Source organism: Tamandua tetradactyla, chromosome 26, assembly GCF_023851605.1.
Source record: "Tamandua tetradactyla isolate mTamTet1 chromosome 26, mTamTet1.pri, whole genome shotgun sequence".
NCBI classification, from domain to species: Eukaryota; Metazoa; Chordata; class Mammalia; order Pilosa; family Myrmecophagidae; genus Tamandua; species Tamandua tetradactyla.
In genome coordinates this window covers 12,708,391-12,852,569 of record NC_135352.1, presented here as the reverse complement: position 1 = coordinate 12,852,569, position 144,179 = coordinate 12,708,391, and the positions used below count along the sequence as shown (strand labels likewise).

The 144,179-nt window shown below is 39.8% G+C and overlaps 1 protein-coding gene and 1 pseudogene across 5 annotated transcripts; one reads left to right on the top strand and one right to left on the bottom strand.

Moving 5' to 3' along the window:
- Positions 1–35,061: 35,061 nt before the first annotated feature.
- UBXN8 (UBX domain protein 8) lies at positions 35,062–97,411 on the top strand. Of its 5 annotated transcripts, none has more exons than XM_077144515.1 (8): positions 35,062–35,178; positions 61,876–61,998; positions 66,386–66,459; positions 79,237–79,359; positions 85,960–86,094; positions 87,740–87,781; positions 93,836–93,910; positions 96,871–97,411. In XM_077144515.1, the coding sequence occupies exons 1-8, from the start codon at positions 35,091–35,093 to the stop codon at positions 97,045–97,047; spliced, it is 837 nt and encodes a 278-aa protein (XP_077000630.1). In that variant the 5' UTR covers positions 35,062–35,090; the 3' UTR covers positions 97,048–97,411. The 5 variants fall into 5 exon arrangements, with proteins under 5 accessions (XP_077000630.1, XP_077000635.1, XP_077000632.1 ...); XM_077144516.1 differs by lacking the exon at positions 35,062–35,178 and adding an exon at positions 35,365–35,758; XM_077144520.1 differs by lacking the exon at positions 61,876–61,998.
- A 10,201-nt stretch (positions 97,412–107,612) lies between these two features.
- LOC143669619 (repulsive guidance molecule A-like) lies at positions 107,613–117,629 on the bottom strand (annotated as a pseudogene).
- Between the last annotated feature and the right edge of the window lie 26,550 nt (positions 117,630–144,179).

Genomic DNA, 144,179 nt, shown 5'->3' with positions numbered 1-144,179 from the left:
AACCTACAATGGTAGATTTTGAGAGACAGAACATAGGATTTCTAAACTGGAGGATGGAACATCTGAAATCTGATAAGAAACAGAAACTATAGGAAAAAATGGGAAAATATGAGCAGGGACTCAGGGAATTGAAAGACAATATGAAGCACATGAATATACGTGTTAAGGGTGTCCCAGAAGAAGAGAAGGGAAAAAGAGGAGAAAAACTAATGGAGTAAATTATCACTGAAAATTTCCCAACTCTTATGAAAGACTTAAAATTACAGATCCAAGAAATACAGCATACCCCAAAGAGAATAGATCCAAATAGATGTACTCCAAGACATTTACTAATCAAAATGTCAGAGGTCAGAGAGAAAGAGAGGATCTTGAAAGCAGCAAGAGAAAAACAATCCATCACATACAAAGGAAGCCCAATAAGACTATGCACAGATCTCTCAGCAGAAAGCATGGAGGTGAGAAGACAGTGGGATAATATATTTAAATTATTAAAAGAGAAAAACTGCCATCCAAGAATTCTATATCCAGCAAAATTGTCCTTCAAAAATGAGGGAGAAATTAAAACATTTTTCAAACAAAAAATCACTGAGAGAATTTGTGACCAAGAGACCAGCTCTGCAAGAAATACTAAAGGGAACACTAGAGACAGATACAAAGACAGAAGAGAGAGGTGTGGAGAAGAGTGTAGAAAGGAAGACTATGACTAAAGGCAAAAAGAAGGAAAATTAGATATAACCTATAAAATCCAGAAGGCAAAATAGTAGAAGAAAGTACTACCCATGCAGTAATAACATTGAATGTTAATGGATTAAACTCTCCAATCAAAAGACATAGTCTGGCAGAATGGATTAAAAAACAGGACCCATCTATATGCTGTCTCTATTCAAAGGACATGAGGCAAAGGACAGAAATGGGCATTTACACACCAATGTTTATAGCATCATTATTAACAATTACCAAGAGATTGAAACAGCCAAAATGACCATCAACAGAGAATTGACTAAACATACTGTGACATTTACATAAGGTGGAATATTATGCAGCTGTAAGACAGAATAAAGTTATGAAGTATGTAACAACATGAATGGACCTTAAGGATTTTATGCTGAGTGTGATTAGCCAGAAACAAACGGACAAATACTGTATGGTCTCACTGATATGAACTGACATTAGTGAATAAACTTGGAATATTTCCTTGGTAACAGAGACCATCCAGAGATAGAAATAAGGTAAAATATTGGGTAATTGGAGCTGAAGGAATACAGATTGTGCAACAGGACTGAATATAAAAACTCAGAAATGGACAGCACAATACTATCTAACTGTAATGTAATTATATTAAAACACTGAGTGAAGCTGCATGTGAGAATGATAGAGGGAGGAGGGCTGGGGACATAAATGAAATCAGAAAGAAAGATGGATGGTAAAGATCGAGATGGTATAATCTAGGAATGCCTAGAGTGTATAATAACAGTGAAGTGTACAATGTACAAATTTTCAAAATGTTTTTGCATGAGGAAGAACAAAGGAATGTCATTATTGCAGGGTGCTGAAAATAGATGATAATTAATACTTTAAAATGTCACCTTATGTGTGAGACTAAAGCAAAAAATGTTTATTTGTTACAAAATTTATATTTTGACTAGAGCATTTCCTAATATAACTCATGTAGATAGTTTGATTGAATGTCATAAGTACTTGGAATCTCAGGTAGGACATGAGATTTTGTTGGTTTGTCCAGAGTGATGCCCCGATGAATCCCAGAGTGATTTGATCAGTGACTGGAAAAGTATTTGCAAGCCCCCTTCAGGGAACGGTAAGAGTGGGGAGAAATTCAACTTTCCCAAGTTGAATTTTTGATATTCTCACAAGCAGTGTGGACAACCGAAGCTATAGGCTGAGCCCCCAGTTTTGGGGTTTGTTCATATGAAACTTAACCCCACAAAGGATAGGTCAAGTCTACTTAAAATTTAGGCCTGAGAGTCACCTCCAAGAGAGCCTCTTTTGTTGCTCAGATGTGGCCTCTCCCTTCAGCCAACATGATGAGTAGTCTCACCACCCTCCTCCTCTCTGTGTGGGACATGACTCCCAGGGGTGTGGACCTTCCTGGCAACGCGGGACAGAGATCCCGGAATGAGCTGAGACTCAGCATCAAGGGACTGAGAAAAACCCTAGAATGAGCTGAGAATTAACATCAAGGGATTGAGAGAATCTTCTCGACCCGAGGGGGAAGAGTGAAATGAGACTAAGTGTCAATGGTTAAGAGATTCCAAACAGAGTTGAGAGGTTATCCTGGAGGTTATTCTTCTGCATTAAGTAGATATCACCTTGTTGTTCAAGATGTAGCGGAGAGGCTGGAGGGAACTGCCTGAAAATGTAGAGCTGTGTTCCAGTAGCCATGTTTCTTGATGATGATTGAATAATGATATAGCTTTCACAATGTGACTCTGTGAATGTGAAAACCTTGTGTCTGATGCTCCTTTAGCTACTATATCAACAGAAGAGTAGAACATATGGAAGAAAAATAAATAATAGGGGGAACAAATGTTAAAATAAATTTAGTTTGAAATGCTAGTGGTAAATGAAAGCGAGGGGTAAGGGGTATGGTATGTATAATCTTTTTTTTCTCTGTTATCATTTTATTTCTTTTTCTGTTGTCTTTTTCTTTTTCTAAATTGATGCAAATGTTCTAAGAAATGATGAATATGCAACTATGTGATGATATTAAGAATTACTGATTGTATATGTAGAATGGAATGAAATCTTAATGTTCTGTTTGTTAATTTTTTAATTAATAAAAAAAGTTAAAAAACAAAAAAACAAACCCAAGGTGGGCCCAAAGAAACATACCTACCTAGATCTGACTCATGGACTGTCATCTTGTGGTCTCTGTAATGGGAGTAACAAGCCATGAGAATAGATGTTATGCAAGAAAAGCTCCTGAGGTTTTGGGGACTCTGCTTGATCTTTGCTTCTTGGCATTCTGCCTGAGTGAGGCACCAGGGGGTATGCATGATCCTCTTCCTTAAACAAGCAGAACTGGGGGTGGTGAGGGGCTCTGCTGGGCAGGGGCCCTTGGGGCAGCATCCACAGTGGTAGGAGGAGCAGGAACCATGGCAGGGGACTTCATGAAGCTTCTCAGTGGAGACCCCTGTCTTAATTTCCTAGGGTGTCCACAGCAAAGTACCACAAACTGGGGGTTCTCACAGTTCTGGAGACCAGAAGTTCAACATCAAGGAGTGGGCATGGCTGTGCTAGTCTCTGACATCTGTAGGGAGAGTCTATTCCCTGCCTCTCTCTGACATCGGGGGGCTGGCCATAACCCAGTGTCTGCTTCTGTCCCGTGGCTGCATTACCTCATGGGGCCTTCTCCCCTCCTGTGTTTTCTCACTCCTTCTTATAAGAACACCAGTCAACAGGATTCCAGTCTGACCTCATTTCAACATAACTATTTTCTTTCTTTTACTTTAATGCAATTTTACTGATATATATACATATATATATTCACATACCATGTAATCATCCGAAGTGTACCATTAATGGTTCACAGTATCATCATATAGCTGTGCATTCATCAGGACAATCAGCTTTTTTTTCCTTAAATAATTTTTAAAATTTTTATTAATTTTAAAATTTTCTTTAAAATGCCAAAAAACACCAAACACAAACATTCATAACTTTTGATCATTCCGTTCTACATATATAATCAGTAATTCACAATATCATCACATAGTTGCATATTCATCATCATGATCATTTCTTGGAACATTTGCATCTATTCAGAAAAAAAAATAAAAAGAAAATGGAAAAAAATTCATACATACCATACCCCCAGCCCTCCTCCTCACTGATCACCAGCATTTCACTCTAAATTTATTTTAACATTTGTTCCCCCTATTATTCATCTTTATTCCATTTGTTTTGCTCATCTGTTGATAAGGTAGATAAAAGGCACATCAGACACAAGCTTTTCACAATCACACAGTCACATTGTGAAAGCTATATGATTATACAATCATCTTCAAGAAACATGGCTACTGGAACACAGCTCCACATTTTCAGGCAGTTCCCTCCAGCCTCTCCACTACATCTTGACTAACAAGGTGATATCTATTTAATGCATAAGAATAACCTCCAGGGGATAACCTCTCAACTCTGTTTGGAATCTCTCGGCCATTGACACTTTATTTTGTTTCATTTCACTCTTTTTTGGTGGAGAAGTTTTTCTCAATTCCCTGGTGCTGAGTCTCCACTCATTCTAGGGTTTTTCTCAATCCCTTGATGCTGAGTCTCAGCTCATTCTAGGATTTCTGTCCCACACTGCCAGGAAGGTTCACATCCCTGGGAGTCATGTCCCACATAGACAGGGGGAGGGTGGTGACTTCGCTTGTTGTATTGGCTGGAGAGAGAGGCCACATCTAAGCAACAAAAGAGGTTCTCTTGGGGGTTGCTCTTAGGCCTAATTTTATGTTGACTTGACCTGTTCTTTGTGGGGTTAAGTTTCATATGAACAAACCCCAAGATTGGGGGCTCAGCCTATAGCTTTGGTTGTCTGCACTGCTTGTGAGAATATCAAGAATTCAACTTCGGGAAGTTGATTTTCCCCCCTTTCTCACCATTCCCTGTAGGGGACTTTGCAAATACGTTTTTATTCACTATTCAAATCACTCTGGGATTTATCAGGGCATCACTCTGGACAAACCAACAAAATCTTATGTCCTACTCAAGGTTCCATGTACTTATGGTGCTCAATTAAGCTGTCTACCTAAGTTACATTAGTAGATGCACTAGTCAAAATATAAATTTTATACCAAATAAACATTTTTTGCTTTAGTCTCACACATAAAGTAAAATTTTAAAATATTAATTACCATCTATTTTCAGCACCCTGCAGTAACGACATTCCTTTGTTTTTCCTCATGCAAAAACATTTTCTAAATTTGTACATTTAGTCACTATCATTATACACTCCAGGCATTCCTAGATTATACCATCTCAGTCTTTATCATCTATTTTTCTTTCTGATTTCATTTGTGCCCCAGCCCTCCTCCCTCTATCATTCAACAATCAGCTTTTTATATACATCTTTTTGTGATAAATAACATGTATTCAAAAAAGTGATAAATTTCAAAGCACACCACAACAATTAGTTGTAGAACAGATTTCAGAGTTTGAAAGTATGGGTTACAATTCCACAATTTTAAGTTTTTACTACTAGCTGTCCAAGACAATTTAGACTAAAAGATATATGAAGAAAGTTTCAGCAATCATGCTCATCTGTTAAACCCTACCTTCTCTGTATGACTTCATCACTTTCTTTGATCTTTCTCCCACTCTGTAGGGTTATTTGGGGTATGTTCATTCTAACTTTTCTGTTGGAAGGGCTGTCAGTAATGTGGGATGGGGGGTGGGACTCGTTGATGTACAGGAGAGGCTGACTCCTCTGAATTTCAGGACTTTTATGGTCTAGGAACCCATCTTTTGTGTGTCTGAATTCAATTGTTCTGTCATCTATTTCACTTGTTCTTTCTTCTGCCACTCAAATCTGCCTTTGTGTGTCTCTAGTATATTTTTTATTTGGTCTACAGCATCTTTAATCTCTGCAATATTTGCTGTTTTTCTATTTATTCTTTTAACTTCTTTTTTTGTGCTCTTCTAGTGTTTTCATGATCTACTTTATGTCATTAGCTAACTCACTGATTTTATTTAATAGAGTTAAATTTTGATTAGTTATTCCAAAGTCTGTGTCTCCACCAGTGTTTTAATTTGGTCACTAGGCTGGGCTATATTTGTCTGCCTTTTCATACGCTTTGTGATTTTCTCTTGCCTTCAAGACATGTAATTATCTTTTTTAAAAGAATATTTTTAAACATAACAGTATACAAAGATGGACATTCTTACCATATGATCATTCCATTGTTGGTATATAAACAATAACTCACAATGCCATCACATAGTTGTATATTCATCACCACGATCATCTCTCAGAAGATGTAGTTATCGTGACAGGGTTACTTTGGAAGTTGATTTCTTTCATTAGTCTAAAGTTTTGTATTTGTGGGATGGGTGTGGGGCAGGACACAGGGCATGGGGCAGAGCACAGTGGTGTGGTGACAGGTTGTGATGTAGGTATAGGCACCGGTTGGGGGTGCTAAGTTGGTGCCCTGCAGCATGGGGTGCAGGATGCAGGTTTGTGGGAGGGCAGGGTAGGGGCCATGGGGCCGGGGTGCAACTTGGGCAGGCCTTGGAGTGCGGAAGTAGGGCACAGCATGGGGGACATAGAGGCAGGGCACAGTAGGAGGCAGATGGAGAGCCTGTGTCAATGCATGGAGGCTGGTGTGTGGACAGTTTTCAGATGGGCACGTGGAGTACAGGGGTCATGGGTATCAGGGTATGGGGTGTGGGTTGCAGGGTGAGTGGAGCACTGGTGTGTGCTTTGGGGGGGGGGAGGTCCAGGGGGACTGGGATGTGGATATGAGTATGCACAGGGGCAGGCACAGCTCTTGGGGATTGTGGGGTGTGGATCAGGGGCAGGGTGCATGTGCGTGTGTCATGGGGTAGGCAGGGGTATGACACTGTTGCATAGGTATGGGGGTGCAGGGTACATGTGTGCATGTGGTGGGGCATGTTGGCAGGCTGGGGCAGGGGTGCTAGCATGCTCAGGGTGGGGGTTGTGTGGCACTGATGCGCATGTGTGCACCTGGGGGGACACTTGTGCTGGGGGTTGGGGCAGTGGTGTGTGCATGCACAGGGAAGGAAGGGCCAGGGCAGGGGTGCACGCATGTGCAGGGCAGGGGGACAGGGTGCAAGCTCAAGGGTTTAGGGTACAGATGCACAGGTGCCTAGGTGAGCAGGAGGCAGGTGTGCATATGCGCAGAGCTGGGGGTCAGGGCCATGTGCGCACACATGCAGAGCTCATCAGGGGCAGGGCAGAGTTTGGGACCTATGTGGCATGGGTGTGTGGGTGAGTGCCTGTAAGGGGCAGAATGGGGCACGGTTTGGCTGGCCGGGGTGGGCACGTGTGAGCGTGTGTAGTGGTGTAGGGCTTCGGAGCAGGGGTGCTTGGAGTACCACGGGCGTGGCTTAGGTGCTTGGAGTGCAGTTGGAAGGCGGGGTCAAGGTTCAGGTGTGTGTGGTGGGGGGTTAGCGGGTTGCGGTAGAGGCAGGCGGCACAGGTCTGTTCAGCACCTTCAAGAAATGCAGTTTAGCTTACTTCCTAGCCAGGTCTCCCCATCCATGCACTCCTGAGAGCTCTGGGCCTCCATTTGGAAAGGGTTGTGTTAGGTTGTTTGCACTAGCTAGATGGTCTGCATCTCATTTCCTCAGCTTTTGCAACCAGGGCCTCCCTATGTGATGTAGAAGACCCTCTCAAGTCACCAAAATCCTGGAATCACTGTCCTGGTCATTTTTTGTTACTTCTCTACCTATTCCTTAGAGCAGGGGTGAACTGGACCTATCCTATTCTGCCATCTTCCAGAAGTAAGACTCTTTTTTATTGTTTCCATGGAGATGTGAGTCACCCAATTATGGGTGAGACCCTTTGATGAGGTGATTATCATGGAGGTGTGTCTCTGTCCATTCAAGGTGGGTCTTAATCCACTTGCTGGGGTCCTTAAAGAGGGAACCAGTTTGGAAAAATCTTCAGAGTAGACACAGACAAAGACATTTGAAGATGCAGAAAGAAAACACTCCCAGGGAAGCCATTTGAAGCCCAGAAGTCTGGAAAGAAAGCCAGCAGATTTCTAGTTCATGACAGAGAACCCCTAAGCACCACTGGCCTTTTCTTCAGAGTCAAGGTACCTCATTGTGGATGCCTTAATTTTAATATTTTTATGGCATCAGAACTGTAAACTTTAAACTTAATCAATCCCTATTTATAAAAGCTGACCCATTTCTGGTACATTCCATTGCAGCAGGTTTAGCAAACTAAAACACTAGTAATCAACAACTTGAAGAGGAATTTGAGAAAAAAGTTCATTTACAATAGCAACTATCAATAGCAAGAGTCAAATATATAGGAATAATTTTAATCAAGGATGTAAAGGATTTATACAGGGAAAACTGTAAAATATTATTAAAAGAAATACAAAAGGACCTAAATAAATGGAAAAACATTCTGCATTCATAGATCGAAAAACTAAATATTAAGATGTCACTCTAACCAAAGTGATTTTCAGATTCAATACAATTCCAATCAAATTCCAACAGCCTTCTTTGCAAAAATGGAAAAAAATAATCAAATTTACATGGAAAGAGATCCCAAATAGCCAAATCTTCTTTAAAAAGAAGGATAAAGTTGGAGGACTAACACTTACTGATTTTAAAACATATTACAAAGCTATAATGATCAAAACAGGCTGGTTCTGGCAAGACAGACACATAGACCAATGGAATTGAATTAAGAGTTCAGAACTGAACCTTTACATCTATGGCTGAGTTTTTACAAGAATTCCAACTCCACTCAATGAGGAAGAACAGCCTCCTTAACATCTGATGTTGGGAAAACTGGATGATGCATATATGCAAAAGAAGAAAGGTGGTCACTTATCATACCTCATATACAAAAATTAGCTCTAGATTGATCAAATACCTAAATATAAGAGCCAAACTCTAAAACTCCTAGAAGAGAACATAGGGATGTATCTTCTGGACACTGGTTGTACAATGGTTTCTTATAGTTTATACCAATGGCACAAGCCATAAAAGAAAAAATAGATACACGGGATTTCATCAACATTAAAAACATTGTGTATCAACAGACCTCATCATGAAAGCAAAAAGACAAACTACAAGATGGGGGAAAATTTTTGGAGAACGCATATCCAATAAAGGTTTATTATCCAGAATATATGAAGAAATCCCATAACTCAACAATAAGAAGAGAAACTCAATTTCAAAAATGAGCAAAAGAATTGAATAGACATTTCTCCTAATAAGATACACACAAATACAAGATATACAACACCATTGGTCATTAGGAAATGGAAATCAAGCCATAGTGATATACCATTTTATAACCACTAGAATGTCTTCTATTACAAAACTGAAAAATAAGAAGTGTTGGAGAAGATGTGGAGAAATAGGAACACTCGTTCATTGTTTGTGGGATTGTAAAATGGTCTGGTAGCTGGGGAAGTCGGTTTGGTAGTTCCTCAGAAAGTTAAGTATAGGATTACCTTATGTTCTGGCAATCCCAATTCTACACATACATCCCAATGAATTGAAAGCAGGGACTGAAACAGATATTTGCACACCAATGTTCATGGTGGCATGATGAACAATGGCCTAAAAATGGAAGCCAACTATCAACAGATGAATGCATAAACCAAATGTGGTATATATACAATGGAATATTATTCAGCTGTAAAAAGAAATTATATATATATATTTTCAATTTTTTATTAATTAAAAAAAATTACAAGAAACACAAACATTCCCAACACATACACTCAGCAATTCACAATATCATCACATAGTTGCATATTCATCATCATGATCATTTCCCAGAACATTAGCATCAATTCAGAAAAAGAAATAAAAAGACAACAGAAAAATATAACAAACAGAAAAAAAATTTTACATGCCATACCCCTTACTGATCCCTTTCATTGATCACTAGCATTTCAAACTAAATTCATTTTAACATTTGTTCCCCCTATTATTTTTTTTTATTCCATATGTTCCTCTCACCTGTTGACAAGGTAGATAAAAGGAGCAACAGACACAAGGTTTTCACAATCACACAGTCACATTGTGAAAGCTATATCATTGTACAATCATCATCAAGGAACATGGCTACTGGAACACAGCTCTACATTTTCAGGCAGTTCCCTCCAGCCTCTCCATTACATCTTGGATAACAAGGTGATATCTACTTAATGCATAAGAATAACCTCCAGGATAACCTCTCGACTCTGTTTGGAATCTCTCAGCCATTGACACTTTGTCTCATTTCACTCTTCCCCCTTTTGGTCAAGAAGGTTTTCTCAGTCCTCTGATGCTGGGTCTCAGCTCATTCTAGAGTTTTGCTGAATCTCAGCTCATTCTGGGATTTCTGTCCAACACTGCCAGGAAGACCCACATCCCTGGTAGTCATGTCCCACGTAGACAGGGGAAGGGTGGTGAATCTGCTTGCTGTGTTGGCTGGAGAGAGAGGCCACATCTGAGCAACAAAAGAGGTTCTCTTGGGGGTGACTCTTAGGTTTAATTTTAAGTAGGCTTGACCTATCCCCTGTGGGGTTAAGTTTCATATGAACAAATAACAAGACTGGGGGCTCAACCTATAGCTTTGGTTGTCCACACTGCTTGTGAGAATATCAAGAATTCAACTTGGGGAAGTTGAGTTTTCCCCCATTCTCGCCGTTCCCTGAAGGGGACTTTGCAAATACTTTTCTACTCACTGATCAAATCACTCTGGGATTCATCAGGGCATCACCTGGACACACCAACAAAATCTCATCTCCTATACAAAGTTCCATGTATTTAAGGTGTTCAATCAACTATCTACATAAGTTGTATTAGGAGATGCACTAGTCAAAGTGTAGATTTGTACCAAATAAACATTTTTTGCTTTAGCCTCACACATTAGTTGAAATTTTTAAATATTAAGTACCATTTATTTTCAGCACACTGCAATAATGACTTTCTTTTGTTCTTCCTCATGCAAAGACATTTTTAAAATTTGTACATTTCGTCACTATCATTATACACTCTAGGCATTCCTAGATTACACCATCTCAATCTTCATCGTCTATCTTTCTTTGTGAATTCATTTATGTCCCCAGCCCTCCTCCCTCTATCATTCTCATATGCAGCTTCATTCAGTGTTTTAACATAATTGTATTACAGTTAGGTAATATTGTGCTGTCCATTTCTGAGTTTTTATATTCAGTCCTGTTGCACAATCTGTATCTCTTCGGCTCCAATTACCCAATATCTTACCCTATTTCTATCCTGATGGTCTCTGTTACCAAGGAAATATCCAAGTTTATTCACTAATGTCAGTTCATATCAGTGAGACCATACAGTATTTGTCCTTTTGTTTCTGGATAATCACACTCACCATAATGTCCTTAAGGTCCATTCATGTTGTTACATACTTCATAACTTTATTCTGTCTTACAGCTGCATAATATTCCACCTTATGTAAATGTCACAGTTTGTTTAGCCAACTGTCTGTTGACAGACATTTTGGCTGTTTCCATCTCTTGGTTATTGTTAATAATGCTGCTATAAACATTGGGGTGTAAATGTCCATTTGTGTCCTTGGCCTCGTGTCCTTTGAGTAGAGACACCATATAGATGGGTCCTGTTTTTTAATCCATTCTTCCAGACTATGTCTTTTGATTGGAGAGTTTAATCCATTAACATTCAGTGTTTTTACTGCATGGGTAGTACTTTCTTCTACTATTTTGCCTTCTGGATTTTATATGTCATATCTAATTTTCCTTCTTTTTGCCTTTACTCATAGTCTTCCTTTCTACACTCTTCTCCACACCTCTCTCTTCTGTCTTCGTATCTGTCTCTAGTGTTCCCTTTAGTATTTCTTGCAGAGCTGGTCTCTTGGTCACAAATTCTCTCAGTGACTTTTTGTTTGAAAATGCTTTAATTTCTCCCTCATTCTTGAAGGACAGTTTTGCTTGATATAGAATTCTTGGTTGGCAGTTTTTCTCTTTTAATAATTTAAATATATTATCCCACTGTCTTCTTGCCTCCATGGTTTCTGCTGAGATATCTGTGCATAGTCTTATTGGGCTTCCCTTGTATGTGGTGGATTGCTTTTTCTCTTGCAGCTTTCAAGATCCTCTCTTTCTCTTTGACCTCTGATATTCTGATTAGTAAATGTCTTGGAGTATGTCTATTTGGATCTATTCTCTTTGGGGTATGTTGTACTTCTTGGATCTGTAATTTTAAGTCTTTCATAAGAGTTGGGAAATTTTCAGTGATAATTTACTCCATTAGTTTTTCTCCTCCTTTTCCCTTCTCTTCTCCTTCTGGGACACCCACAACAACTATATTTGTGCGCTTCATATTATCATTTAATTCCCTGAGTCCCTGCTCATATTTTTCCATTTTTTCCCTATAGTTTCTGTTTCTTGTCAGAATTCAGATGTTCCATCCTCCAGTTCAGAAATCCTATGCTCTGTCTCTCGAAATCTACCATTGTAGGTTTCCACTGTTTTTTTCATCTCTTCTACTGTGTCTTTCATTCCCATACGTTCTGTGATTTGCTTTTTCAGACTTTCAGTTTCTTCTTTTTGTTCTTTCCTTGCCTTCTTTATATCCTCCCTTAATTCATTGATTTGGTTTTTGAAAGGTTTTCCATTTCTGTTCATATATTCAGAATTAGTTGTCTCAGCTCCTGTATCTCATTTGAGCTATTGGTTTGTTCCTTTGACTGGGCCATATCTTCAGTTTTCCTGGTGTGATTTGTTATTTTTTGCTGGTGTCTAGGCATTTAATTACCTTAATTAGTTTATTCTGGAGATTGCTTTCACTTCTTTTATCTAGGGTTTTCTTGCCGGATGAATTTGTTGTCTATCTGTTCTGACATTCCGTTCAACTTTATCTGGACCTTAAGTTTTGTTTAACAGAGGAGAATTTTTCAGTTCTTGTTTTCTTGTTTCTTGCCCTGCTTGTGTGGTGCCTCCCCCCCACACACACACACTTAGCAGGGTCTACTTAGATATTATAGACCCCAGCCAGGTTTTCCCAGACCACACTGGCCTCCTATCAGGAGGAAAGAGTCACCTGCATCGGTTTTCCCTAAGGGTGAGACCCAGCAGGTTGAAAGACTTTCCGGTGAAGTCTCTGGACTCTGTTTTTCTTATCCTGCCCAATATGTGGCGCTTATCTGACTGCAGGTCTCACCAGCATAAGATGATGTGGTACCTTTAACTTTGGCAGACTTTCCCTGCTGGGGGCATGGTGGAGACAGAGGAGAGGTTGTAGGCTGGTTTTTATGGCTTTAAATTACCAAGCCCTGGTATCTGAATTCCTTGATTGAGGGATTCCACCTGGGTGGGGCTTCACCCCTTCCGTGGGGAAGGCACAGGCTCCAGATAAGCCCCCAAAAGAGCTCACTTCTGCCTATGCCTGGGGCAGTCCTGCCACTGTATCCAGAAGCAGTAAAGCCTTTGTAGATACACAGCGACAAAAACCTCTGTTTCCTTCTTTTTTTTTCCCCCCCCCCCTTTTTCTGTCAGTCCTGTCCAGTTGGCGCTGGGGTAAAAATGAGCAACCTCCACTTTGATCAGGTTCACCTAAGCTGGGGGCCTATTTTTAGTAGTCAAAATTTGTTAATTAGCTCCACAATCGGCATTTGATTGTGCCCAGTCCCTGCTGCTGGTAAAGTCCTTTCCTTTCCCCTCTGGGAAGTGGTCTGTGGGGGAGGGGCGCGGGCCCCCACAGCTTTGGGAACTCACGGTTCTGGGAGGGCTTGCAGTGGGTCCAGCTGGTCCAGACTGGGATATGCTGTGTGTCTGGTCACTGACATGGCCCCAGGAGCTATTCTGCACTGTTTCTGGTTTTTTAGTTGTTGTTCTGGAGGATGAACTAAAATGCACACGTTGTTAAGCTGCCATCTTGACCCAGAAGTCAAGTAGGACCCCAAGAAATTATATTCTTTTTTTTATTATTAATTTAAAAAAATTAACTAACACAACATTTAGAAATCATTCCATTCTACATATACAATCAGTAATTTTTAACATCATAACATAGATGTATGATCATCATTTCTTAGTACATTTGCATCAATTCAGAAAAAGAAATAGCAAGACAACAGAAAAAGAAATAAAATGATAATAGAGAGAAAAAAATAAAAATAAAAAAGTATTAAAAAAACAAAAAAATATAGCTCAGATGCAGCTTCATTCAGTGTTTTTACATAATTACATTATACAATTAGGTAGTATTGTGCTGTCCATTTTTGAGTTTTTGTATCCAGTCCTGTGGCACAGTCTGTATCCCTTCAAATCCAATTACCCATTATCTTACCCAATTTCTAACTCCTGATGGTCTCTGTTACCAATGACATATTCCAAGTTTATTCTCTAATGTCGGTTCACATCAGTGGGACCATACAGTATTTGTCCTTTAGTTTTTGGCTAGACTCACTCAGCGTAATGTTCTCTAGGTCCATCCATGTTATTACATGCTTCATAAGTTTATTCTATCTTAAAGCTGCATAATATTCCATCGTATGTATATACCACAGTTTGTTTAGCCACTTGTCTGTTGATGGACATTTTGGCTGTTTCCATGTCTTTGCAATTGTAAATAATGCTGCTATAAACATTGGTGTGCAAATGTCCGTTTGTGTCCTTGCCCTTAAGTCCTTTGAGTAGATAACTTGCAATGGTATTGCTGGGTCGTATGGCAATTCTATATTCAGTTTTTTGAGGAACTGTCAAACTGCCTTCCACAGTTGTTGCACCATTTGACATTCCCACCAACAGTGGATAAGTGTGTCTCTTTCTCCACATCCTCTCCAGCACGAGGGTGTGAGATATGGGTCTTCTTTCATTCTTTTGCATATGGATATCCAGTTCTCTAGGCACCATTTATTGAAGAGACTGTTCTGTCCCAGGTGAGTTGGCTTGACTGCCTTATCAAAGATCAAATGTCCATAGATGAGAGGGTCTATATCTGAGCACTCTATTCGATTCCATTGGTCGATATATCTATCTTTATGCCAGTACCATGCTGTTTTGACCACTGTGGCTTCATAATATGCCTTAAAGTCAGGCAGCGCGAGACCTCCAGCTTAATTTTTTTTCCTCAGGATGTTTTTAGCAATTCGGGGCACCCTGCCCTTCCAGATAAATTTGCTTATTGGTTTTTCTATTTCTGAAAAATAAGTTGTTGGGTTTTTGATTGGTATTGCATTGAATCTGTAAATCAATTTAGGTAGGATTGACATCTTAACTATATTTAGTCTTCCAATCCATGAACACGGTATGCCCTTCCATCTATTTAGGTCTTCTGTGATTTCTTTTAACACTTTTTTGTAGTTTTCTTTGTATAGGTCTTTTGTCTCTTTAGTTAAATTTATTCCTAAGTATTTTATTCTTTTAGTTGCAATTGTAAATTGAATTCGTTTCTTGATTTCCCCCTCAGCTTGTTCATTGCTAGTGTATAGAAATGCTACAGATTTTTGAATGTTGATCTTGTAACCTGCTACTTTGCTGTACTCATTTATTAGCTCTAGTAGTTTTGTTGTGGATTTTTCCGGGTTTTCGACGTATAGTATCATATCGTCTGCAAACAGTGATAGTTTTACTTCTTCCTTTTCAATTTTGATGCCTTGTATTTCTTTTTCTTGTCTAAGTTCTCTGGCTAGAACCTCCAACATGATGTTGAATAATAGTGGTGATAATGGACATCCTTGTCTTGTTCCTGATCTTAGGGGGAAAGTTTTCAATTTTTCCCCATTGAGGATGATATTAGCTGTGGGTTTTTCATATATTCCCTCTATCATTTTAAGGAAGTTCCCTTGTATTCCTATCCTTTGAAGTGTTTTAAACAGGAAAGGATGTTGAATCTTGTCAAATGCCTTCTCTGCATCAATTGAGATGATCATGTGATTTTTCTGCTTTGATTTGTTGATATGGTGTATTACATTAATTGATTTTCTTATGTTGAACCATCCTTGCATACCTGGGATGAATCCTACTTGGTCATGATGTATAATTCTTTTAATGTGTTGCTGGATTCGATTTGCTAGAATTTTATTGAGGATTTTTGCATCTATACTCATTAGAGAGACTGGTCTGTAGTCTTCTTTTTTTGTAATATCTTTGCCTGGTTTCGGTATGAGGGTGATGTTGGCTTCATAGAATGAATTAGGTAGCTTTCCCTTCACTTCAATTTTTTTGAAGAGTTTGAGAAGAGTTGGTACTAATTCTTTCTGGAATGTTTGGTAGAATTCACATGTGAAGCCGTCTGGTCCTGGACTTTTCTTTTTAGGAAGCTTTTGAATGACTGATTCAATTTCTTTACTTGTGATTGGTTTGTTGAGGTCATCTATTTCTTCTTGAGTCAAAGATGGTTGTTCATGCCTTTCTAGGAACTTGTCCATTTCATCTACATTGTTGCATTTATTAGCATAAAATTGTTCATAGTATCCTGTTATTACCTCCTTTATTTCTGTGAGGTCAGTGGTTATGTCTCCTCTTCCATTTCTGATCTTATTTATTTGCGTCCTCTCTCTTCTTCTTTTCGTCAATCTTTCTAAGGGGCCATCAATCTTGTTGATTTTCTCATAGAACCAACTTCTGGTCTTATTGATTTTCTCTATTGCTTTCATGTTCTCAATTTCATTTATTTCTGCTCTAATCTTTGTTATTTCTTTCCTTTAGTTTTCTTTGGGGTTAGTTTGCTGTTCTTTCTCCAATTCTTCCAAGTGGACAGTTAATTCCCGAATTTTTGCCCTTTCTTCTTTTCTGATATAGGCATTTAGGGCAATAAATTTATCTCTTTGCACTGCCTTTGCTGTGTCCCATAGGTTTTGATATGTTGTGTTTTCATTTTCATTCGCCTCGAGATATTTACTAAATTCTCTTGTAATTTCTTCCTTGACCCACTGGTTGTTTAAGAGTATGTTGTTGAGCCTCCACATATTTGTGAATTTTCTGGCACTCTGCCTATTATTGATTTCCACCTTCATTCCTTTATGATCCGAGAAAGTGTTGTGTATGATTTCAATCTTTTTAAATTTGTTGAGACTTGCCTTGTGACCCAGCATATGGTCTATCTTTGAGAATGATCCATGAGCACTTGAGAAAAAGGTGTATCCTGCTGTTGTGGGGTGTAATGTCCTATAAATGTCTGTTAAGTCTAGCTCATTTATCGTAATATTCAAATTCTCTGTTTCTTTATTGATCCTCTGTCTAGATGTTCTGTCCATTGATGTGAGTGGGGAATTGAAGTCTCCAACTATTATGGTAGATGTATCTATTTCCCTTTTCAGTAATTGCAGTGTATTCCTCACATATTTTGGGGCATTCTGATTCGGTGCATAAATATTTATGATTGTTATGTCTTCTTCTTGAATTGTTCCTTTTATTAGTAGGTAGTATCCTTCTTTGTCTCTTTTAACTGTTTTACATTTGAAGTCTAATTTGTTGGATACTACTATAGCTACTCCTGCTCTTTTCTGGTTCTTATTTGCATGAAATATCTTTCCCCAACATTTCACTTTCAACCTATGTTTATCTTTGGGTCTAAGATGTGTTTCCTGTAGACAGCATATAGAAGGATCCTGTTTTTTAATCCATTGTGCCATTCTATGTCTTTTTTTTTAATTAAAAAAAATTAACAAAACATTTAGAAATCATTCCATTCTACATGTACAATCAGTAATTCTTAATATCATCACATAGTTGCATATTCATCATTTCTTAGTACATTTGCATCGATTTAGAAAAAGAAATAAAAAGACAACAGAATAAGAATTAAAACGATAATAGAGAAAAAAAACCTGTACCTCACATGCAGCTTCTTTCAATGTTTTAACATAATTGCATTACAATTAGGTAGTATTGTGCTGTCCATTTCTGAGTTTTTATATCCAGTCCTATTGCACAGTTTGTATCCCTTCAGCTCCAATTACCACTTCTCTTTTTTTTTTTTAATTAACAGAAAAAAGAAATTAACCCAACATTTAGAAATCATACCATTCTACATATGCAATCAGTAATTCTTAACATCATCACATAGATGCATGATCATCGTTTCTTAGTACATTTACATCGGTTTAGAAGAACTAGCAACACAACCGAAAAAGATATAGAATGTTAATATAGAGAAAAAAGTAAAAGTAATAATAGTAAAAACAAAACAAAACAAAGCAAAACAAAAACCTATAGCTCAGATGCAGCTTCATTCAGTGTTTTAACATGATTACTTCATAATTAGGTATTATTGTGCTGTCCATTTTTGAGTTTTTGTATCTAGTCCTGTTGCACAGTCTGTATCCCTTCAGCTCCAATTGCCCATTGTCTTACCCTGTCTCTACCTCCTGCTGGACTCTGGACCAATGACATATTCCAAATTTATTCTCGAATGTCCGTCACATCAGTGGGACCATACAGTATTTGTCCTTTAGTTTTTGGCCAGACTCACTCAGCATAATGTTCTCTAGGTCCATCCATGTTATTACATGCTTCATAAGTTTATCCTGTCTTAAAGCTGCATAATATTCCATCGTATGTATATACCACAGTTTGTTTAGCCACTGTTCTGTTGATGGAGATTTTGGCTTTTTCCATCTCTTTGCAATTGTAAATAACGCTGCTATAAACATTGGTGTGCAAACGTCCATTTGTGTCTTTGCCCTTAAGTCCTTTGAGTAGATACCTAGCAATGGTATTGCTGGGTCGTATGGCAATTCTATATTCAGCTTTTTGAGGAACTGCCAATCTGCCTTCCACAGTGGTTGCACCATTTGACATTCCCACCAACAGTGGATAAGTGTGCCTCTTTCTCCACATCCTCTCCAGCACTTGTCATTTTCTGTTTTGTTGATAATGGCCATTCTGGTGGGTGTGAGATGATATCTCACTGTGGTTTTGATTTGCATTTCTCTAATGGCCAGGGACATTGAGCATCTCTTCAAGTGCCTTTTGGCCATTTGTATTTCCTCTTCTGGTAGGTGTCTGTTCAAGTCTTTTTCCCATTTTGTAATTGGGTTGGCTGTCTTTTTGTTGTTGAGTTGAACAATCTCTTTATAAATTCTGGATACTAGACCTTTATCTAATATGTCATTTCCAAATATTGTCTCCCATTGTGTAGGCTGTCTTTCTACTTTCTTGATGAAGTTCTTTGATGCACAAAAGTGTTTAATTTTGAGAAGCGCCCATTTATTTATTTCCTTCTTCAGTGCTCTTGCTTTAGGTTTAAGGTCCATAAAACCGCCTCCAGTTGTAAGATTCATAAGATATCTCCCAGCATTTTCCTCTAACTGTTTTATGGTCTTAGACCTAATGTTTAGATCTTTGATCCATTTTGAGTTAACTTTTGTATAGGGTGTGAGACATGGGTCTTCTTTCATTCTTTTGCATATGGATATCCAGTTCTCTAGGCACCATTTATTGAAGAGACTGCTCTGTCCCAGGTGAGTTGGCTTAACTGCCTTATCAAAGATCAAATGTCCATAGATGAGAGGGTCTATATCTGAGCACTCTATTTGATTCCATTGGTCGATATATCTATCTTTATGCCAGTACCATGCTGTTTTGACCACTGTGGCTTCATAATATGCCTTAAAGTCAGGCAGCGCGAGACCTCCAGCTTAATTTTTTTTCCTCAGGATGTTTTTAGCAATTCGGGGCACCCTGCCCTTCCAGATAAATTTGCTTATTGGTTTTTCTATTTCTGAAAAATAAGTTGTTGGGATTTTGATTGGTATTGCATTGAATCTGTAAATCAATTTAGGTAGGATTGACATCTTAACTATATTTAGTCTTCCAATCCATGAACACGGTATGCCCTTCCATCTATTTAGGTCTTCTGTGATTTCTTTGAACAGTTTTTTGTAGTTTTCTTTATATAGGTCTTTTGTCTCTTTAGTTAAATTTATTCCTAAGTATTTTATTCTTTTAGTTGCAATTGTAAATGGGATTCGTTTCTTGATTTCCCCCTCCGCTTGTTCATTGCTAGTGTATAGAAATGCTACAGATTTTTGAATGTTGATCTTGTAACCTGCTACTTTGCTGTACTCATTTATTAGCTCTAGTAGTTTTGTTGTGGATTTATCCGGGTTTTCGACATATAGTACCATATCGTCTGCAAACAGTGATAGTTTTACCTCTTCCTTTCCTATTTTGATGCCTTGTATTTCTTTTTCTTGTCTAATTGCTCTGGCTAGAACCTCCAACACAATGTTGAATAATAGTGGTGAGGGTGGACATCCTTGTCTTGTTCCTGATTTAGGGGAAAGTTTTCAATTTTTCCCCATTGAGGATGATATTAGCTGTGGGTTTTTCATATATTCCCTCTATCATTTTAAGGAAGTTCCCTTGTATTCCTATCCTTTGAAGTGTTTTAAACAGGAAGGGATGTTGAATCTTGTCAAATGCCTTCTCTGCATCAATTGAGATGATCATGTGATTTTTCTGCTTTGATTTGTTGATATGGTGTATTACATTAATTGATTTTCTTATGTTGAACCATCCTTGCATACCTGGGATGAATCCTACTTGGTCATGATGTATAATTCTTTTAATGTGTTGTTGGATATGATTTGCTAGAATTTTATTGAGGATTTTTGCATCTATATTCATTAGAGAGATTGGTCTGTAGTTTTCTTTTTTTGTAATACCTTTGCCTGGTTTTGTATGAGGGTGATGTTGGCTTCATAGAATAAATTAGGTAGTTTTCCCTCCACTTCGATTTTTTTGAAGAGTTTGAGGAGAGTTGGTACTAATTCTTTCTGGAATGTTTGGTAGAATTCACATGTGAAGCCATCTGGTGCTGGACTTTTCTTTTTAGGAAGCTTTTGAATGACTAATTCAATTTCTTTACTTGTGATTGGTTTGTTGAGGTCATCTATGTCTTCTTGAGTCAAAGTTGGTTGTTCATGTCTTTCCAGGAACCCGTCCATTTCCTCTAAATTGTTGTATTTATTAGCGTAAAGTTGTTCATAGTATCCCGTTATTACCTCCTTTATTTCTGTGAGGTCAGTAGTTATGTCTCCTCTTCCATTTCTGATCTTATTTATTTGCATCCTCTCTCTTCTTCTTTTTGTCAATCTTGATAAGGGCCCATCAATCTTATTGATTTTCTCATAGAACCAACATCTGGTCTTATTGATTTTCTCTATTGTTTTCATGTTTTCAATTTCATTTATTTCTGCTCTGATCTTTGTTATTTCTTTCCTTTTGCTTGCTTTGGGATTAGTTTGCTGTTCTTTCTCCAGTTATTCCAAGTGAACAGTTAATTCCTGCATTTTTGCCTTTTCTTCTTTTCTGATATAGGCATTTAGGTCAATAAATTTCCCTCTTAGCACTGCCTTTGCTGCATCCCATAAGTTTTGATATGTTGTGTTTTCATTTTCATTCGCCTCGAGGTATTTGCTAATTTCTCTTGCAATTTCTTCTTTAACCCACTCGTTGTTTAGGAGTGTGTTGTTGAGCCTCCACGTATTTGTGAATTTTCTGGCACTCCACCTATTATAGATTTCCAACTTCATTCCTTTATGATCCAAGAAAGTGTTGTGTATGATTTCAATCTTTTTAAATTTGTTAAGACTTGCTTTGTGACCCAGCATATGGTCTATCTTTGAGAATGATCCATGAGCACTTGAGAAAAAGGTGTATCCTGCTATTGTTGGATGTAATGTCCTATAAATGTCTGTTAAGTCTAGCTCATTTATAGTAATATTCAGATTCTCTGTTTCTTTATTGATCCTCTGTCTAGATGTTCTGTCCATTGATGTGAGTGGGGAATTGAAGTCTCCAACTATTATGGTAGTTGTGTTTATTTCACTTTTCAGTGTTTGCAGTGTATTCTTCTCGTATTTTGGGGCATTTGTCTTCGTGCGTAAATATTTATGATTGTTATGTCTTCTTGTTTAAGTGTTCCTTTTATTAGTATATAGTGTCCTTCTTTGTCTCTTTTAACTGTTTTACAGTTGAAGTCGAACTTGTTGGATATTAGTATAGCTACTCCTGCTATTTTCTGGTTGTTATTTGCATGAAATATCTTTTCCCAACCTTTCACTTTCAACCTATGTTTATCTTTGGGTCTAAGATGTGTTTCCTGTAGACAGCATATAGAAGGATCCTGTTTTTTAATCCATTCTGCCAGTCTATGTCTTTTGATTGGGGAATTCAGTCCATTAACATTTAGTGTTATTACTCTTTGGATAATATTTTCCTCTACCATTTTGCCTTTTGTATTATATATATCATATCTGACTTTCCTTCTTTCTACACTGTTCTCCATACCTCTCTCTTCTGTCTTTTCGTTTCTGACTCTAGTGCTCCCTTTAATATTTCTTGCAGAGCTGGTCTCTTGGTCACAAATTCTCTCAGTGACTTTTTGTCTGAAAATGTTTTAATTTCTCCCTCATTTTTGAAGGATAATTTTGCTGGATGCAGGAGTCTTGGTTGGCAGTTTTTCTCTTTTAGTAATTTAAATATATCATCCCACTGTCTTCTAGCCTCCATGGTTTCTGCTGAGAAATCTGCACATAGTCTTATTGGGTTTCCCTTGTATGTGATGGATTGTTTTTCTCTTGCTGCTTTCAAGATCCTCTCTTTCTCTTTGACCTCTGACATTCTAACTAGTAAGTGTCTTGGAGAATGCCTATTTGGATGTAATCTCTTTGGGGTGTGCTGCACTTCTTGGATCTGTAATTTTAGGTCTTTCATAAGAGTTGGGAAATTTTCAGTGATAATTTCTTCCATTAGTTTCTCTCCTCCTTTTCCCTTCTCTTCTCCTTCTGGGACACCCACAACACGTATATTTGTGCGGTTCATATTGTCCTTGAGTTCCCTGATACCCTGTTCAAATTTTTCCATTCTGTTCCGGATAGTTTCTGTTTCTTTTTGGAATTCAGATGTTCCATCCTCCAAATCACTAATTCTATCTTCTGTCTCTTTGAATCTATCATTGTAGGTATCCATTGTTTTTTCCATCTTTTCTACTTTGTCCTTCACTTCCATAAGTTCTGTGATTTGTTTTTTCAGTTTTTCTATTTCTTCTTTATGTTCAGCCCATGTCTTCTTCATGTCCTCCCTCAATTTATCGATTTCATTTTTGAAGAGGTTTTCCATTTCTGTTCATATATTCAGCATTAGTTTTCTCAGCTCCTGTATCTCATTTGAACTATTGGTTTGTTCCTTTGACTGGGCCATATTTTCAATTTTTTGAGCGTGATCCTTTATCTTCTGCTGGCGTCTGCGCATTTAGACAGATTTCCCTGGGTGTTGAATCTAAAGTTTGGAAGATTTTTCTGTGAAATCTCTGGGTTCTGTTTTTCTTATCCTGCCCAGTAGGTGGTGCTCGTGGAACACGTTTGTCTGCGGGTCCCACCAGTAAAAGTTGCTGTGGGTCCTTTAACTTTGGAAATTTCTCGCCGTCCGGGAGGTTCGCTAGCCGAAGTGGCTTGGAAGAGTGCCAGCCGGCCCCGGGTCCGAACGCGGGGAGGGTCGCTGGCCGCCGCAGCCCGGGAAAGCACCCGTCCAAATCTCCTAGTCGGCCCAGGGCGCCAAGCATGGTGGGAGGGCGCCAGCCGCAGCGGCCCACCCAGGAGAGTGCACCGTTCCCAGGGAGTCATGGGTTTGGAAGGGCCCCCACGTCACCGTTCTCCGTGGCCTGGGGATTTCCGATCTAATTCTCTCAGTTGGTCTGGGGGGTCGCGCTTGGTGTGGGCGCCAGCCACCGCGGTTTGAGGGGACCGCCTGTCCAATTCTCTCAGCCAGCCCAGGAAGGGGGAAGGGAGTGACTCCAGCCACTTGCCGCCCCGCCCGGTGAATCCCGCGCCCCTCGACGATCTCACCAGAGCGGGTTCTCTCAGCCAGCCAGCCGTTCCAGGATGGGGTACGCTGTCTTTTTTATCTCTGTCATGGCTTTGGGGGTTGTTCTGTATCGTTTCTACTCCCCTAGTAGCTGTTCTGGAGGAGAAACAAAGATCCGCGCATCTTACTAAGCCGCCATCTTCTCCGGAAGTCCCCATTCTATGTCTTGTGATTGGGGAATTCAGTCCATTAACATTTAGTGTTATTACTTTTTGGGTAATACTTTCCCCTACCATTTTGCCTTTTGTATTATATATATCATATCTGACTTTCCTTCTTTCTACACTCTTCTCCATACCTCTCTCTTCTGTCTTTTTGCATCTGACTCTAGTGCTCCCTTTAGTATTTCTTGCAGAACTGGTCTCTTGGTCACAAATTCTCTCAGTGACTTTTTGTCTGAGAATGTTTTAATTTCTCCCTCATTTTTGAAGGATAATTTTGCTGGATACAGGAGTCTTGGTTGGCAGTTTTTCTCTTTTAGTAATTTAAATATATCATCCCACTGTCTTCTAGCTTCCATGGTTTCTGCTGAGTAATCTACACATAGTCTTATTGGGTTTCCATTGTATGTGATGGATTGTTTTTCTCTTGCTGCTTTCAAGATCCTCTCTTTCTCTTTGACCTCTGACATTCTAACTAGTAACTGTCTTGGAGAACACCTATTTGGATCTATTCTCTTTGGGGTGCACTGCACTTCTTGGATCTGTAATTTTAGGTCTTTCATAAGAGTTTGGAAATTTTCAGTGATAACTTCTTCCATTAGTTTTTCTCCTCCTTTTCCCTTCTCTTCTCCTTCTGGTAAACACACAACACGTACATTTGTGCACGTCATATTATCATTCAGTTCCCTTAGCCCCTGCTCAAATTTTTCCATTCTTTTCCCTATAGTTTCTGTTTGTTTTTGGATTTCATATGTTACATCCTCCAGTTCACTAATTCTAACCTCTGTCTCTTGAAATCTACCATTGTAGGTTTCCATTGTTTTTTTCATCTCTTCTACTGTATCTTTCATTCCCATAATTTCTGTGATTTGTTTTTTCAGACTTTCCATTTCTTCTTTTTGTTCACCCCTTGCCTTCTTTATGTGCTCCCTCAATTTATTGATTTGGTTTTTGAAGAGGTTTTCCATTTCTGTTCATATATTCAGAATTAGTTGTCTCAGCTCCTGTATCTCATTTGAGCTATTGGTTTGTTCCTTTGACTGGGCCATATCTTCAATTTTCCTGGTGTGATTTGTTATTTTTTGCTGACGTCTGGGCATTTAGTCAGATTTCCCTGAGTGTGGGACCCAGCAGGCTGAAAGACTTTCCTGTGAAGTCTCTGGGCTCTGTTTTTCTTATCCTGCCCAGTCTGTGGTGCTTGTCTGCCTGTGAGTCCCACCAGCAAAAGATGTTGTGGCTCCTTTAACTTCGGAAGACTCTTGCTGCTATGTGTGTGGTGGAGACATATGAAAGATTGTAGGCTGGTTTTAATGACTTCAAATGTTGAAGTCCTGGGATCTGAATTCCTTGAGAGAGGGATTCCACCTGAGTTGTGTTTCACCCCTCCCGCGGGGAAGGTTCAGGTGGTAGAGAGCTCTGAAAGCAGCCTGTTTCTGTGTTCGGGGCAGTTGCAACCTGTGTAATCCCAGTGCTGAGCCCAGAGGCAACCAAGCCTCCATAGAAACAGCCACAGAAGGCTCTGTTTCACCCCCTTTCCTCTTTTTCAGTTAGCCCAATAGGCGACTTTCGCCTTGATCAGTTTTGCCTGAGCTGAGGGCCTATTTTTAGTAGTCAGAAGTTGTTCATTAATGCCACTATTGGTGTTAGGTTGGACTCAGTCTCTACTACTATTAGAGACTCTTTCCTTTCCCTCTGGGAAGTCGCCTGTGGGGGAGGGGTGCCGGCTGCCACGGCTTGGGGAACTGCTGATCCGAGGCTCCCAGCCGGCCCGGGAAGCTGCATGCATGGGAGGGGCACCGGTCGCTGGCCACCACGGCTTGGGGAACCAGAAATTATATTCTTAAACATGAGATAATATGGATGTACCTTGAAGACATGTCGAGTGAAATAAACAAATACTGTATGTTTTCATTGATATGAAATAATTAGAATAAGCAAATTTACAGAGTCAGAAAGTAGAATGCAGTTTATAAGGGATTGGAGTGTAGGTAGGAAAATGGAAGTTAATAATTGGGCTGGAGTGGAGGTGGGAAATGGGAAGCTGATAATTGGTACAGTTTCTGTTTGGAGTGATGGAAAATTTTTGGTATTGGATAGTGGTGATGGTAACACAACAATGTGAATGTAATTAACACCACTGAATTATATATTTAAATGTGGATAAAATGAGAAATTTTAGGGTATTCACATGTTACTGGAATAAAAATGCAAAAGAAAACTTAGGACTCTGTGGCACAGTGAACCTAATAATTATAATAATATTGTTTCATCCTTTGTAACAAGGGTATAACAATAATGCAGAGCATCAATAATAGGGAAAACTGACTGTACGAGGGGGATATGGGAACTCTGCATTTTCTGTATGATTTTCTTTGTAAACCTACAACCTCTCAAATGAAAAGATAAGATAGTTATAAGGCTGTTCATTGTAAAATTTTTTTCAACTTTTATGCCTGAAAATTTTCATGATACAATACTGAACAAATCAGTTGATTTTTTTAAATGCAAAAATTACAAACATTACATTACAATACCAGTTTGGATATACCTAAAACATAAACTCAGCTCCTATATTAATAAACATTTGGTCTTCAAATCAAATACAATTATTTGTAATTATGAATTGTGTTGGTGATTGTACTTTTTCATACATAAAGAAAACTGGTAGTATCACTTGTTAAGAAAAAATGAGAAATCTGAGTTTTAGGAAGGTTAACAGAGAATAGCTTAACATAAATTTTAGATTAAAAGAGATTAAAATTTTCTAGTTAAAAAATCTCATCCTTATAAACCACACTCAACAGCGTGTTTATAACATTTCACGTTTTCACACTGAGACACTTGTACCATTTAGGTTATCAGAACTTTCTACAACAAATCAATATGATTTTACTATTTATTACAGGAAATTTTTGCCCAAGAAGGTAAGACTGTATATGGGTACTAACTTCATTGCTAGCTTTAGGAACTTCCTGAAAATTCTCCTTTCTAACAATAGGTTGCTACTCAGAGACACAAATTCCCTTTCTTATCAGACAACTGTTTACTAACCACAACCGTCTCCAAGGACGGCTCACCAACCCTTAATGGTTATACCTTGAACTGTATCTGACCCCGTTGTTAAGATCCCTGCATTTTAAGGTCTACCTTCAAGCACTCCAGCCTAGATTCCAAAACCCTTTAAAAATCACCATTGACTTTCCCACTGAAAGACTATCAAGATTATATCAAGATAGTGTTTTCCTTTCCTGCAGTAAGAACTGTAGTTTATCTGATCAACAGATTAAGTCTTGAGGGGGAGCTGACAAGAGACAATTGCAGTGAAGGGAGTTCACCACAAAGTGTGGTGAATACTGAATCCTGTGGGTTAAGATTCCAAGCAAATCTGGAGTAGTTGGGAATCTCCACTTTTTTGGTTTGGCACCAACAGATAAAATCAGGTAATACAGAAAGCCAGGGAAGATGAAAAATACCTGAGGAGGAAAACTTACCGAAAAGAAGTTAGGGCCTGTAGAATTTCCTTTTGTTCTGTCCTCACGCATGATGGACACCAGATACACACAGACAAAACTGGGAACCTCTGGATGAGTCTTTAGAGCTAGCTAAAGTCAAGAATTATTAGTGTATCATGTCATATTATTATTTATATCACTTCAACCTTATTGGTCTTGAGATTGTGCTTTTATATTTTACACCTTTACTTCTGGGATGAATTTATTAGCCTACATACAAAGTGAAGCTCTCCATGACTTTAGCTCCAACCTATCTGTACACTTCTCTACTCCAACTTTAACTTGCAGCAATATATTAACTGCTGGTAGTATTTCTGCATTCATTTCCATAAACTTGAAATTGAACCTTTCCTCTCTGATCTCGCCACACTTATACCCCCACCCCAATTTCTAACCTTTCCGACACAATTTAGGTATGATTCCTTCAGGAAAGTTTCCCCAACCCTCTGAGTAGGGTTGAATAGGATCCATTGTACTATATTGTATTTATCCTTTACACGACTATCTTTTCTACCATACTACGTTTCTTGAGAACAAATCTAACAACTTACTCATATTTGAATCGCCACGAGTATGCAAATTATGGAGCTCAATAAATGTTAGTTGAAACTGGAGGGTGAGGGGAGAGAATTTTCATGATTGGGTCAGAAAACGGAAGCTCAAAGTTTGAACTCTTAATAGGCTGAGATGACCTTTAGCTTAGCTGAGTCGCAGGTTAGTAAAAGCAACATAGAGGTGAGTTAGGGGATGGCAATGACGTCATAGAACCGTGAGGCCAAGGTTAAGTCAGGTACAGTAACACCTGCTGGCAAAATTGACAAGGGGAGGGGCAAGGGGTAGCTGGTTTCCAGAAAATGGCTTTGGGGTGTGGGCTGGAGTAGGGGGGGGTTGGTGCCAGGTCTTCCTTTTGAGTTATCTCCTGGAATAAGCCAGAGAGAGCAAACGGGGCCAAGAACCCTTTAGTGAGATAAGGAATGTGCTTCACTTGATAATGGTGAAAGGTGCTAGGAAGCTCGAACCTAAAAGCTCACAATCACCCTCTACAGTGACAAGCCAAGGGGCCAACCTGCCTCCTTACAGCTTCCGCTGCCTGCACGCTTTCATTTCCAGTCATTTTATTCTTGAGGGCCTGGGCTGCTTTCTCAGCCCCTGCTAAGTCCCACAGTCGAAGGGGCAAGGTGCCGCCACCCTTGAACTCAGGTTTTTGCTTCACAGGACTTTGTGAAGTGGCCCATCCGTTGAGGCCCTGCCTCCCCTGGACACCAAGTGAAAAGGGGAGGTGACTTGTGTCTCTTCTTTAAAAAGGCTACACACAATGAGCTCAAAACCAGGGAGGGGACTTCCGGAGAAGATGGCGGCTTAGTAAGACGCGCGGATCTTAATTTCTCCTCCAGGACAGCTACTAGGGGAGTAGAAACGATACAGAACAGCTCCCAAAGCCACGACAGAGATAAAAAAGACAGCATACCCCATCCTGGAACATCTGGCTGGCTGGGAGAAACCGCTCTGGTGAGATCGCCGAGGGGCGCGGGCTTCACCGGGCGGGGCGGCAAGCGGCCGGAGTCACTCCCTTCCCCCTTCCCGGGCCGGCTGGGAGAATTGGACAGGTGGTCCCCTTAAACCGCGGTGGCTGGCGCCCACACCACACGCAGCCCCCCGGACCAACTGAGAGAATTGGATCGGAAATCCCCAGGCTGCGGAGAACGGCGATGGGGGGGGCCCTTCCAAACCTGTGACTCCCTGGGAACGTGCACTCTCCCGGGCAGGCCGCTGCAGCTGGCGCCCTCCCACCACCGGGCAGACTAGGAAATTCAGACAGGCGCTTTCCCGGGCTGCGGCGGCGAGCGATCCTCCCCGTGTTTGGACCCCGGGCCGGTTGGCACTCTTCCAAGCCGCTTCGGCTAGCGAACCTCCCGGATGGCGAGAGTTTTCCAAAGTTAAAGGACCCACAGTACCTTTTACTGGTGGGACCCGCAGACAAACGCGTGCCACGAGCGCCACCTACTGGGCAGGATAAGAAAAACAGAACCCAGAGATCTCACAGAAAAATCTTACAACCTTGTTGGGTCCGACACCCAGGGAAATCAGACTAAATGCCCAGACGCCAGCAGCAGAAGATAACTGTCCACGCTCAGAAGCTTGAGAATATGGCCCAATCAAAGGAACAAACCAATAGTTCAAATGAGATACAAGAGCTGAGACAACTAATGCTGAATATACAAAAAGAAATGGAAAACTTCTTCAAAAATGAAATCGATAAATTGAGGGAGGACATGAAAAGGACATGGGCTGAACATAAAGAAGAAATAGAAAAACTGAAAAAATAAATCACAGAACTTATGGAAGTGAAGGATAAAGTAGAAGAGATGGAAAAAACAATGGATACCTACAATGATAGATTTAAAGAGACAGAAGATAGAATTAGTGATTTGGAGGTTGGAACATCTGAATTCCAAAAAGAAACAGAAACTATCGGGAAAAGAATGGAAAAATTTGAACAGGGTATCAGGGAACTCAAGGACAATATAAACCGCACAAATATACGTGTTGTGGGTTTCCCAGAAGGAGAAGAGAGGGGAAAAGGAGGAGAAAAAATAATGGAAGAAATTATCACTGAAAATTTCCCAACTCTTATGAAAGACCTAAAATTACAGATCCAAGAAGTGCAGCGCACCCCAAAGAGATTAGACCCAAATAGGCGTTCTCCAAGACACGTACTAGTTAGAATGTCAGAGGTCAAAGAGAAAGAGAGGATCTTGAAAGCAGCAAGAGAAAAACAATCCATCACATACAAGGGAAACCCAATAAGACTATGTGTAGATTTCTCAGCAGAAACCATGGAAGCTAGGAGACAGTGGGATGATATATTTAAATTACTAAAAGAGAAAAACTGCCAACCAAGACTCCTATATCCAGCAAAATTATCCTTCAAAAATGAGGGAGAAATTAAAACATTCTCAGACAAAAAGTCACTGAGAGAATTTGTGACCAAGAGACCAGTTCTGCAAGAAATACTAAAGGGAGCACTAGAGTCAGATGCAAAAAGACAGAAGAGAGAGGTATGGAGAAGAGTGTAGAAAGAAGGAAAGTCAGATATGATATATATAATACAAAAGGCAAAATGGTAGAGGAAAATATTATCCAAACAGTAATAACATTAAATGTCAATGGACTGAATTCCCCAATCAAAAGACATAGATTGGCAGAATGGATTAAAAAACAGGATCCTTCTATATGCTGTCTACAGGAAACACATCTTAGACCCAAAGATAAACATAGGTTGAAAGTGAAAGGTTGGGAAAAGATATTTCATGCAAATAACAACCAGAAAAGAGCAGGAGTGGCTACACTAATATCCAACAAATTAGACTTCAAATGTAAAACAGTTAAAAGAGACAAAGAAGGACACTATATACTAATAAAAGGAACAATTAAACAAGAAGACATAACAATCATAAATATCTACGCACCGAACCAGAATGCCCCAAAATATGTGAGGAATACACTGCAAACACTGAAAAGGGAAATAGACTCATTTACCATAATAGTTGGAGACTTCAATTCACCACTCTCATCAATGGACAGAACATCCAGACAGAGGATCAATAAAGAAATAGAGAATCTGAATATTACTATAAATGAGCTAGACTTAACAGACATTTATAGGACATTACATCCAACAACAGCAGGATACACATTTTTCTCAAGTGATCATGGATCATTCTCAAAGATAGACCATATGCTGGGTCACAAAGCAAGTCTTAACAAATTTAAAAAGATTGAAATCATACACAACACTTTCTTGGATCATAAAGGAATGAAGTTGGAAATCAATAATAGGCGGAGTGCCAGAAAATTCACAAATACATGGTGGCTCAACAACACACTCCTAAACGAGTGGGTCAAAGAAGAAATTGCAAGAGAAATAAGCAAATACCTCGAGGCGAATGAAAATGAAAACACAACATATAAAAACTTATGGGATGCAGCAAAGGCAGTGCTAAGAGGGAAATTTATTGCCCTAAATGCCTATATCAGAAAAGAAGAAAAGGCAAAAATGCAGGAATTAACTATCCATTTGGAAGAACTGGAGAAAGAACAGCAAACTAATCCCAAAGCAAGCAAAAGGAAAGAAATAACAAAGATTAGAGCACAAATAAATGAAATTGAAAACATGAAAACAATAGAGAAAATCAATAAGGCCAGAAGTTGGTTCTAAGAGAAAATCAATAAGATTGATGGGCCCTTAGCAAGATTGACAAAAAGAAGAAGAGAGAGGATGCAAATAAATAAGATCAGAAATGGAAGAGGAGACATAACTACTGACCTCACAGAAATAAAGGAGGTAATAACAGGATACTATGAACAACTTTACGCTAATAAATACGACAATTTAGAGGAAATGGACGGGTTCCTGGAAAGACATGAACAACCAACTTTGACTCAAGAAGACATAGATGATCTCAACAAACCAATCACAAATAAAGAAATTGAATCAGTCATTCAAAAGTTTCCTAAAAAGAAAAGTCCAGGACCAGACGGCTTCACATCTGAATTCTATCAAACATTCCAGAAAGAATTAGTACCAACTCTCCTCAAACTCTTCAAAAAAATCGAAGCGGAGGGAAAACTACCTAATTCATTCTATGAAGCCAACATCACCCTTATACCAAAACCAGGCAAAGATATTACAAAAAAAGAAAACTACAGGCCAATCTCTCTAATGAATATAGATGCAAAATTCCTCAACAAAATTCTAGAAAATCATATCCAACAACACATTAAAAGAATTATACATCATGACCAAGTAGGATTCATCCCAGGTATGCAAGGATGGTTCAACATAAGAAAATCAATTAATGTAATATACCATATCAACAAATCAAAGCAGAAAAATCACATGATCATCTCAATTGATGCAGAGAAGGCATTTGACAAGATTCAACATCCTTTCCTGTTGAAAACACTTCAAAAGAGAGGAATACAAGGGAACTTCCTTAAAATGATAGAGGGAATATATGAAAAACCCACAGCTAATATCATCCTCAATGGGGAAAAATTGAAAACTTTCCCCTAAATCAGGAACAAGACAAGGATGTCCACCCTCACCACTATTATTCAACATTGTGTTGGAGGTTCTAGCCAGAGCAATTAGACAAGAAAAAGAAATACAAGGCATCAAAATAGGAAAGGAAGAGGTAAAACTATCACTGTTTGCAGACGATATGGTACTATATGTCGAAAACCCGGATAAATCCACAACAAAACTACTAGAGCTAATAAATGAGTACAGCAAAGTAGCAGGTTACAAGATCAACATTCAAAAATCTGTAGCATTTCTATACACTAGCAATGAACAAGCGGAGGGGGAAATCAAGAAACGAATCCCATTTACAATTGCAACTAAAAGAATAAAATACTTAGGAATAAATTTAACTAAAGAGACAAAAAACCTATATAAAGAAAACTACAAAAAACTGCTAAAAGAAATCACAGAAGACCTAAATAGATGGAAGGGCATACCGTGTTGATGGATTGGAAGACTAAATATAGTTAAGATGTCAATCCTACCTAAATTGATTTACAGATTCAATGCAATACCAATCAAAATCCCAACAACTTATTTTTCAGAAATAGAAAAACCAATAAGCAAATTTATCTGGAAGGGCAGGGTGCCCCGAATTGCTAAAAACATCTTGAGGAAAAAAAACGAAGCTGGAGGTCTCGCGCTGCCTGACTTTAAGGCATATTATGAAGCCACAGTGGTCAAAACAGCATGGTATTGGCATAAAGATAGATATATCGACCAATGGAATCGAATAGAGTGCTCAGATATAGACCCTCTCATCTATGGACATTTGATCTTTGATAAGGCAGTCAAGCCAACTCACCTGGGACAGAGCAGTCTCTTCAATAAATGGTGCCTAGAGAACTGGATATCCATATGCAAAAGAATGAAAGAAGACCCATGTCTCACACCCTATACAAAAGTTAACTCAAAATGGATCAAGGATCTAAACATTAGGTCTAAGACCATAAAACAGTTAGAGGAAAATGTAGGGAGATATCTTATGAATCTTACAACTGGAGGCGGTTTTATGGACCTTAAACCTAAAGCAAGAGCACTGAAGAAGGAAATAAATAAATGGGAGCTCCTCAAAATTAAACACTTTTGTGCATCAAAGAACTTCATCAAGAAAGTAGAAAGACAGCCTACACAATGGGAGACAATATTTGGAAATGACATATCAGATAAAGGTCTAGTATCCAGAATTTATAAAGAGATTGTTCAACTCAACAACAAAAAGACAGCCAACCCAATTACAAAATGGGAAAAAGACTTGAACAGACACCTACCAGAAGAGGAAATACAAATGGCCAAAAGGCACTTGAAGAGATGCTCAATGTCCCTGGCCATTAGAGAAATGCAAATCAAAACCACAGTGAGATATCATCTCACACCCACCAGAATGGCCATTATCAACAAAACAGAAAATGACAAGTGCTGGAGAGGATGTGGAGAAAGAGGCACACTTATCCACTGTTGGTGGGAATGTCAAATGGTGCAACCACTGTGGAAGGCAGATTGGCAGTTCCTCAAAAAGCTGAATATAGAATTGCCATACGACCCAGCAATACCATTGCTGGGAATCTACTCAAAGGACTTAAGGGCAAAGACACAAACGGACATTTGCACACCAATGTTTATAGCAGCGTTATTTACAATTGCAAAGAGATGGAAACAGCCAAAATCTCCATCAACAGAAGAGTGGCTAAACAAACTGTGGTATATACATACGATGGAATACTATGCAGCTTTAAGACAGGATAAACTTATGAAGCATGTAATAACACGGATGGACCTAGAGAACATTATGCTGAGTGAGTCTGGCCAAAAACTAAAGGACAAATACTGTATGGTCCCACTGATGTGAACGGACATTCGAGAATAAATTTGGAATATGTCTTTGGTAACAGAGTCCAGCAGGAGGTAGAAACAGGGTAAGATGATGGGCAATTGGAGCTGAAGGGATACAGACTGTGCAACAGGACTAGATACAAAAACTCAAAAATGGACAGCACAATAATACCTAATTGTAAAGTAATCATGTTAAAACACTGAATGAAGCTGCGTCTGAGCTATAGGTTTTTGTTTTGTTTTGTTTTGTTTTTACTATTATTACTTTTATTTTTTTCTCTATATTAACATTCTATATCTTTTTCGGTTGTGTTGCTAGTTCTTCTAAACCGATGCAAATGTACTAAGAAACGATGATCATGCATCTATGTGATGATGTTAAGAAGTACTGATTGCAAATGTAGAATGGTATGATTTCTAAATGTTGGGTTAATTTCATTTTTTCTGTTAATTAAACAAAAAAAAAGAGAAGGGGTAATTGGAGCTGAAGGGATACAGACTGTGCAACAGGACTGGATATAAAAACTCAGAAATGGACAGCACACTACCTAATTGTAATGCAATTATGTTAAAACATTGAATGAAGCTGCATGTGAGGTAAAGGTTTTTTTTCCTCTCTATTATCATTTTAATTCTTATCCTGTTGTCTTTTTATTTCTTTTTCTAAATCGATCCAACTGTACTAAGAAATGATGAATATGCAACTATGTGATGATATTAAGAATTACTGATTGTACACGTAGAATGGAATGATTTCTAAATGTTTTATTAATTTTTTTTAATTAAAAAAAAACAAAAAACAAAAAACCAGGGAGGCTTATCTCAGACCCACCCAAGAGCCCGTTTTAAGGCCTTTTCCAAAATTCCTCGCTTGGGAAGAAGTCCTATCCCTCCACCCCGGACCTCCCGCCCTCCGGACGACGGCGCGACGGGAAGGGGCGGGCCTTCGCCCTGACGCGGAGCTCCCGCCACAATGGCTTCTAGAGGGGTTGTCGGTATTTTCTTTCTCTCTGCTCTCCCTCTCTTGTGTCTGGAACTCCGACGTGGGATCCCGGATCTAGGTAAGCATTGACTTTTGCACCCCCTGACTTCCCACCTGGCTCTTTGGCGTAAGTGTAGCGTATAATTTCCGCGTGGACGGCCGCGTTGCCTCTGGGCGGCTTTGACTACGATTCCCAGCCTGCACCGCGTCTGCCCCTCTTCCGGCGCTGGCCCGGCGGGCGTCCCCTTTGGGAGCGAGTCTCGGGAGTTGTGTAGGGGTGGGGACTGTGGGTGTGGGTGGGTTCTTTCCTTCGTTGCTCGTGAAAAGTTTCCCTCCGGTATTAGCTCTGTTCTTAATGGATTGCTTACGCTAGGTCGCTGGGATCCTGGGGTCCGTGTTACCAGCGCTGGCGAAGTTTTGACCTTAGAGGGACTGAAGGAAAAAGCGCAGGAACCAACAATACTTTCAAATTGATCTGAACGCCCCCACGGGAAGAAGCATAATGAGAGGATGAAGGCTTTCTGAGGGATTTTAGCTGAGATTTGCAGGATGATAAGGAGCCACCCTTGTGAAAAGCCAAGGGGAGAACATTCCAGTCATAAGGAATTGTGACATGTTGGAGGAAAGGGGTGAAGGCCTTTCAGGCTGGAGCAATGAAGGTAAAGGGGAGTCTGGCTCAGGATGATAATGTTTGAGTCCCGATTATAAACCAAGTGCTTTTTATCTCATTTACTCTTCACTGCAATCTTGGGAGGTGGGTGCTTATTCTAATTCCCATTTTTCAGCTAGGTACTAGATACATGGAGAAGAGTCTTTCCTGAGGTTTTTAAAAGATCATTCTGGATTCTGTGCGGACAAAATTTTGGAAGGCTGTAGTGGAAGCAGTTAGGTGCTTTAGGCTTCTGAAGTAGGCAAGTAGGAATGATAGCCTGGATTAACAGAGGAAATGAAATCTGGACAGATTTGGGATTATTGAGGAAGTAGAATCAAGAGATCTTGTTGATGGATTGACCTTCGAGGTGAGAGGAAAGGATTCAAGATTGACTCCCACATATGGGGGTTAAACAGGTCTAGGTAGTAGGGCGTTAAACAACTGTAGGTAGTAGGAAGTGCCATTGGTAGGGGAAACAGAAATACTGAAGGAATATTGTGACAAGGAAATTGAAGATTAAAGGATTATGATTACTGAATCATTATATAGTTGTTTTTCTTTCTATATTGTAGGCAGAAGTTAATACCTGAAATTAGTGAAACTCAACTAGTCTCAGCCCTGTTTATGCTTACGTTTGTAATGGTTATTGTAGCTTAGTCTCAGCCCTGTTTAAAGGTGCTGTTGTAATTGTTATTCTAAGCCTATCTCAGCATGGTATATACTTAGTGAAAGGTTTAGGAGGCAAAAGGGTGAAAAAGAAGAAAATAGACCAGGAAATTTAAAGTGAGCGAGTTTATTTCTGCGCTCCTGGGTAGAGCTCACTGCATCCAAGATGGAGAGAGGTGAGTCCGCACGTGGGCTTCAGTGCGGGCAGCTTTTAAGGATGGGGGTCAGGTAACATCCGGAAGGGGCCGTTCATTAGTTCCGGAAGTCAGGTTGGGAAGGGTGACACAGCCTCTGCAGCTCCAGCTGCAGTACCTTTCCCCATTCCCCCGACCTAACATTCCAGCCTTTTTGTGATAATAGGGCGCCGAGATCTTTCTGGCTACTTCCTGCTATAATGGGGCGGCGTGGGGTTATAGGCCGGAACCGTCATGGTCAGGGGAGTGGGGAGGCTGGCTATAGGAATCTGGTGAGGAAGGCAGGTGATGATAATGATGCAGGAGCCTCTGGTTGACTGCTACCTGGGCTAGTTCCTTCCTGCGTCCCTGAAGGAAGTTGAGGAGGCAGGAAACTAGGAGGAAAAAGAGACAGATTAGGATAACTGGTCCTAGTAGTGGGAGGAGCCATGTTGCCAGGGGAGAGGAAAACCAGCTTAAGGCAGAGTTGGTTCCTTGTTTTCTGTGATAGGGATCCTCTCTTAGTTTGTTTAGGGTCTGAATATTTTGTTCCACCTGACCCGACTCGTTGATGTAATAGCAGCATTCCTCTTGTAGGAATATACACGTTCCTCCTTTTTCGGCTGTCAGCAGGTCTAAGGCCCATCGATTTTGAAGAGTTACCTGGGCTAGTGAGGTGAGTTGGTGTTGTAGAGAGGAGAGGGATTCTGATGTTGATTCCAGGGCTACCTGTAGTCGAGTTTCGAAGTTTTGAGAGGTCAAAATATTGTGTCCCAGCACCCTTCCTGCTGTGGCTGAGGCTGTAACTGAAGCGGTTAGGCTGACACCTACTAGGATAGGAAGAAAGGAAGCCCTTTTTGAGCGAGGAGAGGGCAGTAGCCAGGTTAGTTTGGACTCCCCATAGAGGGTCAATTGAGGAACAATAGTTACCAGGAAGCCTGGTCCCGGGGCAGTGGAACTTTGGGCAAGGTGGCTGGAGAGGCTTTGCTCAGCCTGCAAAATGTCCGTGGATATCCGGGTAAAAGTAGTATTAATGAGGATATATTTGTGGTGTTTTCAGTGGTGCTTACAGGGTATTGGGACCAGCCACTGTAGTATAGCTTGCCTTGGATTCCTGCTACCCATCTTGTGTCCCAGGGATCTGCAGTATTTATGTAAGATTGCTGGGAGCTAATGTAGAAGGTACCTTTATGAGCTGCCTCCACATAAGCATCATGTATTCTGCATGACCAATAGGGGCATTCCCCCATATATATTGTCATAGTTGTTTTGGTTACAATAGCTTTCAGTTTGGGCATATGGAAAGCAGGCATATGGCCTTGGGCCCTTTTCAACTGATTTAGGATTTATGGGGATGGTTATAGGCTGACTACAACCTGTTAGAGGGCAATCTCCTGTGCCAATCATATGAGTGGTCAATCTATCATTTTGGCTAAAGATTTCCCTGATTTTGAACTTCCATACATAGGATGCACCCTCAATGGGGGTTAGGAGAATGAGTAGCATGAGTGAGGCGGACCCGAGTGGGCCCCGGGGGGGGTGACAAGTGTAGCGGTCCTCATCTCGTTTGTATAGTTTGACCCGTGATAGGTGATGCCAAGAGGAGTCACCCAATAGTTTTACCACCATAGGAGTGGTGAGAATCACTGTGTGTGGGCCAGTCCACCGTGGTTGGAGTGGTCCAGGCTGAAGCTGTTTAAGGAGTACTTCGTCTCCTGGCTGGAGACCGTGGGGAGGATCAGCAGGATCAGTTTCTCCAGGCTGTGGCAGGAATCGATCTGCGTGTTCCCGCAGCAGGTGCCTGATTAGGGAAAGATATGGTAAGTAAGAGCCCGAAGGAGGAGGCTGCACTGGCAGGTGGTGATTAAGTAGGAACGGACGGCTGTACATGAGCTCAAAAGGACTTAAGAAAGTAGGTGCCCGTGGGGCAGCACGTAGTCGGGTAAGGGCTAGAGGAAGGAGGTCGACCCAGGATTGTCGTAGTTCGATGGCTAACTTGGTTAGTTGTGTCTTGATAAGACCATTAGCTCGTTCTACTTTACCAGAGGATTGGGGTCGGTAAGGAATATGTAGCTTCCATTCTACTCCCAAGGCTGATGAGGTTTGCTGGACCACCTGAGAAATAAAAGCTGGGCCATTATCGGATTGGATGGAGGTAGGTAGTCCGAAGCGGGGAATGATCTGCTTTAGGAGGACGTCAGCCACCACGTCAACAGTTTCCCGTGTAGTAGGGAAAGCTTCTATCTAGCCTGTTAAGGTGTCAATTATAGTTAGCAGGTATCGTAATTTTTTGTGGGTGGGCATGTGTGTAAAGTTGATTTGCCAATCCTGACCTGGAAGGTGGCCCCCCAGTTGATGAGTTGGGAAAGTGGGGCGCAACCCTCCTTGTGAGCTTGTTACCTGGCAAGTAGGGCAGGAGGAGCAGACTGACGTTATGAGGTGAGATAGAGATGGGTGATGGGATAAGGGCTGGAGGAACCTTGTGAGGGCCCTGGGTCCGATATGGAGTGACGAATGTACCTGAGAAAGAATATCAGGGGCCTGTTTGGTTGGGAGAGCCACCTTGTTATTGAAGAAAATCCAGCCTTCCAGTGTAGTTGAGCCTCCCTGTGCAAGGAGGTTTTCACGTTCCCTGGAAGAGTAAGCAGGTTGGAGGGAAGGAAGAGTAAAGAAAAGAACTGGTGCTGGAGGATTTAAAGGAGAGGGCTCTTTAGTCAGCTCTCGTGCAACAGCATCGGCCCAGTTATTTCCGCGGGTGATGTCGGAGTTGTCTGTTTGGTGCCCTTTGCAATGGATGATGGCCACCTGTGAGGGCAGTGGAAGTGCTTGGAGCAGGCGTTGAATGAGCTTAGCATTAATAATAGGTGAGCCTTTTGTGGTAAGGAATCCTCGCTCCTTCCAGATGGCTGAGTGACAGTGGGCTACCAGAAAAGCATATTTGGAGTCCATGTATATATTAACGGATTTATTTTCAGCTAGGTGTAAGGCCCTAGTGAGAGCAATCAGTTCAGCCTTTTGAGAGGTGGTTCCCTCTGAGAGCCGTGCAGCCTCAAGTATTCTGGTGCACGAAACTATAGCATATGAAGCCCTGCGCTTTCCCTGTTGGTCTGTTACTGAGCTACCATCAACAAAGAGGGTAAGGTCTGCCTGCAACAGTGGCGTGTTTGAGAGGCCCTGGCGCGGGTAGGCGAGCTCCTCCATGATTTCAGTGCAAAGATGTGTGGGCTGCGGAGAGAAGTTTGATAAGGGACCCTGAGGGAGAAGAGTTGCAGGGTTGAGGCTAGGCGAGACAGAGAGGGTAATATCCGGGTTTTCTAGGAAGAGTAAATGAAACTCCTGGAGACGAGAAGGAGTGAGCAGAGAGAGGGACTTATGAGACAAGAGGTCTTGTAGACGATGTGTTGACAGGACTTGGAGAGGCCTACCTAAAGTAAGTTTAAGAGCTTCACGCGTTAGGGTAGCATCCGCAGCCAGCGCTCGGAGACAGGGAAGCCATCCACGGGTGGTGGGGTCCATTTGTTTAGAGAGATAGGCTACTGGATTATAAGTTGGTCCCAGAGGTTGGGTTAAGACTCCCACCGCTATTCCTTGCTTTTCATCTGTGAATAGGAAGAAGGGTTTGTTAGGATTTGGAAGAGCGAGAGGAGGTGATTGAAGTAAGGCATTACAGAGGACCGAGAAAGCTTTGGATATAGTGGAGGGGTCGTCTGGTAGTCCTGTGTGCGTCGCCTTGGATACTTCATAGAGAGGCTTTGCTAGGAGAGAAAAATTACGGACCCAATGCCAGAAGAACCCCACAAAACCTAGAAAGGACAGAATTTGTTCAGCATTTTCTGGAGGTTGGAGTTCACGGAGTGCTTGTTGTCTGTCTACTGTGAGATGCCGGGAGGGAGGAGTGAGGCGGAGACCCAGATAAGTGACGGTGGAGGAAGAAAGTTGAGCTTTGGCTGGTGAAACTCGATATCCTTTATCAGCTAAAAAATTTAGTAGGGGGGCTTTAGCCTCTGCAGAAGCCTTTTCAGAAGGGCTGCAAATTAATAAATCATCTACATATTGGAGAACAATACTGGGAGTTAGATTGCACTCTGTTAGGTCCCTGGCTAGGGCTTGGCCAAAGATATGGGGGCTATCACGAAACCTCTGAGGTAATACTGTCCATGTAAGTTGCTGGGCAGCCGAAGAGTCTGGATCTTCCCAGGTAAAAGCAAATAGATTGTAACAGGCAGGGTCTAGGGGGATGGTAAAAAAGGCATCTTTGAGGTCCAGAACTGAATAATGAGTAGTGTGAGAAGGTATGTGTGGGTGGATGGGGATGACAGCCTCATTAATTAGTCTGAGGTCTTGGACTAAATGATAAGAACCGTCAGGTTTCCTGACAGGTAAAATAGGGGTGTTACATGGTGAGTTAGTGAGTATGAGGAGTCCTTTTCCCTTGAGCTGGTTAATGATGGGCTGTAGCCCTTTCCGATGGGTTATGGAGATAGGAAATTGTGGCCAAGATGGGAATGAGAATGGATCTTTTAATCGTATGAGAACTGGTTTATGGTGGGAAGCCATAAGGGGGGTGGAGGTATTCCACACTTCTGGGTTTACTAGGTGAGGTGGTAGGGGAGGAGTGGTAAGGGTGGAACCCTGAGTGGAGGTGGAGGTCACACATAAGGGTAATAGTAAATTTGCTTGAGGATTTTTTATCCAGTGTAGTGAGGCTCCTAATTTTGCAAGAAGATCTCGCCCCATTAGTGGGCTAGGGCAAGAAGGCATTACTAAGAAAGAGTGTGTAATGGGGTACCCTTCTATTAAACATGTAAGCGGCCCAGTAGTTAAGGGGCACGAAGAACGGCCGTCTATGCCCATAACCGTAACCTGGGAAGGAAGGAGTTGACCTGAGTAAGAGGGAAGGACAGAAAAGGTAGCCCCTGTGTCCACTAAAAAGGAGGTGGACTCACCCGCTACCTTGATTGTTACCCTGGGCTCGACGAGGGTGTCTGGGGTCGCTGAGGCCAGGCGTTGTCAGTCGTTGGTGGCCAGGCCCAGGACTGCTAGCAGTGGGTTAGGGGTTGGAAGGACGGCCCCTCCACGGCTAGGCGCTGAGGGGTAGTCACTTTTCCAATGTCCCTTTTTACCACAGAGAGGGCATGGTCCCTTGGGCAGTCGAGGATTGGGGCACTGGCGGGACCAGTGTCCATCAAGGCCACATTTGAAGCACTTTCCTGGTGGTGGATTAGTCATAGCCAGCTTCTTCTCCATTGAAGTGGGCCGCAGAACCGCAATCAGGGATTGGGTTTGTAAATTTGCCTTTCGGCAGTCCTGGGATTCCTTTTCTGCCCTCTCCAGTTCATCACAAGTATTAAAAATTTTAAAGGCTGTGTTTACCAGGTCACGGATAGGGGCCTGAGGGCCTTCCTCAATTTTTTTAAGTTTACGTCTTATATCTGGAGCCGATTGGGATATAAAATGTGTGGCTAAAACAGTTTTACCAGCCTCCGAGTCGGGGTCTAGGCAGGTATATTGGGAGAGGGCTTCTGTGAGCCGGTGTAGAAAAGCGGCCAGGTTTTCATCAGGACCCTGGGTAATTTCCCTTAGCTTATGGAAGTTTACTACTTTATGTGAAGCTTTCTGCATGCCGGCTATGAGGCATGTAAGCATTTTGTCCCATCTAGTCTACCTGTTCCTCCCCGCTGGAGTGTCAACCTGATATTCCCACCCTGGCTCCTGGTCTGGCATGGCCTCAGCCCCTACTGGCATGGTGTGGTCGGTTATATGCACCTGGTTAGCATGGGCCCTGGCTGCATTGAAAATGTGGTCCATTTCATCTGTAGTGAGGGAAGAAGAGCAGATTATGTGAATGTCATGCCAAGTGAGGTCATAAGCATTAGCTAGATACTGGAACTCTTTAGTATAGGTAGTTGGATCGTTGGAGAAGGAGCCCAACTGTTTTTCAATGTGTCAAAGATCGGCCAGAGAGAAGGGAGTGTGTACCCGAATTAATCCTTTAGGTCCTGCAACCTCCCAGAGGGGACAGAGTAAAGTACTTTTTGAGCGGGTATGGGAGCTTACGGGTGAGGGTAGCGAGGAACTAGCTGGTGGCAGAAGAGCCGAAGCAGAGGGTGGGGGGCATGCTGGTAATGGGAGAGCTTTTGGAGTAGAAGGAGGAAGGGAAGGATAGGATGGTGGCTGGAATGCTGCTGGAGCAGGGGTAGGAAGAGGGGGGTAAGATGGTGGCTGGAGCGCCACCGGTGGAGGAGGAAGACAAAGGCAGGATGGCAGCAGGAGTGCCGCTGGTGCGGAAGGGGAGAGAGGAGGGCAAGATGGCGGCTGGGACATCACCGGAACAGAAGGAGGAAGAGAAGGAGAAGATGGCGACTGAGATGTCGCCGAAGCAGAAGGGGGAGGGAAAGGCAAGATGGCGACTGGAGCGCTGCTGGAGGGAGGGGAGGGTAGAGTGAGGGAGAGGAGGTTAGTTTCACAAGATGTGGTGGTGGCCCTCGTCTTTTAAAGGAAGATGAATCAAGGGGGTCAGAAAAGGAGGAAGTTTTTTCAGAGGGAAGTGGGGATTTGGGAGTTTCCTTGGCTAGGAGAACCTGAACTGTAGAGCAGGAGGTACAAAGGGAAGGGCGGGAGCACAGAAGGAAAAAAGCCTGGACATAAGGAATTTCGGCCCATTTGTTGTTCCTCTGGCAAAAGTTGTGGAGGTTTGTAAGGATATTAAAATTGAAAGTCCCATCCTCAGGCCAATGAGAATCATTATCCAATTGATATTGGGACCAAGCCTTTTTACAAAGTGAGGTGTTTTGGCCGGATGTCTGGAAGTAAATGAGTTAGAGAAGTTAGTCAGGATAAGTTAGTCAGGAGACAACCCAGAGGAGTATAAGGTTTGGTTTTTGAGGATTTATTGCCCATACTGATGGGTCTCAAAAGAGAAAGGACTGGCCCAGGGGGTGTCGGTGTCCCAACGCCCTGAGAGAGTCCTCGGAGCTCTCATGAGCGGGGCCTCATCTCCCCAGGGGATGTCTCACCCTGGTTTGAGGCCCTTTTAGGTCCTGGACCTGAATTTGGGAGGGAAACAAGAAGCGGGGCATCCCCACAGCTTTTCGAGTCCCAGAAAAAGGGTGTGAGGCTTGCAGGCATCCCCGTTCACCTCAGCCCTCGGAAGAGAACCTGACGTGAATTCACGATTTTCGGAGAGTAAGTAACGGACAGGCTCTCTCGGAACCGTGGGACCCGGCAGCAGGGCTAGGAGGGAAGGGACTTACCCAATCCGTGGTGGATGCTGTGGTGGGCCAAAGGATCCCTTGTCGCTGGCTATGTGGAGGAAGGAGGAGAGAGGAAGCTGGGGCACCCTTGGCCAGGCAGGCGGCACCCGTGCTCCTCTCCCGGGTTTCCAGCACCAGATGAAAGGTTTAGGAGGCAAAAGGGTGTAAAAGAAGAAAAGTAGACCAGGAAATTTAAAGTGAGCAAGTTTATTTCTGCGCTCCCGGGTAGAGCTCACTGCATCCAAGATGGAGAGAGGTGAGTCCGCACGTGGGCTTCAGTGCAGGCAGCTTTTAAGGATGGGGGTCAGGTAACATCCGGAAGGGGCCGTTCATTAGTTCCGGAAGTCAGGTTGGGAAGGGTGACACAGCCTCTGCAGCTCCAGCTGCACTGCCTTTCCCCATTCTCCCGACCTAACAATTAATATTATAATAACAACCCCATCCCCCATTATTTGAATCCAGAAAAACCCTGAATTCTAAGACTGGATGAGACTGATTCATGGGCTGATAGGCCATCTACTCTCCTGCCTTGCTAGTAGCATTAAACTCTTTCTCTCTTTGAAACCTTGGTGTCATAGATTGGCTGTTTTGTGCATTGGGCAGAGAAGCCACCAGTATCAGTGGCTTTAGTATCAGAAGCTTTAGTCCAGTATCAGTATGGAAAATCAGGAGTTCAGATTTGGAAATATTAATGTTCAGTTTACATGTCTTATCTCCCTGGTTAAGTTCTAAGTTTAGAAACATGTCTTGTGTCCCTCATTAGGTTATAAGGTTACCGACCATGATGAAACAAGATATGGCTTTGTTTATCTCTATCTTTCCTATCTTTTTCTTCATCTCCACCCCCACCCTAGGGACTCAGGTCCCCAGAAATTTTGCTTGAAATAGGAATATAGCAAAATATTTTTTTAATTTACAAAGCACTCCTATCCCCACCAGAAGTCTCCAACTCATTCAAGCTCTATTAGAATCTAACCAATCCTTTATTGAAATGAAATAAAGAATTGTTAAATTCACATTCATCAGTTACAAAATTCACTTATTTCCTTAATGTTCACAGCATCTACTCCTACTCTGTCCACCTAGAATCTCCTACTTTGCAGAAATAATTAAGTCATTAGTCAAAGAGATGATGGTTGCTGAGGGGTGCAGGAGGAGATCTCAATCAGTTCTGACACCAGGGAGATACACTTCTTGAGGACAGAAAGAACACATTAAATTTATTTCTGTATCCCCAGAGCCTATCACAATGTCTAACTTACTAAAAATTTAGGCTAGGGATTCTAGGCAATGCAACTGGGCTGAGGGGAACATCTTCTTCTGGTTCCTAGAATTTTCACTTTTGATGAGTGTCTTCTCTCTTGTGAACTGATGGTAGTTTCGTTTGGTTTCTTGATATTGGGTTCTCCAATATTCAGTATATAAGTCTGTTTTACGATACATATATCCCAGTGCAACAGCTGGAGGCTATGCTAGTTTTATGTGGAACAGTACTTACATGTGCTAATACTCTTAGCAGGAGGCCCTCATGGAATTCCCAGAGTGAAAAGTGAAACTCCTTGTTCATTTACCCATACCATATTGTTAGACATAGAAAAATTACCCCTGTTTCTACCATGTAAAAGCCTTCATTGCTCATTAAGTTTACTTGTACTTAAGCTAAATATTTTAAGACTGTTTCTTCACATTTGTTATTCTTTGAAGTACTCCCTGTAGAGAGAGTAGGCATAAAAAAAAGTTAAGTTAATTTTTAAGTTTTTACTTATAATATATGCACACAAATCTAATTCTTTTTTTAATTAAAAAAAACTAACACAACATTTAGAAATCATTCCATTCTACATATGCAATCAGTAATTCTTAATATCATCACATAAATGTATGATCATCATTTCTTAGTACATTTGCATCGATTTAGGAAAAGAACTAGCAAAACAACAGAAAAAGATATAGAATGATAATGTAGAGAAAAAAATAAAAATAAAAAATAAAAAATATATAAAGAAGAAAAAAGGAAAAAGAAAAAAAAAACACAAACAAACAAACAAACAAAAACTATAGCTCAGATGCAGCTTCATTCAGTGTTTTAACATAATTACATTACAATTAAGTAGTATTGTGCTGTCCAGTTTTGAGTTTTTGTATCTAGTCCTGTTGCACAGTCTGTATCCCTTCAGCTCCAATTACCCATTAAAATCTAATTCTTTTGTATTCCCTAGTGACACTTGCTAAATTGTTTGCTTATTAGAATAAAAAGCAATATTATAGAACATAAATCCCACAACTTATTGGTTTCTCTAAATACAGTACTTAAGGTATTAAATTACTTATGTAATGGCCAGAAATGCTCTAGATTTAAGCTACATATTGTATTGAACATTACCCGTCTTAGTAGTTACTGCTGTCAAAGTTGAAGGGATGTTGTATTAGTTAGTGTTCTCTAGGGAAACAGAATCAACAGGGAACACTCACAAATATAAAAATTTATTAAAGTGTCTAACATGACCACGGGAATGCAGAGTCCAAAATCCGCAGGGCAGGCTGTGAAACTGACGATTCCGATGGAGGGTCTGGACAAACTCCACAGGAGAGGCTTGCCACCCAAAGCAGGAAGGAAGAGCCTGTCTCTTCTGAATCCTCCTTAAAAGGCTTCCAGTGATTAGATTAAGCATCACTCATTGCAGAAGACACTTCCCTTGGCTTATTACAAGTGAAATCATCTGTGGATGCAGCTGACATGATCATGATTTAATTCTATGAAATGTCCTCATCACGACAGACAGGCCAGCACTTGCCCATCAGACAAACAGGTACCACCATTTGGCCAGGTGGACATATGAACCTGACCATGACAGTCCACCCCTTGTCAACTTGGCAGCTGTACATACCACCTTAAAACATACCTAATTTCTAAATAAAGAACAATAAAACACACATTTGTTTCTTTTACCTAATAATACTCAACTGTCCTGCATAAAATGGAAACACAGTAAATCTCTCCAGAATAGGGTACAAATCCTTGGATAATATTCATTCTTAAACTTGATATCTTACAACTTAAATAGTATAACATGAACAAAACAGCATTATAGTCCTTGTTTTTGTAACTGATCACATGGTCCAAGTTCATATTTATCACTACCTTCTTCCACTACCCATTCCACGTTCCTTTTAACCTCAGCAAGCACTTCAGCTGGCCATGGTTCTTTGCCCAGTGGGGTTACCCAAACCTTCATTCCTGAAGTTTCAGAGCCATTGGTAGTCCTGCCTGGATTGGGTTGCTGCAGTTTTCCATTGATTATAATCACAGGGCATGGTAGTACTAAAAGACACCCTAGGGAATCTCCTGTATTCCAAGAAAACTCTCCTTTACTTCCATTGTGTAGTTGCAGTCCTATTTCCCCTGATAGTCAAGGTCAGTCACCCCAGACAATAATGCAGTCCCCTTCTTGGCTTGTTGATCCAGGGCATAAAAAGCCCAAAGTAACCAGGTAGCAGTCTTAGATTCCAGTTCAATGGAATCATTGTTGTTTCTCCTGGTGGAAGCACTCCCCCTTTTGGAACTAAAATTGTAGACCAGCAGAGCTCAGGGTCACAGGGACAGGAAGCAAAAATTTTCCTAGTGGATCATTAGGGATAATAGTGAGTGGTATCACTCCCATTTCCACCCCTTGGTTCCTGGACACATGGATCCTGGCTATGGAATTAGGATTGGAATTAGCATACACAGCATCCTGGAGAACATTACCCCAGCCCTTCAAGCTATTTCCACCTAGTTGGCACCATAATTGAGTTTTCAAAAGGCCATTCCACTGTTCTATCAATCCAGCTGCTTCTGGATGATGGGGAACATTCTAAGACCAGCTAATTCCATGAACATGTGTCCATTCCCACACTTCATTTGCTGTGAAATGTGTTCCTTGATCAGAAGCAATGCTGTGTGGAATACCATGATGATGGATAAGGCACTCCATAGCCCATGGATGGCAGTTTAGGCAGAAGCATTGCGTGCAGGGTAAGCAAACCCATATCCAGAGTATATATCTATTGCAGTTAGAACAAATCACTTCCCCTTCCATGATAGGAGTGGTCCAGTGAAATCAACTTGCCACCATGTAGCTGGCTGGTCACCTTGGGAAATGGTGCCATATCAGGGACTGAGTGTGGGTTTCTGCTGCTGGCAGATTGGGCACTCAGCAGTGGCTGTAGCCAAGTGAGCCTTGGTGAAAGGAAGTCCATGTTGCTGAGCCCATGCATAACCTCCATTACTACCACCATGACCACTTTGTTCATGAGCCCATTGGGCAATGATGGGAGTTGCTGGGGAAAGAGGCTGACTGGTATCCACAGAACGGGTCATCTTATCCACTTGATTATTAAAATCTTCCTCTGCTGAAGTCACTCTCTGGTGTGCATTCACATGGGACACAAATATCTTCATGTTTTTAGCCCACTCAGAAAGGTCTATCCATATACTTCTTCCCCAGACCTCTTTGTCACCAATTTTCCAATTATGGTCTTTCCAAGTCCCTGACCATCCAGCCAAACCATTAGCAACAGCTCATATGTCAGTATACAAATGCACCTCTGGCCAGTTCTCCTTCCAAGCAAGATGAACAACCAGGTGCACTGCTCAAAGTTCTGCCCACTGGGGGGATTTCCTCTCACCACTGTCCTTCAAGGACACCCCAGAAAGGGGTTGTAATGCTGCAGCTGTCCACTTTTGGGTGGTACCTGCATATCTTGCTGAACCATCTGTAAACCAGGCCTGAACTTTTTCTTCGTCAGTCAATTCACTGTAAGGAACTCCCCAAGAGGCCATAGCTCTGGTCTGGGAAAGAGAAGGTAATGTGGCAGGAGTGGAGACCATGGGCATTTGGGCCACTTCTTCATGTAACTTACTTGTGCCTTGAGGACCTGCTCTGGCCCTATCTCATATATGCCATTTCCGTTTTACAGTAGAGTGCTGCTGTGCACGCCCAACTTTAGGCTTGGTGGGCCAGACAACACCTAGCTCACGATAGGCAACTCAGGTCTCATGGTAACTTGGTGGCCCATGGTTAAGCATTCAGTCTCTACTAAGGTGCAGTAGCAGGCCAAACGCTGTTTCTCAAAAGGAGAGTAGTTATCTGCAGCAGATGGTAAGGCTTTGCTCCAAAATCCTAAGGGTCTGCGTTGTGATTCTCCTATAGGGGCCTGCCAAAGGCTCCAGACAGCATCTCTATTTGCCACTGACACTTCCAGCACCATTGGATTTGCTGGATCATATGGCCCAAGTGGCAGAGCAGCTTGTACAGCAGCCTGGATCTGTTGCAGAGCCTCCTCTTGTTCAGGTCCCCACTCAAAATTAGCAGCTTTTCTGGTCACTTGATAAGTGGGCTGGAGTAGCATGCCCAAATGAGGAATATGTTTTCGCCAAAATCCAAAGAGACTAACTAGGCATTGTGCCTCTTTTTGGTCATAGGAGGGGCCAGATGCAGCAACTTATCCTTCACCTTAGAAGGGATATCTCGACATATCCCACACCACTGGACGAAGGCCCTTGTATTTTTGTTGGACTTATTTCCCATCCTCTGACATTAAATGCCTTACCAGTAAGTCTAGAGTAGTTGCTACTACTAGTTCACTAGGTCCAATTAACATGATATCATCAATATAATGGACCAGTATGATGTCTTGTGAGAGGGAGAACCGATCAAGTTCCCTGTGGACAAGATTGTGAAATAGGGCTGGAGAGTTGATATACCCCTGAGGTAGGACAGTGAAAGTATATTGCTGACCTTGCCAGCTGAAAGCAAAGTGTTTCTGGTGGTCCTTACTAATAGCTATTGAGAAAAAAACATTTGCCAGATCAATAGCTGCATACCAGGTACCAGGGGATGTATTGATTTGCTCAAGCAATGATACCACATCTGGAACAGCAATTGCAATTGGAGTTATCACCTGGTTGAGCTTACAGTAATCCACTGTCTTCCCCCAAGACCCATCTGTTTTCTTTTTTCTTTTTTTTTTTTTATTAATTAAAAAAAGAATTAACAAAACAATTAGAAATCATTCCAATCTACATGTACAATCAGTAATTCTTAATAACATCACATAGTTGCATATTCATCATTTCTTAGTACATTTGCATCAATTTAGAAAAAGAAATAAAAAGACAACAGAATAAGAATTAAAACAATAATAGAAAGAAAAAAAAACAAAAAAAACAAAAACAAAAAACCTATACCTCACATGCAGCTTCATTCAGTGTTTTAACATAATTGCATTACAATTGGGTAGTATTGTGCTGTCCATTTCTGAGTTTTTATATCCAGTCCCGTTGTACAGTCTGTATCCCTTCATCTCCAATTATCCCTTCTCTTTTTTTTTTTTTTAATTAACGGAAAAAAAGAAATTAACCCAACATTTAGAGATCATACCATTCTACACATGCAATCATTAATTCTTAACATCATCACATAGATGCATGATCATCATTTCTTAGTACATTTGCATTGGTTTAGAAGAACTAGCAACATAACCGAAAAAGATATAGAATGTTAATATAGAAAAAAAAATAAAAGTAATAATAGTAAAATCAAAACAAAACAAAACAAAACAAAACAAAAACCTATAGCTCAGATGCAGCTTCATTCAGTGTTTTAACATGATTACTTTACAATTAGGTATTATTGTGCTGTCCATTTTTGAGTTTTTGTATCTAGTCCTGTTGCACAGTCTGTATCCCTTCAGCTTCAATTACCCATTGTCTTACCCTGTTTCTAACTCCTGCTGGACTCTGTTACCAATGACATATTTCAAGTTTATTCTCGAATGTCCGTTCACATCAGTGGGACCATACAGTATTTGTCCTTTAGTTTTTGGCTGGATTCACTCAGCATAATATTCTCTAGGTCCATCCATGTTATTACATGGTTCATAAGTTTATCTTGTCGTAAAGCTGCATAATATTCCATCGTATGTATATACCACAGTTTGTTTAGCCACTCTTCTGTTGATGGAGATTTTGGCTGTTTCCATCTCTTTGCAATTGTAAATAATGCTGCTATAAACATTGGTGTGCAAATGTCCGTTTGTGTCTTTGACCTTAAGTCCTTTGAGTAGATACCTAGCAATGGTATTGCTGGGTCGTATGGCAATTCTATATTCAGCTTTTTGAGGAACCGCCAAACTGCCTTCCACAGTGGTTGCACCCTTTGACACTCCCACCAACAGTGGATAAGTGTGCCTCTTTCTCCGCATCCTCTCCAGCACTTGTCATTTTCTGTTTTGTTGATAATGGCCATTCTGGTGGGTGTGAGATGATATCTCATTGTGGTTTTGATTTGCATTTCTCTAATGGCCAGGGACATTGAGCATCTCTTCATGTGCCTCTTGGCCATCCGTATTTCCTCTTCTGAGAGGTGTCTGTTCAAGTCTTTTTCCCATTTTGTAATTGGGTTGGCTGTCTTTTTGTTGTTGAGATGAACAATCTCTTTATAAATTCTGGATACTAGACCTTTATCTGATATATCATTTCCAAATATTGTCTCCCATTGTGAAGGCTGTCTTTCTACTTTCTTGATGAAGTTCTTTGATGCACAAAAGTGTTTAATTTTGAGGAGTTCCCATTTATTTATTTCCTTCTTCAGTGCTCTTGCTTTAGGTTTAAGGTCCATAAAACCGCCTCCAGTTGTAAGATCCATAAGATATCTCCCAACATTTTCCTCTAACTGTTTTATAGTCTTAGACCTAATGTTTAGATCTTTGATCCATTTTGAGTTAACTTTTGTATAGGGTGTGAGAGATGGGTCTTCTTTCATTCTTTTGCATATGGATATCCAGTTCTCTAGGCACCATTTATTGAAGAGACTGCTCTGTCCCAGGTGAGTTGGATTGACTGCCTTATCAAAGATCAAATGTCCATAGATGAGAGGGTCTATATCTGAGCACTCTATTCAATTCCGTTGGTCGATATATCTATCTTTATGCCAATACCATGCTGTTTTGACCACTGTGGCTTCATAATATGCCTTAAAGTCAGGCAGCGCGAGACCTCCAGCTTCGTTTTTTTTCCTCAAGATGTTTTTAGCAATTCGGGGCACCCTGCCCTTCCAGATAAATTTGCTTATTGGTTTTTCTATTTCTGAAAAATAAGTTGTTGGGATTTTGATTGGTATTGCATTGAATCTGTAAATCAATTTAGGTAGGATTGACATCTTAACTATATTTAGTCTCCCAATCCATGAACACGGTATGCCCTTCCATCTGTTTAGGTCTTCTGTGATTTCTTTTAACAGTTTTTTGTAGTTTTCTTTATATAGGTTTTTTGTCTCTTTAGTTAAATTTATTCCTAGGTATTTCATTCTTTTAGTTGCAATTGTAAACAGGATTCGTTTCTTGATTTCCCCCTCAGCTTGTTCATTACTAGTGTATAGAAATGCTACAGATTTTTGAATGTTGATCTTGTAACCTGCTACTTTGCTGTACTCATTTATTAGCTGTAGTAGTTTTGTTGTGGATTTTTCTGGGTTTTCAACGTATAGTATCATATTGTCTGCAAACAGTGATAGTTTTACTTCTTCCTGTCCAATTTTGATGCCTTGTATTTCTTTTTCTTGTCTAATTGCTCTGACTAGAACCTCCAACACAATGTTGAATAATAGTGGCGATAGTGGACATCCTTGTCTTGTTCCTGATCTTAGAGGGAAAGTTTTCAATTTTTCCCCATTGAGGATGATATTAGCTGTGGGTTTTTCATATATTCCTTCTATCATTTTAAGGAAGTTCCCTTGTATTCCTATCTTTTGAAGTGTTTTCAATAGGAAAGGATGTTGAATCTTGTCAAATGCCTTCTCTGCATCAATTGAGATGATCATGTGATTTTTCTGCTTTGATTTGTTGATATGGTGTATTACATTAATTGATTTTCTTATGTTGAACCATCCTTGCATACCTGGGATGAATCCTACTTGGTCATGATGTATAATTCTTTTAATGTGTTGTTGGATACGATTTGCTAGAATTTTATTGAGGATTTTTGCATCTGTATTCATTAGAGAGATTGGTCTTTAGTTTTCTTTTTTTGTAATATCTTTGCCTGGTTTTGGTATGAGGGTGATGTTGGCTTCATAGAATGAATTAGGTAGTTTTCCCTCCACTTCGATTTTTTTAAAGAGTTTGAAGAGAATTGGTACTAATTCTTTCTGGAACGTTTGGTAGAATTCACATGTGAAGCCATCTGGTCCTGGACTTTTCTTTTTAGGAAGCTTTTGAATGACTAATTCAATTTCTTTACTTGTGATTGGTTTGTTGAGGTCATCTATGTCTTCTTGAGTCAAAGTTGGTTGTTCATGTCTTTCCAGGAACACGTCCATTTCCTCTAAATTGTTGTATTTATTAGCGTAAAGTTGTTCATAGTATCCTGTTATTACCTCCTTTATTTCTGTGAGGTCAGTAGTTATGTCTCCTCTTCCATTTCTGATCTTATTTATTTGCATCCTCTCTCTTCTTCTTTTTGTCAATCTTGCTAAGGGCCCATCAATCTTATTGATTTTCTCATAGAACCAACTTCTGGCCTTATTGATTTTCTCTATTGTTTTCATGTTTTCAATTTCATTTATTTGTGCTCTAATCTTTGTTATTTCTTTCCTTTTGCTTGCTTTGGGGTTAGCTTGCTGTTCTTTCTCCAGTTCTTCCAAATGGATAGTTAATTCCTGAATTTTTGCCTTTTCTTCTTTTCTGATATAGGCATTTAGAGCAATAAATTTCCCTCTTAGCACTGCCTTTGCTGCGTCCCATAAGTTTTGATATGTTGTGTTTTCATTTTCATTCGCCTCGAGGTATTTGCTAATTTCTCTTGCAATTTCTTCTTTGACCCAGTCGTTGTTTAGGAGTGTGTTGTTGAGCCTCCACGTATTTGTGAATTTTCTGACACTCTGCCTATTATTGATTTCCAACATCATTCCTTTATGGTCCGAGAAAGTGTTGTGTAAGATTTCAATCTTTTTAAATTTGTTAAGACTTGCTTTGTGACCCAGCATATGGTCTATCTTTGAGAATGATCCATGAGCACTTGAGAAAAAGGTGTATCCTGCTGTTGTGGGATGTAATGTCCTATAAATGTCTATTAAGTCTAGTTCATTTATAGTAATATTCAGATTCTCTATTTCTTTGTTGATCCTCTGTCTAGATGTTCTGTCCCTTGATGAGAGTGGTGAGTTGAAGTCTCCAACTATTATGGTATATGAGTCTATTTCCCTTTTCAGTGTTTGCAGTATATTCCTCACGTATTTTGGGGTATTCTGATTCGGTGCGTAAATATTTATGATTGTTATGTCTTCTTGTTTAATTGTTCCTTTTATTAGTATATAGTGTCCTTCTTTGTCTCTTTTAACTGTTTTACATTTGAAGTCTAATTTGTTGGATATTAGTATAGCCACTCCTGCTCTTTTCTGGTTGTTATTTGCATGAAATATCTTTTCCCAACCTTTCACTTTCAACCTATGTTTATCTTTGGGTCTAAGATGTGTTTCCTGTAGACAGCATATAGAAGGATCCTGTTTTTTAATCCATTCTGCCAATCTATGTCTTTTTTTTTTTTTTTTTTTTTTTTTTTTTTTTTTTTTTAAGAGAGAGGGAGGAAGGGAAGGAAAGACAGAGAGAAGGAAGGAAGGATGGAAGGAAGGAAGGGAGGAAGAAAGGGAAACATCTTTAAACATTTTCTTGTTTTATTATATTTTGTTTTTTGTTTGTTTGTTTCTTACATGGGATGGGGCCGGGAATCGAACCGGGGTCCTCCGGCATAGCAGGCAAGCACTCTTGCCCGCTGAGCCACCGCGGCCCGCCCCCAATCTATGTCTTTTGATTGGGGAATTCAGTCCATTGACATTTAGTGTTATTACTGTTTGGATAATATTTTCCTCTAACATTTTGCCTTTTGTATTATATATATCATATCTGATTTTCCTTCTTTCTACACTCTTTTCCATATCTCTCTCTTCTGTCTTTTTGTATCTGACTCTAGTGCTCCCTTTAGTATTTCTTGCAGAGCTGGTCTCTTGGTCACAAATTCTTTCAGTGACTTTTTGTCTGAGAATGTTTTAATTTCTCCCTCATTTTTGAAGGATAATTTTGCTGGATACAGGAGTCTTGGTTGGCAGTTTTTCTCTTTTAGTATTTTAAATATATCATCCCACTGTCTTCTAGCTTCCATGGTTTCTGCTGAGAAATCTACACAAAGTCTTATTGGGTTTCCCTTGTATGTAATGGATTGTTTTTCTCTTGCTGCTTTCAAGATCTTCTCTTTCTCTTTGACCTCTGACATTCTAACTAGTAAGTGTCTTGGAGAACGCCTATTTGGGTCTAATCTCTTTGGGGTGCGCTGCACTTCTTGGATCTGTAATTTTAGGTCTTTCATAAGAGTTGGGAAATTTTCAGTGATAATTTCTTCCATTAGTTTTTCTCCTCCTTTTCCCTTCTCTTCTCCTTCTGGGACACCCACAACACGTATATTTGTGCGGTTCATATTGTCCTTGAGTTCCCTGATACCCTGTTCAAATTTTTCCATTCTTTTCCCTATAGTTTCTGTTTCTTTTTGGAATTCAGATGTTCCATCCTCCAAATCACTAATTCTATCTTCTGTCTCTTTAAATCTATCATTGTAGCTATCCATTATTTTTTCTATGTTTGCTACTTTATCCTTCACTTCCATAAGTTCTGCGATTTGTTTTTTCAGTTTTTCTATTTCTTCTTTATGTTCAGCCCATGTCCTCTTCATGTCCTCCCTCAATTTATCGATTTCATTTTTGAAGAGGTTTTCCATTTCTGTTCGTATATTCAGCATTAGTTGTCTCAGCTCTTGTGTCTCATTTGAGCTATTGGTTTGTTCCTTTGACTGAGCCATATTCTCAATGTTTTGAGCGTGGACAGTTATCTTCTGCTGCTGGCATCTGAGCATTTATTCAGATTTCTCTTGGTGTTGGACCCAGCAAGGTTGTAATATTTTTCTGTGAAATCTCTGGGTTCTGTTTTTCTTATCCTGCCCAGTAGGTGGCGCTCGTGGCACACGTTTGTCTGCGGGTCCCACCAGTAAAAGGTGCTGTGGGACCTTAAACTTTGGAAAACTCTCGCCGTCCTGGGGGTTCGCTAGCCGAAGCGGCTTGAGCCGGCCCGGGGTCCGAACGCAGGGAGGGTTGCTGGTCGCCGCAGCCAGGGAAAGAGCCCGTCCGAATTTCCTAGTCGGCCCTGGGCAACACGCGTGGCGGGAGGGCGCCAGCGGCAGCGGCCCGCCCGAGAGAGTGCACGTTCCCCGGGAGTCACGGGGTCACCGTTCTCCGCGGCCTGGGGGTTTCCGATCCAATTCTCTCAGTTGGTCCGGGGGCTGCGCGTGGTGTGGGCGCCAGTCGCCTTGGTTTCAGGGGACCACCTCCCCAATTCTCCCAGCCGGCCCGGGAAGGGGGAAGGGAGTAACTCCGGCCGCTTGCCACCCCGCCCGGTAAGGCCCGCGCGCCTCGGCGATCTCACCCGAGCTGCTTCTCTCAGCCAGCCAGCCGTTCCAGGATGGGGTACGCTGTCTTTTTTATCTCTGTTGTGGCTTTGGGCGCTTTCTGTATCGTTTCTACTCCCCTAGTAGGTGTCCTGGAGAAGAAACTAAGATCCGCGCGTCTTACTAAGCCGCCATCTTCCAGGAAGTCCCATCTGTTTTCTGCATAGGCCAAATAGGAGAGTTGAATGGGGATGTGGTGGGAATCACCACCCCTGCATCCTTCAAGTCCTTAAGAGTGGCAGTAATCTCTGCAATCCCTCCAGGAATCCAGTATTGCTTCTGATTTACTATTTTGCTAGGTAGGGGCAGTTCTAGTGGCTTCCACTTGGCCTTTCCCTCCATAATTGCCCTCACTGCAGAAGTTAGAGAGCCAATGTGGGGATTCTGCCACTTGCTTAGTATGTCTATACCAATTATACATTCTGAAACTGGGAAAGTAACTACAGAATGGGTTATTCAGAAATAACTACTGAACCCATTGTGAGATGGACCTGAGCTAAAACTCCATTGATCACCTGGCCTCCATAAGCCCTCACTCTGACTGGTGGCCCACAGTGATGTTTTGAGTCCCCTGGAATTAATGTCACTTCTGAATCAGTGTCTATATCTGATCATTTCCTTTTCCCCGATGCACAGTTACCCTGGTAAACGGCTGTCGGTCTCCTTGGGGAAGGTTTGGAGGAAGATTAACAGTATAAATTTGTGGCAGTGTAACAGGGTTCTCCCCCAAAGGAACCTGGCCTCCCCTTCATTCAAGGGGCTCTGGGTCTATAAACTGTCTCAGGTCTGGAAATCGATTAAGGGGCCGTGACTCTGTGTTTTGTAATTCAGATTAGACTTCTGTACACTTGACCTAGAACTCTTTTGTTTATACAGCTCAAGCAAGAATTTAGTAGACTGCCCTTCTATTGTATTTCTAGGTTCCCCAGGATTTACTAGCCAAGGCCACAAATCTCTGGGAGTCATATAATTTTGACTCCTGCTTTGAGTTTGCTGTCTATTATAATAGCCAGGTCTACCCTGTCTTCGGCGATTAAGTGCTGCCACCTGGCTTCTCCCAACTCAGGATCCTGTCATCCCCATTGTGTTTAAGGATTCCAGCTCAGTGAGAGCAGTTCCTATAGTAATATCTGACCTACAACGAAGTGCAACTACAGAGCTCTTAAGGGATGATGGCGCTAGTCTCTCAAATTTATTTCTCATTGTTCTGGTAAAAGGTGCATCCTCTGGACATTCCTGGGGTGTAAGAGCAGGCTTTACATGATAAATCCACTCGAACATTTCAATCTCTCTAAGCCTCTGGATCCCCTCATCTGCGTTATACCAGGGCAGTTCTGGCATTTCAACCTCAGGTAATGTCAGCCACCTTTTGATCCATGTTTTAAGCAGCCATCCAAACAAACTGTTAATACCTTTTCTAACCCCTCGAGCTATAATATTGAATGCAGAATCTCTGCTTAGTGGGCCCATATCAATAAATTTAGCCTGATCCTGCCTTATATTCCTCCCACCATTATCCCACACCCTTAAAATCCATTGCCACTTATCTTCCCCTGATTTCTGTCTATATAAATTAGAAAACTCACACAGTTCTTTTGTAGTATAACGTACCTCCTCATGTGTGATACTTTGTATGTCACCTTTGGGGCCTGTTGGGACTTTAGTCTAGTTATAAGTCTGGAAGAAATGAGGGGTAGTGGGAGTGGGTCATGAAAAGATTTAGAAATATCTTCCAAGCCATTTGCTTCAGGGCCTTCATTTGCAGTTTCATCTGGTGAAACAGGATTAATCACTCTAGGGCTAATCCCTTCAGGAGGTGGTTGGGTGGCCAACTGCTCAAGGCAGGGTGGGGGTGGGGGTGGGATGGCTATGTCCTCAGGGCAGACTATTACAAGGTTATCTAGAGAAGACTCAGTATGTCCTAGGGGTTCAGCCTCTCCTCTGACTTTATTATCAATCCTTATGTCACCATCCCATTTTTCAGGGTCCCACTCCTTTCCATTCAATGCCCTCACTTTAACGGCAGACACCATGCAACATTGAGATTTCAGTTTATGTTGTAAAGTTGCTACTCTAGCAATAAGATTCTGAGTCTGATTTTCAGAGATCTCAAGTTTGTGGCTACAGGAAATAAGATTTCCCTTCAGAATACTCATAGAAACTTCTACATCTGTCAGACAGCACTTTAAGCTTCTCATTTGAAGCCTTAAGCCCATCCCTTTTACTCCTTAATGTAGCCAGTGTATCTAACAACAACCAGCCAACATCTCTATACCTCTTATTTCCACAAAACTCTGTAAAGGTGTCAATTACATTATCCCCCAGAGCCTGGCTTCATACAAGCGAAGCATTAGGAGAATCGAATGGTCATATTTTGACTGTCTCTTTGGCCAACTCACTCCATGGATTGGGAGTGTCATTCTGATTATGGGAATCAGAGTCCTTAGTGCCTTTGAGTCCAGTCAGAGTAGAAAACCTTTCATAAAAACCCATTTTTAAGATTCTGTTTCTTAAGAACCACTCCTGGTACCAAGATGTATTAGTTAGGGTTCTCTAGAGAAACAGAATCACCAGGGAACACTTGTAAATATAAAAATTTATGAAGTGTCTCACGTGACTGCAGGAACACAGAGTCCAAAATCTGCAGGGTAGGCTGTGAAGCCGATGATTCCAATGGAGGGTCTGGATGAACTTTGCAAGAGAGGCTCGCCAGCCGAAGCAGGAAGGAAGAGGCTGTCTCTTCTGAATCCTTCTTAAAAGGCTTCCAGTGATTAGATTAAGCATCACTTATTGCAGATGACATGTCCCTTGGCTGATTACAAATGGAATCAGCTGTGGATGCAGCTGACGTGATCATGATTTAATTCTATGAAATGTCCTCATCACAACAGACAGGCCAGCACTTGCCCAAGCAGACAAACAGGTACCACGACTTGGCCAAAGTGACACATGAACCTGACCATGACAGATATAATGCAAAAAAAAAATTTCTTCCTTAAGCAACTTTATTTTTAAATAAATTTAAATTTAAATGAATTGTTTGCTTTCTTAGGATACATCTGTTTCCAGTTAAAAATGAAGTATTTCACAGAAGGAAAGATAGACGATAAAGAATGAAATGGTATAATCTAGGAATACCTAGAGTGTATAATGATAGTGACTAAATGTACAAATTTAAAAATGTTTTTGCTTGAGGAAGAACAAAGGAATGTCAATACTGCAGGGTGTTGAAAATAGATGGTAATTAATATTTTAAAACTTTAACATATATGTGAGAGTAAAGCAAAAAATGTTTATTTGGTACAAAATTTATATTTTGACTATTCCATATCCTTATACAACTTATGTATAGAGCTTAACTGAACACCATAGTACTTGGAACTTTGAGTAGGGCATGAGATTTTGTAGGTTTGTTCAGAGTGATGCCTGATAAATCCCATAGTTATTTGAATAGTGAATAAAAAAGTATTTGCAAAGTCCCCTTGGGGGAATGGTGAGAAAGGGGGAAAATTCAACTTCCCCAAGTGGAGAATTGCTGATGTTTTCACAAGCAGTGGGGACAACCAAAGCACAAGGCTGAGCCCCCAATCTTGGGATCTGTTCATATGAAACTTAACTCCTCAAAATTTAGGCTAAGCCTACTTAAAATTAGGCCTAAGAGTCACCCCCAAGAGAACCTCTTCTGTTGCTCAGATGTGGCCTCTTTCTCTCAGCCAACATGACAAGCAAACTCACTGCCCTCCCCTCTCTATGTGGGACATGACTCCCAGGGATGTGGACCTTCCTGACAACATAGGACAGAAATCTTAGAGTGAGCTGGCACTGAGCATCAAGGGATTGAGAAAATCTTCTCTACCAAAAGGTGGAAGAGCTGAATGAGACAAAATAAAATGTAAATGGCTCAGAGATTCCAAACAGAGTCGAGAGGTTACCCTGGAAGTTCTTGTGCACTAAATAGATAACGCCTTTTTAGTTAAGGTGTAATGGAGAGGCTGGAGGTAAGTGTCTGAAAATGTAGATTTGAGTTCCAGTAGCCATGTTTCTTGAAGATGATTGTATAATGATATAGCTTTTGCAGTGTGACTGTGTGATCGTGAAAACCTTGTGTTTGGTGCTCCTTTTATCCACCTTATCAAGAGACGAGTAAAACATATGGATGAAAAATAAATAAATAATAGGGGGAACAAATGTTAACATAAATTTAGTAGATGAAGATGCTAGTGATCAATGAAAAGGAGGGGTAAGGGGTCTGGTATGTATGAATTTTTTTCTGTTTTCTTTTTATTTCTTTTTCTGAATTTATGCAAATGTTCTAAGAAATGATGATGATGAATATACAACTAGGTGATGAAGAAAAAGAAAAGAAAGAATGTTCATATTGTATGCTGATTTAAAAAAAATCCTGGAGGATAGAAACTTTTTTTTTTAGCTGGGCAGGCACTGGGAATTGAACCCAGGTTTCTGGCATGGCAGGTAAGAACTCTGCCTGCTGAGCCACTGTGGCCTGCCCCAGAAACCATTTTTTATCCAAATTTTAATCCCCACTTTCACTACTTAGCAAATCGTATTACTCAAAGTAGGTGCTTGTTACATTTTTACTGATTTGATTTTAATCTTAGATCTTAAAATATGATACAAGATCACATAGTGAATTGGTACTTTTTCTAGGCAAATGTGTAAATGGTAATTTTGTTTACAGATGATTGAATAAATACTGAGAGATAGAGATGTACACAGTTGAACAACTTTACCATAAAAAGAATTTGGTGTTTCTGTGGTGTATTTAGTCAGAGTTGTCTAAAGAAACAGAATAGACAGAGATATAGGTGGATTGATAGATTTAGATAGATATAAAAATGTTAAGAGATTTGTTTTTAAGAATTGGCTCATAACAACCATGGGAACTTTTAGGTCTGAATTCTGAAGGGCAGGCACAGGCTCTTGATGATCTCCCTTGTTGATTGTAAATGCAGTTAGGTGTAGATGCAGTCAACTGAATGTAGATGCTAATCCATCTAAGAATAACCCTCACAGTAACAATTAGGCCAGTGCTTGCTTGAACAACATTTGGACCCCATAACCTAGCTAAGTTGACAAATGCAATTAACCATCACATGTATTTATTCACAAACTAGAATTTGCCAAGTTGATACTGTTATAATTTGATTCCCAATTATGTGAGTAATCTTATCTTCTCATCTGGGAGAAATGACCATTCATTATGATAGTTATAAAATTATAATATAACCAGTCACTCTTAATTTTACCTATATTCCAAAGATAAAATACGTTTATTTTGGAATTATTTTCTGAAACTAACATTGACAATGATGATGAATTATATTGCACAAAAGAATATTATATGAAAAAATCAAGGCAGTTGCATAAATTAACTTTTACTGTAGTTTTCTAGTACAAATAATTTTCAATGTGTTTTAATTTATAATTAATATCTAGAAAAGTATTTTTTATTTTAATTGTGCTTTTTCTTTTTCTTTATAAGGAATTAAAGATTTCATTTTGCTGTGTGGCCGGATTTTCTTACTGCTTGCTCTTCTTACTTTAATCATTTCTGTGACTACTTCATGGCTTAATTCATTTAAATCTTCCCAAGTTTATCTGAAAGGTAAGTTTATTATTTATGCTACTGCCTTATACTTTTCTACCCAAATTCTTTTTTTTTGTTGTTTATTATAGAACTTTGCACAGTAAGAATCATTTTAATTAATAATTTGTGATGTGTAATTTCAATGTAGGATCATCTTTACAATTTTAGTTGTGATTATTCTGAATGGAATATAAATCCTAAATTTTTAATATGAGATTATACATTTCCTTATATATTTTTGTAAACTCTATCATTTCTTAATTGAATCATTGTAAATTCCCAATTTTCTATTTAATTGACTTATGTTTGTGCAGTTTAATTGCAGTTTGCTACTTATAGCTTATAAACTATTCTACAAATGGTAGACATATCTACCATTAGTCTCTAGAGTCTTTTCACCCTGTTAATTTTTTTTTTCCATTCAATTTCAGAATTTTTATTGAGGCCCTTATATTTTGTATATAGTAAAGTGCCCTTTTTTTTTTTAACATGGGTAGGCACCAGGAATTGAACCCGGGTCCTCTGGCATGGCAGGCAAGCATTCTTGCCTGCTGAGCCACCGTGGCCCGCCCATAGTGAAGTGCTCTTAATTTTAGTAAGTCATGCTGTTCTAATTTGCAAACTGCTGAAATGCAATATATCAGAAACAGAATGGCTTTTAAAAAGGGGAATTTATTAAGTTGTAAGTTTACACTTCTAAGGCTCTGAAAATGTCCAAATTAAGGCACCAACAAGAGGTTACCTTCATTCAAGAAAGGTGATGAAATTTGGGGTTTCTGTCTCAGCTGGGAGGACACATGGAGACATCTGCTAGCTTTATGTGCCTGCTTCTTGTTTCATGAAGCTTCCCCAGAGGCTATTTCCTTCTTCATCTCCAAAGGTCTCTGTCTGTATGGACTCTTGATTCTGGTTGCTCTCATGGCTCTAAAGCTTTTTCCAAAATTGTTCCCTCTTAAAGGGCTGCGGTAAGCAACCCCATCTTGAATGGGTGGAGACACATCTCCATAGAAACCATCTAATCAAAAGTTACCACTCACAATTAGGTGGGTCACATCTCCATGGAAACAGTAAGAAAAGATTCCACCTAGCAATACTGAATGAGGATTAAAGGTCATGGCTTTTCTGGGGTACATAAGAGATTCAGACTGGCACACATGCTTATTCTTATTTTTGTTTTGCTTTGATATGCAAAAATATTTGAGTTCTAGAAACCTTTTAAAACAATATTGTAGTTAGCCTCAGGATAGATGAATCCTAAAACTGAAGCCTATGTTCTTGTATGCCACTAGAAATAAGTTTGCTAATAGTGAATTTGGCTTATTGTGTTTTGTTATGCTGTTTATTTATGTAAATAATTGTAAAGAAAAATGAGCAATGTTTCATTCATAACCTTTTCCAGTTAAAATTTTAGAAATATTTTCTTTCCTTTAATAAATTATTTGACCTTTTATACATCAAATTATTCACATGGGAAATTAAATGAGATCATTAAAACTTCTCTTAGAAAATATCTGTCATGCATTTTGTTATCAGGAGGATATCAGCTGTAGCCATTAAAACTATCAGGGTGGATATTCTTTGTTTCACAAGTAAAGGAGATATGTATTTGTCACAGTTCCTGTGCTTTAAGTTGTACATTTATGTTATAGTTGAAGTCACTTTGGTACATTTATTGACTAATCAATTTGAGAAATAATCACCACTGAAGAGTATAATTATTATGAAATCATATTTAAGATGGTCTAGAACCTAATTATAGTAGGATTTTATTCAAATGAGTAAATATCACCTTCCTCACACACATTATCTTCCCTCCTGATATTGAGATACAAGTCTTCAAATTCATCAAAACTTTAATCCTCCTTTTTTATTAATTAATTTTATTTTTAAACATATCAACATACAATTACATTCTTACTGCATGATCATTCCATTCTACATATATATTATCAGTAATTCACAATATCATCACATAGTTGTATATTCATCATCATGATCATTTCTTAGAACATTTGCATCAGTTCAGAAAAAGAAATAAAAAGAAAACTGAAAAAAATTCATACATACCAGACCCCTTACCCCTCTTTTCATTGATCACTACCATCTCAATCTACTAAATTTATTTTAACATTTGTTCCCCCTATTATTTACTTATTTTTAATCCATATGTTTTACTCATCTGTCGATAAGGTAGATAAAAGGAGCACCAGACACAAGGTTTTCACAATCACACAGTCACATTGAGAAAGCTATATCTTTATACAGTCGTCTTTAAGAAACATGGACCACAGCTCTACATTTTCAGACACTTCCCTCCAGCCTCTCTATTACACCTTAACTAAAAAGGTGATATCTATATTATGCCTAAGAATAACCTCCGGGATAACCTCTCGACTCTGTTTGGAATCTCTCAGCCATTGACATTTTATTTTGCCTCATTTTGCTCTTCCCCCTTTTGGTCGAGAAGGTTTTCTCAGTCCCTTGATGCTCAGTCCCAGCTCATTCTAGGAGATCTGTCCCACATTGTCAGGAAGGTCCACACCCCTGGGAGTCATGTCCCACATAGAGAGGGAAGGGCAGTGAATTTGCTTGTCGTGTTGGCTGAGGGAGAGAGGCCACATCTGAGCAACAGAAGAGGTTCTCTTGGGGGTGACTCTTAGGCCTAATTTTTTTTTTTTTTTTTTTTTTTTTTTTTGGTGCATGGTCCGGGAATCGAACCCAGGTCTCCTGCATGGAAGGTGGGCATTCTAACCACTAAACTAACCATGTACCCTTCTTAGGCCTAATTTTAAGTAGGCTTACCCTATCTTTTGCAGGGTTAGGTTTCATATGAACAAACCCCAAGATTGGGGACTTGTCCTATTGCTTTGGTTGGCACCACTGCTTGTGAGAATATTGTGAGAATATTGTGAATTCTCCATTTGGGGAAGTTGAATTTTCCCCCTTTCTCACCATTCCCCCAATGGGACTTTGCAAATACTTTTTTATTCACTACTCAAAATCACTGTGGGGTTTATCGGGGCATCACTCTAGACAAACCTACAAAATCTCATGCCCTACTCAAGGTTCCATGTACTATGGTGTTCAATTAAGCTGTCCACATAAGTTATATTAGTAAATACACTAGTAAAAATAAGAATTTTGTACCAAATAAACATATTTTACTTTAGTCTCGCACATAAGTTAAAGTTTTAAAATATTAACTACCATCTATTTTCAGTACCCTGCAGTATTGACATTCCTTTGTTCTTCTTCAAGCAAAAACATTTTTAAATTTGTACATTTAGTCACTATCATTATACAGTCTAAGTATTCCTAGATTATGCCATCTCATTCTTTATCGTCTATCTTTCCATCTGGTTTCATTTGTGCCCCCAGTCCTCTTCCCTCTATCGTTGTCACATTCAGCTTCATTCAGTGTTCTAACATTATTATGCTACAATCAGTATTGTGATATGATCCTCCTTATTACATAATATGTTTGCAAAATGAAGTGTATCGAAAGTTCAGAAGCAGACAGTTTTCAGTAAAACTTTAAGAATTATCCCTGGCCATTGCTGTATTTACAATTTATATTCTTTGACTTAGAGTTTGGAAGGAGTCTTAAAAAAAGCACTGTCTTACTGTTGACATAACAAGTTAGCGGCCAAATTGGACCTTCTGATTTTTCGTCATACCTTACTACCCTAATCTGTTTGTTTTTTTTTTTAATAAATTTGAGGAGATATTTATGGCCATAGAGATAAAGGTGCTGACAGAATAGAGTGCTACTATTTAAGGAACTAAGCAGTTCAGAAGACATATTTTCCTAAAAGATGTAATATTCCTCAAAGGAATACAGTTTCTGGTTCAGTTGTTAATCTTCGTGAACTATTTTGGATGTTGTTATTGCTGCAAGAACAAAAATCCTTTATCCTGGTAGTCAGTGGGTAAATGACCTCATATTGGTTCAGTTGTTACAGGAGTTGCTATGCACCCCCCAGATTTGGGAACCATGTGTATCGTTTCTATTGTCACGTCCGAGAGTGAGTGAGTGGCAGCTCTCAGGGCTGCAAGGCCCTGCTTCACACTTCAAAAGCAGTAGTGGGCTCCAGGCAATGCTAGTGAAGCCCTTCCTGGGGCCCACAGAGGAAAACCCATCGGGAACATTCTTGCTGACTCCTTGCTACAAAAATGTCAGATAATTTTTGTTTCATAACAGGGCTTTTATTGTAGATTTTACTTTTAGATTTTTGGGTTTCAAATGCCTCCATGAATCTGTGTCTTTACTTGAAAATATATAATGTTACATGAAGGCTTCTTATCCCTCTCACAATGTTAATATATTCAGACTGTTTTCAGGGAAAACAGCATTCGACCTATTGATACCTGGAATTAAAATCACTTGTATGTTCTGATGTCTTAGAGGAAGAAGAAGAGAAAAATGGGAGAAGGCAAAAACTTGTGCGAAACAAGCAGCAGGAGGAACAGAGTGAAAAGGTAAAGCTTTGTTTCTAGAGAGTGTATACAAAGAGAATTCAGACATATCTGGGACACTTCAAATTCAGGTTTGTTGCTTTCTGTGTTTGTTCCAAGGTTTCTTTTATGTGGGTGGTGAGATGAAATCACACAACATAAAGAAGCATTTTAAAGTGTACAATTTAGTGCATAGACAATGTTGTACAACCACCACCTCTTGTTTAGTTCCAAAGCAAAAGAAAACCCTGTCCCAGTTAGGTAGTCACTTCCCTTTTGCCCCCAGCTCTGGCAAGCTCCCAATCTGATTTCTGTCACTATAGATTTACCGATTCTGGATATTTCATATAAAAGGATCATACATTTGATATTTTGTGTCTGTCTTCTTTCACTTAGTATAATATTTTCAAGTTTATCCACATTGAACCATCTATTTGTACATTATTCCTTTTTCTGAAAATAATATTCCATAATATGGGTATACCACAATTTATTTTCCATTCATTCATTGATTGATATTTGGATTGTTTCTACCTTTTAGGTATTGTAAATAGTGCTGCTGTGAACATTTGTAAACAACTGTTTGTTGGAGTACCTGTTTTTAGTTCCTTGGGATGAACACTTAGGAGTTGAATTGCTGAGTCATAGTATTGGTACTCTTAACTTTCTGATGAACGACCAATCTGTTTTCACTTGCAGATTTACCATTTTACGTCCCCACCAACAATGCACAAGAGTTCCAGTATTTCCACCTCATCACCAATACTTTTTTTTTTCAGTAGTTCGTGCAAGAACTTATTTATATTTGTAGTGTTGATTAATGGGACCCATGAATCTATGCAACCCCTTTCAAACACGTTCACCTTCAATGTGGTAATATTACTTATTGAGCCACGAGTGAACTGCCTTCACTTCTATCTATTCCCTTACAATTAAGTTCAACCTCATTAGCTAACTGTTCACCCATCTCAAGCTTCTGTGTATCTCTAAGTCCCATATAGTCTGTATTATAAGCCTCTGATTTTACCTTTACCATGGTCATAAAAATGGAGCCGTACAATATCTATCCTTTTATGTCTGGCTTATTTCACTCAGCATTATGTTCTCAAAACTCATCTATCTTGTGTTGTGGTTCAGGATGTCATTTCATCTTACTACTGCCTAATATTCCATCATATGTATATACCACATTTTGTTAATCCATTTATCTGTCAATGGACCTCTTGGATTGATTCCATCTTTTGGTGATTGTGAATTGTGCTGCTGTGAATTTCAGTGTGCAAATGTCTGTTTGTGTCACTGCTTTCAGCTCTTCTGAGTATATACCAAGCAGTAGTATTGCTGGGTCATAGAGCAACTGGGTATTTAGTTTCTTAAGGAACTACCAAACTGCCTCCCATAGTGACTGTACCATTATAGATTCTCACAGGCAGTGTTTAAGTGTCCCAGTCTCTCCACATCCTCTACAATATTTGTAGTTTCCTGTTTAATAGCAGCCATTCTTATAAGTGTGAGGTAATATCTCATTGTAGTCTTGATCTGCCTTTGCCTTATAGCTAATGAGAATGAGCAACTCCTGAGTTTTAGCCATCCATATTTGCGCTTCAGAAAAATGTCTATTCTTATCTTTAGCACACTTTAAAATTGGGTTGCTTGTTCTTTTATTGTTGAATTGTATAATTTCTTTGTGTATACAGGATATCAAATCTTTATCTGATGTGTGGTTTCCAGATATTTTCTCCCATTGAGATGGCTGCCTCTTCACCTTTTTGACAGTCTTTTGAGGTGAAGACACATTTGATTTTGAGGAGTTCCCGTTTATCTGTTTTATCTTTTGTTGCTTGTGTTTTGAGTGTTTAGGAAGGTGCCTCCTATTAGTTGGTCTTGAAGATGTTTCCCTACATTGTCTTCTAGGAGCTTTAGGGGAACTTTTCTTATATTTAGATATTTGATCCACTTTGAGTTAATTTTTGTATTGGGTGTAAGGTAAGGGTCCTCTTTCGTTCTTTTAACTATTGATGTCCATTGCTCCCATGCCCATTTATTGAAAAGACTATTTTGTCCCTGTCAGTGCATTTAAGGGCCTTGTTGAAGATAAGTTGAGCATAGATTTGGTGGTCTATTTGTATGCTCTTGAGTTGATTCCATTGGTCAGTGCTTCTATCTTTGTGCCAGTACCATGCTGTTTTGACCACTGTGGCTTTATAATAAGTTTTAAAATCAGGAAGTATTACTCCTCCCACTTCATTCTTATTTTTTAGGTTGCTTTTAGCTATTCAGGGTCTCTTTCACTTCCAGATGAATTTGGTAACTAGTTTTTCCAAGTCTTCAAAGTAGGTTCTTAAGAATTTTGATTGGAACTGCATTGAATCTTTTTGGGTAGAGTTAACATCTTAACTATATTTAACCTTCCTATCCATGAGCAGGGAATGTCTTTCCACCTATTTAGACCTTTGATTTCTTTTAGCAGTATTATGTATTTTTCTGTGTACATGTTCTTCACATCTCTAGTTAAGTTTATTCCTAGACGCTTGATTCTTGCCTCTGTTTGAAATCTCTTAGCCACTGACACTTTATTTTGTCTCATTTCTCTCTTCCCCTTTTTGGTCATGAAGGTTTTCTCAATTTCTTGATGCCAGGTCCCAAGTCCTCCTGGAATTTCTGTCCCATATTGCCAGGGAGATTTACACCCCTGGGAGTCATGTCCCACTTAGGAAGGAGAGGGCAATGGATTCATTTGCATGTCAGCTTGGAGAGAGAGGCTACATCTGAGCAACAAAAGGCTTGGAGAGAGAGGCTACATCTGAGCAAGAAAAGAGGTTCTCTAGGGGTGACTCTTAGGCCTAATTTTGCATAGGCTGAGGCTTTCCTTTGTAGGAGTAAGTTTCATAGGGGTGAACCCCAAGATTGAGGTCTTGGCCTATTGATTTGGTTGTCCCTACTGCTTGTGATAATATCAGAAATTCTCCAAATAGGGTAGTTGAATCTTTCCCCCTTTCTCCTAATTCCCCTAAGGGAATTTTGCAATATTTCTTTATTCACTGTCTAAATCACTCTGGGATTTATTGAGGCATCACACTAACCTAGACAAACCAACAAAATCTCATGCCCTGTTCAAGATTCCCTATACTTATGATGTTCAACTAAACTGACTATACAAGTTTAATTAGGAAATATACTACCCAGATATAAATTTTACACCAAATAAACATCTCTCCCTCAAACAGAAGTTGAAGTTTTAAGATATGGATATCATCTTTTACCCAGTCTTCTGATATACCTTAGTCCTATCCAGATCAGTTTACTTTGTCTCTGCTCAATGTCTGATCACTTTTTCAACTTTTTAAACAGTTCCTTATGGGGTTCTGCTGACTTTCATAGCTTCAGAGCTCTGACTCTTGAGTCTCAGGTGTCACATAAATACCTGAAGTTTCTGAGAAAACCGTGTTATACACAAACAGCTCAGTATGTCAGAACTTAGAATTAGTAATTACACTTCCTGAATATATTGATTGCTGTAAGAGTTTATAATCTAGGACCCTTTACAGTAAGCCCCCAATAATCCATGCTCTTGAATTTGGTTCACTGAATTTTTATATCATTGTTAGTCCATATAATTGAAGCATAATAATATTTGTCTTTTTTTTTGTTCCTGACATTTCATTCTACATACAGTTCTTAAGGTTCATTCATCTAGTTGCATGCCTCACAACTTCACCCCTTCTTCTGGCTGCTCAGTAGTCCATTGTATGTATATAAAACAGTTCCCCTTTCCATTCCTCAGTCGTGGTACCCTTAGGCCACCTCCATTCCTTTTGGATCAGTAACACCAGTGTGCAAATGTCCATTTATGTCCGCAAGCTTAGTTCCTCCAGGTATATACTAAGCATTAGGTTTCAGAATCATATGGCAAACCCACCCCCAGCTTCCTGTGGAACCACCACACTGCTCTCCAAGGGGCTACACCTCTCAGTTCCCTACTGATAGTGAATAGGTACATCCTTTTCTCCGCATTTTCTCTAGCACTTGTTTTCCTCGGACCATCTTTAAATGGTTTTATTCATACATCTACAATCCAGCCTAAGTGTGCAGACATGCCTTCACCACCATACTCTATCTGAAGACATTTCCTTTTCTTCCATAAAGAATCCATACCCCTTTCCCAATCCCCCAGCCTGTTGACATTCAGTTTTGGCATAATGCCTTTGTTACATTCAGTGGAAGGGTATTACATAGACACTAGCTTACATTGATTGCATTGTCTTATTTTCAACACCCTGCAATACTTATATTCCTTTGTTCGTCCTCCTGCAAAAACATTTTTTAATGTGTACGTTTAATCACCATAATTGTACACTCTAGGCATTCCTAAATTATACTGTCTCAGTCTCTCTTCTGTCTTACCTTCTGGTTTCATACATACCCCCAGCCCTTCTCCCTCAACCATATTCACATTCATCTTCATTTAGTGTACTTACATTGTTATGCTATAATCAGGTAGTATTGTGCTATCTATATCTGATTTTGTACAGTCAGTCTTGTTGCACAGTCTGTATTCCATCAGCACCAATTGCCCATTCTCTACCCTATTTCTATTTCCCAGTACCCTGTGTTCTTAACTTAAATTCTCAAAGTTCACTCATTAATGTTAGTTCATATTGGTATACAGTATATCTCTCTTTGTTTTTGGCTAATTTTATTCAGCATAATGTCCTCAAGGTCCATCTATATTCTTATATGCTTCATGACTTTATTCTGTCTTAGGACTGCATAATATTCCATTATATGCATATTGTTTAGCCACTCATCTGTTGATGAATATTTGGGCTGTTTCCATCTCTTGGCAGTTGTAGATAATGCTGCTATAAAATTGGTGTGCAAATATCTGTTTGTGTCCTTGCTCTCATGTCCTCTGAATAGAGACCTAGCAATGGGTTTGCTGGATCATAAGGCAATTCTATACATAGCTTCCTGAGGAACCACCAAACTGCCTTCTACAGTGGTCCAACCATTTTACAATTCCCACCAACAATGGATAAGTGTGCTTCTTTCTCCACATCCTCTCCAGCACTTTTTGCTTTCTGTTTTTTTGATAATGACCATTCTAGTGGGTGTGAGATGGTACCTCATTGTGATTTTGATTTGCATTTCCCATTAGTGAATTTGAGCATCTTTTCATGTTCCTTTTAGCCATTTGTATTTCTTTTCTCTTCTGAGAAGGGTCTATTCATGCATTTTGCCCATTTTTAAAATTGAGTTGTCTTTTTGTTTTTGAGAAATCTCTTTGTACATTCTGGATACTAAACTGTATCTGATAGGTGGTTTCCAAATATTGTCTCCCATTGCTCAGGCTGCCTTTTTACTTTCTTGACCAAATTCTTTGGTGCATAAAAGTGTTTAATTTTGAGGAGTTCCTATTTATCTGTTTCTTTCTTCAATGCTCCTGCTTTGGGTGTTTATGATCTAGGAAACTGCCTCCTGTTATAATTTTCATAAGATATTTCTCTATATTTCTTCTGAAGTTCTATGGTTTTAGCTCTAATGTTTAGGTCTTCGATCCATTTTGAGTTAACTTTTGTATAGGGTGTGAGATATGGATCCTCTTTCATTCTTTTGTGTGTGGATATCAGTTCTGCAAGCACCATTTATTGAAGAGATTGTTCTGTCCCAGGCAAGTTGGCTTGACTGCCTTATCAAGGATCAGTTGTCCATAGATGAGAAGGTCTACATCTGAACACTCTGTTTGATTCCTTTGGTCAGTATATATATCTTTATGCCAGTGCCATGCTGTTTTGACCACTGTAGCTTCATAATATGCTTTAAAGTCAGGTAATGTGAGACATCAACTTAATTTTTCTTTCTGAAGATATTTTTAGCTATTCGGGACACCCTGCCTTTCCCAATAAATTTGGTTATTGGATTTTCTATTTCTGCAGGGTAAGATTTTGGGATTTTAATTGGTATTGCATTGAATCTATAAATCAATTTGGATAAAAATGACATCTTAACTGTATTTAGTCTTACAATCCATGAGCACAATATGCCCTTCCATTTATTTAGGTCTTCCCTGATTTCTTTTAGCAATTTCTTGTAGTTTTCTGTGTATAGGTCTTTTGTGTGCTTGGTTAAATTTATTCCTGAATATTTTATTCTTTTGGTTGCTATTGTAAATGGATTTTTTTTCCTTTATTTCCTCCTCAGATTGCTCATTATTAGTGTATAGAAACACTACTGATTTTTGGGTGTTGATCTTGTACCTTGCCACTTTGCTATACTCATTTTATTTGCTCTGGTAGCTTTGCTGTGGATTTTCCAGGATTTTTGACATATAGTATCCTATCATCTACAAGCTGAGATTTTTACTTCTTCCTTTCCAATTTGAATGCCTTGTATTTGTTTTTCTTGTCTAATTGCTCTGGCTTAACTTCCAGCACAGTGTTGAATAACAGTGATGACAGTGAACATCCTTGTCTTATTCCTGATCTTAGGGGGAATTTCAGACTTTCCCCATTGAGGATGATGCTAGTTATGGGTTTTCACATATTCCCTTTATCATGTTGAGGAAATTCCCTTCTATTCCTATCCTTTGAAGTGTTTTCATCAAGGAAGAATGTTGAATTTTGTCAAATCCCTTTTCTGCATCAATCGAGATGATCATGTGGTTTTGCTGCTTTGATTTGTTGATACAGTGTATTCCATTAATTGATTTTCTTATGTTGAACCATCCTTGCATACCTGGAATAAATCCCACTTGGTTATGGTGTATAATTCTTTTAATGTGTGCTGGATTCAATTTGCAAGTATTTTGTTGAGGATTTTTACATCTATATTCATTAGAGAGATTGATTGATCTGTAATTTTTTTTTTCTCATAGTATCTTTGTCTGGCTTTGGTATGAGGGTGATATTGGCTTCATAGAATGAGTTAGGTAACCTTCCCTCATCTTCAGTGTTTTTGAAGAGTTTGAGCAAGATTGGTTCTAATTCTTTCTTGAATGCTTGGTAGAATTCACATGTGATGCCATCTGGTCCTGGACTTTTCTCTTTTGAGAGCTTCTTGATGACTGATTCAGTGTCTTTACTTGTGATTGGTTTGTTGAGGTTGTATATTTCTTCTCAAGTCAATGTTGGTTGTTCATGCCTTTTTAAGAAGTTGTCTATTTCATCCATGTTGTCTAGTTTATTAGCCTATAGTTGCTTATAGTATCCTCTCACTACCTCCTTTATCTCTGCAGGGTCAGTGGTTATGTCTCCTCTTCCATTCTGATTTTATTTGCATCCTCTCTCTTTTTCTTTTGTTAGACCTTTAGCCTTGCTAAGGGTCCATCAATGTTATTGATTTACTCAAAGAACTACCTTCTGGTTTTGTTGATTTTCTTGATAGTTTTCATATTCTCAATTTCATTTATTTCTGCCCTAATCATTATTTTTTTCCTTTTGTTTGCTTTGGCTTAGCTTACAGTTCTTTCTCTAGTTCTTCCAAATGAACAATTAATTCCTTGATTTTTGCTTTTTCTTCTTTTTTAATATAGGCATAAGGCGCTAAATTTCCCTCTTAGTACTGCCTTTGCTGCATCCCATAAATTTTGTGTTTTCATTTTCAGTTGCCTCGAGATATTTACTGAATCCTCTTGTAATTTTTTCCATGACCCACTGATTGTTTAATTGTGAATTTTTTGGCCCTCTGCCTCTTACTGATTTCCAACTTCATTCCTTTTATGATCTGAGAAAGTGTTTTGTATGATTTCAGTCTTTTAAAATTTTTTGAGATTTGTTTTGTGACCCAACATTTCGTCTGTCTTTGAGAATTATCCATGAGCACTTGAGAAAAATATGTATCCTGCTATTGTGGGGTGTAATGTACTGGAAAAGTCTATATCATTTGTTGTATTTTACAAAATCTCTGTTTCCTTGTTGATCCTCTGTGTAGAAGTTCTGTCCATTGAAGAAAGCAGGGAATTGAAGTATCCAACTGTTGATTTAGAGGTGTTTACATCTTCCTTCAATGTTGTCAGTGTTTCCCTCATGTGTTTGGGGCACTCTTGTTCAGTGCGTAAATATTTATGATTGTTATGTCTTCCTGTTGAATTGTTTCTTTTATTGATATATAGTGTCCTTCTTTGTCTCTTTTAATTGTTTTACAAAGATATTAGTATAACTATGCCTGCCCTTTTCTGTTTGTTGTTTGTGCCTAATATTTTTTCCAACCTTTCACTTTCAGTCTGTTTTTGACGTGAGATGTAAAGTAAATCTCCTGGAAACAGCATATAGATGGGTTCTGTTTTTTAGTCTGTTCTGCCAGTCTGTGTCTTTTGTTTGGGGGTGTTAATCCATTAACATTTAATGTTACTATTGTAAAGGCAGTACTTTCTTCTACCGTTTTGTCTTGTGGGTTTCATATGTCATATCTTTTTACCTTTACTGATAGTCTTCATTTCTACACTCTTCTCCAGATCTTATTCTCCTGTATTTTCCTATCTGCCTGTAGTGCTCCTTTGAGTAGTTTGTGTAAGGCTGGTCTCTGAGTCACAAACTCTGTCAGTAACTGAAAATATTTTAAACTCCCCCTTATTTTTAGACAGTTTTATGGGTGAAGAATTCTTGGTTGGCAATTTTTCTCTTTTAGAATAAAATATATCATGCCACTGCCTTCTTGCCTCCATGGTTTCTTCTGAGAAATCTATACATAGTCTTCTCAAGCTTCCCTTGTATGTGATGGATAGCTTTTCTCTTGCTGCTTTCAGAATTGTCTCTTTGTCATTAACTTTTGACAAAATCTATTAGTAAGTATCTTGGAGTAGGTCTATGCGGATATATTTTGTTTGGCCTACACTGCATTTCTTGGATCTGTAATTTTATGTCTTTCATAAGAGCAAGGAAATTTTCAATATTACTTTCCTCTATTTGTCTTTTCTGCCCCTTTTCCCTTCTCTTTTCCTTCTGGGATACCCATCACACCTATGTTCGTGTACTTCATGTTGTCACTCAGTTCCCTGAGACACTGTTCATATTTTCCCAATCTTTTCCCTACCTTTTCTTTTGTGTTTAGGATTTCAGATGTCCTGTCCTCTAGTTCACTAATCCTTTATTCTGTTTCTTTAAATTTGCTGCTGTAGGTCTCCATATTTTTTTCATCTCTTCTATTGTGTCTTTCTTGACATAAATTCTGCCATTTGGTTTTTTAGACTTTTGAGTTCTTTATATTTGCCCAGTGTCTTCATTATACCTTTCATGTCTTTTGTCTTGTCTTCTCGCAAGTCGTTGATTTGATTTTTGATGTAATTTTGCATGTCTATTCAAACATCCTTAATTAATTGTTTCAACTCTTGTATATTATTTGAAATGTTGTTTTGTTCCTTTGCCTGGGCCATTCCTTGTGTAACTCGTTACTTTTTGTTGGCATCTAGGCATTTGATTTTCTTAATTAGTTTATTCTGGAGGTCTTTTCACTCTTTTGCCTAGGGTTTTCTTGTTGGTTGGCTTTGTTCTCTATCTGTTCTTTGGCATTCAGTTTAACTTATTCTAGACCTCTAACATAGCTTTTGTTTAACTGATCAGAATTTTTCAGCTTTGTTTTTCTGGTTCTTGCCCCACATATATGGAAACTTTTATGAGGAGGATCTCCTGAGATATGATTGACTCCAGTCAGAATCTACTAGACTAAACAGGCTTGCATCTTTGGAGGAGAGGGTAGGCAGTACCAAGCTTCTCTGAGGTAAAGACCCAGCAGGCCTGCAGACGTTCCTATGAGGCCTCTGACTCTGGTTTTCGTATATGGCCCAGCATGTGGCACTTGTCAGCCCACACCTTCCCCCAGTGTGACCTGATGAGGTGCCTTTAATTCTAAGCTGACCCTCTCTGTGCCAGTGTTTTTGTTGAGACAGAGGCTAAGGTCAGGCTTATGTTACTCCTGTTTTCCAGCCCCTGGTGCCTGAATTCCCTGAAGGAGGGCTGCCACTTGAGTGGGGCACCGCCTTTTTTTCTTGTAGAAGATGTACCTTTTAGGGAATTGTCCCCATTCACCTGACTATATACCTTGTGTCCCAGACAGCCTTTAATTTCTCCCCTTATCTGGGTCTCGGCTGAAGCCTGAGAGCACTTGCAGTTCTATCTAATGAGCTGATAAGAAGTAAAAAAATGAAGAAAGGAGATTAAAAAAAGAAAAAAGCCATTTCCGAGCCAGAGCCCAGCTCCCTGTGTTTGCCAATCAAGAGCTGGAGTTGGTATGTGGCTCTGTGTGGGTCCCTGGGTTCTATGTGCCTCCTTTTCTTGGGGCCCAACCCTTTTCCACTATTTTGTGTTGTCCAACTCAGCAAAGCCTCTGGTTGGTTGGTTGGTTGTTTTTTCCATCATCCCTACCCCCTCTCTGCCAGGATGAAAACTCCTGGTTCATTTAGTGCTTAACTGTAGGTTTTTCTGTGCTCGGGGCCTGTTTCAGAATGAATTTTTAAAATTAATTCCACAGCTGGAGCTTGGTTGAGCTACCTTTCTTGCCCCTGGTAGGTCCTGTAACTTTTTCCTGGGAACAGCCAGCTGTGCTTGGGTTGGGGATGGTCGTCCTGTGTGGCTTGGAAGACTTAAAGTCCTGTGTGGGATCTCAGCCATTTCACCTGTTACTGACTGCTGTTTGATGTGTGCCATCTAGTCACTGAAGTCCTCCAAACAGTTTTTACATACAGTTCCTGGCTATTTACTAGTTGCCACGGAGAATGAACTAAATTCCACACCTCACTATATCACTATCTTCCTCCCCAGTTTCTACTGACACATTCATTCATCATTTCCTTTTAAGACCTCACTGGATGTACCTTTATGTGTCCATATTTCTACCAACATTTTGTTTGTGACGATATATGTATTCTCTATGATTTTAAAAGCTTTCTCTCCAATAGCAATCTTGGTTCTATGAAGTGCTTCGAAATTCTTCATCCTCCCCCTTTACATAATTCCAAAGCCACTTCTGCATTTTTAAAGATTTGAAATAGCGGCACCCTACTTTCCAGTACCAAACTGTCATGGTTTGTCAGGGACGCTATGACAAACAGCACTTACTGGCAGTTTATTATCTCATGGTTTTAGAGGCTAGGAGTCCAACATCAGGATACTGGCAGGCCTTCCTTTCTCTTAGAGTCTGTAGCTCCCTCACATGGTGATCTCTCCATTTGTGTCTGCTACTCCGGTTTCTACTGACTTCTGGCTTTTATTTCCATGTCCAATTTCCATGGCTAATAAAGTTTTTATGTAGATTGTCTACCCTAATTCAGTTTGGCTTCTTCTAAATATCTTCAAAGGTCCTGTTCACAAATGAGTCCACCTTAACAAGTCAGTTCTCAGTTTATCCTTTTCCTATATAATTTTACTATAAGTAGCATCTTCGGAGTTCCTATTTACAAATGGGGCTGGAGTGGGGATGGAGGGAGGAGATTAGGATTTAACCATGTCTTTATGGGGTACATGATTCAATCCCCAACATACCCTCAGCTCCTAGTAACTTTTTGTTGCAGTGAAAATACAATTAAAAGGATATATGTAGGCAGGCTACCATTTAAGCACATTTGAACATTTGTTGTTGTTGTAAACAACAGAACAAATACTTTGCTTTTCAATATAGGAGGAGCATATCCCAAGAGAAGTCAGCCCTTCAACTCTAGAATTACAGGAAGTACAATATCTTTTTAAAAATTAATTAATTAATTAATTAATTATTTCACGATCACACAGTCACATTGCGAAAGTTGTATCATTATACAATCATCTTCAAGAAACATGGCTACTGGAACACAGCTCAACATTTTCAGGCAGTTCCCTCCAACCTCTCCATTACACCTTAACTAAAAAGGTGATATCTATATAATGCATAAGACTAACCTCCAGGATAACCTCTCGACTCTGTTTGGAATCTCTCAGCCATTGAAATTTTATTTTGTCTCTTCACCCTTGTGATCGAGAAGGTTTTCTCAATCCCTTGAAGCCAAGTCCCAGCTCATTCTAGGATTTCTATCGCATGTTGTCAGGAAGGTCCACACCCCTGGGAGTCATGTCCCATGTAGAGAAGGGGAGGGCAGTCAGTTTGCTTGTCATGTTGGCTGAGAGAGAGGCCACATCTGAGCAACAAGAGGATCCCTGGGGTGACTCTTAGGCCTCATTTTAAGTGGGCTTAGCCTGTCCTTTGCAGGGTTAAGTTTCATATGGACAAATCCCCAGATTGAGGGCTCTGCCTATTGCTTTGGTTGTCCCCACTGCTTGTTAGAATATCAAGAACTCTCCACTTGGGGAAGTTGAGTTTTCCCCCAGAAAGTGCAATATCTTTGCCTTTTAATTTCAACTCATAAATTTTCTCCACAGTTATTTCTTAATTCATGCTTAGATATTCTTTGTCTAAAAAAAAGTTTAGTATCAGATTATAAGGCTTTAAAATAAAATTGTAAGAATATTCAGATAAGTTTTGTTAAATCCACAAAACATTCACATTGTATATATATGTGTGTGTGTGTGTGTGTGTGTGTGTGTGTATTTGTTTGTGTATCTGTTTCTGATGGCAGCCCAAGGCACGATTGTTTTGAAGTAGTACAGTATTCCTTTATTTGTTGTTACTTCATATTGTTATACTTGCCTATGTTTGTTATTTAATTTTTTTAATTAAACTTTTTGTTTTGATGCAAAAAAGTGTATAGCCTTTTTCGGCAAAATGAAGTAGGAAAGCATATTTTCTTAATCAGTTCTTATTTACAACTTCATAGATAATGTAAATTTGTGGAACACTGATGTATAGTAACAGTATCTAATTTATTTTTCTGAACAGGCCAGCAGATACATAGAGAAGGTTTTAAAACCTCACCAGGAAATGAAATTGAAAAAACTGGAGGAGCGCTTTTATCAAATGTCGGGAGAAACCTGGAAGTTAAGCAGTGGTTACAAGCTTGGGGTTAGACAATATTCTTATTTTATATTTTGAATTCTACTGTCCATTGTGTTTCCTTTTATAATTATAGATAATTCTAATTGAAAATGATGTTAAACTGTTTGTACAGTCCGGGTTTTTGGATTCTGATAGTGATTGTACATCAGTTTTTATTCAGTGTGTTTGTGTGTTGAGGTTAAGTGGCTTTCGGTGCTTATAGAGGATATGACTTGGATCCATGAAAAGCTGTAACATCAGGTAGTCTTTGAGAAAACTGGCACCAAAACCAGTGTGTTTTCCTGCATAAAAGCATTAAGATCTTTCCTCAAATAAGAACTCCAAGGTATTATAAGTTCACTTTATATTCGTGATATCTGGCTTTGTTTTTTAAAAGTCAAATTACCATTTAACTATTTTTACCACTTGCTAAAATAGTTAATTAGTTAATAGTGTGAGTTTTGTCACTTGCTAATGGAAATTTACCATCTTCAGTTTTCTTACAGAGCAAAAAGAATATGTATAAAAATCTTAAGTCTTAGAGTAACTGTCCAAAGATTTTTCTGTGCAAGACCATTTCTATCCCAAAGATATTTTTGTCTTTTTTGCTTTGTGTTTATTGAACAGTCTCCGTTTGCCAGGCTGTATGGCTTGACTTTAATAACAAGTATTTATTGTCTCACCATTTCAGAGGCTAGAAACTGAAAGTCACATCCTCAGCAAGGCTGTGCTTTCTCCTCGAAGTCTGTAATGTCCTGGTACTGGCTTACTGTGGTCTTAGGCATCCTTGACTTGCCTCTTGGCCTCCCATCAATGGCCATCTCTTTCTCCTGTGTCTCCTCTTCTGGTTTCTGCTGACTTCTGGCTCCCATGTGTCCGTCTCTGTTTCAGTTGGCCATACCTAACCTAAAAAGAACGTCTTCAAAATGTCCTATTTACCATGGGTTCATATCCACAGAGATGTGGAGTAAGATTGAGAACATGTCTTTTCTTAGGGTATGTAATTAATTTACCACATATACCTTTCACTATCTTGAAAAGGAAAATGATCCAGTAAAGGTAAAAAGAATTGTTATAGTGAATCAGAATCAATTTTTGTTCATTTCATAATGATAAATATATCCTAAAATAATCATGGGTAGGTAATTAATGTGAGCAGTGGGCAATAGAAAATGCCATAGCTCTGTGTAGGCTTTCACTACTGGTTTGACTTTATTTTCTGTTAACTTTTGGGAAGTTAGACATTGGTAGCTTGATTTTAGCCTGTTAATCTGTTTCTGAAATAGTCACAATGTAAATTACTTTTTCTTTCCTTTGTGTCTTCATAGTGCTTCCAGTAGGTATATACGTATTTTTTTTTTTTTACTTTTTTTATTGTGTAGTATAATACATATACAAAGCAAAGACATAAAAAAACAATAGTTTTCAAAGCACTCTTCAGCAAGTGGTTTCAGGATAGATACAAGAGTTTGTCATGGGCTACCATATGATCCTCTTATATTTTTTCCTTCTAGTTGCTCCAGAATATAGGAGGCTAGAAGGCTTAAATACTTTTTTTTTAATCATTACAATTGACTTCTTTTCCTTCTTTTTTTTGTGAACAATAACATCTATACAAAAAAGCTATAAATTTTAAAGCACAGCACCACAATTAGTTGTAGAACATATTTCAGACTTTGACATGGGTTACAATTTCACAATTTTAGATTTTTACTTCTAGCGGCTCTAAAATACTGGAGATATCAGTTTAATGATTCAGCATTCATATTCATTTGTTAAATCCTATCTTCTATGTATAATTCCACCATCACCTTTGATTTTTCCATACCTCTCTTTGGGTTTGTTTGGGCTATGGCAATTCTAAATTTTTGATATTGGATGGATCTGTCTCTAATATGGGGTAGAGAGATGGAACTATCTGATGTTCTGGAGAGGCTGGGCTAAGTTACAGGACTTATCTGAACCAGAGACCCATCTGGAGGTTGTAGGTTTCTGCAAAGTTACTCTAGTGCATGGAACCCTTGTGGAATCTTATATATTGCCCTAGGTGTTCTTTAGGATTGGCTGGAATGCTTCTGGTTCCAGGTTATGATAGGTAGCAAGGTCTAACTGAAGCTTGTGTGAGAGCAACCTTCAGAGTAGCCTCTTGGCTCTATTAGAGTTCTCTCTACCACTGATATTTTATTAATTGCACTTCTTTTCCCCTTTTGTAATTGTTTGATTGTAATTGTTTGATGTAATTGTTGATCCCATGGTGCCAGGTCTGTATTCATCCCTGGGAGTCATCTCCCACATCACCAGGGAGACTTTCACCCCTGGATGTCATGTCCCATGTAAGGAGGAGGACAATGATTTCACTTGCAAAGTTGAGGCCACATCTGAGCAACAACAGAGGTCCTCCAGAAGTAACTCTTAGGCATGCCTATAGGTAGTCAAACTTCTCTGCTACTTAGATAAACTTTATAGAGTAAGCCTCATGATCGAGGGCATGACCTATTGATTTGGGTGTCCATAAAGTTTGGCACAGTATCAGGGGATTCCCTCATGGTAAAGTTAAATAGTTTCTTATTTTACACTTCCTGTGTTTCAGTTCTAATGAGCTACACAGCCCAGTTTATTTATTTATTTGTTTGTTTTAAATTATTTATTTATTTATTTTTGCATGGACAGGCACCGCGAAACAAACCCGGGTCTCTGGCTTGGCAGGCAGGAACTCTGCCTGCTGAGCCACCGTGGCCCCCAGTATGTGTGTGTGTTTATATATATATATAAATTTTTTTTATTGATTTTTAAATTTTTAAAAAAAATATGACAAGAAAGAAACACAAGCATTCTTAACATACAATCATTCTGTTCTACATATATAATCAGTAATTCACAATATCATCACATAGTTGCGTATTCATCATCATGATCATTTCTTAGAACATTTGCGTCAATTCAGAAAAAGAAATAAAAAGACAACAGAAAAAAATTCATACATACCATATCCCTTACCCCTCCCTATCATTGATCACTAGCGTTTCAATCTAAGTTTATTTTAACATTTGTTCCCATTATTTATTTATTTTAAAATTTTTTTATTACTCCCTTTCATTGATCAGTAGCATTTCAATCTAAGTTTATTTTAACATTTGTTCCCCTATTAATTTATTTTTTTAATTTTTAATTGATTTTTAAATTAAAAAAAGACAAGAAAGAAATACATTCTTAACATATGATCATTCTGTTCTACATATATAATCTGTAATTCACATCATCACACAGCTGCACATTCATCACCATGATCATTCCATAGAACATTTGCATCAATTCAGAAAAAGAAAAAGATAATAGAAAAAAATTCATACATACCATACCCCCTGCCCCTCCTTTCATTGATCACTAGCATTTCAATCTAAGTTTATTTTAACATTTGTTCCCCGTATTATTTATTTTTATTCCACATGTTTTACTCGTCTGTTGATAAGGTAGATAAAAGGAGCATCAGACACAAGGTTTTCACAATCACACAGTCACATTGTGAAAGCTATATCATTATACAATCATCTTCAATAAACATGGCTGCTGGAACACAGCTCTACATTTTCAGGCAGTTCCCTCCAGCCTCTCCATTATATCTTGACTAACAAGGTGATATCTATCTAATGCGTAAGAATAACCTCCAGGATAGCCTCTCAACTCTGGAATCTCTCAGCCATTGGCACTTTATTTTGTCTCATTTCGCTGTTCCTCCTTTTGGTGGAGAAGGTTTTCTCAATCCCTCTCAGCTCATTCTGGGGGTTTTCTCTATCCCTTGATGCTGAGTCTCAGCTCATTCCAGGATTTGGGGTTTTCTCTATCCCTTGATGCTGAGTCTCAGCTCATTCCAGGATTTCTGTCCCACGTTGCCAGGAAGGTCCACATACCTGGGTGTCATGTCCCACATAGACAGGGGGAAGGTGGTGAGTTTGCTTATTGTGTTGGCTGGAGGGAGAGGCCACATCTGAGCAACAAAAGAAGGTTTCTTGGGGGTGACTCTTAGGCCTAATTTTAAGTAGGCTTGACCTATCCTTTGTGGGGTTAAGTTTCATATGAAAAAACCCAAAGACTAGGGGTTCAGCCTATAGCTTTGGTTGCCCACACTGCTTGTGAGAATATCAAGAATTCAACTTGGGGAGGTTGAATTTTCCCCCATTCTCACCATTCCCCAAAGGGGACTTTGCAAATACTTTTCCACTCACTGATCAAATCACTCTGGGATTCATTGGGGCATCACTCTGGACAAACCAACAAAATCTCATGTCCTACCCAAGGTTCCATGTACTTATGTTGCTCAACCAAGCTGTCTACATAAGTTATATTAGGAAATGCCCTAGTCAAAATATAAATTTTGTACTAAATAAACATTTTTTGCTTTAGTCTCACACATAAGTTGAAATTTTAAAATATTACTGTCAGTTTTAACACCCTGCAGTAATGACATTCCTGTGTTCTTCCTCATGCAAAAACAATTTTTTAAATTTGTATATTTAGTCACCATCATTATACACTCTAGGCATTCCTAGATTATACCATCTTAGTCTTTATCGTCTATCTTTCTTTCTGATTTCATTTGTGCCCCCAGCCCTTCTCCCTCTATCATTCTCACATTCAGTTTCATTCAGTGTTTTAACATAATTGTATTACAGTTAAGTAGTATTGTGCTGTCCATTTCTGAGTTTTTACATTCAGTCCTGTTGCACAATCTGTATCCCTTTAGCTCCAATTACCCAATATCTTACCCTATTTCTATCTCCTGATGGTCTCTGTGACCAATGAAATTCTCCAACTTCATTCACTAATATCAGTTCATATCAGTGAGACCATACAGTATTTGTCCTTTTGTTTCTGGCTAATCTCACTCAGCATAATGTCCTTAAAGTCCATCCATGTTGTTACATACTTCATAACTTTATTCTGTCTTACAGCTGCATAATATTCCATCATATGTATATACCAGGTTGTTTAGCTACTTGTCTGTTGATGGACATTTTGGCTGTTTCCATCTCTTCACAATTGTAAATAATGCTGCTATAAACATTGGTGTGCAAATGCCTGTTTGTGTCCTTGCCCTCATGTCCTGTGAGTAGATACCTAGTGATGGTATTGCCGGGTCATATGGCAATTCTATATTTAGCTTTTTGGGGAACACCAGACTGCCTTCCATAGTGGTTGTACCATTTGACATTCCCACCAACAATGGATAAGTGTTCCTCTTTCTCCACATCCTCTCCAACATTTGTCGTTTTCTGTGTCATTGATACTGGCCATTCCCAGTATATATTTTAGCCTGACTTGTAGGGATGATAAAAAGTCAGGGACAGGGTAGACCGCTGGTCTTATTATGACTAAAGGCTCTTAGGACTATGATAGAACATGAGAATCAGAAGGTTAGAGGTAGAAACAAGTGTATCATCAGCTAACGCAGCCTGAGAGTTTGCAGTAGGGCAGCCTAGGCTTGACCTGTTCACTGTCTAGCATCAAAATGTCTTGTCTTCTCTCTCCTATGCTGCTTCCACCAAATTCTCCTAAAATCAAGAAATGGGGAAACCTCACCAGATTGGTGACTATTTTAGTCTTTTGTTAAAGAGAACTTTTTTCCTTAGGTTTGCAGACAAGGAAAGATGTTTTGAACCAGCAAGTGTGTATTTGAGAATTTAACATTTAAATGAATCATTTAGGTAAGGAGAAAGTTTAATAGATGATATTAATAAAAAGTAATTTTTATGATTTCTGGAATAAAATCCTTTGCCTACTAAAGTGATTTATGTAAATAAAGATCAGAGTTTGAATTTGAAAACCTAAATATATTCATATATGACAAGATAATAAGGTTGAGGTAATGGATATTGATGATGGAGGCACAATATTGTGATTTAATTAATACTACTGTATTTTACACTTGAAAGTGATTAAAATGAGGAATTATGAGATGTATATGTACTACAATAAAAGGGTTTTTAAAAAAGATACTAGAGGCATATTCAGCTACAGAAGTTTTGCATGGTCATAGACATACACTTTAATTTTTTCTTTTTAAAATACGTGTTCTAAGTGTTAAAATAAATTTAATTTGAAATGCTAGTGATCAGTGAAAGGGAGGGACAAGGGGTATGGTATGTATAAATTTTTTTTTCTGCTTTCGTTTTATTTCTTTTTCTGAATAGATGCAAATATTCCAGGAAGTGATCGTGATAATGAATGTGCAACTATGTGATGATATTGTGAATTACTGATTATATATGTAGAATGGAATGATCAAAATAGGAATGTTTGCATTTGTCTGGTGTTTTTTTGGTATTTAAAAAAATAAAATTAAAAAATTAAAAAAGAAACAAATGTGTTCTATTTGGAGGCAATCAGAGATGGAAAGGAGCTGTCTCAGCCTTTTATCTTTAACCTAGAGCTAGATAAGAGTAGTTTCTACAAGAGATTAAGCCCTGAATTTTCTTGTCAAAGGAGATAATGTATTCATTTTCTGGGTCTAAATGATGACCTACTTATATTTTCCTACTGAAATGCCTTCAGCATGACAGAAATACCCACTGTGAGTGGCATGAAAACTAGAGAGCATCTCTTTAAAAATTGTCTGTTTTCCTTGACCAGGGTGATGAAGAGTTGGTACCTGGAAATGCCAGTCAGACATCTGAAACTTCAAGCAGAGAAGCCGCAAGGAGACGGAATTTGCCTGAACCTGTAACCAAACTTTCACAACCTCCTGAACGGTCCACACAGAAGAAGGTTCATTACTTAATGTGTATTCACTTCACTGTATCAATATACAGTAGGAATATTGTCCTCTATGGGAGGTAGTAGATTAGGTGAAGATTAAAACTGGCCTAAAAATACCCAGCTTCATTAAGGATCACTTTCCTTATTTAATATTAATGTTCTGAATCAAACATCAAGGGAAGCTATGAAGATAGGCAATAGATGTGTTCAGAAAACAATTCTTTTTGATTATGTCAAAATGGAAAATATGTTTATGAGTAGAACATTCCAGTTAGCTAGTTTAAGTCATTATTGAGCCATCTTCAGTGAGTGGCTAGTACTGACTTTTTTTTTTGCAAGATGGGGCCATTTGCTTTTGTAGATTAGCTTTATTTATTCCCTCTACCCCTTCCTTCATCCCTTCTCTCCAGGGTGGTGCCTGGTGGTAGATAGTGCATTTGGGTGGGTCAGTCTTCTCCATAGATGACTCACGCAGGTGGGGGTCATTTTGCTGTCGCAGGGTGTTTTCCATAAGTGGGTAGCCCCCAGGCAGGGTGTCTGTGCCAGACACAGGCGCTTCTGCTAATACTGCCTTTTAAAATGAGTGCATGATTTTCCTCCCTGTCTCTTCTGAGGAACCGGTTGGAAGCTCTTTTCTTTGGAACAGTGCTCAAGTCTATTGTTCCTGCTTTTCTACTTTCAAATTATAAATCCCTAAATTGACTCTGACTTGGAACTAGAAAAAGTTGGAAATAAGAAATCTCTTTTTACTGAGTCTTAGGGAAAGCTGGTGGCCTATTCATGGAAAGTAGTCTCTCATGTTTCGTACCTCAATTTGAGAGTCCCTCATCCTATGGTGATTCTTGAGGATGAGAGTAAGGTTAATGAACTATTTTTAATATTTCCCCAAAAAACTAATGTTTTAGTTAAAAAATTCAGGTGTATTTGTGGTTTGCTAATATCACTAATTATTTTATGCTCATAAGTTTTGGTTGACAGTCACATGCTTTTGATAGCAAAGGGAAACAACACATGGTTCATTATTTAATAAATACAGTTTATTGAATAAAATGTAAGAAAATATGGAGTCTGTGGTATTAAAAAATAGAAAGGGTTCCTGGAAGTGAAATGGTAGCTAACAAGTGTTTTAATGAGAAGAAACAAGTGTTTTAATGAGACAAAAATAGGTCAGGACACCTATTTCCTTAATAGATTAACAGAAATAGGGAAATGTGGGTAAGTGATGAGAACAACCCAAACGAGTGATTATCTGCCATTCCCTAGAAGGATCACGAAGGAAAATGATGCACTCAAGTTAAAATGTATGTACATATGAACCTAAACAATTTGGGGTTCTTATTGAAGTTAATTCATGTTAATATTTACTCTTGGCAAAATCATTAAAACAAAATTCTTTCAATGTGTGTAGATTGGTAACTTATCTCAACTACTATTTTTATGATCTGTTGTTAGCATAAGCTTGTTTACCCAAAAATGGTTGCTAATATAGCTCTCATTCTTGTTGTAACTTTCTTATTTGATGTTTATTAAAGTAATAGATTCATTAAGCTTAGATCTATCTAATCTCCATGTTGGAAGGAAGTCTTCCCCTGAGATTATTTTTTACTTCTTGAAAATCTTTACATTCCTGTTGCCAATACTTATTTTTCTTTAGGTTCTTGATTTACCTGAAGAACCTCCAAAAACAGCTGAAAAAGTAAGCTTTTTTTTTTCCTTAAAATTAAATAGTCTTTGTTTAACAGATAAGTAAATAATCTTATTTAAAGTTGGGTTTAGAAAGAAAAGATAAGATAACTGCTTAAACGACTGGTCTGTAGTTCGACCTTGTTTTGAGTATGATATAAGAGTAAACTCTTCAGCTCCAGTCCTGTTTTGGAAGCCTGCTGTCTGCTTAGTTAGTTTTTCAGAGTGCACCCATTGCTTCAAGTGGAGATAGGGTGCATAAGTTTTTCCAAAATGTCATGTCAGCACTTGAGTTCCTTATACAGAATCAGAACAGGCAGATGACTTCAAATGTAATTTTCCCCTAAAAAGAGAAGATAAACAGTGCACTACTTTGTAGACATTTTAATGTCAGGGATGGTTTGCTATTGGGGGGCTGGGGTGGAAGTGAATCACCGCTTGCTCAGAGCTTCCTCTTTCCCCAACTGCTTTGTTATAGTCCTTGCTGCCTTCCTTCCTTGCCCAGCTTATTTTTACAGACTCACCTCTAATGTATGGGAAGCATGTCTTTAAAGCCAATAAGTCATTTTGACAATAAATCCATAAGGAAAGCCTTCATAGCTTTCTGTTTCTCAGCACTCAAAACTACACTCTCCTAAAAAAAAAAAAAAACCAAACCAAAACTACACTCTCCTAAAAGCCATTTTTCAGGTAGTCATAAAAGTAGCTAAGTAGTTGGCATGTTTGTCAACATATTTGCAATATATAATTTTGGTACTTTGGAAGTCTGAGGAAAACCCAAAGCCCCAGAAAAATAGAGACCATGAAGCCTGCAACCCAGCTCCTGAACCACCCAAGAGAGTGACATTTTTTTAAAAGACGTCTAATTCACCCCTTACTGTACCTGACAAATTCAGGCCTGTGACACCTCTATCCTGACCTTTGACTTTCTCACTTTTATCGAGTTCTGGGTTAGTATCCATGACAACCATTTTATAATAGAGAAGTAATTAAATATAGCTCAGATTTGACAGGGAGCTCCTTTTTATGAATTTACCTTGGTTTTGAAACACATGACATTATTCCTTCAGAACAGCCATTTGTTACCCATTTATCACAGAATTCAAGTTGTCAGTGAACCCCTTGAATTACACCTTTTTGTGCTTATGTTTTTCTATAGATTCTCAGGCCCATGGCCCTGAAGAGGTTAAGAAATCCTTGCGATAGAGAAAGACTGGTCCTGTCATTGCAGTCAGTGTTTTTCTCTTTATAACATTCCATTTTGTTTCCTCTCTTTTCCCAATATTTGAGAGATGACATTTTATGTTATTATCATTAAAGTGTGTGTCTGACTAGTGATATTTTAAAGCTAGAGTGAACCTAAGAAAACATCTCATCCCATCTTCGCACTTGAAGCTGAAGCCACAGGTAGGAAGTTTCAGAGGTGCCTACCATTAGAGTCAGGACTGAACCGAGGCCTCCCCGCTGTAGCCCATATTCTCCCCTTTATTCACTCTGTAAGCTGTACTGTTCCTGTTTTCTTCTCCCAGATTCTCCCCGCTCTGTTTTTGTTAATAAAGTAACAAAAAAATTAAGGCAAATTTGTATGTACCACATACATTGAATTAATTGGCATGAGCAACTTTTATTACATAATGAAGTTTTGTTAAGACTACCACAGTTGTATGCTTGACACTTTTACAGTATTCAATGCACTTATTTTTTCTTTAACTTTTAATTCTGAAATCATCATACCACACAGGAAGATGCACTCATAGTACGAAGAGTCCGTTCCCCCCAATAGGGTAATTATTATTGTTATTTTAAAAAATTTTAAATGTGAAATATATATAAAATATACACAAAAAAGCAACAGATTTCAAAGTGCATTGTAACAAGTTGTTATAGAACAGATTTCAAAGTTTGGTATGGGATACAGTTCCACAATTTCAGTTTTTTCCTTCTCCTGCCCCAGGACACAGGAGACTAAAAGGGTATTAATATAGTGAATCAGCAGTCATACTCATTTGTTACACTTCTAGCAAGTTATCTTTTCTAACTCCTCCTTTGATCTTTCTCCCAATCTTTAGGAATATTTAGATTATGTCTGTTCTAACTTTTTCATGTTGAAAATGTATGTTGATAAGATGGGATAGGGGAATGGAATTACTTGATGTTCTGGAGAGGCTGGACCCTCTGGGTTTTCAGGACTTACCTGGCCTAGGAACCTGCTGGAAGTTATAGGTTTCTGGAAAGTAAACTTTGTGCCTGAAGCTTTTGTAGAATCTCACACAGAGCCCTAGGTGTTCTTTAGGGGTAACAGGAATGATGTTGGTTGGGGTTTGATAAAACTTTTCTTTAGTAGAAGTAATGGCAGTATAGAAATTCCAAATAACATGGCATGATTTCAGTGTGCATCAAATACCTTAACTACTTGAGTGGAAATATTCCTAACATGGCTTTCCTGAGAGGGTTTGCTGCTCTAAAACCTTTTTTATACAATAGGGTGCTGTGCTGGTTTGAAAGGAAGTATGCCCCCTAAGAAAAGCCGTGTTTTGGTATAAGTCCCATTTCATAAGGGTAGAATGGTCTCCATTCAATACTGTATGTTTGAGGCTGTGATTGGATCATCTCCCTGGATGGTGTGGTTTGGTCGGGAGTGGTGTTGAACTGGATTGGGGGATGACATGTCTCCACCCATTTGGGTGGGTCTTGATTAGTTTGCTGGAGTCCTATAGAAGAGGAAACATTTTGGAGAATGAGAGACTCAGAGAGGGCAGAGAATGCTGCAGCACCACGAAGCAGAGAGTCCACCAGCCAGTGACCTTTGGAGATGGGGAGGGAAGATGCCTCCTGGGGAGCTTCATGAAGTGGGGGGCCAGGAGAGAAAGCTAGCAGATGATGCCGTATTTGCCATGTGCCCTTCCAGCTGAGAGAGAAGCCCTGACTGTGCTTGCCATGTGCCACCTCACTTGAGAGAGAAACCCTGAACTTCATCGGCTTTCTTGAACCAAGGTATCTTTCCCTGGATGCCTTTGATTGGACATTACTACAGACTTGTTGTAATTGGGACATTTTCTTGGCCTTAGAACTGTAAACTAGCAACTCATTAAATCACCCCTTTTAAAAGCCATTCCGTTTCTGGTATATTGCATTCCGGCAGCTAGCAAACTAGAACAGATTTTGGTACCAGAGAGTGGGGTGCTGCTGCTGCAGTTTGCAAATACCAAACATGTTGGAATGGCTTTTTAAATGGATATGGGAAAGATTCTGGAAGAGTTGTGAGAAGCTTGATAGAGAAGGCCTAGAATGCTTTGGAGAGACTGTTGGTAGAAATGTGGACTCTAAAGATACCTCTGATGAGGCCTTAGACAGAAATGAGGTGTGTGTTATTGCAAACGGGAAGGAAGGCGATCCTTGTTTTAAAATGGCAGATAATCTGGCAAAATTGACTAGTGGCTTTGGCTGGAAGGCAGATTTTAAAAACCATGAACTTGGATATTTAGCAGAAGAGATCTCCAAATTAAATATCAAAAGTGCAGTCTGGTTTCTCCTTGCAGCTTATAGTGAAATGCGACAGGAAAGAGATAAGCTGAGAACTGAACTCTTGGGTACAAAGAAACCAGAGATTGAAGTTCTGGAAAATTCTGGGCCTCCAGGAAAGGAGACCCCAGAGAATAGTGTCCTGTGGGAGGATTTAACCAAATGTGAAACCAGTCAGCCATTTCAGAGAAAGTCAGGATCGGACATGGAGTTATCCAGGAAGGATTTGTGGAAACTCCTTATGTCTGATGGGCATGATCCAAGGCTACTGCATAGAAAACCAATGAGAGTGCTGTGGGACCTGTATGAACAGAGCCACTGCCAGTCTGGACTGAGGGGTTCAGAGAAGGGACACATTGGAGGAAAAATAACTTCAGAGGCAAAACCTTGGAGACTGAGGTCTGAAGTCAAGAAGCCTCGGGCCAGGAGAGTGGACCCACCCAAGCCCATGGAGAGGGTGAGTTTGCTCCAAAGGCAGAAAATGGGCCTTCCACCTCGTTGCAGTGGAAGAGTCATGCCGCCTCAGACCTTGGAGAGGGTGAAGCATATTCTTTGGAGTTTGGGGAAAGCCTGGCTGCCACCACATAGAGGGGTTGAGTGTGTGCCTGGGAGATGGCAGAGAGCCCAGGTGCAGCCCCAATGCTTGGAGAGGGTGGAGCCAAGAGAAAGGTGGTCTTCCCACTATCCCCCAAGGTTGCATTCAGAGAGAGGCAGGCGTAGGCATTTGGAAAGGGTGGGACTGCCGCTTTCTAAAGCCCTGAGGATAAATGAGTCTCAGATTTGAAATCTAATGGACTTTGCCCTGCGGGTTTCGAAACTGTATAGGTCCCGTGACCCCTGTGTTCCTTCCTCCCTATGGAAATGTGTATATGAATCCTATGAATGTTCCTCCTTTATATGTTGGCAGCAAATAACTTGTTATGAGTTTTCAAAGGTCCAGAGCAAATGGAGAGAATTTTGCCTTAGGACAGACCATGCCTGTAACTGATTTGATGAGATTTTATACTGTCTCTAATTTGATACTTTGTTTGTATTGCTACTGAAAGGTTTAAGGATATCTGATATTGTTATGAAATTAAATATTTTGTATATGGGAAAAACATGTCTTTTTAGGGGCCAGAGGGTGGAATGTGCTGGTTTGAAAGGAAGTATGCCCCCTAAGAAAAGCCGTGTTTTGGTATAAGTCCCATTTCATAAGGGTAGAATGGTCTCCATTCAATACTGTATGTTTGAGGCTGTGATTGGATCATCTCCCTGGATGGTGCGGTTTGGTCGGGAGTGGTTGTTGAACTGGATTGGGGGATGACATGTCTCCACCCATTTGGGTGGGTCTTGATTAGTTTGCTGGAGTCCTATAGAAGAGGAAACATTTTGGAGAATGAGAGACTCAGAGAGGGCAGAGAATGCTGCAGCACCACGAAGCAGAGAGTCCACCAGCCAGTGACCTTTGGAGATGGGGAGGGAAGATGCCTCCCGGGGAGCTTCATGAAGTGGGGGGCCGGGAGAGAAAGCTAGCAGATGATGCCGTATTTGCCATGTGCCCTTCTAGTTGAGAGAGAAGCCCTGACTGTGCTTGCCATGTGCCATCTCACTTGAGAGAGAAACCCTGAACTTCATCGGCTTTCTTGAACCAAGGTATCTTTCCCTGGATGCCTTTGATTGGACATTACTATAGACTTGTTGTAATTGGGACATTTTCTTGGCCTTAGAATTGTAAACTAGCAACTCATTAAATCACCCCTTTTAAAAGCCGTTCCGTTTCTGGTATATTGCATTCTGGCAGCTAGCAAACTAGAACAGATGCCTACGTAACTCCCAGAGTAATTAATGGTAACGTTAGCTGTGTATGAAGGGCTCCCTGGCAGGCAAGGAATGAATATCAGTATAAGTTGCTAATTTAACATTTTCTGTTTTTATAATGTTCTTAAATTTTAAAGCTCTTTTTAGCCATTTAACTGTTTTACCAAAGGATGAATTATGGGGAAATTGAGTATGTAGAGTAGATAAAACAGGAACTGCTCCAAGGAGAGGGGTGACTATTAGAGCTCCTACCAACTGGGACAAATTCTGGGCTAGTCTCGCATCTGCTTGAGATGATGTAGGACTGGTGTACAGGGCATAGTAGTAGAGGAGATTGGGTCACGTTTTTATTCCTTCCCTTCTGGTATTTTTCCTGCCTGTAGAATGAGATGGCACTGGATCTTTGTTTGATAGTCTGTTGTGAAGCCAAACTCCAATGGGGATATTATCAGACAGAAGCATTGAGTCTGTGGTGTCCTCTTTGGAAGGCTCTGTCACTGATCTGAATCTATAGGGAGATGTTTAATTTTCATTTTCTGAAATGTTAGTTCCATGTTTAGAGTGAATTTTATCTGGACCTCCACATTGGTCTCCTACTCTCAGAGCTAAATTGCTATGAAACCTCTTATATAATATAATATAGTATTATAATTCTAGATATTTAATAGAGGTAGTAATAGAGGTAATTTTTGAATTGCAAAGGGCAATGGATTAGAATTCCTATCTGAACATTTTTATTCCTCAGGTAATTACTGTAGCTCTCCGATGTCCAAGTGGAAGTATCCTGAAGAGAAGGTTTTTTAAGACTTGCAGTTCACAGGTAAGTGGGGAGATTCATATTATGAGAAATTTTATTTTTTGATGAATTTGGCAACAGCTTATGCTCTTGCAGTGGGAGGTATTATCACACTGTCATTTAATACTTTGTCAGGTGAGAATAAAGGGCTGTACATGGCAGAAATTTGGATAAATAGGCCTGGTGGGCCTTTTTGAACTGTTGTCTCCACATTACATTTTTGAACTGTTGTCTCTGCATTAAATTTTTGTTTGTTCTTTTTTGTTTTAATTACATTTTCATAGCTTAGTGGTAAGAGGGCTTTCAAATCCTTAGGAAGCAGCCAATATTAAGTCCGTTATCTCCTGATAGATTATAAATCCAAGCCCTATTGTTTTTATGTAATTTTCATTCTCAAGGAAATTGTTTCCTTTTGTCCTGATAGTTTTTTTTTAAACAATACTGTGATCATTATGAATATTGGGAAACGTAGAAAAGTAGAGAGAAGGAAAAAAGGGATCTGCCCTCTGACATTAAAATCAATAATTATTTTTGTGTATTTCCATTTTCAAGTGTATTTAAATACAGAATTATTTATGTATATGTGAATAATTTTCTTTCATGATTGTTGCAGTTATTGCTCTATGACAAAAATATCATGGGCCATAATGCAAAATGCTGATCAATTTGACGACATAACAGTTAAAAATTCTATAAAGAGAAAAATTATTAAGTTAAAAGATAAACTATGAAAAATATTTGTACTGTCTATGATAGTCCATTTTTACTTGATACGAATCAAGTAAAAAATAAACACGTCAGTAATATAGCAGATAAAGAGCATAAGCAGGATTTCCCAAAGAAGAAAGAACAAGTAACAGGTGAAAATATGAAGAAAGAAAAAGTTTGGCCTCACTTAAAATCAAAGAAGTGCAAATTAAAATGAGATGCATTGCTATCAGGTAGCCAAACATTAAAAAAGAATGGTACCCAGTTTTGGCAAGTGTGTGGGGAAAACAAGGATTTTCATAAATTGTTGGTGTGAATGTAAATTGGGTCAGTGTTCCTGTGGAGAATTTAGCAGAATGTGTTTATATATGTTTAGACCCAATAATTTCATTTATGAGAATTTACTGTATGTAGGATAGCTGTTCAAAGGTATAAGTATTTATGTAGGATTAATTAAATTAGGACATTTTATATTGGAAAATTATGGAGCTTTAAAAATTATGACAAAGATGTACATGTGTTTTTTTCTGTTATTAGCCTGGAGAAGAGGGAGTCCCAGACTTCTTTTTTTCTTTTCCCCAACATTTGTTTCATGGAATATCAGTAGGTTCTCAGATGGTGACTAACAGTTGAAAACTGGGATTGCCTAAATTTGATGCTGTAGCTTCCCCTAGAACATCTATCATCCATCCACCTTTCAAGCCAAAAGCCATCTTTATTTGAAGTAAAGTAAAATTCATTTGGAGTAAAGTAAAATTCATTTGGGGACAGGCATTATTTTTTGTTTTGTTTCTTAAACTTTTTATTTTGAAATAGTTTAAAACTTTCAAAATCATTGCAAAAGTAATACAAAACCCTTACAGAGAATTCCAAGGTATCCCTGTCTCTCATAACCCAATCCAACAATTTTAACATTTTGCCGCTTCTGTGGCATCATTCTATCTATCCATCTGTGCTGGTTTGAAAGGATGTATGCCCCCTAGAAAAGCCATGTTTTAATCAAAATCCCATTTCATAAAGATAGAATAACCCCTATTCAATACTCTATGTTTGAAACTGTAATCAGATCATCACCCTGGATGAGGTGATTTAGTCAAGAGTGGTTGTTAAGCTGGATTAGGTGACGACATGTCTCTACCCATTTGGGTGGGTCTTGATGGGTTTATTGGAGTCCTATAAGACAGGAAACATTTTGAAAAATGGGCAATTCAGAGAGAGCCAGGAAAGAATGACATAGCCATGAAAAGCAGAGTCCACCAGCCAGTGACTTTTGGAGATGAAGAAGGAAAATGCCTCCTGGGGAACTTCATGAAACAGGAAGCCAGGAAAAGAAGCTAGCAGAGGATGCCATGTTCACCATGTACCCTTCCAGATGAGAGAGGAACCCACTGTGTTCACCATGTGCCTTTCCAGATGAGAGAAAAACTCTGACTGTGTTCACCATGTACCTTTCCACTTGAGAAAGAAACCCTGAACTTCATCGGCCTTCTTGAATGGAGGCATCTTTCCCTGGATGCCTTCAATTGGACATTTCTATAGACTTGTTTTAATTGGGACATTTTCTCAGCCTTAACAATAGTTTACAACTGTAAACTAGAACTCATTAAGTTCCCCCTTTTAAAAGCCATTCCGTTTCTGGTATATTGCATTCCGGCATCTAGCAAACTAGAACAATATCCTTTGATCCTATCAGTCAGTCAGTCTGTCTATATCTGGCTCTATTTTCTAAACTTTGAGCCTGATTATACATCATGCTCCTTGAACACATAATGCTTGACAGGCAACAGTAAATGGAAATTGTGATAATTACCATAGGAGGAATCTTCATGATAGGAAATTTTTTAAAACTATAGGGATGACCTGTGCAGAGTCTTTGGGGCTAGGACATGGTTATTTTGACAAAGTTCCTATGTGATTTAGAGTGTGATCTAAATCTTTTTAATTTTTTTAGTGCTACCCTTTTGTTCTCAACCTATATACTGTATAATCTTTCTGTTTGGGCAGGGCTTTCATAACTGTTAAATGCCTCTGCTGTTTGTAGGTGCCTGCCATCCCAAGGTTTCTGAAAAAAATAAAAAGCTATTATAGTTGTTGGCTTCTCAAAAATAGCATGCTATTTTCCTTTAAAACTCTGGGAAGTTTCTTTGTAAGGTATGAAAGCTCTGTTGCATTACTCCTAGCTGTATTTACAGTCAAAGAAGTGTAAAATATGGAGATTGAGAGGGACACAAGTGCATACAAGTATTTGACAATGACTATACTTTTCTGTCTTTTAGGTCTTATTTGACTGGATGATGAAAACTGGTTACCACACATCCCTGTACAGCCTTTCTACTTCCTTTCCCAGAAGGCCTCTGGAAGTGGACCGTACTTGTTCGTTGGAAGACATAGGAATTACCGTGGATACTGTACTCATTGTGGAAGAGAAAGAACAGAGCAACTCTGCTCTTTAATTAAGAAGTGAGAACTACTTGTTCTACACAAAATCAGTTATGCCGTGACCATACAGGACAATAAAGGATTCACTTTAAAATTGTGCCATACCAATTTCACTTTTATGACCTTGATAAAGGTAAATTCAGAGGCTTATAATACAGAATATAGGGGACCTAGAGATACATGGAAGCTAGAGATGGGTAAATGGTTAGCTAATGAAGTTGAACTTAAATGTAAGGGGATAGATAGAAGTGAAGGCAGTGAATTAGTGGGTTTATAGATAATAATGCCACATTGAAGGTGAACGTGATTGAAAGGGGTTGTATAGAGCCATGTATCCCGCCAATTAACACTATGAATAAAAACAAGTTCTTGCATGAACTACTTCAAAGGTATGAATCTTGTCCAAAGAGTTTGTAATGTCGAGTATAGGGGGAAAACTACTATTGCATGCTGTGGGTTATGTTTAACAGGAAAACATCAGTAGTACCACAGCAAACCCAGCAGTAAAAAAATGGGGGAGGGAGGACAAGAGTTAAAGAGAGGTTTGGATTTTCTGTTTGGTGAGGGTGTGGTTTATCGGTTATTTTTCTCTTGGGAGCAGTGAAAATTGTCTGAAATTAAGAATGTTGATGATTATACCACTAAGTAATGATAATGTGAGATATGGACTGTTGACTTTGGACATTATACATGATGCCCAGTGAGTGGAGGTTGCTGAAGGATCCACTGACTAAGAAGTAGAATGGTGAACTGTGGTGTATACATATAACCAAATATTGTGCTGCCACAGAAAGGAATGAAGTTGTGAGGCATGCAACAATGTGAAGGAACCTGGGAGTGCATTATGTGATGCAAAATAAGCCAGAAACAAAAGAGCAAAGATTGTATGGTGTCATTTAGAAAATACTTAGAAGAAGATTGGGGCCTGGATTGTAAATTCTTTTATCAGTCACTTTTAGTCCAGAACTGTAGTTGTTATTTCTAGATTTTGAGATCCTGTGCTATGTATGTATAACTTGGTATTTCCTTGGAACTTTGGGTACCTGTGTGACATGTAAGACTCAGAGTAGGAGATCTGCAGGTCTGAAGGTCAGCATTGCCACATACAACAACTGTTAAAGAAATTGAAAAAGAGATCAGGCTTCAATTAGGGATAAGAGCAGAGCCTAGTGGGTCGGTACTGAGGTAAATCAGAACACAGGGATAAGAAGGACATTGTATTTTAGAACTGCGCCTACTCTGTGAGACCAAAGAAAGAGAGGTTTATTTTGTCCAGAACCTAAATTTTCTGTAGCACATAATCTAACTCAACCTGTCTGGATAGACCATTTAAACATCTCAAACACATAAAGCCCAGAATGGGAATGAGGGCTTGTAATTCAGTACAGCTTAATGTAATGCCTGGATACATCCCATAGTGTATTGAGCAGATAATTAAAAAGTATTGGCAATGTCCCTTGAGGAATGGGAAAAAGAATATGGAACCATTTAACTTAATCACCAGGGAAACCCCTGATACTTTCTCAAACATTAGGGACTCCGAAATCAATAGTCAAACCTTTGATCTTTTTTTTTTGTTGCACTTTTTAAAAGAATCAAAAAAAATACAACTAAAAAAACTCAAACATTCTTAACTTATGATCATTCCATTCTACATATTCATCAACATGATGATTTCTTAGAACATTTGCATCAAGTCAGAAAAAACAGTAAAAACTTCATACATACCATACCCCTTACCCCTCCCTTTCATTGATCACTAACATTTCAATCTAAATTTATTTTAACATTTGTTCCCCCTATTATTTATTTTTATTCCATATATTTTACTCATCTGTTGATAAGGTAAATAAAAGGAGCATCAGACACAACGTTTTCACAATCACACAGTCACATTGTGAAAACTGTATCATTATGCAATCATCTTCAAGAAACATGGCTACTGGAACACAGCTCTACATTTTCAGGCAGTTCCCTCCAGCCTCTCCCTTACATCTTGACTAACAAGGTGATACCTATTTAATGCATTAAGAATAACCTCCAGGATAACCTCTCGACTCTGGAATCTCTCAGCCATTGATACTTTATTTTGTCTCATTTTGCTGTTCCCCCTTTTGGTTGAGAAGATTTTCTCAATCCCGTGATGCTGAGTCTCAGCTCATTCTAGGATTTCTGTCCCACGTTGCCAACCCCTGGGAGTCATGTCCCATGCAGACACGGGGAGGGCAGTGAGTTTGTTTGTCATGTTGGCTGGAGAGAGAGGCCACATCTGAGCAACAAAAGACGTTCTCTTGGGGGTGACTCTTAGGCCTAATTTTAAGTAGGCTTGACCTATCCTTTGTGGGGTTAAGTTTCATATGAACAAAGCCCAAGATTGGGGGCTCAGCCTATTGCTTTGGTTGTCCATACTGCAAACCTTTGATCTTGAGGCTTCCTCTAGTGAAGCTTATTTCTGTAGCAGAGAAGCTGAGCCTACCTGTAATTATACCTAAGAGTTATTTCCTGAGGACCTTTTTTGTTGCTCAGATGTGGCCTCTCACTCTCTTAAGCCCAACTCTGCAAGTAAAGTCAATACCCTTCCTCCTATGTTGTGTATGACATCCAGGGTTGAAAGTCTCCCTGACAATGTGGGATATGATTTCCAGGGATGACCCTGGCCCTGTCACCGTGGGATTGACAATGCCTTCCTGACCAAAAGGTGAAGAATTGTGATAAATAAGGTATCAGTGGCTGAGAGAGTTCAAATAGAGTTGAGAGGCTACTCTGGAGGCTACTTTTTATACAAGCTTCAGCTAGATACTGCTGTTTATTGCGGTTTACCAAATCCCCACAAAAGCCATTCCTTCTTACCCTAAAGAGTACCTAGGGCTTTATCTGAGATGCTACATAGGTTCCATGCACTATGATTACTTTCCAGAAAACTACAACCTCCAGATGGTTTCTAGGCCAGATAAGTCCTGAAATCCAGAGGGGTCAGCCTCAACTAGTTCCATCCCCCTATCCCATATTATCAACAGCTCTTTCCAACATGAAAAATTTAGAATTAGTGTAGCCCAAATACCCCTAGAGATTGGGAAAAAGATCAAAGGAGAAAGTGGAGCTATAACAGAGAAAATTTTACAAATGAGTGTGACTGCTGTATCATTTTGTTGAAAATTCGTTTAGTCTCCAGTATTTTGGAGCATCTAGAAGGAAAAACCTAAAATTGTGGAACTCTAACCCATATCAAACTCTGAAATCTGTTCTATAACTAATTGTTCCCATGTGCTTTGACTTTTTATATACATTATTTTTCACAGTTGAAAGAATGATTTAAACATTGTACCAAACCTTGGTTGAGCTCAAGGTAGTAAATAATGTTGATATTCATGGGAATATCTGTATATAAATTAGAAATTTGCATGCATTAATTTGTGGAACTGACATCTTAAAATACACCAAGTGAGAATGAGGTGAAAATGAATACAATAAAAACTCGGCAGTTGATATTTTTCCAGGCTGACATCATTTCTCAGTATGTTAAACAGTCACATGACTTTGGTTTCTTGGTTGTCACTCCATTTTACCTACTATATTATGGGTATTTCACAATTTAGTTGAATCTTTTTAGTCTTAAAAGTAGGAATGTTTAGTCTGATGTATTTCTAGAAATTAAAAACTTAAAAGTTTCAAAGCTCTTTAAGGCTTTCAAGTTCTTTTTTGGAAAAAAAATTAGATATCTTCACATACCATACAGTCCATCTAAAATATATAATTAGGGTGGGCAATGGTAGCAGGTAGAGATCTTGCCTGCCATGCCGGAGACCCGGGTTTGATTATTGGTGTCTGCCCATGGGAAAAAAAAAAGTATCTAATCAGTGGCTCACAATATCATCACATACTTGTGTATTCATCACTGTGATCCTTTTTAGAACATTTGCATCACTCCAGAAGAAGAAATAGAAAATACTCATACATCCAATACCCCATACCCCTCCCTCTCATTGACCACCAGTATTTCAATCTACCCCTTTTACCCTTTATCCTCCCCCTATTATTTATTTATTTATTGTCCTTATTTTTTTACTTATCTGTCCAAACCCTGGATAAAAGGAGCATCAGACACAAGGTTTTCACAATCACAGTCACATTGTAAAAGCTCTATTGTTACACAGTTGTCTTCAAGAATCAAGGCTACTAGGACACAGCTCAACAGTTTCAGGTATTTTCCTCCAGCCACTCCAATAAACCATAAACTAAAAAGGGGTGTTTATATAATGCATAAAAATAACCTTCTCAACTTCACTTGAAGTCTCCCAGCCACCGATACTTCATTTTGTCTCATTTCTCTGTTCCCCCTTTTGGTCAAGAAGTCCTCAATCCCACAGTGCTGGGTCGTGGCTCATCCCAGGAGTTCTGTTCCATGCTACCAGAGAGACTTACACCTCCAGGAGCCATGTCCCACATAGGAGGGAAATGTAGTGAGTTCAACTGATGAGTTAGCCTAGAGAGAGAGCAACAAAAGAGGCCCTTTGGGGGTGATTCCCAGGCACAACCACTGGTAGGCCTAACCTTTCCTTTACAGAAATAAGTTTCATAGGGACGAACCCCAAGACCAAGGGCTCAGCCCACTGACCTAGTTGTCCCCACTGCTTGTGAGAATATCAGGAATTCCCCAAATAGGGAAGTTGAATATTTTCTCCTTTCTACCAATCCCCCAAAGGGACTTTTCAAGCACTCCTTCATTCATCATCTAAATTACTCTGGGACATATACAGGCATCACACCAACCCACACAAACCAACAAGATCTCAGGCCCTTTCGAGACTCCATGTACTTAGAGTGTTCAACTAAACTGACCATACAAGTTAAATTATGTAATTACTCAAAATATAAATTTTGACCAAATAAAAATCTCTCCCCTTAGTCCCACACAGAATTTGAAGTTCTAAAATATGGACCATATCATCCATTGCCCTGTATTCTGATTTACCCCCGTCCTATCCAGATCAGCTTCATTCACATCTCCAGTCAAAGCCCTTCTCAACCTTTCAAGGTAATGCCAACCTTCACAGCTCCAGAGCTCCAACTCTGAGTCCCAGGCATCCCACAATACCTGAAGTTCTTGGGAACAACCAGGTTATATACAAACAGTTTAGTTTGTATATAAATTTAGAAATAACAGTAACAACTCCAGAACCCTTTACAATAGGCCCTGACTTCTTAACCCATGCTTTCCTCTTCAATTCACTGAGTTGGTACATTATAGTTAATTCATGTGAATGAGGCATGATAATATTTGTCTCTTTGTTTCTGCCATTTCATTCAACAAATGGTCCTTAAGGTTCTTTCACCTAGTTGCATGCCTCACCACTCCATTCCTTCCTGCAGCTGCTTAGTAGTCCATTGTATGTATATATCCCCGTTTCCCCTTCCTTCCTTCATTCATACCCTTAGCCCACTGCCATCCACTGTGAATCATGAACTCTTTGGCCATAAACACCAGTGTGCAAATGTCCATCCATGTCCCCACGCTCGGTTCTTCTAGGTATGTACCGAGCAACAGGGTTGTGGGACCATATGGCAACCCCACCCCTAACCTCCTATGAAACACTGCCCTCCAAGGGGCTGCTCCTCTCAGCTTCCCTACCAACAATGAATAGGTACATATCTTTCTGTCCATTTTCTCCAGCACTTATTTCTCTCTGATCACTTTTTCTTTTGTATGCTGAATGGTGAGTATCCTGTTTTTGCAGCACCTTTTTGTGTGGGGAAGGGGAGTGCACAGGCCAGGAATCAAACCCATGTCTCCCGCATGGCAGGTGAGAACTATCCTTGCACCCCCTCTCTGTTCGTTTTTAAACAGTTTTATTTGCACATCATATCAATCCATCCTAAGTCAACAGACATGCCTTCACCAGCATAACTTACATGAAGACATTTCCTTTTCTTCTACAAAGAATATATACCCTCCCCTATACCCTCCACTATACCCCCCCACTTGTTGCCATTTAGTTTTGCCATAATGTCTTTAATGATTTTTAAAAAATTATGATGTGGTTTTAGACCCTTTAAAAAAGGGTCTAAACTATTTAATAAAAGCTGATTATTATGAAAGTTGCCAAGTGATTCTGTTACTTTGGAAAATGGGGAAGCAGGCTCCAAGATGGCTCCAAATATCCCTGACTCCAGAAAGTCACACCCTTGTGTAATGCCCTTCCACATTGTACTGGGGTTGATCTTTGTCACCAATAGAACACAACAGAGGTGGTAGCATGTCACTTCCAAGCTTAGGTTATAAAGACCATGGCTTCTGTCTTGGGGCTGTCTTGGATCACTCCCTCTGAGTAAAACCATGTGGTGGGTAGCCTTATGGAGAGGCTAACCTGTCAAGAAGCTGAATTAATTAACAAATAGCATAGTGAGTTGAGTTGAGTCCCCAAAAGATATTTTAAAGCCTACATCCCCAGTACTTGTGACAGTGACCTTATTTGGAAATAGGGTCTTTGCTGATGTAATCAATCAAGAGGAGGTCCTATAGGATTAAGGTGGGCCCTAAATCCCATCCATGGCTCTGTCCTTATGAGGAGATGGAGATTGGGAGACAGACGCACAGACAGATGGCCATGTGAAGACAGTGGCAGAAATTGTAGTGATGCTGCTACAAGCCAAGGAATGCTGGCAACCACCAGAAGCTTAGAAGAAGCAGGGAAGGATTCTTACCTACAGTCTTCAGAAGAAGCATGGTCCTGCTGACACCTTGATATACTTCCAACCAGAACAATGAGAGAATGAATATCTGTTCTAAGCTATACAGTGATACTGTAAGCATGGCTCTTTCCAATAAAGGGCCTGCATGCTCCAGGGCTACAAAGGAGAGACGTCTCTCAGCGTGAAGGTGATTTATTGCAAGTACAATTGCAAGGAATTAGAGGCATCGTCTCCAAACCAGTTCAAAGTTGGGATGTAAATCAGGGTTTTCATAGGTACAGGAAAGTGGGTAGGAATCAAAAACTAATGTCCACATGATTCTTTTTTGTCAGGTCAGTGATGATGGCTGGATCTTTGCGAGGAGGGCGTGAGCAATTTCTCAAGTATATCTTGTTCCAGCTATACTGATTAGATTTAGATATTGATGTGCAAGATCTTCATGACTCTTTTCTTAGCTGATCCTCAGGAATGTCAAATTTGTGTCTTTTGAGGAGGAAGTCAGTGATGCACTGTGCTACAGGGTGTTCTTGATGCTATTATTTATCTTATTCCTATAAGCAGAACTGAGAATGTGTAGTCAATGCCCTTCTGGGAACTAAGTATAGAGAGCAGACTGCTAAGCTCAGCTAGGGTAAGCATGTTTTCTAGCTGTCACCAGTTTGTGATAATTTGTTATGGCAGCCCTGGGGAACTAATGCACATAGTATCTAAAGTCTGTGGAATAAAGGTCTCCCTCACCAATTTTAATCTTTAGGGCCATTATTTATTTGCTTGGTTATACATTTTTCTTTAACACAAAGGACAGACAGTATTGATTGCCTGTACCACTACAGGACTAAAAATAAGATGCTTAATTGTCTCCTTGGTTACAAAAGCAGTGTTCTCCCTCTGAATTCAGAGAAAGGAACTACTGATGGCTTAAAAAGGCATTAATATGAACAGATTGTCTCGAAGAGACAACTGCATCAACTGATTCAATTCTCAGATTAACACTAGAAGTAATGTTTAGAATCTTGGTTAGTAATATTCCTTTGTCCTATAACCCTCCTGCCTATGATTAAGGAATTACTAATCTTGCTAATATTGTGATTAGGTGAAAAGGGAGAGAGAGAGAATCCTTATCTTTAAAGATACACTGCAATATGATAGGAAATATGATTCAGAATAATTGGGAAGGCAGTAGATGGACATATGGATGAATAACTTAAAGCTGAGTGAATGGTATACTGGGTATATTACTCTCTTCTCTCTACTGTTTGTATAATTTTCTACGATAAAAAAAATATCAACAGGCTTAAGATAAACTCCTAGATGTGTCAAATGATATGTGAGAAGGCTCTGATTTAAATAAAATAGCTTCATTTTTTTTAATGGCCCAGAAAAAAATAGCTTGAATCCTTTTTCAGTTAAATCCATTTGCTATTGTTTTCTTCTTCTTTAAGGAAACAAAAACTCAAACTTGACTTGCATGTAGTGTTAATGAATTCACAGTATGTGCATGTGGAGACAGTCCATGCAGGTCAGAGGCACAGAACGCAGTGAGGGGTCCCCACTGCCAAGCAGAACACCACAAAACACAGCCGAAAGAAAGTGCTTCACTTCTCACTTCCAACACCGGGACTGGGGCCTGAGCTCCCCCCGACCTGCCAGCCCACTGGATCTCCTGCTCACACCCCAAGGCCCTAGCTCCCTGCCTAGGACTTCTGCTCTCTTCTGGAGGGGAAGGATCATCAGCTGGCGGGTCTGTTCTCCTTTCAAAGAATTAGAACCAAGGGCTCAGCTCCCTCTGCATAGTGGGGAGGTGGGCGCGGAAGGGGCCAGAGGTGGGTATCTGAGCTCACCAGGGGCTTCGCTGAACGCATGGGCCACTCTGCGAATCATCTCTACCGCTGGGGGGCTTTTTTGGGCAGGAGCCTGGGACCTGGGACCGGGGCGTGGGCCCACGGCAGCCAGTATGGACGTGATGGAGTCCCCTCAGCCGCCAGGTCAGGCAAGGAAGTCACCAGGGTGCCCAGCCTTTTGGCCAACAGATCACATGGATTTGTGAAGAGTGCTGAGGGGGTGTCCCAAGTCATGAAGGGAAAGGGGGAGGGCTATGGAGGCCCTGCCTGGGATTCGTTCCGGTGTTCAAGAGCCTGGAAGGGGTTGGGTGGAAAGGAGAGCTGGACTCTTTTTTCTTTTTTGAGGAAGGCTGGGCTTTTTTTTTTTTAATTTATTTTATGTTTTTGATTTTTAACTTTTTATTGTATAGTATAACATATATACAAACCAAAGAAATAAAAAAGCAATAGTTTTCAAAGCACTCTTCAACAGGTAGTTACAGGATGGATCCCAGTTTGTCATGGGCTACCATACAATTTTCTCATATTTTCCTTCTAGCTGCTCCAGAATATAGGAGGCTAGAGGGCCTAAATATTTTTTATTAATCACAATCAACTTTTTTCCTTCTTTTTTTGTGAAAAATAGCATATATACAAAAAAGCTATAAATTTCAAAACACAGGACCACAATTAGTTGTAGAACATATTTCAGAGTTTGATATGCATTACAATTCCACAGTTTCAGGTTTTTACTTCTAGCTGCTCTAAAATACTGGAGACTAAAAGAGATATCAATTTAATGATTCAGCATTCATATTCATTTGTTAAATCCTGTCTTATCTGTTTAACTCCATCATCGCCTTTGATCTTTCCATGCCTCTCTTTAGGGGTGTTTGGGCTATGGCCATTCTAAATTTTTCATATTGAAAGAATCTGTCACTAATATGGGGTAGGAAGATGGAACTATCTGATGTTCTGGAGAGGCTGGGCTAGGTTACAGGACTTATCTGAACCAGGGACTCATCTGGAGGTTGTAGGTTTCTGGAAAGTTACTCTAGTGCCTGGAACCCTTGCGGAATCTTATATATTGCCCTAGGTGTTCTTTAGGATTGGCTGGAATGGTCCTGGTTGGGGGTTGGCAGGTTATGATAGGTAGCAAGGTCTACCTGAAGCTTGAGTAAGAACAACTTCCAGAGTTGCCTCTCAGCTTTATTTGAACTCTCTGTCACTGATACTTTATTAATTACACTTCTTTTCCCCCTTTTGGTGGGGATGGAATTGTTGATTCCACGGTGCCAGGTTTGATTCATCCCTGGGAGTCATCTCCTATGTCTTCAGGGAGAATTTCACCCCTGGATGTCATGTCCCACATGGCGTGGCGGACAATGATTTCTTGCAGAGTTGGGCTCAGAGAGACTGAGACCACATCTGAGCAGAAGTCCTCCAGAAGTTACTCTTAGGCATGCCTATAGGTAGTCTAAGCTTCTGTGCTACCTACATGAGTTTCACAAGAGTAAGCCTCATGATCGAGGGCATGGCCTATTGCTTTGGGTGTCCCTAAAGTTTAACACAGTATCAGGAATTCCTGGATGGTAAGGTTTAATAGTTCCACATCTTTTCTCCCATGAGGGCTGGACTTTTACAGTTTCTAGCGTCTCTGTCACTTCCTCAGCTTGAAGGGCTCTGAGCTACACATTCACCCTGGGGCGCTGGGAGGTGGTGTGGAACTGCTTTCCCTCTCACACATCTCTACTGTCATAGACCCCACTGTCCCAGTCACCACAACCTTGCACTACAGAGAGCACAGGGACCGTCCCATGACCCCCAGCCCTCCCCAATGGACAGCTGTGATGTCACCATCCCTCAGCCCCACTGGTCAAGCAGTTGCCCCACTCCCCAAACTCTGTGGAGATGGCAGAGCCACAGGGTCCATGCTGGCCATTCTGCCCCTGAGACAGAGCAACCAGGAACAGGACAGGCAAACCTCTCGCCTCTCTCAGTCCTAGTCGCTGATTGCTTGCAGTGAACAGGGCCGAAAACGAGGGGCCAAGCAGTTCCCGAGGCCCCTCCTACAGGTGCAGCTTGTCTTACAGGAGGGAAGCACCTTGACTTCCTCCTGGGCGTGGTAGGCGGGCCGCATGAACTTCAAAAGGTCAGACACAGGCTTGGGAGCCCAGGTCCTCCACCGGCAGCTTCTTCTTGCACTTGGCCACGGTTGTCTCGTCGGGGAAGGCCTCCGGGGACCGCGGGCGCAGGGCTGGCCAAGGCAAGGCAGGGAAGGCCTCGACATGCAATTGTTGCATGGGGGGTGGGGGTGGGGGCCGAAACCCGGCTGTCTTGCTCCTCCACTTCGCAGCCCACCGCCAGGTAGGGGCTCACCTGGCGCACCACGATGGGGCGCCCTTGGCCTGGATCTCTACAAACTGGCCCGACATCTCCTCCCCGACCTTCAGGCTGCTGGCCCTGTGCTTGTTCTGTGCGCGCTTGGCGAAGGCAGCCAGGAGCTCGTCGGTCTGTGCCCCACACACCTTCTGGCCCGCGCACTCCTGGAAGTTCTGGAAGAAGATGGTAAGCTTGCTGGTGGCCTTCGAGCCGGGCCACCCTAGCGCGTCGATGATCCGCATGTTCAGGTACTTATTGTTGACCAGCGGCGGGGCGCCCTGCACCTTGCAGGTCTTGGAAGCCGTCTGTTTGAAAGGTCCTGAGGCACAGGTCCCCGGAGAGGACCCAGTGGCAGGTCTCCCGTCTGTCCCCAGTGGGCTGGAGCGGGTGCAGGTGAGGTGGGTGTTAGGTCCGGGGAAGCGGGAAGGACACTGCAACTGGAGCTGTGGGGGCTGTGTCACCCCTCCCAACATGGCTTCTGGAACCGCCCCTTCTGGACACCTGACTTCCGGAACTGATGAACCACCCCTTCTGGAAGTCACCTGAACCCCTTGTTTAAAAACCGCCCACGCCATCACCCAGGCCTGACTCACCTCCCTCCATTTTGGATTTGGTGAGCTCAGCTCAGGAGCGCAAAAGTAAACCCGCTAGCTTTAAATTTCCTGGTCTATCGTCCTTCTTTCTCACTGTTTTGCCTCCTAAACTTTTCAGTGGGGGCCACCCTGGAGCAACTGTGCTGGCCCCGTGAGGTCTTCCATGCCATGGACCCCTCGCCTGGGAGGCCAGGTCGTCCTGGTAGGTGTGGCCCGTCACGAGGTGCAGTGGGCACAGGGTGGTGCAGACTCAGGAGGCAATATCAGAGGCCAAATTCCAGTTATGGTTGAGGATCTTGCACCGGAAGGTGGCTTGGGAAAGCTGCAGAGAAGGAAGGCAAGGGTGGTTCAGAATCCAAGGGCGAAAGGTCCTGACCCCCTCCTCATACCCGTTGTCTGGCCTGTTACCACTGGCCTCTCTTTTGGGGGCTGCAGGAGTCCTTAGGGCACATGGTGGGGGGAGGCTATGCTCGACTGCCACCCGCAAGCTGGGAGGACTTAGAATGCTTGTTCCAATTTTCAAGCTGCCGGAATGCCATACACCAGAAACAGAATGACTTTTTACAAGGGGGGAATTTATTAAGTTGTAAGTTTACAGTTCTAAGGCGGTGAAAATGTTCAGGTTAAAGCAAGGCTATAGAAATGTCCAATCTAAGGCATCCAGGGAACGATACCTTGGTTCTAGAAGGTGGATGATGTTCAGGATTTCTCTCTCAACTGGAAAGGCACATGGCGAACATAGTAACATCTGTTAGTTTTCTCTTCAGGATTCTTAGTTCATGAAGCTCCCCTGGGGGCATTTTCCTTCTTCATCTCTAAAAGGTTCCTGGCTACATGGGTTTTCCTGGCTGGAAAGCTGTTTCCAAAATGGTTCCCTCTAAAACGGCTCCAGTAAGCAACCCTGCCTTGAATGGGTGGAGATGCATATTCATGGAAACCATCTGATCCACACTTACCACACACAATTGGGTGGGTCACATCTCTATGAAAACAATCAAAGAGCCCCCACCCGGCAATATTGTATAAGGATTAAAGGACATGGCTTTTCTGGCGTACACCACAGATTCAAACTGGCACAATGTTTTTGTAAGAATTTTCGAATAATACGTAATTTTATTATATGCACAAATGTTAGTTGTGAAAATGGTAGCCCCTAAATATTTGATGAATGTTACCTACATGACCTTATGCTGACAACCCTTTTAGTGCAAAAAGTCCCCACATATCCTCACTCAGATAATTTTCCTTTATTTTACTACTCTTCATCTCTGTTCTTGCTTCATTTTGTAAATTCTCTTCTCTCACTGTATAGACGACATAGGAAATCACCCCTTTCAATTCAATAATGGAGGAGATGCCACCTCTCAGAAGAATAAATACATGTGGTGAGCTATTCTGTTATGGCAGTGACATTGGTGGGTATTTTGTTGTGAGAAGAAAAAGAGAAAAAGCAGTCAGATTTTTTTTAAGGAAAATTTTAAATAAAAAAATATGAAATTCCTCCTTAAAAAGGGGGAACTGGCTTTAATTGGTTAATGGCCCACTGAAATGGGGAACCTAAATATAAGAAGTTCTAAATGGTCCAACATGTTCGGACTTGCACTGTTTTTTTTTGTATGCTATATAGAGGGGTCACATTTCATTCTTTTTCCATATGAGCATCCCATTATTGCAGCACCATTTGTTGAATTGTTTGTTTTTGTTTGTTTGGGGAATGCATGGACCAGGAATCAAACCCAGGTCTTCTGCATGGCAGGCGAGAATTCTAGCACTGAACTGCCCTCACCCCCCCCCACCCCCACTTCCTTTTAAGATGTAGGAAGCTGCAAAGAATGTTGTTCCCACCCTAAAAAGAAAAAGTTGTAAGATCTACAAAATCGTAATTTTGTGAGCCCTCGGAGAGCTGAGGTTGCAAAGCAACCATACGAACTGAATTCCAAAGAGGGGTAATCCACTCCAAGGGAAGGCAGGACACAAACTGTCTTCCTTTTGGCACAACACGGGAGAAAGAGGTGGCTGCTGAAGCAGAGAATAAAAATTCAGCTAAGGTTATAAAGAAGTTTTAAAAGCTGAGCTTTTATCAGTGTATCCATTTGGAGCAGGACAGGATATTTAATTTGTGGGTCTTGGTGCAAAAAGAAAACGTAGGGACTAATTCAAAAGTTTGTAAATACTGCATGATGGTGGCAGCAAAGAACTAAACCAAGTGTGGAGCCCTTCTAAGTGGGAGACCCTATGTAACTATACAGGTCACACGCCATGAAGCCAAACTATACAGGTCACATGCCATGAAGCCAGTCCTGGTTTAGAATATCTGGGGACATTAGACATAAGGTCTAAGGCTCTTCTCCGTGGTCCTCCACCAGGTGTTCATGAGAATAATTGAGAACTGTTCAGAAGACAAGAGAAAGCTGATCCTAGTAGAAACATGGAAGAGACTATTGGTAGCTGAGGGAAATCAGCACAAAGCCCACTGGCTTCCTGGGACTCTTTGCATCTACAAAGCCAAGTTCTTAAGTTGCTGGGGGAGGTACAGCAAATATCATTATCCTCAGGGCACTGGTGAAAACCTATTACTTCTGGAGAACGAATAGAAGCAAAATCTGTCTGCCTCTTCCAGGAACCAAGCAACCATTAATTGCTATGTGGTAAAAGGGTAAAAGCAAAAATTTTCTACCACGGGGAAGGTGAAATTACACAGTTGCCAAACAGTTGTCTACCATTACTGAGAAAAACTTTCTTGTACTGAAGCCCCTACCCTATGCATAAAATAACAGCAGCCCACCATTAGTGGTATTGAAGCCTATGGGCTCCGATTCTATGGGTCATGATAGAATTCCATACCTAGCAAAAATATCTTTCAACAACTAAGGTGAAATTAAGTGTTTTTATGTTTCAATTTTTTAAGTTATTGAATGAGTCTTACCTTTTTTTTTTTTTATCAGTAGTTCTCAATTCTGGATGCACATTAGAAACACCCACGGATATTAAAAAAAAAAAAGCTTATCCTTACCCAAGAACAACTGAATTGGAACATGTGGGGATGGTGCCAGGTGTAGTATTATTTATTTATTTTTTTCGAATCCAGGTGATTCTAATGCGTAGCTTGTGTTGTAAATTTTTTTTTAATTGTATTTGCACACACTCCATCTCCACCAAACACACTCTCTCCTTTTCCCCCTTTTCTCATCCTCTGGTAATCTCCCAACCTATTTTCTATCTCTGCAGAGCTGCTAGTTCTAGACCTCTCTTATAGGAATCTTTGTGCTTAGAAATCTGCTTGTTTCACTGAGCGTAATGTTTTCAAGGTTCTTCCAGGTTGTAGCATGTGCTGGTTTGAAAGGATATATGTACCCTAGAAAAGCCATATTTTAATCCTAATCTCATTTTGTAAAGGCAGCTGTTTCTTCTAATCCCCATTCAGCATTGTATGCTTGAAACTGTAATTAAATCATCTCCCCAGAGATGTGATTTAATCAAGAATGGTTGTTAAACTGGATTAGGGGAGACATATCTCCACCCATTTGGGTGGGTCTTGATAAGTTTCCAAAGTCCTATAAAAGAGAAAACATTTTGGGGAATGAGAGATCTCTGAGAGAGCAGAGAATGACATAGCCATGAGAAGCAGAGTCTACCAGCCAGCAGCCTTTGGAGATGAAGAAGGAAAATGCCTCTCAGGGAGCTTCACAAAATAGGAAGCCAAGAGAGAAAGCTAGCTGGTGATGCTGTGTTCGCCATGTGCCCTTCCAGCCGAAAGAGAAACCCTGACCGCACTCACCATGTGCCTTCTCACTTGAGAGAGAAACCCTGAATGTCATCAGCCTTCTTGAACCCAGGTATCTTTCCCTGGATGCCTTAGATTGGACATTTCTATAGACATGTTTTAATTGGGATATTTTCTTGGCCTTAGAACTGTAAACCTGCAACTTATTAAATTCCCCTTTTTAAAAGCCATTCCATTTCTGGTATATTGCATTCCGGCAGCTAGCAAACTAGGACACAGCATGTCTCAGGACTTCATTTTTTCTTATGCCACATATCATTCTATTGTATATACCACATTTTGTTTATCCATTATTTGTTGATGGACACTTGGGTTGTTTCCACCTTCTGGCTATTGCAATGAGCATTGGTGTATAGTACCTGTTTGAGATGCTGTTTTCACATTCTGTTGGGTAGGAGTAGAATTGCTGGGAAATGTGGTAATTCTATATTTAACTTTTGGGGGCCCACCATATTGCTTTCCACAGTGGGTGCATCATTTTATGTTCCCACCAACAATGCACTACAGTTCTAGTTTCTCCATATCCTCTACAGCTTTTGTTATTTTTCCACTTTTAAAATAATATCAATACTTGTAGGTGTGAAGTAATATCTCATTGTGGTTTCTAATTTTCATCTCCCTAGTGGATAATGATATACTGTGTATCTTTTCATGTGCTATTGGCTATCTGTATGCCTTCTATGGCAAAATGTCTCTTCAAATCCTTTCTTCATTTTTAAAATTGGGTTGTTTTGTCTTTTTGTTGTTGTATTGTAAAACTTCCTTATATATTCTGGATAATAAGTCCTTGACCAATATGTGGTTAGCAACTATTATCTCCCATTCTGTAGATTGTCTTTTTGCTTTCTTGAAGGTATCCTTTTTGTACATAAAAGCTTTAAATTTTTTAGCAGTTTTATTGCGATATATCCACATACGATACAATCCATTCAAGGTGTACAATCGATGGCTTTTAGTACAATCACAGAGTTGTGAACTCATCACCACAATTTTAGAACATTTTCATTACTACAAAAGGAAAACCCTACCCCCTAGCAGTTAATGCTCAAGCCCGATATAACCATCAATCTAATTCTGTCTCTATAAATTTATTTATTATTAAGGAATACTAAAATACTACTGTTAACTATAGTCCGTAATTTGCATTAGGTGTGTTTTTCCCATTTACCGCCCTACTATTAAGACCTTGTAATAGTGACATAATTTGTTACAATTAATGAAAGAATATTCTTATATTTGTACTATTCATCACAGTCATCAACCACCACAGGGTTGTGTTATGCAGTCTATGTATACTATGTTATACAGTCCCATATTTTATCTTCTAACTTTCCTTCTAGTAAAATGCACTGGCTAAAACTACCCCTTTAGCCACATTCACACACATAACTCAGTGCTATTAATTATACTCACAGTAATGTGCTATTAGCACCTCTATCCATTTCCAAATATTTAGAATCAACCTTATCAAAAAATTCTGCACAAACGAAGCATCAGCCCCCCATTCTCTACCCCTCTTATATTCGATGTTAACCTGTTTTCTAGATTCTAAGCTTATGAGTTTGCTTATTCTACTTAGTTCATATTAGTGAGATCATACAATATTTATGATCCAGGTCTTCCAGGTTCATTCATGTTGTCACATCATCAGGATTTCATTCTTTCTTACTGTTGAATAATATTCATCACTTAAATATATACCAAATTTGGTTTTTCCATTCTGCGGTTGATGGACACTTGGGCTGCTTCCATCTTTTGGCAACTGTGAATAATGCTATGAACATTGGTGTGAAAATGTATGTTCATGTCCCTGCTTTCAGTTCTTCTGGGTATATACCTAGTAATGGTATTGCCGGATCATATGGCAATTCTATACTTAGCTTTCTGAGGAACTAAAAAAGTGTCTTTCACAGTGGGTGTACCACTTCACATTCCCACGAGCAGTGAATGAGTGTTCCTCTTTCTCTACATCCTCTCCATCGCTTGTAGCTTTTTGGTTTTTTGTTTATTTGTTTTGTTTTTTACATGCGTTCTCTCATGGAGAATAATCCATGTACACTTTAGAAGAATGTATATCTTGTTGTTTGTGTGTGCAATATTCTGAATATGTTTATTAGGTCTTGTTTATTTATCGTATTATTCAAGTTCTCTGTTTTCTTACTGATGTTCTGTCTAGGTGTTTTGTCTGTTGATGAGAGTGGTGCATTGAAATCTCTGTTTTTGTAAAGGTGTCTATCTTTCCTTCAGTTGTTCCAGTGTTTTGAAGTACTATGGTTAGATACATAAATATTCATGATTATTTCATCTTGGTGGCTCACTGCTTTTATTAATACATGGTATTCTTCCTTGTATCTTATAACATCTTTTGACAAAGTCTATTTTTTGTGCAATATTTGTATAGCTACCACAGTTATTTTTTGGTTACTATTTGTATAGAATACCTCTTTCCATCTTTTCACTTTCAATCTATTTGTGTGTTTGGGTCTAAAGTGAGTTTCTTGTAAACAACATATATTTGGATCCTGCATTCTTTTGATCTATTTTGCTAATATGTATCTTTTAAAAAAATATTTTTATTGTACTCAACAAACAAACATACCATTCTGTACATGGTGTACAATCAGTGGCTCACAGTATGATCACATAGTTGTGTATTCATCACCATGATAATTTTTTTGAACATTTCCATCTCTCCAGCAAAAAAAAGGAAAAAGGAAACATTCATACATGCCATACATGCCTTACTCCTCCCTCTCATTGACCAGTAGTATTTCAATCTACTAAATTTATTTTAACCTTTGTTTCCCCTATTATTTGTTTATTTTTTATCCATATTTTTTACTCATCTGTCCATACCCTAGATAAAAGGAGCATCAGACACAAGGTTTTCACAATCACACAGTCACATTGCAAAAACTGTATCATTATACAATCATCTTCCAGAAACATGGCTACTGGAACACAGCTCTACAGTTTCAGGTACTTTACTCTAGCCACTCTAATGCACCATAAACTAAAAAGGAGGTATCTATATAATGCGTAAGAATAACCTCCAGGGTAACCTCTTGATTCTATTTGAAATCTCTCAGCCACTGACAATTTCTTTTGTCTCATTTCTTTCTTCCCCCTTTTGGTTGAGAAGGTTTTCTCAGTCCCTTGTTGCCGAGTCCCAGCTCATCCCAGAATTTCTGTCCCACATTGCCAGGGAGGTTTACAACCCTGGGAGTCATATCCCATGAAGAGGGGGGAGTGTAGTGAGTTTGCCATTTGGCTTAGAGAGAGAGAGGCCACATCTGAGCAACAAAAGAGGTTCTCTGGGGGTGACTCTAAGGCCTAATTTTTGAACAGTATTTTTATTGACAAAATAACATACAAACACAAACATTCTGCGGAACTATTTTGTGTGACACTCTAATGGTGGATGCATGCTGTTGGGGAATGAATCATGTGCCCCACAAGAGGCACGTTCAGCTTCCCACCCCTGGTCCTGTGGTGTGGACCCACTGTAAACAGGACTCTTAAAGAGATTGCTTCAATTAAGATGTGGTATAAGAATCATTTTGGGCTTAACACAAAATGAAATCTATAAACAGAATGAAATTCAGACAGAAAAAGAAGTCATTGGAAGCTTCTAGAAGCTGGAAATCAACAGAACCCAGAAGAGAAAGAAGCTGCTGCAGCCTTGAGCATTGCCATGTGATGGAAAAGCCAAGGAACCTCAGACTGCCAGCTAGCCAGAAGAAACCGACCCAGGTGAAAGCTTCTGAAACCATGAAACAATAAATTCTTGTTGTTAAGCCAAAACACCCCACAAGCAAACAAAACACAAACATTCTTAACATATGAACATTCCATACTTGGTGGCCAATCAGTGGCTCACAATATCATCACACAGTTGTATATTCCTCACCATGATAATTTCTTAGAACATTTGCATCACTCCAGAAAAGAAATAAAAAGAAAAATCTTATGTATGTTTGTACCCTTATGTATGTACACCTTACCCCTCCCTCTCATTGACCAGTAGTATTTCCATCTACCCAATATATATATTTATTTATTTTTAACTTTTTTATTGTAAAGTATAACATGTATACAAAGAAAAGAAATAAAAAAGCAACAGTTTTCAAAGCACTCTTCAACAAGTGGTTTAAGGACAGAGCCCAGAGTTTGTCCTTGGCCACCATACAATCCTCTCATATTTTTCCTCCTAGCTGCTCCAGAATATAGGAGGCTGGAGGGCTTAAATATTTTTTTGTCATCACAAGCGACTTTTTTTCTCCCTTTTTTGTGAAAGATAAGATATATACAAAAAAGCTATAAATTTCAAAGCATAGCACAGTTAATTGTAGGACATATTTCAGAGTTTGACATGGGTTACAATTTCACAATTTTAGGTTTTTACTTCTAGCTGCTCTAAAATACTAGAGACTAAAAGATATCAATTTAATGATTCAGCATTCATATTCCTTTGTTAAATCCTATGTTCTCTGTATAACTCCACCGTTACCTTTGGTCCTTCCATGCCTGTCTTTAGGGGTGTTTGGGCTATGGCCATTCTAAATTTTTCATATTGGAAGGATCTGTCACTAATATGGGGGAGGGAAGGTGGAACTATCTGATGTTCTGGAGAGGCTGGGCTAGGTTTCAGGACTTACATGCACCAGGGACCCATCTGGAGGTTGTAGGTTTCTGGAAAGTTACTCTAGTGCATGGAACCCTTGTGGAATTTTATATATTGCCTTAGGTATTCTTTAGGATTTACTCAATATATTTTTGTTGGGTAGCTGATGGCTGGGGGTAAGCGGCCGAACTGAGTCAGTCACACAGACACACAGCACACAGCACACGACTCAGGATACAACCCTCAGGGGTGAGTGGAAGGCGTCCGCTTTATTGAGGAAGTGCACAGGCTTATATAGGCTGGGAGCATGCAGGGACACGTGTCGGGCTGGGATTGGTGGCCGTTGTTGCTAGGGTGGAGGGCAGATTTAAGGTTAGCACTTTTGGTGGCCATTTTGTGCTGCCCTGCATTAACCACAGCAGCCATGTTGGCAAGAAATTATGACATCTCCATCAATTCCTCCTTTTTTGTTTTTTAGCTTTCCGGGTAACTGTGCCTGTCTTAGGTTGCTTCCTCAGGAGGTCTTACCCATCATTGGCTACCAGCTAAGCTGCCGGAAGTGAGAGGCAGCAGCACCTGTCTTAGGTTGCCTCCCCAAGAGGCCTTACCCATCATTGGCTGCCTGCTGATCATCACCCAGGAGGACTGTGACACGCAGCTTAGGCTGGCTATAATGGAGAACGTGGATATGTGGTTGATGCATCTTTGCAACAAGGCCAAAGTTTAGACAAGGGTATGAGGTGGGAGTGCATGCGGGTGGGGAGGGTGTTAGGCCAGAGGGTGCTTGGCAGCGTGTGTTTTAGCTCGCGATAGAATTCTTCAATCTTCTTTCCAGGACTAATCTCCTCTCAGCCGCGCCTGCAATGAATCTTAAGCAAAATGATTTAGCGGGAATTGATGCAACAGGCCTTCAAGCTAGGGGGAAGAGGAGGTATGGGGGAGGAGCAGAAGGAGGGGGGAGTGAAGGAGGAGCAGGGGGTGGGGCAGCCATGGTGGCGATGGCCGCAGGGGGTAAGGGTAAGGAAGGATCTAGTGATGCTACCGTGGAGGAGGAGAATGGTTTGTATAGAGGCGGGGAAAGCTTGGGTTCGGAAACAGACGGAGGATCAGGCGTGGAGATGGGTGGTGGAGAGGATGAAGCCGGCATGGCAGGCGAAACTGAAAGTGCCTCAGAAGGGGCTCCCATGAGACAGGCATGTATTGCAAGGAGGGTGGGAACAAGCCCTAACGTAAAGGTTTTGCCCTCCTGCTCCTCAGCAGAGCGAACCTGCTGAAGGGGTTTGGACCAAGTAGTTGGGTCCCATATTGAGGCATTTTCGAGCCAGGGGTTTAACCGCCGAATGACGGCCCAGTACTCGTGCAAGGTTTTTTCGAGGATTTTAACCCGCCTCACGGTCAATAAGGCATGGATGGCTCAAGCCTGAGGCATGAAATCAGAGGAGGGAGCGTTGCCCATGCTAAGAGAATTTAGAGGGGGCGGTATGCACAGAGAAACCACTGAGGGGGCCACTTACTGAGAAGGGGGTGGCTGTCACTGAGAACCACCGAAGGGGGCGGCTATCACGGAGAACCGCCAAGGGGGGTTGCTATCATGGAGAACCACCGAAGGGGGTGGCTATCATGGGGAACTCCCGAAGGGGGCGGCTATCACGGAGAACCATGGAAGTGCCCCACGTTGGGCGCCACTTGTTGGGTAGCTGATGGCTGGGGAGTACTGAGTCAGTCACACAGACACAGAGCACAGAGCACACAGCACACGACTCAGGAGACAACCCTCAGGGGTGAGTGGAAGGCGTCTGCTTTACTGAGGAAGTGCACAGGCTTATATAGGCTGGGAACATGCAGGGACACGTGTTGGGCTGGGATTGGTGGCCATTGTTGCTAGGGTGGAGGGTAGATTTAAGGTTAGCACTTTTGGCGCGAACCACCGCCAGTTCCGGGAAGAAAGCTGGTCATGGGCTAGGCCATTTTGTGTTGCCCTGCATCAACCATGGCAGCCATGTTGGCAAGAAATTATGACATCTCCATCATATTTTAACCTTTGTTCCCCTGTTTTTTTTTTTTCTATACCCCTGTTGCAATTTGCTAGCTGCTGGAATGCAACACACCAGAGATGGATTGACTTTTAATAAAAGGGGATTCATTTCGTTAGTTCTTCAGAGCAAAGGCAGCCAACTTTCAAATGAGGTTCTTTCTTATGTGGGAAGGCTCAGGGTGATCTCTGCTGGCCTTCTCTCCAGGTCTCCAGGTTCCAACAACATTCCCCGGGGTGCTTCTCAAAAGGCCTGGGCTGAGCTACTTGTGCTGAGATGAGGTATGCTGAGCTGCTTGGGCTGTGCTATGTTGTGCTCTTTCATTTAAGCACCATCCAATTAAACATTATTCATTGCAGCAGGCATGCCTCCTAGCCGATTGCAGATGTAATGAGCAACAGATGAGGGTCACACATCATTGGCTCTTGTCCATAATAACAGAAGTAGGCACCTTCACCTGGCCAAGTTGACAACTGAATCTAACTACCACAACCCCTTACCATTCCCCTTCATTGATCAGTGGTATTTCAATCTACTCAATTTATTTTAACCTTTGTTCCCCCTATCATTTATTTATTTTTTTAAATTAAAAAATTTTTTTTAAACATAACATAAAAACATAAACATTCTTACCATATGATGATTCCATTCTTGGTATATGATCAGTAACTCACAGTATCATCACATTAGTTAAATATTCATCACTGTGATCATTTCTTAGAACATTTACATCAATTCAGAAAAAGAAAAAACTCATACATACCATACCCCTTACCCCTCTCTCTCATTGATTGCTAGTATTCCATCTACCCAATATATTTTAGCCTTTGTTTCTCCTAATTTTTTCTATACCCCTTATCACTCCCTTTCATTGATCACTAGCATTTCAATCTACTAAATTTATTTTGACATTTGTTCCCTCTATTATTTATTTCTTTTTAATCCCTATGTTTTACTCATCTGTCCATACCCTAGATAAAAGGAGCATCAGACACAAGGTTTTCACAATCACATAGTCACATTGTGAAAGCTATATCATTATACAATCATCTTCAAGAAACATGGTTACTGGAACACAGCTTACAGTTTCAGCCACTTCTCTCTAGCCACTCTAATACACTGTAAACTAAAAAGGGGATATCTATATAAAGTGTAAGAATAGCCTCCAGAATAACCTCTCGACTCTGTCTGAAATCTCTCAGCCACTGACACTTTACTTTGTCTCATTTCTCTCTTCCCCCTTTTGGTTGAGGCTTTCTCAATCACTTGATGCTGAGTCCCAGCTCATCCCAAGATTTCTGTCCCATGTTGCCAGGTAGGTTTACACCCCTGGGAGGTTTACACCCCTGGGAGTTTTACACCTCATGTCCCACATAGAGAGGGGGAGGGTGGTGAGTTTGCTTGCTATGTTGGCTGAGAGAGAGAGGCCTCATCTGAGCAACAAAAGAGGTTCTGTGAGGGTGACTCTTAGGCCTAATTTAAGTAGAATTAATCTATTGTTTGTGTGTATAAATTTCATATGAACAAACCTCAAGACGGAGGGCTTGGCCTATTGATTTGGTTGTCCCCACTGCTTGTGAGAATATCAGGATATCTCCAAATGGGGAAATTAAAATTTCCCCCTTTCAAACCATTCCCCCAAGGGGACTTTGCAAATACTTTCACTCTTTTATTCTTTTGTTCAAATCACTCTGGGATTTATTGGGGCATCACTCTGGACAAACCTACAAAATTTCATGGCCTTTTCAAGGTTCTATGTACTTATGGTGTTCAATTAAACTGTCCATATAAGTTATATTAGGAAATGCACTAGTCAAAATATAAATTTTGTACCAAATAAACATTTTTTGCTTAAGTTTCACACAGAAGTGGAAGTTTTAAAATATCGATTACCATCTATTTTCAGCCCCTTGCAATATTGACATTCCTTTGTTGTTCCTCATGCAAAACATTTTTTTACTGTAGTCCTTCCAAGTGAACAGTTAATTCCTCAATTTTTGCTCTTTCTTCTTTTCGATATAGGCATTTAGGGCAATAAATTTTCCTCTTTGCACTGCCTTTGCTGTATCCCATAAATTTTGATATGTTGTGTTTTCTTTTCATTTGCCTTAAGATATTTACTGATTTCTCTTGTAATTTCTTCCTTGACCCACTAGTTGTCTAAGAGTATATTTGTTAGCCTCCATATATTTGTAAATTTATCTGTTATTGATTTCCAACTTCATTCCTTTAACAAGTATGATATCAATCCTTCTAAATTTATTGAAACTTGCTTTGTGACCCAGCATATGGTCTATCCTTGAGAATGATCCATGAATTCTTGAGAAAAAGGTGTATCATGCTTGTCATGGCTAGGGACATGTGTCAACTTGGCCAAGTTGTGATACCTGTTTATCTGATTGGGCAAGCGCTGGCCTGTCTGTTGCAATGAGGACATTTCATAGGATTAGGTCATGATCATGTCCGCTGCATCCACAGCTGATTCCATTTGTAATCAGCCAAAGGGGAGTGTGTTCTGCAATTAGTGATGCTAAATCTAATCATGGGAAGCCTTTTAAGGAGGACTCAGAGGAGACAGGTTCCATTCCTGCTTTGGCTGGTGAGCCTCTCCTGTGGAGTTCATCCAGGCCATCCATAGGAGTCGTCAGCTTTGCAGCCTGGCCTGTGGATTTTGGACTCTGCATTCCTGTGGTCACATAGGACACTTTTATAAATTTTATATTTGCAAGTGTTCCCTGTTGATTCTGTTTCTCTAGAGAACCCTAACTAATACATCTTGGTACCGGGAGTGGTTCTTAAGGAACAGAATCTTAAAAATGGGTTTTTATGAATGGTTTTCTACTCTGACTGGACTCAGAGACACTAAGTACTCTGATTCCCATAATCAGAATGACACTCCCAATCCATGGAGTGAGTTGGCAAAGGAGATAGTCAAAATATCATCATTCAATTCTCCTAATGCTTCGCTTGTATGAAGCCAGACTCTGGGGGATAATGTTTTTGACACCTTTACAGAGTTTTGTAGAAATAAGAGTTATAGAGATGTTGGTTGGTTGTTGTTAGATACACTGTCTACATTAAGGGGTGAACGGGATGGGCTTAAGACTTCAAACGAGAAGCTTAAGCGCCGTCTGAAAGATGTAGACGTTTCTATGAGTATCCTGAAGGAAAATCTTATTTCCTGTAGCTGTAGACTTGAGATCTCTGAAAATCAGACTCAGAATCTTATTGTTAGAGTAGCAACTTTACAATGTAAACTGAAATCTCAGTCTTGCATGGTGTCTGCCGTTAAAGTGAGGGTATTGATTGGAAAGAAGTGGGATCCTGAAAAATGGGATGGTGACATGGATGGATAATGATGTTGGGGGCGAGGTTGAAACCCTAGGCCATGCTGAGTCTTCTCTAGATAACCCTGTAATAGTCTGCCCTGAGGACATAGTCGCCCCACCTCCAGCCTACCTTGAGGAATTGGCCACCCAACCTCCTCCTGAAGGGATTAGCCCTAGAGTGATGAATCCTGTTTCACCAGGTGAAACTGCAAATAAAGACCCTGAAGCAAATGGCTTGGAAGATATTTCTAATTCTTTTCATGACCCACCCCCACCACCCCTCATTTCTTCTAGACATATAACTAGACTAAAGTCCCAACAGGCCCCTAAAGGTGAGGTACAAAGTATCACACATGAGGAGGTACATTATACTCCAAAAGAACTGTGTGAGTTTTCCAATTTATATAGACAGAAATCAGGGGAATATGTGTGGTAATGGATTTTAAGAGTGTGGGATAATGGTGGGAGGAACATAAGGCTGGATCAGGCTGAATTTATTGATATGGGCCCACTAAGCAGAGATTCTGCATTCATTGTTATAGCTCAAGCAGTTAGAAAAGGTGTTAACAGCTTGTTTGGGTGGTTGGTTGAAACATGGATCAAAAGGTGGCCAACATTACCTGAGGTTGAAATGCCAGAACTGTCCTGGTATAATGTAGATGAGGGGATCCAGAGTCTTAGAGAGATTGGAATGTTAGAGTGGATTTATCATGCAAAGCCTGCTCTTACACCCCAGGAATGTCCGGAGGATGCACCTTTTACCAGAACAGTGAGAAATAAATTTGTGAGACTAGCACCATCATCCCTCAAGAGCTCTGTGGTTGCACTTCTCTGTAGGTCAGATATTACTGTAGGAACTGCTGTCACTGAGCTGGAATCCTTAAACACAATGGGGATGACAGCATTACGAGTTGGCAGAAGCCAGGTTGCAGCACTTAATCACCAAAGATAGGGTAGATGCGGCTATTATAATAGACAGCAAACTCAAAGGAGACATCAGAATTATATGACATGCAGAGATTTGTGGCATTGGCTAGTAAATCATGGGGTACCTAGAAATACAATAGAAGGGCAGTCTACTAAATTCTTGTTGGAGCTGTATAAACAAAAGGGTTCTAGGTCAAGGGAACAGAAGTCTAACCTGAATTACACAAACACAGAGTCATGGCCCCTTAATCAGTTTCCAGACTTGAAGCAGTTTACAGACCCAGAGCCGCTTGAATGAAGGGGAGGCTAGGTCCCTATGGGGGAGAAACCTGTTACACTGCCACAAATTTATACTGTTGATCTTCCTCTAAGTCTTCCCCAAGGAGACTGATGGCCTTTTACCAGGGTAACTGTGCATTGGGGAAAAGGAAATGATCAGATATTTTGGGGATTGTTAGACACTGGTTCAGAAGTGACATTAATTCCAGGGGACCCAAAACATCACTCTGGACTGCCAGTCAGAGTGGGGGCTTATGGAGGCCAGGTGATCAATGGAGTTTTAGCTCAGGTCCGTCTCACTGTGGGTCCAGTGGGCCCCTGGACCCATCCTGTAGTTATTTCCCCAGTTCTGGAATGTATAATTGGCATAGACATACTGAGCAACTGGCAGAATCCCCACGTTGGTTCTCTAACTCGTGCAGTAAGGGCTATTATGGTGGGAAAGGCCAAGTGGAAGCCACTAGAACTGCCCCTACCAAGCAAAATAGTAAATCAGAAGCAATACCGTATTCCTGGAGGGATTGCAGAGATTACTGCCACTCTTAAGGACTTGAAAGATGCAGGGGTGGTGATTCCCACCACATCCCCATTCAACTCTCCTATTTGGCCTGTGTACAAAACAGATGGGTCTTGGAGAATAACAGTGAATTATCGTAAACTCAACTAGGTGGTAACTCCAATTGCAGCTGCTGTTCCAGATGTAGTATCATTGCTTAAGCAAATCAGTACATCCCCTGGTACCTGGTATGCAGCTATTGATCTGGCAAATGCTTTTTTCTCAATAGCTATTAGTAAGGACCACCAGAAACAGTTTGCTTTCAAACTGTTTTTTGCTGAAAGTATATTCAGCAATATACTTTCACTGTCCTACTTCAGGGGTATATCAACTCTCCAGCCCTATGTCATAATCTTGTTCTCAGAGACCTTGATTGTTTCTGCCTCCGACAAGACATCACACTGGTCCATTATATTGATGATATCATGTTGATTGGACCTAGTGAGCAAGAAGTAGCAACTACTCTAGATTTACTGGTAAGGCATTTGCATGTCAGAGGATGGGAGATAAATCCAACAAAAATACAGGGACTTCCACCTCAGTAAAATTTCTAGGTGTCCAGTGGTGTGGGGCATGTCGAGATATCCCTTCTAAGGTGAAGGATAAGTTGCTGCATCTGGCCCCTCCCACAACCAAAAAAGAGGCACAATGCCTAGTTGGTCTCTTTAGATTTTGGCAACAACATATTCCTCATTTGGGTGTGCTACTCCGGCCCATTAATCAAGTGACCAGAAAAGCTGCTAATTTTGAGTGGGAACCTGAACAAGAGGAGTCTCTGCAACAGGTCCAGGCTGCTGTACAAGCAGCTCTGCCACTTCGGCCATATGATCCAGCAAATCCAATGGTGCTGGAAGTGTCAGTGGCAAATAGAGATGCTGTCTGGAGCCTTTGGCAGGCCCCTATAGGAGAATCACAATGCAGACCCTTAGGATTTTGGAGCAAAGCCTTACCATCTGCTGCAGGTAACTACTCTCCTTTTGAGAAACAGCTTTTGGCCTACTACCGGGCCTTAGTAGAGACTGAATGCTTAACCATGGGCCACCAAGTTACCATGAGACCTGAGTTGCCTATCATGAGTTGGGTGTTGTCTGACCCACCAAGCCAAAAGTTGGGCGTGCACAGCAGCACTCTATTGTAAAATGGAAATGGTATATACGAGATAGAGCCAGAGCAGGTCCTGAAGGCACAAGTAAGTTACATGAAGAAGTGGCCCAAATGCCCATGGTTTCCACTCCTGCCACATTACCTTCTCTTTCCCAGACCAGAGCTATGGCCTCTTGGGGAGTTCCTTACAGTGAATTGACTGACGAAGAAAAAGTTCGGGCCTGGTTTACAGATGGTTCAGCACGATATGTAGGTACTACCCCAAAGTGGACAGCTGCAGCATTACAACCCCTTTCTGGGATGTCCTTGAAGGACAGTGGTGAGGGGAAATCCTCCCAGTGGGCAGAACTTCAAGCAGTGCACCTGGTTGTTCATTTTGCTTGGAAGGAAAACTGGCCAGAGGTGTGTTTGTATACTGACTCATGGGCTGTTGCTAATGGTTTGGCTGGATGGTCAGGGACTTGGAAAGACCATAATTGGAAAATTGGTGACAAAGAGATCTGGGGAAGAAGTATGTGGATAGACCTTTCTGAGTGGGCTAAAAACATGAAGATATTTGTGTCCCATGTGAATGCACACCAGAGAGTGACTTCAGCAGAGGAAGATTTTAATAATCAAGTGGATAAGATGACCCGTTCTGTGGATACCAGTCAACCTCTTTCCCCAGCAACTCCCGTCATTGCCCAATAGGCTCATGAACAAAGTGGTCATGGTGGTAGGGATGGAGGTTATGCATGGGCTCAGCAACATGGACTTCCACTCACCAAGGCTGACCTGGCTACAGCCACTGCTGAGTGCCCAATCTGCCAGCAGCAGAGACCCACACTCAGCCCCCGATATGGCACCATTCCCTGAGGTGATCAGCCAGCTACATGGTGACAGGTTGATTACATTGGACCACTCCCTTCATGGAAGGGGCAGTGATTTGTTCTAACTGGAATAGACACATACTCTGGATATGGGTTTGCTTTCCCTGCACACAATGCTTCTGCCAAAACTACTATCTGTGGGCTTACAGAATGCCTTACCCATCATCATGGTATTCCACATAGCATTGCTTCGGATCAAGGAACACACTTCACAGCAAATGAAGTGCAGGAATGGGCACACGCTCATGGAATTCTCTGGTCTTACCATGTTTCCCATCATCCCGAAGCAGCTGGATTGATAGAACGGTGGAATGGCCTTTTGAAAACTCAATTACAGTGCCAACTAGGTGTCAACAACTTGAAAGGCTGGGGTAATGTTCTCCAGGAAGCTGTGTATGCTCTGAATCAGCGTCCGCTATATGGTGCTGTTTCTCCCATAGCCAGGATCCATGGGTCCAGGAACCAAGGGGTGGAAATGGGTGTGGTACCACTCACTATTACCCCTAGTGATCCACTATGAAAATTTTTGCTTCCTGTCCCTGCTACCGTGAGTTCTGCTGGTCTACAGGTTTTAGTTCCAAAATGGGGTGTGCTCCCTCCAGGAGAAACAACAGTGATACCACTGAACTGGAAGTTAAGATTGCCACCTTGTCACTTTGGGCTACTTATACGTCTGGATCAACAAGCCAATAATGGGATTACATTATTGTCTGGGGCAATTGACCCTGACTATCAGAAGGAAGTAGGACTGCAACTACATAATGGAGGTAAAGAACAGTTTTCTTGGAATATAGGAGATCCCCTGGGGCGTCTCTTAGTACTACCATGCCCTGTGATTAAAATCAATGGAAAACTGCAACAACACAATCCAGGCAGGACTACTAATGGCTTTGAAACTTCAGGAATGAAGGTTTGGGTCACCCCACCAGGCAAAGAACCACGGCCAGCTGAAGTGCTTGCTGAGGGTAAAGGGAACATGGAATGGGTAGTGGAAGAAGGAAGTGATAAATATGAACTTCGACCATGTGATCGGTTACAGAAACAAGGACTGTAATGCTGTTTTGTTCATATTATACTATTTAAGTTGTAAGATATCAAGTTTAAGAATGAATGTTGTCCAAGGGTTTGCACCCTATTCTGGAGAGATTTGATGTGCTTCCAGTTATATGCAGGACAGTTGAGTTTTGTCAGGTAAAAGAAAAATTGTGTGCTTATTTGTTTCCATTTGGAAATTAAGTATGGTTTAAGTGATATATATATAGGTGGCAAGTTGACAAGGGGTGGACTGTCATGGTTAGGGACACGTGTCAATTTGGCCAAGTTGTAGTACCTGTTTATCTGATTGGCAAGCGCTGGCCTGTCTGTTGCAATGAGGACATTTCATAGGATTAGGTCATGATCATGTCCGCTGCATCCACAGCTGATTCCATTTGTAATCAGCCAAAGGGGAGTGTGTTCTGCAATTAGTGATGCTAAATCTAATCATGGGAAGCCTTTTAAGGAGGACTCAAAGGAGACAGGTTCCATTCCTGCTTTGGCTGGTGAGCCTCTCCTGTGGAGTTCATCCAGGCCATCCATAGGAGTTGTCGGCTTCGCAGCCTCGCTTGTGGATTTTGGACTCTGTGTTCCTGCGGTCATGTGAGACACTTTTATAAATTTTATATTTGCAAGTGTTCCCTGTTGATTCTGTTTCTCTAGAGAACCCTAACTAATACACTGCTATTGTGGGGTTTAATGTTCTATAAATGTCAGTTAAGTCTAGTTTGCTTATTGTATTATTCAGATTCTCTGTTTCTTTATTGATCTTCTGTCTAGATGTTTTATCCATTGATGAGAGCGGGAATGAAGTCTCCAACTATTATGGTAGATGTGTCTATTTCTCTTTTCAGTGATGTCAGTGTTTGCCTCATGTATTTTGGAGCACTCCGGCTCAGTGCATAAATATTTATGATTGTTATGTATTCATGTTAAATTGTTCCTTTTATTAATACATAGTGTCCTTCTTTGTCACTTTTAATTGCTTTATCTAGTTGTTGGATATTAGTATAGCTACTCCTGCTCTTTTCTGATTGTTGTTTGCATGAAGTATCTGTTCCTGGACTTTCATTTTCAACATATTTTTGTCCTTGGGTCTAAACTGAGTCTCCTGTAGACAGCATATAGATGGGTTCTGTTTAAAAATTCATTCTGCCAGTTGATATCTTTTGATTGGGGAGTTAATAATATTTTGTGTTATTACTGTAAAGGCAGTACTTTCTTCTACCATTTTGCCTTTTATATATTGTTCTAGTTTGCTAGCTGCTGGAATGCAATATGCCAGAAATGGAATGACTTTTAAAAAGGGGAATTTAATAAGTTGCTGGTTTACAGTTCTAAGGCTGAGAATATGTCCCAGTTAAAACAAGTCTATAGAAATGTCCAATCAGATGCATCCATCCAGGGAAAGATACTTTGATTCAAGAAGGCTGATGAAGTTCAGTGTTTCTCTCTCAAGTAAGAAGGCACATGGTGAACACAGTCAGGGCTTCTCTCTCAGCTGGAAGGGCACATGGTGAACACGGTGTCATCTGGTAGCTTTCTCTTGTGGCTTCTGGTTTCATGAAGCTCCCCGGGAGGCATTTTCCTTCTTCATCTCTAAAGGTTGCTGGCTCATGAACTCTCTGCTTTGTGGTGCTGCAGCATTCTCTGCTCTCTCTGAATCTCTCTTATTCTCCAAAATGTTCCCTCTTTTATAGGACTCCAGTAAACCAATCAAGACCCATCCAAATAGGTGGAGACATGCCATCACCTAATCCAGCTTAACAACCACTCTTGATTAAATCACATCTCCAGGGAGATGATCTAATTACAGTTTCAAACGTACAGTATTGAATAGGATTCTGCCTTTATGAAATGGGATTTAGATTAAAACATGGCTTTTCTAGGGGACATACATCCTTTCAAACCAGCACATGTGTCATATCTAATTTTTTCCCCTTTACTCATAATCTTCATTTCTACACTCTTCTCCACACCTCTCTCTCCTGTCTTTCCCTGTCTGCCTGTAGTACTCCCTTTAGTATTACTACAGGACTGGTCTCTTGGTCACAAATTCTCTCAGTAATTGTTTGTTGGAAAATGTTTTAATCTCCCCCTTATTTTTGAAGGACAATTTTGTTGGATATAGAATTCTTGGTTGGCAGTTTTTGTCTTTTAGAATCTTAAATATATCATAACACTGTCTTCTTGCCTCCATGGTTTCTGTTGAGAAATCCACACAGTCTTACTGGGCTTCCCTTGTATGTGATGGATTGCTTTTCTCTTGCTGCTTTCAAAGTTCTCTCTATTTGACATCTGACAGTCTGATTACTAATTGTCTTGGAGTACGTCTATTTGGATCTATTCTGTTTGGGGTATGCTGCATTTCTAGGAACTAAAATTTTATGTCTTTCATAAGAGATGGGAAATTTTCAGTGATAATTTCCTCCATTAGTTTTTCTCCTTCTTTTCTCTTCTCCTTCTTGGACACCCACAACACATATATTAGTGTAGTTCTTGTTATCATTCAATTCCTGGAGGCCCTGCTCATATTTTTCCATTCTTTCCCCTATATTTTCTTTTGTGTATCAGATTTCAGATGTCCAGTCCTCTGTTCACTAATCCTATCTTCTGCCTCTTCAAGTCTAATGTGGGTTTCCATTGGTTTTTTTTTTTAATCTCTTCTACTGTGCATTGCATTGCCATAAGTTCTATGATTTGTTTTCTCAGACTTTTGATTTCTTCTTTTTGTTCCCTCACTCATTGATTTGATTTTTATCAGATTTTCCATGTCTATTTGAACATCCTGAATTAGTTGTTTCAATACCTATATCTCATTTGAATTGTTGGTTTGTTCCTTTGGGCCGTATCTTTGATTTGCCTGATATGACTCACTTATTTTTTTGCTGGTGTCTAGGCATTTATTTCCTTAATTAGTTTACTCTTTTACCTGGATTTTCTTGCTGGATTGTTTTGTTCTCTGTTCTTTGACATTCAGTTCAGCTTATTCTAGACCTCTAGCATAAATTTTGTTTAACAGATCAGAACTTTTCAGTTCTTGTTTTTCTGTTTCTTGTCCTGCCTATATGGAGCCATTTTTTTTAGGAGGGTCTACTTAGATATTATAGACCCCAGCCAGATTTTCCCAGACCAGACTGGCCTCCTCTCAGAAGGAAACAGTCACCTGCATTCCCTGAGGGTGAGACCCAGCAGGTTGACAGAATTTCCTATGGAGCCTCTAGACTATTTTTCCTGTCCTGCCCAGTATGTGGTGTTTATCTGCCTGGGGTTTCCCACAAGCATAAAGTGATGCAGTACCTTTAACTTCAGCAGACTCTCCCTGATAGGGGTGTGGTTGAGACAAAGGAGAGGTTGTAGCCTGGCTTTAATCACTTCAGTTTTCCAGACCCTGGGGTCTGAATTCCTTGAGGGAGGGAATCCACCTGAGTTAGGCCCCACCCCTCTTCTGGGGAAGGCACAACCTTCAGGGAATTAACTCCTTTCACCTGACCAGCTGCTTTGTGTCTCAGCCAAGCTTAATTCCACCCTTGTCTGAGGCAGTTGAAACAGGCAAGCCTTGCAGTTGTATCTAATGAGCTGTTAAGTAGTAGAAACAAAGCACACACACAAAAAGTCCTTCTCAGAGCTGGACCCCCATTCCTCCCATTTGTAAATTGAGAGCTTAAGTTGGTAAGTTGCTCTATGTATCTACAGGCTCCATGTGCCCCACCCCTTTATTTATTTATTTATTTAATATTTTTTGCTGTCCTATCCAAAAATCCTCTGTTTTGTTTTATGTTTTTTTTTTTTTTTCCCGTCAGCCCTGCTCCTTCTCTGTTGGGACAAAAACTCCTAGTACCTTTAGCTCTTATTGGAAGTTTATGTGAGCTGGGGCCTATTTTCAGTAGTCAGAATTTGTTAATTAATTCCACCATTGGGGCTTGGTTGAGCTAAACCCTTGCTGCTAGTAAAGTCTCTTTCCTTTCCCCTCAGGGAACAAGCCTGTGGGGGAGTGGTGCCAGACTTCACGGCTTGGGGGATTTACACTTTGGGATCGTAGCTGGTCCAGCATGTGCAGACTGGTGTACACTGTCTGTTAAGGTCACTGATGTGGCACCAGCAATTGTTCTGTGCTGTTCCTGGCTTTTTACTCCTGCTCTGGAGGACGAACTAAATTCCACACCTCACTAAGCTACCATCTTGGACTAATCTGTATCTTTTTGATAGAGTTATTTTTAATGGATGGATTTGTAAGACTGTAATTTTGTTTTTCAATGGGCAGTCTTCAGGAACTGAACTCAGGTCTCTGGCATGGCAGGTGAGAATTCTGCCACTGAGTCACCATTGTGCCACTGACTTTTTAAAAAAATTTTTTATTAATTAAAAAAAATTACAAGAAACACAAACATTCCCAACACATACACTCAGCAATTCACAATATCATCACATAGTTGCATATTCATCATCATGATCATTTCCCAGAACATTAGCATCAATTCAGAAAAAGAAATAAAAAAACAGCAGAAAAATATAACAAACAAAGAAAAAAAATTTTACATGCCATACCTCTTACTGATCCCTTTCATTGATCACTAGCATTTCAAACTAAATCTATTTTAACATTTGTTCCCCCTAATATTTATTTTTATTCCATATGTTCCTCTTATCTGTTGACAAGGTAGATAAAAGGAGCATCAGACACAAGGTTTTCACAATTACACAGTCACATTGTGAAAGCTTTATCATTATACAATCATCATCAAGAAACATGGCTACTGGAACACAGCTCTACATTTTCAGGCAGTTCCCTCCAGCCTCTCCATTACATCTTGGATAACAAGGTGATATCTACTTAATGCATAAGAATAACCTCCAGGATAACCTCTGGACTCTGTTTGGAATCTCTCAGCCATTGACACTTTGTCTCATTTCACTCTTCCCCCTTTTGGCCAAGAAGGTTTTCTCAATCCCTTGATGCTGAATCTCAGCTCATTCTGGGATTTCTGTCCCATGCTGCCAGGAAGATCCACAACCCTGGTAGTCATGTTCCACATAGACGGGGGAGGATGGTGAGTCTGCTTGCTGTGTTATGTGCCACCGACTGTTGATTTTTTGTGTCTTCCTTTTATATAAAACAGTAAATTTCAAAGCACATTGCAACAATTAGTTGTAGAACAGATTTCAGAGTTTGGTATGGGTTACAATTCCACAATTTTAGGCTTTTACTTCTAGCTGTTGTAAGATACTGGAGACTGAAAGAAATATCAATATAATGATTCAGTAGAATACTCATTTGTTAAACTTGACCTTCTCTGTATAACCCCACCATCACCTGTGATCTTTCTCCCATTCTTTAGAATATTTGGGCTATGGCCATTCTAACTTTTTCATGTTGGGACAGTTAATAATATGGGATAGGAGGATGGAACTAGTTGATGTACTGGAGAGGCTTAGCCCTCTGCATTTCAGGGCTTATCTGATCCAGGGACCCATCTGGATGTTGTAGGTTTTTGGAAAGTTGCCCTAGTTTTTGCCCATTTTTAAATTGAATTGTGTTTTAGTTTGGTAAATGCTGCCAGAATGCTATATACTAAAAATGGAATGGCTTTTATAAAGGAAATGTATTATGTTACAAGTTTACAGTTTTAAGACCATTAAAACTGTAATTATACCTAAGAGTCACCCCTAGAGAACCTCTTGTTGCTCATATGTGGCCTTTCTCTTGAAGCCAACAGGTAAACTTGTTGCCTTCCCCTGCTACATGGGACATGACTTCCAGGGGTGTACATCTCCTTAGCAATGTGGGACATGACTCCAGGGAATGAGCTTGGACCTGGTTTCATGGGATTGAGAAAAGCTTCTTGATCAAAAGGGGGAAGAGAAAGGAAACAAAGTTTCAGTGGCTGAAAGATTTCAAATAGAGTTGAGAGGTCATTCTGAAGGTTATTCTTATGCATTATATAGATATCCCATTTTAGTTTTTAGTGGATTAGAATAGCTAGAGGGAAATAACTGAAATTGTTGAGCTGTATTCCAGTAGCCTTGATTCTTGAAGATTATTGTATCACAATATGGCTTTTCCAGTGTGATGGTGTGATTGTGATGCTTTTGTCTGATGCTTCGTATATTCAGGGTATGGACAGATGAGTAAAAAATATATGGATAAAAATAAATATATAATAAGGGGGATGGGGGTAAAATAAATTAGGTAGATTGGAATAGTAGTGGTCAATGAGAGGGCGGGGTAAGGGCTCTGAGATGTATGAGTTTTTTTCTTTTTTCTTTTTATGGAATGATGCAAATGTTCTAAAAAATGATTATTGTGATGAATACACAATTATGTGATGATATTGTGAGCCACTGATTTGACACCATGTATGAACTGTATGTGTGTGAATAGTTGTCAAAAATATTTTTAAAAAAGATCTCACCCGGCAACATTGGAGAAAAAAGTCCCACCCTACAATATTGAATCAAGATTAGAAGAACAAGGCTTTTCTAGGGTATATAACAGTTTCAAACCAGCACACTATTCTTCAGCCATGAGGATGTCCAAATCAAGGCATCAACAGGTGATTCCTTCTCCCCCAAACTGCATGTTCAGTCTCATGGCAAATATCCTGGTCTCTCCCTTCTCCCACAGGTTTGGGTTTCGTTGCTTCCAGCTTCTGGCTTCTGGCTTCAGTGGTTTCCTCTCTGTTTCTTTGTGACCTTCTCAGCCTCTCTGGCTTTTCTCTCTGAACTTCTCTGAATTTCATCTCTTATAAAAGGTTCCAATGAGAGGATCAAGATCCACCTGGGGTACACATCCACTGAAGTAACCTAATCAAAAGGTCCCATGCTACAATATGTTTACACCCACAGGAATGGACTAATTTTTAAAACATCTTTTCTGGGGTACATACAGCTTCAAACCATCACACTGTTAAATTATGTTCCACAGTGGCTATGCCATTTTACATTCCTACCAGCAATGAATAAGTTTTCATTTTTCTCTGCCTTATCTCCAACACTTGTAGTTTTCCATTTGTTTAATAGTGGCCATTCTAGTAGGTGTGAAATGATGTCTCATTGGGGTTTTGGTTTGCAGTTCCCTAACAGTTGTTGAAGCTGAGCATCTTTTCATGTGTTTTTAGCCATCTGTATTTCCTCCTTGGAAAAATATCCATTCATGACTTTTGTCCACTTTTTAATATTTATTTGTCTTTTTATTGTTGAGTTGTAGGATTTCTTTATTTATTATGGTTGTCAAGCCCTTACCAGATACGTGGTATCATGGTTAGGTTCATGTGTCAACTTGGCCAAGTGGTGATACCTGTTTGTCTGGTTGGACAAGTGCTGGCCTGTCTGTTGTGATGAGGACATTTCATAGAATTAACTCATGATCATGTCAGCTACATTCACAGCTGATTACCTTTGTAATCAGCCAAAGGGGAGTGTCTTCTGCAATGAGAAATTTTAATCTGATCACTGGAAGCCTTTTAAGGAGGATTTAAAGGAGACAGCCTCTTCCTGTCTCGGCTGGTGAGCCTTTCCTGTAGAGTTTGTCCAGGCCCTCCATCGGAATCCTCTGCTTCACAGCCTGCCCTGCAGATTTTGGACTCTGTGTTCCCACAGTCACATGAGACACTTTTATAAATTTTATATTTGCAAGTGCTCCCTGTTGATTCTATTTCTCTAGAGAACCCTAACTAATACATGTGGTTTCCAAATATTTTCTTCCATTGAGTAGGCTGCTTTGTCACCTTCATAACAAAATGCTTTGAAGCACAGAAGATTTTAATTTTGAGGAGGTCCCATTTATCTTTTTTTTTTTCTTTCACTGCTTGTGCAATTGAAGGTAAGGTCTCAGAAACCATCTCCTATACAAGAGCTTGAAGATGATTCCCTACGTTTTCTTTAGGAGTTTTATGGTACTGGATCTTATATTTAGGTCTTTGATCAATTTGAGTTAATTTTTGTAGCAGGTGTAAGAGAGGTCCTCTTTCATGTTTTTGGATATGGATATTCAGTTTTACTAGAGCCATTTGTTAAAGAGATTATTCTTTCCCAAATGAATGGACTTTGGCAGCCTTGTCAAAAACCAGTTTGAGCACAGATGTGAGAGTCCATTTCTGAACTCTCAATTCAATTCCATTGATCAATAAGACTATCTTTATGCCAGTACCAAGCTGTTTTGATCACTGTAGCTTTGTAAAATGTTTTAAAGTCAGGAAGTATAGCTATTCCAACTCTATTCTTTTTTTTCTTTTTTGTGAAAAATAATACATAGACAAGCAATAAATTTCAAAGCACAGCACAATTATGTATAGAACAGATTTCAGAGTCCATTCTTCTTTTTCAAGAAGTTTTGGCTATTTATGGCCTCTTACCGTACCATATAAATTTGATTATTGGCTTTCTGATTTCTGTAAAGTAGGCTGTTAGAATTTTGTTTAGCATTGCATTGAATCTGTAAATCAATTTTGGTATAATTGACACCTTCACAATACTTAGTGTTCCAATCCATTAAAATATAATGTCCTTTCATTTATTCAGGTCTTCTTGATTTCTTTTTTTAGCAGTATTTTGTAGTATTCTGAATATAGGTCATTTATATTCTTGGTAAAGTTTATTCCTACGTATTTTTTTTTTGGTATGATTTCCCCAATTTCTTCTTCATTTTGCTCATTACTAGTGTACTTATAGCACTGATATTTTTTTCAATTTTTTTCTTGTTGTCTTATATATATATATATATATATATATATATATATATACACACATACATATATATATATATATATAAACCTTGCTTACATTTTTTTATTAATTAAAGAAAAAAAGAAATTAACACAACATTTAGAAATCCTTCCATTCTACATATGCAATCAGTAATTCTTAATTTTTCAATTTTTTGACAGATCTTCACACACATACTTTCTATACATGGTGCACAATCAATGGCTCACAATATCACATAGTTCATATTAGTGAGACTACACAGTGTTTGTCCTTTCGTTTCTGGCTGATTTCACTCAGCATGATATCCTCAAGATCTGTCTACATTGTTACATGCTTCATGACTTTATTCTGTCTTACAGCTGTATAATATTCCATCATATGTATCTACCACAACTTTTTGGCCATTCATCCATTGCTGGATATTTGGGCTGCTTCTATCTCTTGGCAATTCCAAATAATACTGCTATAAACATTGGTGTGCAAATGTCCATTTGTGCCCTTGCCCTCACGTCCTCTGAATAAATACCTAGCAATGGGATTGCTGGATCATATGGCATCTATCTTAGCTCCCTAAACTGCCTTCCAGAGTGGTTGTGCTATTTTACATTCTGACCAACAGTGGATAAGTGTACCTCTTTCTCCACATCCTCTCCAGCACTTGTTGCTTTCTGTTTTTTTGATGATGGCCATTCTAGCAGGTGTGAGATGATATCTCATTGTGTTTTTAAAAATATTTTTTATTGGAAAACAAACAACCATATAAACATTCTCGAACTACAAACATTCCATATATGGTGTACAATCAGTGGCTCACAATATTGTCGCATGGTTGTGTATTCATCACCATGATCATTCTTTTTTTTAAATAATTTTTTATTTTATTTTTTAAATACCAAAAAAATGCAAACATTCCTATTTTGATCATTTCATTCTACATATATAATCAGTAATCCACAATATCATCACATAGTTGCATATTCATCATCATGATCATTTCTTGGAACATTTCTATCTATTCAGAAAAAGAAATAAAATGAAAACAGAAAAAAAAATTATACATACCATACCCCTTACCCCTCCCTTTCATTGATCACTAGCATTTCAAACTAAATTTATTTTAACATTTGTTCCCCCTATTATTTATTTTTATTCTATATGTTCTACTCATCTGTTGGCAACGTAGATAAAAGGAGCATCAGACACATGGTTTTCACAATCATACAGTCACATTGTGAAAGCTATATCATTATACAGTCATCTTCAGGAAACATGGCTACTGAAACACAGCTCTACATTTTCAGGCAGTTCCCTCCAGCCTCTCCATTACATCTCGAATAACAAGGTGGTATCTACTTAATGCGTAAGAATAACCTCCAGGATAACCTCTTGACTCTGGAATCTCTCAGCCATTGCCACTTTGTCTCATCTCACTCTTCCCCCTTTTGGTCAAGAAGGTTTTCTCAATCCCTTGATGCTGAGTCTCAGCTCATTCTAGGGTTTTTCTCAATCCCTTGATGCTGAATCTCAGCTCATTCTAGGATTTCTGTCCCACGTTGCCAGGAAGGTCCACACCCCTGGGAGCCATGTCCCACATAGACAGGGGGAGGGTGGTGAGTTTGCTTGTTGCATTGGCTGGAGAGAGAGGCCACATCTGAGCAACAAAAGAGGTTCTCTTGGGGGTGACTCTTAGGCCTAATTTTAAGTAGGGTTGATGTATCCTTTGTGGGTTTAAGTTTCATATGAACAAACCTCAAGACTAGGAGCTCAGCCTATAGCTTTGATTGTCCACACTGCTTGTGAGAATATCAAGAATTCAACTTGGGGAAGTTGAATTTTCCCCCGTTCTCACCATTTTCCTAAGGGGACTTTGCAAATATTTTTTATTCACTGTTCAAATCGCTCTGGGATTTATTGGGGCATCATTCTGGACAAACCAACATGATCATTCTTTAACATTTGCCTCACTCCAGCAAAAGAAATAAAAAAGAAAAGACTCCTATATACCATACCCCTTACACCTCCCTCTCATTGACCTCTAGGATTTCAATCTACTCAATTTATTTTAACCTTTGTTCCTCCTATTATTTTTGTTTATTTTTATCCATATATATTTTCACTTGTTTATCCATACCTTAGATAAAAGGAGCATCAGACATAAGGTTTTCACAATCACACGATCACATTGTAAAAGCTATATCATTTTTTTGGTAAAAGCTATATCATTGTAAAAGCTATATCATTATACAATCATCTTCAAGAAACATAGCTACAAGAACACAGCTCTACAGTTTTAGGTACTTCCCTCTACCCAGTCCAGTATAACATAAACTAAAATGGGGATATCGGTATAATCCATGAGCATAACCTCCAGGACAACCTCTCAACTCTGTTTGAAATCTATCAGCTACTGACACTTTTTGTCTCATTTCTCTCTTCCCCCTTTTGGTCAAAAAGGTTTTTTCAATCCCTTGATGCTGGGTCCTGGCTCATCCCAGGATTTCTGTTCCATGTTGCCAGGGAGATCCACACCCCTGGGAGTCATGTCTCACATAGGGGGTAGGGGAAGAGCAGTGAGTTCACGTGCCATGTCAACTTAGAGAGAGAGGCTACATTTGAGCAACAAAAGAGGCTCTCTGGGGGTAACGCTTAGGCCTAATTTTTATGTGTGTGTGCAGGGTCCAGGAATCAAACCCAGATCTCCCACATGGAAGGCTACCACTGAACCACCCCTGCACCCCCTTAGGCCTAATTTTATGCTGACTTATCCTATCATTTTCAGGATGAGTTTCACAGGGGCAAGCCCCAAGATTGAGGGCTCAGACTATTGATTTTGTTGTCCCCATTGCTTGCAAGAATATCAGAAATTCTCCAAATGGGAAGTTGAATATTTCCCCCTTCCTCACCATTCCCCCAGGGGGTCTTTGCAAATGCTTCTTTATTCACTGTCAAAATCACTCTGGGATTTATCAGGCATCACACTAACCTGGACAAAACAACAGAGTCTCATGTCCTATTCAAGATTCCATGTACTTATGGTGTTTAACTTAAACTGATTATACAAGTTAATTAGGAAATGCACTAGCCAAAATATAAATTTTGAACCAAATAAACATTTCTCCCTTTAGTCTCACATAGAAGTTGAAGTTTTAAAATAAAGGATGATATCATACTTTACCCAGTCTTCTGATATACCTCAGTCCTATCCAGATCAACTTCATTCATATCTCTACTCAATGTCCTATCACTTTTTCAACTTTTTATAAATAGTTCCTATATGGGGTGCTGCTGAGTTTCATAGCTTCAGAGCTCTAACTCTGAGTCTCAGGTGTAACATAAATACACAAAGTTTCTGGGAAAGACCATGTTATATACAAACATTGCAGTGTCTGAGAATTTAGAATTAACAGTTACACCTCCTGAATAAATATGACTGCTGTAAGAGCTTACAATCTAGGACCCTTTACAATATGCCCTAACCTGATATCTCAAGCTATCAAATTTAGCTCACCAAATTTTTATATTATAGTTAGTCCATATAATTGAAGAATGATAATATTTGTCTTTTTGTCCCTGACATTTCATTCAATATACAGCTCTTAAGGTTCATTCCTCTAGTTGCATGCCTCACAACTTCATTCCTTCTTGTGGCCACTCAGAAGTCCATTGTGTGTATATGCTATAGTTCCACCTTTCATTCCTCAGTCATTGTACCCTTAGGCCACTTCCATTCATTGTAGATCACGAATACTGTCCCCAGAGACACCTACCTGTGTGCAAATGTCCATTCATTTTATACACTCCGCTCCTCCAAGTATATACACTCAGCTCCTCCAGGTATATACTGAGCAGTGGGGATTCAGAATCATATGGCAAACCCACCCCTAGCCTCTTGTGGAACCACCACACTGCCTTCCAAGGGGCTGCACCTCTCATTTCAAATGTACCTTACCAACAATGAATAGGTACATTTTTACCTCCACATTTTCTCTAGCACTTGTTTCTCTCTGGCCATTTTTTGTTTTATTCACACATCATACAATCCAGCCTAAATGTATAGACATGCCTTCACAGCCATACTGTATCTGAAGACATTTCCTTTTCTACCACAAAGAATCCATACCCCTTTACCAGTCCTCTCATTTTTGACATTTAGTTTGGCAGAATGCCTTTGTTACATTCATTTGAGGCCTATTACAATGTTCGTTGCCTATAGACCCTAGCTTGCATTGATTGTACTTTTTCCTATATACTATCTGTTTTCAACACCCTGCAATACTTACATTCCTTTGTTCTTCCTTATGCAAAAACATTTTTTATTTGTACATTTAATTACCATCATTATATATCCTAGGCATTCCTAAATTATACCATCTCAGCCCTTATCATTTATCTTTCCTTCTGGTTTCATATAGCCCCCAGCCCTCCTCCCCCTATCATGCTCACATTCAGCTTCATTCAGTGTACTTACATTATTGTGTAACAATCAGGTAGTATTGTGCTCTCCATTTCGGAATTTTTACAATCAGCCCTGTTGTACAACCTACATTCCTTCAGCACCAATTACCCAATCTCAACCCTACTTTTATCTCCTGATTACTTAACTACAATTCTTCAAGTTCACTCATTAATGTTAGTTCATATCAGTGAGACCATACAGTATTTGTCCTTTTTTTTCTGGCTGATTTTACTCAGCATAATGTCTTCAAGAGCCATTCATATTGATACATGCTTCATGACTTTATTCCATCATACAGCTGCGATAATATCCTATCATATGGATATACCACAGCTTGTTTAGCCACTCATTCATTGATGGACATTTGGGCTGTTACCATCTCTTGGCAATTGTAAATAATGCTGCTATAAAGATTGGTGTGAAAATGTCCATTTGTGTTCTTGCCCTCATGTCCTCTGAACAGATACCTAGCAATGGGATTACTGGATCAAATAGCAATTCTATACTTAGCTTCCTGATGAACTGCCAAACTGCTTCCACTGTGGTTGTACCATTTTACATTCTGACCAACAATGGATAATTGTGGCTCTTTCTCCACATTCTCTCCAGTACTTGTCATTTTTTGTGGTTGTTGTTTTGTTTTGTTTTGTTTTTGGTGATGGCCATTCTAGAGGGTGTGAGATGATATCTCATTGTGGGTTTGATTTGCATTTCTCTATTAGCCAGGGAAGTTGAGCAACTTTTCATGTGCCTTTTAGCTATTTGTTTTTCCTCCTCTGAGAAGTGTCTGTTCATGTCTTTTGCCCATTTATTAATTAGGTTGTTTGTCTTTTCATTGTTGAGTTGAAGAATCTTTTTATATATTCTGGATACTAAACCCTTGTCTGATATGTGGTTTCCAAATATTGTCTCCCATTGCATAGGTTGGTTTTTACTTTCTTGACAAATTTCTTTCATGCACAAAAGTGTTTAATTTTGAGGAGTTCCCATTCATCTATTTCTTTCTTCATTGCTTATGTTTTGGGTGTAAGATCTAGGAAACCGCCTCCTATTATAAGATTTATATTTCCCTGCATTTTCTTCTGAAAGTTTTATGGTTTTAGCTCTAATGTTTAGGTCTTTGATCCCTTTGATTAAATTTTTGTATAAGGTGTGAGATATGGATCCTCTCTCATTCTTTTGCATATGAATATCCAGTTCTACATGCACCATTTATGGAAGAGGCTGCTCTGTCCCAGTGAATTGGCTTTTTTTTTAACACCCTATTTGACTCCATTGGTCAGTATATTTATCTTAATACAAATAACATGCTATTTTGACCACTTTGTAAGATGCTTTAAAGTCAGATAGTATGAGACCTCTCACTTCATTTTTCTTTCTCAAGATAGTTTTAGCTATTCAGGGCACCCTATGCTTCCAAATAAATTTGGTCAATGGTTTCTTTACTTCTGCAAATTAAGTTGTTGGGATTTTAAATGGTATTGCATTGAATCTGTATATCGATTTGGGTAGAATTGACATATTAGCTATATTTAGTCTTCCAGTCCATGAACAGGATATGCCCTTCCATTTATTTAGGTTTTCCATAATTTCTTTTAGCAGTTTCTTGTAGTTTTCTGTGTAAAGGTCTTTTGTATTCTTAGTTAAGTTTACTCCTAAATATTTGATTCTGGTTGCTAGTGTAAATGGAATTTTTTTCTTGATTTCCTCCTCAGGTTGCTCATAGAAACACTACTGATTTTTGGCTGTTGATCTTGTATCCTAACACTTTGCCACTGATTTATTAGCTCTAGAAGCTTTGCTGTGAATTTCTCAGGATTTTGACATATAGTGTCATATCATCTGCAAACAATGAGAGTTTTACTTCTTCCTTTCTAATTCAGATGCCTTTTATTTCTTTTTCTTGGTTAACTGCTCTGGCAAGAGCTTCCAGCACAATGTTGAATAACAATGGTGACAGTGGACATCCTTGTCTTGTTCCTGATCTTAGGAATCATATACTACTTTTATCATGTTGAGGAAGTTCCCTTCTACTCCTATCATTTGAAATGTTTTCATCAAGAAAGGATGTGGAATTTTGTCAGATGCCTTTTCTGCATCAATCAAAATGATCATGTGGTTTTTCTGCTTTGATTTGTTGATTATATGAACTGATTGTCTTATGTTGAATCATCCTTACATACCTGGAATAAATGTCACTTAGTCATGGCATATAATTATTTTAATGTGCTGCTGGATTTGACTTGCAAGTATTTTGTTGAGGATTTCTGCATCTGTAGTCATTAGAGAGATTGGTCTGTAGTTTTCTTTTCTCATAGTATCTTTGTCTGGCTTTGGTATGAGGGTAATGTTGGCTTCATAGAATGAGTTGGGTATCTTTCTCTCCTCTTCAATTTTTTTGAAGAGTTTGAGCAGGATTGGTACAAATTCTTTCTTGAATGCCTGATAGAATTCACATGTAAAGCCATGTGTTTCTGGGACTTTTATTTTTTGGGAGCTTCTTGATGACTGATTCAGTGTCTTTACTTGTGATTTGTTTGTTGAGGTCATCTGTTTCTTCTCGAGTCAATGTTGGTTGTTTGTGCCTTTCTAGAAAGTTGTTCATCTCATCTATGTTGTCTAGTTTATAAGCATAAAGTTGTTCATAGTATCCTCTCATTATCTCCTTTATGTCTGCGTGAGGAGTGGTTATGTCTCCTCTTCGATTTCTGATTTTCTTTGCATCCTTTCTCTTTTTCTTTTTGTCAGCCTAGCTAAGGTCAATTGATTTTCTCAAAAAATCAACTTCTGGTTTTGTTGAGTTTCTCAATGGTTTTAATGTTCTCAATTTCATTTATTGCTGCTCTAATTTTCATTATTTATTTCCTTTTGTTTGCTTTGGATTCGTTTGCTGTTCTTTCTCTATTTTTTCCCCAAAGTTAACAGTTAATTCCTCAATTTTTACTCTTTCTTCTTTTTTAATATAAGCCAATCTAAGGCAATAAATGTCCTTCTTAAAGCTGCCTTTGTTACATCCCATAAATTTTGATATGTTGTCTTTTCATTTTCATTTGCATCTATGTATTTACTGATTTCTCTTGTAATCTGTTCCTTGACCTACTGGTTGTTTAAGAGTGTGTTGTTTAGCCTCCATTTTTTTGTATGTGAATTTTCTGGCCCTCTGCCTGTTATTGATTTCCAACCTCATTCCATTATGATCCAAGAGAGTGTTTTGTATTACTTCAGTTGTTTTGAATTTATTGAGGCTTGCTTTGTGACCCAGCATATAGTCTATCCTTGAGAATGATCCATGATCATTTGAGAAAAATGTGTATCCTGCTGTTGTGGAGTGTAATGCTCTGTAAATATCTGTTAAGTCTAGTTCATTTATTATGTTATTCAGATTCTCTGCTTCTTTATTCTCCATCTAGATGTTGTATTCATTGATGAGAGGAAATTGAAGTCTCCAACTATTACAGTAGAGGGGTCTATTTCTCCCTTTAGTGTTGTCAGTGTTTTTGTCTCATGTATTTTGGAGCACTCTGGCTCGGTGTGTAAATATTTATGATTGTTATGTCTTCTTATTGAATTGTACCTTTTATTAAAATATAGTGGCTTTCTTTGTCACTTTTAATTGTTTTACATTTGAGTCTAATTTATTGGATATTAGTATAGCTACTCCTGCTCTTTTCTGATGGTTGTTTGCATGAAATATCTTTTCCCAACCTTTTTTTGTCAACCTATTTTTGTCCTTCCAGTTCTATCTAATGAGATGTTATGTAATAGAGACAAAGAAAAAAAAATCCTTTCAGAGCAGGACTCCATTCCTTGGATTTGTCAATCAAAACCTCAAGTTGGTATGTGGTTCTATGTTTATGTATCTCCAGGCTCTATGTGCCCCCTTATTTTTTTTAGGGCCCAGTTCTTTTCCAGTGTTTGGTGTTGTCCAACTCAAAAAGCCTCAGGTTGTTTTCTTTTTC

Excerpts from the sequence above, each read along its gene's own strand:
- UBXN8 (XM_077144515.1), top strand. The coding sequence starts at position 35,091 with ATGGCTTCTAGAGGGGTTGTCGGTATTTTCTTTCTCTCTGCTCTCCCT. Across the intron at positions 86,095-87,739 it reads AACGGTCCACACAGAAGAAG|GTTCTTGATTTACCTGAAGA; the intron begins GTTCATTACTTA and ends ATTTTTCTTTAG. Across the intron at positions 87,782-93,835 it reads CTCCAAAAACAGCTGAAAAA|GTAATTACTGTAGCTCTCCG; the intron begins GTAAGCTTTTTT and ends TTTATTCCTCAG.